Below are 121,896 nucleotides of genomic sequence, written 5' to 3'. Positions count from 1 at the left end.
GATTCGCAACTTACGCTGGCATAAAACGTTTATTTCTTCTGGTGGCTCTTAACAAACACGTGCCAGTGAAATCATTTCCCTACAGAACCAATCATGTACTTACATCTCACAACGATCGTGGCCATCTATTTTCGGCGAACATTCACGAAATTCTGCAGCTGTGGGCACACGTTCGTCGTCATCGTCAGGATCATCGACCTCATCCGGTGTTTGAATTGGCCAATCGAAACCCCTTCCATAAAGCTGAAAAATAAGCAATCAGCATCCGGTTGATGTTGAACTTGTTTTATTCCAAACGGGCCACTTTATATGCAAATGATGGCCATGATTAAAACAAAATTTGATCTTCTTCATTAGAACACAGCTAAATTTTCATTTTTTTCAATTCCTTTTTCGCTCGTGTTTCGATTTTATTTTTCGCCAAAACTAGTAGTTTCGGTCAAAATTCTGCTTTCCTGCGTCCCATTTTATCCCATTCGGTCAGTAAGAGCATCACTGATGATTCTTTTCCGTTAATCTGAGTTGAGCTTTTAATTAAGGCATCGTTTTTGAAAATAAAATCGAGCTCACGGGAAGACCGTCATAAATTCACCATAAATTCACATGAAAAATGTGTTCTGTGTTCTACAGCATTGGATTTTGAATGAACTTTATACCGTTTTGATTCATATTACGGACACTTAAGGTGATTGTAAAACGAAGCCAACCTTTGAATTTTCAAGTGCACAAGACAGGAGAATCTGACATCAGTTCGCGTTGAAAACCAATCAAATTGCATGCTGTTTGGTGGTAACCAATGGGATAAATTTTCAACGCGGAGCGCTGTTTGGTTCTCAAGTCTTGTGCTCTTGAAAATTTGAGGTGTGGCTTCCTTCTATAATCACCTTAAGGACTCAGGGAAATATAACCCAGCATAGAGAATACAAAATAAATCATTCTGTATGATTCCTTAGCGCTATCGAGCGTCGGAAGCCCTTTACTTTCGAACGGTGGGTGAAGAATACGCTTCCACAACTTCAATAATTTTAAATAAATCAAAATGTGTGGCCTTTTCATGATTCTTATTCCGGACGCTGCCTCACTTTTGCCTCATATTCCGGACACTTTAAATCGAATTCCGGACAGCTCATGATAATCATTAATGGAACAGTCAAATCATCAATCGAAATCGTTAAACCACCAAAGAGATATCTAAGGTAGTTGGGTATTATAAATTTTCAAAGATATTTATGGAAAAAGTTTACTAAAACGAGCCAGAAAAAACTGAACATTTCGCGTGAAATGTTTCCCATACAAAGTAGAGTGTCCGGAATTTGAAGCTGTCCGTAATATGAATCAAAACGGTACTCATTCTTTGGTAGCATTTCAATGTTACAAATTTATATGCAAATGCAAAGTTATTGCCACTATTAACATATAACCTGTTGATAATTGAACGATGATTTTTTAAGCAACTTAGAAAAACCAAAGTAGGTCGACCAGCTCAAAAAAAAATTGGAATATAGAGCATTACGGACATAACAGATACGATTAGAAATATTTAGTAGGTTGCGAATAATACTGCGGGATTACGTCGGATCGGTTTGGTGTCTTTACCTCACTTGTATAGTATGAGATTACGAATAAGTGCAGTAAGGACACCAAACCGATCTTACATAATACTACGTTCAGGCTAGAAACAATTATATAGAATCTCTTCATATTAGAAAACCTGCACCTAGTTTTCACTGGAAATAAGAAGTATGATTTTTGATATCAGTCTGAGCGTAGTATAACCCGAACTTCTTTTTAGGTTGCCGCACGTCTAACAGCTTCTTCCGTCCATCACAGACACATATCCGTCCATTCATCCAATCTCATTGTATAAACATGCGTTCTGATAGCCTTCTATCTGATAGTGAATAAATTTGCATGAGTTGATGGGGTAGATAGTAGCAGCTTTTAAATGCAAAAAATTCCATGTCTCACATTTTGGTCTTGATTTGAATTCAAGAATTTTAAGACTTTTGAGATGTTTTTTTAGATAAGTTACAGTGATACCTCCATGAGTCGATGTTCCATGACTCGATATCGACTCATGGAACCATACTGGAAACATAATTTCATGGTTACTATGATGGTCCCTAGAAGCAGCTTTCCAAAGAATTGCTGTTCCATGATTCGATATTTCCATGAGTCGATAGTCCCTTCAATATCGACTCATGGAGGTTTCACTGTACTAAGTTGTTTCTTCGCCATCACTTAAGCCTTGAACCAAGTTATAATATATCTTACATAACTTGTGATCTCGCAATTGGTAACCGAGTATGTAGCTCTTTGTTTCTAAACAATTGAATGGACCAGGATGAAAACTATCACCACTAGGAGAGAGAGGAGGATCAAAAAAAAAAAAAAAACTAGCTACGCACTCGGTTACCAATGGTTTTTAGGGCGAGATATGAATAAACGTAGTTTAAGGCTTTAGTGAAGGTGAAAATATTATTTCATAAAAATTTAAATAATATGTTTAAGAAAATATTCGAACAAATAAGATACGCGGTATTCTTTTATTGATATTGCTTCAATACGCCGAAAAAAGTAAAATACTTTGAATGCACAGGTAATCCAATATGATTGCTTTTTTAAGCTCAAAGGAGATTTGACAACTCTCAAATCTAAAACATTACGTAAATTTAAGTTTTTATTGTTGTCATTTTTCGAATTAACGCAGTTTTTTTACGCGGGATATCGACCGGCGTAAAAAAACCTTAGTGTACCTAATTAAAGATACTGGAGATTTAAATAAACTGCAATAAACTTTTCAATATTATTTTTCATGTAACTTATTTAATTTTGCTCAAAATGGATAGATGACTAATCTTTTCTAAAAGTCGATTAACATTAGAAGCCCCGGGAGCAAATATCAGTTGTACCTAAACTTTCAACCAGCCACATCAACCGATTTTCATTTTGTTTTCACGTATCTCATGTCCACATTCCAAAGTTTAGTACGGTAGGAAGAAATTGTTTCTAGGGTTGTTCAAATTTCTCAGAGAACATTTAAACCAATACATTTTTGGTGCACTGAAACGGCATGAGAATCATGTCATATAGTGTGTCCCAGATAGGGGCCCATTCACAAATTCCATAACGCTGGAAGGGGTGGGTGGGTGTCCTTAAGATATTACAGTGCATACAAAATTCGAAAAATATTCATGCAAAATGCGTTACGAGGGGGTGGGTGGGTGTCAAAAAGGACCATTTTTATCGTTATGAAATTTGTGAATAAACCCTAGTATGGGCACGACTTTGGGGCCTTCCTTAGCCGAGTGGTTAGAGTCCGCGGCTACAAAGCAAAGCCATGCTGAAGGTGTCTGGGTTCGATTCCCGGTCGGTCCAGGATCTTTTTGTAATGGAAATTTTCTTGACTTCCCTGGGCATAGAGTATCATCGTACCTGCCACACGAATATGTGTAAATGGCAACTTTGGCAAAGAATGCTCTCAGCTAATAACTGTAGAAGTGCTCTTGGAACACTACGCTGAGTAGCCGGCTCTGTCCCAGTGGGGACGTTAATGCCAAGAAGAAGAATGGGCACGACTTTTACAACGAGAATCACAATATTTTTTCAAACAAATAAATATTGTTTTATTTTTGTATTTTTCCTTGGGGCATTTTATATATTGCCTATGATAATTTTGTTTGATAAAATAACCTTTGACATAAAAATTTTTGATTTTAGAAAATCAATTCTTATATAGCCAGCACAGATCCTATTTTTATGTTTTGTTGGTACTTAACCTTCCTACGGTGTTCGAGTCAATATGACCCGAAACGCACTTTCAAAGCGCCACAACTTTTGTTTGTTATTTCCTATTATTATGTAATCTTTTGTGACTTTAAATCTTTTGTGGAAAATAAAAGTTTCACGTTTGAACATATTTTGTAGAACAATTCTGAAGGGCTGGACAAAAAAAGTTACGTTTAAGGTGTTCGGGTCATATTGACTCGGATTTGACATACGAATTACGCAGCCGTTTTTCACCAAATATAAATGTTTTTGTACTCAAAATTATTACTAAGGCTTATATTTTGTGAATATGGCTAAAAATCTTGGTTTGGTTGGACTTTGCCGCTCAGAACCGGTGCCAAAGGTTTGGTCATTTTTGCAAGAGCATTTGTAAGAGCAAAATTTATTGTGAATCGTGAAACATAGTATTTTGTCTAAAATGCATTGAAAATGGTATGTAATCAACTGATTAGTTGTTTAGGGCACTACTGGTTATTAAGTGGCAAAGGGGTCATTTCCGGAGGCCATTAAACGGTTCCCAGGGCATCCGAAGTAGTGGCCACCTATTGGTTCCGTAACAGGTTCCGGAATTCCCGGAGAAGTGATGAATTCATGTATTTGATACATTCATATCATGCGACACATCAAACTATTCAGAATTTCATACAGAATTCATGAAATATTCACTTAGTTATCTAAGTCAATATTGGTCAACACAGTGGCTCTGTAGCAGGTTCTTGGATTCCCGGAGAAGTGGCCAATACAATCATTTGATTGAACTGAGCCGTGTGACACATCAAAATTTTCAGAATGTCATTTAGAATTCATCAAAGATATTTTCAGTTATCTAAAGTAACATTGGCTACCTAGTGGTTCCATGACACAATATCAGTTAAATTTTATTGAAAATATTGTCAACACGCAATTAAATAACAATCTTTAATAAACTTGTTGTTCGCGTTTGCCCAACAATGGCAAAAAGAATAACACGTTTGTAATAATAGTGGTTTGATTACCTGTGCTGAAGCACATGTAGCTTGAACTATATTCGATGTGGCTCGAACAGCTATTATTGGAGATACAGACATTTTATATAAATATCAATTTCATTCCCAATACTCACTACACTATTTATAGTTATTTTTCTAGTTTTCACTTATTTCTTTTTTTCTTCCAGGAATCTCTCTAACACTAGTTCTAGGGGAACCTTAACGTGATGTTCGGATCATAAAACACTGGTTCATAATCCCGGACAGTCTTTTTACACACCAATAAATGTATATTTCCAACATATTTAATGATATTGGAGTCACCTAACTTCGAAAATATAACTTTTAAAACAATTTTGAATAAAACAATCTATAAGAATATATTTTTCAAACTTTTCCTTCAAACAAACGTTGTTTGCGCGTTCATCGATCGTTCAACTTGAGATGAAGTTAAATCGCGACGAAACGACGTCCAACATGACCAAATTATTGTTTTTATTTTTACTAATTACCAGTGGTTACTAGATTAGAAATGCATGTAAGATGATCAGCATTGTTCATGTAAAAGGGAGTGAATAAAAACTAAACATACTATCTTCAAAATTTAACTAACATTAATTGATACAATCAGAGTGTCCGGATATTGGTACCGTGCGGATTTTGATTTACCACGGTAGTCATAAATACAAATTATTTATTTAAAATCTACTTATGGGGTCATCCATAAATAATGTCAAATATCTATACTTTCGGATAGGCAACAAAAAAATAGGTTTTTACATGTTTTTATGGACATACAAGAACTTGATTTTGTCCCTTGCATAAATTGACCACAGCTAAATACGGATTTTTAGTTTCTATTCAAATTTCATGTACTTAAGTTATAATTTCAAATAAAATAAGGAATGATAAGGTCGTTTATCGTATCGGCAATGATATATTTTTTTCAGGTGTTTATTGTACGTACTCTATGACCTAGCCCAAATGTTGTACGACAAAGTCGCTCAAAAATAACGCGATTTGTGCAAAACTGATAAGAAGAGCTTCCACAAATATAACACCATTAACAAAGAGGTAGCGAAAAAATCACTCAAAATTCAGAATCTGCTTTTGATAAGTGCAAGAACATAACGTGCTAATATCAGATTTTATCTGCACTAGTCTAGAAATGGCAGTGTGGTGAAGTCGTGCCAATACTTTCTGGGACACCCTATATTTTACCGCAAATGTTGTAATTTAAGGTTTTCTTAACCGAATGACCTTAGATTACTAGACAAACATTGCATGCAATGCAAACAAAAACATTCGAGCATCCCTAACGAAGCAGACTTGTGCTAATGCAAAAAATGCATAAACTTTGGTGCTCTGAATATGCACGCTAGTTTGTATTATTCGACAAAGTCTTATGGAAAAAGTACCGCGGTTTGGAATTTTGGAAAAAGTTACACTAAAAAAATGTGAAAAAGTGAAAATGAATGTTATTGGAATTGTGAAATTGAAAAGATGAGGAGGTTTTATGCCTGTTGGAGGAAGGATAAATATGCAGAATATTCTACTCCAGCGGGCTTTTCCCTGCTCCGGTAAAAAAATAAAAATAAATAAATAAATAAATAACTAGTTTAGAGAACATCTTTCAGTAGAAATTGAAATTCGACATTACATTTAAAACTTATTTTGATTAAAATTTCAATAAATCATATTTTTAACCTGTTTGCTTATAAATGTAGTTTTGACAGTTGCGGCAAACCTTTACGGCTACCATAAACGGGAAAATTTTCGCAATATTTTAAGGAAAAGTGAACAAACTTTTCTCATATAAAATCCTTCTAGCTACAACTTTGCCGAAGACAACATTTCAGGATAAATTGTTATTTATCCTCACGAAGTGGATTTGTATGTAGAATGTTTCACCAACTGTTCGGCAGGCAACAGTGAAGTTCCTGGCAGGAAGCATTCGCGACTACAAAGGTAATTACCACAGTTGACCCTATGCGTGGTGAAGCTCCGATTTTTTTACATGGGAAAGCATAGGCAGTCAATTTTCAAATGCTTTTTTAAAATTCAAAACCTAAATTAATTAAATTCAACTTGACTTTTGATAAGCTATAAAATCAGCAGCATATTGAGAAGAAAACATAAAACTCAAAATAATATGCCTAAAATGTAGCTCATCAAAAGTCTATCAACGTATGATCCATATACTGTGTTTCAAAGTTAAAGGTTCTGTATGATCAGTGACCGTTGCGCTTATATTTGGAGACATGGGCAGATAATCGCGATAATTGAATTTATCTTGAGACAGACAATACTTTACCGGGTAAAATTTTCGACGCTTCACGTATCGAGCAAACTTTTGCCAGATGGCAGCACCATACCTTCGTACACTCAAATAGATCGAAGTAATACAGGCTACTATGTTCTACAGTAAAAAGCCAGTGTTGCTCTGAAAGTCATGGAGTGATCATCTCCGCATGATTAGACTTTGTTATCAATAATAACAAATTATTCTTACGTCCCATCAAAATGTGGTCTTCAGCAAAGGGTTCATTCAAACATTACGTAACACAAAATTTGCCAATTTTAGACCCTCTCCCTCCCCTCCTTCCCGAACAAAAAAAAAAATTGTGTATGCACCGTAACACTATGTAAGACCCCCTCCCTCCCTCTGTTGCGTTACGTAATATTTGAACGATCCCAAATAGCGTGTGCACAACCAAATCTCTTCCAAATCACTTCAAATTTTGGAAGAATGATTTTCATTATAATTGACACCGCTTACGCATAAGGGCCCATTTTTTTCAAAATTTGCATCAGTCTATGTACATTAGGGTGACTCAAATTTAAATGTTTGAAAATCCAATCTTGCACATGTTTCTTACCATCCTTACCTTAAAAATAGAGTTCTGTGAAATTTTAAGTTTTTTCGGTGGTGATTTGAAGGTGGCTCAAAGGCAAAGTTGGTTTATACGGAAATTACTATGGAGAAAGCTTGACAAATGTTCTAAAAACGCTAGTATTATAATGTAAGTACAAATTTATCAAACCATAGTGAAAACTCCTTCTTCAAACCTTAATGAAGGATGTTGCTGAACAAACAAATCCCTTTTGAACTAATTTTGTGTGGGATTTTTTAAGATGTTTACAGGGCTATGATCCCAAATTAAGCCAAATAATAGCAAACAAACTAATGTGTATCTCTGATGCTATCTGACAGATTGAATATCTCGCTTCAGCAAATTTCTTCATTGTGGCTAGAAGAATTAGTTTATACTATGGGATGATAAGTTTGTACTTCTATTAGAATACTAACGAGTTTGGAACAGTTTTCAAAATTTCTCCATAATACTTTCCATACCAATCTACATCGTCTTTGGGCCACCTTAAAATCACCACCTAGAATGCTGAAAATTTCACAAAACTTTTTTTTTATGGTAAGGGTGGTGAGAGAGATTGGATTTTCGAACTTTTTTAAATATTGAACCGCCCTGAACATGTTTGGAGTAAAATGTAAATTTTTGATTGCTCATAAAATTTATTTTACAGAACAAAAAACCGAGCAAAACCATATTTTCTACATGTATTTGCCTGTAAATTCAACTTTGAAGAAACGATTGGCATAAATTTTAATTTAAGAAGACCATCAAACATGTTTGAGAAGAAAACACTACAAATTTGCTTAATTTTAAAAATTTTATTGCTCGGAAAATTAACCACGATCGAAAAGGGAACAAAAGGTATAAAATGTAGCACTGTAAAGTACTGTATAATTACTTTAGGTGATCTCCATCAACAGAAAGAATTCGTGTATGCACAGCACGAGAGTACGATGCGCACTGTATATTAGAAAAGCTTTTCCTGGCAATTATGATAGGTCCTAATGGAATAAACCCCAACTATAGCAGTAGGATTTATCATTGTAACATTAACCATGCTTCTGGATGCATCTCACGGCTAGTAAAAGCGTCGAGGGAGAAATCCATTACAACATAATGACTATTTGAAACGTTTCTTGAGATTTTCTTATTGTTTTTTTTTTTTTAAATTATTCTAATATTAGTAAAATAGTGACTCAAAGTCACCCCCATGGCCGACATCAAGCCGGATGACGGTAAACCAAAAAGTCAAAATTGTGTAATCAGAAAATGACCGCAAACAAAAACCTAAAACAAATGAGGCGGCAATTGTTGTCATAGGTTCAGGTTGACTAAAAAGAGGTTTGTCTGACGCCGTATTAAGCTGGCTAGCCATGCTAGTTTTTTTTGTCACTTTCCTCATTTCGCCTGTCCATCCGTTTGAACTCAAATCAGTGCAAACCTGTTGATAGGATCCTTTCGACCAATTTGGCTTGTAACCGGTCTGTAAAAGTAGCATTTGCTAACGTCATAGTACCGTCGGTCAAACAGGTAAATTTGATCAAATTGATTAGTTACATAATTGAACATTAGGCAAATTTTGTGCCAATCTGCATCCAGTTACATTTTGAACAGATGTTTCTAGATCAGCAACGAGTGTTGGAAGCATGTTTAATTAGGTTTAAATTAAATTCCCTGAACATTATGGTGATCCCTTTAACACTTTCTATAGTTTTTCTTTCGTGGAAGCCGTCGGTAGGACATACCAGCTTAAAATGTGGAAGCTTTTATAAAATGTGTTACATACGTTACACCTCAATCAGTTGAAGTTCAAACTGAGGAAGGACATTTGTAGCCCAAGGAATCCAAATAGGAGGACAACAGCGTAAGATATTTAATTTGTGTATTAAAATCAAGAAATTATAAATCCTTTTTAGACGCAGCATGTCGTGTTAAAAGAATCAAGCATGATTGAAAATTATCACAGGTGTTGTAAATGTGACAATTTATTAATTTTTTTTTTTAATATTTTAATTTTTTTTTATGTCGTTCACAATTTTTTTTAAATTAGTGTTTTTTGTTGAACATCACAACTCTTTATATTTTGAAGTTAAGAAGGTATCGGTCAATTTCTACTTTTTAATACTTATTTTTTTATAGTAAAAACGTATGACTCATAAGGAAAAACGTTTTTATCACCTGCCGGAAAGGAACATGCGTCTTTTTCATCCTAAGAGTTGTCGGCGCCATTTCGAGTCGGAAGCAGATATTGGAACCTGAACTACCCCTTGAAAAGAGTAATTTTTGAATAAATTTGTTATTTCAGAAGATAGAGTGTTTGCATGTTCAGCAAATACACGGGTTTTTATGTTACAAACAACACTGTAGAAAACACAAAAAATGTAAAAAAAATCTTGGAAAAAAGTTATGATAAGGTACAGTGGGGGAAGTGTATCAGTGAAGTAAGTGGATCATTCGCCAATATTAAGCATAAATTCATGAATATGTTGAATGTTTTCGCACTATTTCTACGTTTTAGGTTATATTCTTACACCCATACTGATACTATTGCAAAACTGGCATTACACGTACACTAAAACAAGTAAGCAGCTATCAATGCAAAAATAAATTATTTGAAAATTGTTTTCCTTCATTCAAAAATCCATTGTATCTCTGTCTAAAATCGAATACTATTAGTTTTTTCGACACATGGTGAGAGTTTCAGTTCTAATTGAATGAATCACAATGAAAAATATGTGATTTTTATAAATAAATATAGATATATTGTACATTAGAGTGATGCAAATTTTGAAATTTTGGCTCCCCTATGCTTAAACGATTTTTGCTATGGTAAATAGCATTCTCCCAAAGTTTGAAGTGATTCGGAGGAAATTTGACTGTGCACACGCCATTTGAAGTTTATATGAAGATTAATATGGAAAACACCAACCTGTTGTGTTCAGGCCTCTATCTCGTCGTCATAATATTTTATGGAAAGTTTAACAAACTCTAACCATGTGAAATCCTTTCAGCTACAACTTTGCCCAAGACCACATTTCGATTGGACGTCAGGATAAATTGCTATTCATCATCATAAAGTGGGTTTGCATATTGCATGCTTAACCAACTGCTCGGCAGGCAACAGTGATGCTCCTGGCGGGTAGAGTAGATCAAAGTAATCCAGGCTACTATGTTCTACAGCAAAAAAGCAGTGTTGCTCTGAAAGTAAATGAATGATCATCTCAGCATGATTTAGACTTTGTTATCAATGATAAGAAATTATCCATACGTCCAATCAAAATGTGGTCTTCGGTAAAGTTGTAGCTGGGAAGGATTCACATGAGAAGAGTATGTTCACTTTTCCATATATCATTATGACGAGTAGTTAGAGGACTGAACACAAAAGGTGTGCCTTTTGCATATAAGCTTCAAATGACGTGTGCACAACCAAATTTCTTCCAAATCACTTCAAATTTTGGGAGAGTGATTTTTATTATAATTGACATCGTTTAAGCACAGGGGAGCTAAAACTTCAAAATTTGCATCAGTCTATTGTACATGGTACACTTATCCCTACTTTTCAATGGGGTGGGATAAGTGGATCAAGTATTATTATTATTTATTGGCAGACTGCTCACGAGAATTTTTATAAATTTTAATATCCGCAAATGTTGTTTTCTTTTAACTTTATTCATTCCCAGCTTAAATTTGTCAAATTGACCATAGAAATTTTTAATTAACCCTCTAATACCCAAATTTTTATTTTCGATTTAAGTATTATTTTTCGTTATCTAAAATCGTTTTAAACACGTTTTGGGCATTTATTTATTTTTATTCGAAAATTTTTAAATTTTGGTTTTTGATTTTTATAATTTTTATTTATGAACATCCCTAGCTTTTTTCATTTTTTCTTGAAGCCTTTTCTAGTTGTTGATTTTTGGCAATAATAAAAATTTAAATTGTTACAGTATTTTTAAAAATATTAAATTTTTATTTTTTTTTCGATGCGTATTTTATTTTCCGTGTAACTAACGGAAAAACAGGTTTGAAATGATTTTAATACCACCAGGCTCTTCTTTTGTGATAGGTTAATCGTAGAAAAATATAAAAGGTACGATTTTTTATATTACACGTTAAATGAAGCCCAGGCATTTGTAGGTTATATAAGAATGCAATTTTTCAAACAATTTCTAAAAATACATAAAAAGTTTCAAAAGTCATAAAAAACTTTTCTTATATGCGTGTTATGAGTCAAGGTATAAGACAAAAATGAAATCATCATGAGCTACGAAAAAATACACAAAATTCCAAAGTGTACCCCGTCTAAAGGCGGGGTTGGGTATTAGAGGGTTAATCTACCTAAAGGTTTTTTCAACCTTTCTGGTATAAAAACATATAAAAGAATAATAACTTCTAAATTCAAACCAAACTTTTTATAGTTTATCTAAGCTGAGTTGCAAAAAAGCAAAATATGCTGATTTTCCAATTGAAAGCATATAATTGTACCTTATTTAACCATAAAAATTGTTCTAGCCAGATTATACAAATATATTCATAAATAGAATGAAAGGATTTCAGTTTGTTATTCAAAAGTAAATGTAACTAACATTTAAAACTACGAGTGTATTCTGAAAACATCGTTAGGAATAATCCTACAATACTTCTGTATAACTCATGTGTATGAATGGATGAAATATCTTTAAATTATTATAGTTACTTTGTTTTTTTTTGTTCGAATTAGTGTGAACTAATGTATACATATTTTTAATTTTATTTTGTTTAAATAAAGATACTTTTTGATTTTAAAGTCTTAAAATTGTAACATTACTAACACTAATAACAAGAACGAGAGTAATATCATTCTTACTATACATAATTACACCACATTTGTTTTGAGAACAGATTTTTTTTTTATTGGTGATCCACTTACCCCACCATGGAGCAAGCGGATCATTTGAGGCAAATTTTTAAGTCCCTTATACTCAATACATAACAATCAGAATAATCGAAATAAATGACGATTAAAAGTATATTAGTTCCTCATTTGTTATCCACAGAAAAAAGTTTGAATTACATTATTCACATTAGCTGTATATAACAATTAAGTTGACTATTGATTTTTCTGTATCCACTTATTTATTTATTCACACCGTCTTCAGTTAAACTGTACAGACTGTTTTAACTTAATTGTATTTTTGTCTAAAACTAAACTTCTATACAGAAAACATAAAAAGGATTATTTACGATCAATCGCCTTCACATAATACAATACAATCATAACAAAACAAACTATAAAAAGTAACTTCATTGACCAACTAAACGAACTCGAAGACAAAATCATTACACTTTCCTCAAACTCAAATATTACTCAAACAAAGACAATGATAACAAACACAGATATTTAGATATTTCTAGCACTACGCTTCACGCTAAACTTGTCACGCTCAGAAATGAGTGCCGAGTACACAAAATCAGCCTCTCTTCATGCAGCACAGATTCTGTGCAAAGGGGGCTGTACACAGTTTTGAGCAAACGGTGGTAAACAAACCGAATGAGTGAAATGCGCACAGAGGAGGAACGCTTGGAATGCGGAATTCGCTTCCGTTTTTGTTTTGCTTCTGAAAACATAAAAAAACATTCAAATTTTCAAGTTTTCAGAGATTTTTTCATTCGAATAGCCGAAGCGGAAGCAAATGGGGAAAAAACTTCCACATTTGCGACCATCTTCCGGCTTTTCGCCTGAAAAAATCACAGAAAACTCCCCATCTTACCAACGGCCAACTGTTTGCTGCCGCGCGGGAGAGATTGACTGTTTCATATCCATCGATCCCCGCACAGCCGAAGGCCAACACATCGGCTACACACAGCATGAGTGCGACTTACACGCTAAACTTGTCACGCTCAGAAATGAGTGCCGAGTACACAAAATCAGCCTCTCTTCATGCAGCACAGATTCTGTGCAAAGGGGGCTGTACACAGTTTTGAGCAAACGGTGGTAAACAAACCGAATGAGTGAAATGCGCACAGAGGAGGAACGCTTGGAATGCGGAATTCGCTTCCGTTTTTATTTTGCTTCTGAAAACATAAAAAAAACATTCAAATTTTCAAGTTTTCAGAGATTTTTTCATTCGAATAGCCGAAGCGGAAGCAAATGGGGAAAAAACTTCCACATTTGCGACCATCTTCCGGCTTTTCGCCTGAAAAAATCACAGAAAACTCCCCATCTTACCAACGGCCAACTGTTTGCTGCCGCGCGGGAGAGATTGACTGTTTCATATCCATCGATCCCCGCACAGCCGAAGGCCAACACATCGGCTACACACAGCATGAGTGCGACTTACACAGAATTTTCACTCAGCCAGAGAGTCCTGCATTGGTTGCCTCATTCTGTGTAGTTTTTACACATGCGCTGCGTTGAGCATGCTTAACGTGTACACAGAATTTTCACTCAGCCAGAGAGTCCTGCATTGGTTGCCTCATTCTGTGTAGTTTTTACACATGCGCTGCGTTGAGCATGCTTAGCGTGTTTCCCATCTATCGTCGCTGACGGTTTCCAAAGATCTTTGTTCCTGTGAGCAAACTCTCGAAACGTTACACCAGGCGGCCAAGTTGTAGCAGTCAGAGCCAATACTTTCCAACGTTTATCTAACACTATCTTGAAGGAAACATAATCGAGTTCCTCACAATTTTTCCAACTAGGTACCAGTTTTGTCACATCCGTACACTCGGGTTCTGGAGCACAAAGAGATTGGGATACCAAGGAGGCAATCTCGTTTTCAGTCACACGCTAAACTTGTCACGCTCAGAAATGAGTGCCGAGTACACGCTAAACTTGTCACGCTCAGAAATGAGTGCCGAGTACACAAAATCAGCCTCTCTTCATGCAGCACAGATTCTGTGCAAAGGGGGCTGTACACAGTTTTGAGCAAACGGTGGTAAACAAACCGAATGAGTGAAATGCGCACAGAGGAGGAACGCTTGGAATGCGGAATTCGCTTCCGTTTTTGTTTTGCTTCTGAAAACATAAAAAAAACATTCAAATTTTCAAGTTTTCAGAGATTTTTTCATTCGAATAGCCGAAGCGGAAGCAAATGGGGAAAAAACTTCCACATTTGCGACCATCTTCCGGCTTTTCGCCTGAAAAAATCACAGAAAACTCCCCATCTTACCAACGGCCAACTGTTTGCTGCCGCGCGGGAGAGATTGACTGTTTCATATCCATCGATCCCCGCACAGCCGAAGGCCAACACATCGGCTACACACAGCATGAGTGCGACTTACACAGAATTTTCACTCAGCCAGAGAGTCCTGCATTGGTTGCCTCATTCTGTGTAGTTTTTACACATGCGCTGCGTTGAGCATGCTTAACGTGTAGGCGAAACAATTGGTGTTGAGTGGCGTTGTTGTCGTTGTGTTGACGCAGATGACGATGTTGATGTTGCAATGGCAGCAGATATCTTTGCAAAAGAATTGTTGATGTCGTCGATTTGCAGTTTTAGCTTTTTCAGATCAATTGAGAGTGAACTATTATCTACCGACTGAGCCTTCGGAGGTTCTGGAATACGATCTCTAGCCTTGCAAAATTCGATCATGCAGTCATCACATATCCAAACGATATTCTTCGATAGTGCGCATAAATCGTTCTCAGTGACACCGACACACCGGGCGTGAAACTTTCTCGCGCACCTTCACAGACAGTGTTTTTTTTTTTTTTTTTTTTTTATAGTAGGGTACAAAAAAGCTTCAAAAGCCAAGCCTGTTGTGTGTTGGCACGGTGTGGGACTCACGTTAGGCGTGCTTAACCACTAAAAAACTTTCCCTACTGCTCCTGTGCCTCGATCTCCCCCGGAACTACATCAGGCAACTTCATCGGGGGAGGGCTGTGCTCATGCACTTCTGTGCTCATGCACTTCTTCAATCTCAGCCTCTAACTGTTCTGCTAGTTCGCTGTTGGAGCGTTTTTCCCAATTGGCGGTTGAACATCTCGCCAGGACTTTGGACAGCTTTCTGTGCGACGACGCATACTTCCCTTGGGCTGGCCTCGCGTCAGAGCTCTGTTGATCTTCTACTGGACGCTCATGTGCACTTCGTTGCTCTACGACGACTCGTTCTCCGCTGCTGCTGTTCGAGCTCTCCTTGTTGACCAGTTGGATGCCGAGGTCGGTCCAGTAATTCCGGTTGGAGGATGACTTCCGGTTTACTGGCGCCCAGACGACCCAAAACTGGTTTGTGACGATCGATGCTACTCGGCTTAGTCCCCGACGGTGGAGCTAGCCTACTCCGGATACGCGCTTCTTCATGATTCGATACTGGCCGGTGGAGTGCCGAAGTCGGTCCAGCGATTCCGGTTGGAGGATGGCTTCCGGTACACTGGCGCTCCGACGACTCAAGCCGGTGATACGCTACGTACTACTCAGAGTAGTCCCCGACGGTGGATCTATCCTACTCCGACGAAGATTTCCCCGGCGGCGGAAGATCTCCCGAACCGATGCTATTCGGGCAGATGCCGAGGTCGGTCCTGCGATTCCGGTGGAGGGAAGCTTCCGGTTCACAGGCGCCCCGACGATCATTTGCCGGTGCAACAACGCGATCTACTCAACTAGTCCCCGGCGGTGGACTTAGCCTACTCCGAAGCTGGCCGGGCAGATGCCGAGGTCGATCCTGCGATTCCGGTGGAGGGAAACTTCCGGTTCACAGGCGCCCCGACGATCATTTGCCGGTGCAACAACGCGATCTACTCAACTAGTCCCCGGCGGTGGACTTAGCCTACTCCGAAGCTGGCCGGGCAGATGCCGAGGTCGATCCTGCGATTCCGGTGGAGGGAAACTTCCGGTTCACAGGCGCCCCGACGACCATTTGCCGGTGCTATTTCGCGAATTACTCAGCTGGACCCCGGCGGTGGACTCAGCCTACTCCGACTCGACGTTGGTTGGCCAAGTGCCAGGGTCGGTTCTGCAATTCCGGTTGGAGGATGGCTTCCGGTTTGCAGGCGCCCCGACGACTATTAACCGATACTACGCTACGCCCGCTCTACTCGGTCTAGTCCCCGACGGAGGATCTAGCCTACTCCGATCGCGACCCGGAGCTCTCTGGTCTTCACGCCATCTCCTTTGCAGCACCGACATAATCGCCGTTATTCCCCTGTTCACCGCATTCCAGGTGCTTTCATGCTGGCACATGTTCTGCACGATGTTGTCCGGATTTAGGACGTTTGCGGTTTCTGGCATCATCTCGCTTCGTATATCCGTGAATCGAGGGCAGTCGAATATAACGTGCTCCGGTGTCTCCTCGATATTTGGACAGGCCGGACAATGTGGAGATTCTGCGTGTCCGAATCTGTGCAGATATTTCCGGAAGCATCCATGGCCTGACAGAAACTGGGTCAGGAAGAAGTTAACTTCTCCATGTTTTCTGGTCGTCCACACCGACACGTTAGGAATGAGCCAGAGGGTCCACCTTCCTTTCTCCGAGTTATCCCACTCCTGCTGCCACCTGGCCATTGTGTCTAACCTAATGGTATTCCTCACATTCCTGGTGTCCCTTTGCTGGTACACAGACAGTGTAAAGACACTTCATCATGTCAATGTCTGCGGAGCACTTTTTGCAAAGCGTATCCATCGCATCCATCACTTTTTGCTTCGATAATATCACGCACAAATTTTCGATGATGTTCGTGCCCTTAATCAGTCCAACCGTTATTTTCCTTAAGCACAACGATTGAACACAGCGATACTAAGCAACGTAAACTAAATTTATTGTTTGTTAAGCACAAATTCGCGGAGAAAACATAGTGCAAAGGCAGAGCGCTAATAACTTTACACTCAAGCGTAAACAACACGAAAAGGGTACCTTAAAAAATTCGACCATTTGTCCTTTTGACATTTTGTCTTGCGACCTTTTGTCCTTTCGGCGTTTTGTCTTTCGACCTTTTGTCCTTTCGGCGTTTTGTCTTTAGACCTTTTGTCCTTTCGGCGTTTTGTCTTTCGACCTTTTGTCCATAAACCCCCGCCTTTTGAGCGTTTTTTACATGGTACATTTGATGCAGGTGTGAATCTTTTTTGACCGCAGCTTCTCGTGGAGGTCATAGTAGGCCCGACTTCCACTGATGATGCGCCTCCGCATTTCAAGTAGGTTAGCCGTTCATGTAGACAATAATGTCAGATGGATAAATAATAATAATAATAATAATAATAATAATAATAATAATAATAATAATAATAATAATAATAATTTCACGGCTAACGTTATTGTCAGCCGTCAGCAAAGATCCAAGGTAGACGAACTCGTCAACCACCTCGAACGTATCCCCGTCTATCGTAGCACTGCTACCTAGGCGAGCCCTGTCGCGCTCGGCCCCAGCAGCTAGCATGTACTTTGTCTTTGTCGCATTCACCACCAATCCAACTTTTGCTGCCCCGCGTTTCAGGCGGGTATACAGGTCTGTCACCTTTTCAAATGATCAGCCGACAATGTCCATATCATCCGCGAAGCAAACAAATTGACTGGATCTCGTGAAAATCGTACCCCGGTTGTTAAGCCCGACTCTCCGCATAACACCTTCTAGCGCAATATTGAACAACAGGCACGAGAGTCCATCACCTTTTCGTAGTCCTCGGCGGGATCCAAACGAACTGGAGTGTTCGCCTGAAACCTTCACACAATATTGCACACCTCAGTCTCGTGAGCTTCCCGGGAAAGCTGTTCTCGTCCATGATTTTTTTTGGAGGTTTTGCTGTACAGTAAAGATGTGGTCCGTTTTCGATCGGCTGTCAACGAAGACGACTTGATAACTTCCCACGAATTCGTTTACTACACGTGATAGACGACGGAAGATGATCTGGGATACTGGGTCGTATTTTGAATGGTGATCGCTCGAAAGTTCACACTATCTCACTTGTCGCCTTTCTTGTAGATGGGGCATATTATCCCTTCCTTCCACTCCTCCGGTAGCTGTTCTGTTTCCCAGATTGTGCCTTATGAAATTTACTTATGTCAAATATATATACTTTAAGAAAAACAAATTTTAAGTTTTTATATGTTTTATTGGATATACACGGACATGGTTTTGACCCTTTCAAAAATCTAACACAGCAAAATCGGATTTTTAGTTTCTATTCACATTTCATATACTTGAGTTTATAATTTCAAATAAAATTAGTGATAGTCTAATCAATTATCGTATCGGCAATGACAAATTTATTTTTTCAGATTTTTATTGTAAGTACTATATGACCCAGGACAAATGACCAGCCTCTTCGGGCCCATCTCTATGAATTCAGCTCCGATACCATCCTTACCAGCAGCTTTATTGTTCGTGAGCTAGTGAATGGTATCCTCAACCTCCCTCAAAAAGGGGGCTGGTTGATTTCCATCGCCCGCACTACTGACGAAGGCATTTCCTTCGTTGTCCCGTCCTTCATTGCCTGTGCTCTCAGCGCCATTCAAGTGTTCGTTGAAGTGCTGCCTCCACCTTTCGATCACCTCACGCTCGTCCGTCAAAATGCTCCAATCTTTGTGCCCGCACATCTCGGATCGCGGCACGAAGCCGTTGCGCGATACGTTAAGCTCCTGATAGAACTGTCGTGTTTCTTGAGACCGGCACAGCTGTTCCATCTCCTCGCACTCCATCTCCTCCAGTCGGCGTTATTTTTCTTCCGAAAGAGGCGGGTCTGCTGTTGCCGTTTCCATCTATAACGTATATTCCTCGTCGAACCAATCGTTCCGTTCACTCCGTTCCACGTACTCGACGTTGCTCTCAGCTGCATTGTTGATGGCTGCCTTCCCTGTTCTCCAGCAGTCCTCAAGAGGGGCTTCATCCAGCTCGCCCTCTTCCGGTAATGCAACCTCGAGGTGGTGCGCGTATGCAGCTGCGACATCCGGTTGCTTAAGCCGCTCCAGCTCATACCGGGGCAGCCGTCGGTACCGTACGTTGTTAACGACGGAGAGTTAACAACGTCCATTAATCAGAACGTTATCGATTTGTGATTCTGTCTGCTGTGGTGATCTCCTGGTGTATCGGTATGGAAGGCTGTGCTGGCAGTAGGTGCTACGAATGGCCATATTCTGAAGGCGGCAAAATCTACTTGTCGTAAGCCGTTTTCGTTCGTCAGCCGGTGCGCGCTGAATTTTCCAATAGTCGGTCTGAATTCCTCCTCCTGGCTAACCTGAGCGTTTAGATCTCATATGACGATTTTTACGCCGTACCTTGGGCAGCTGTCGTACTCTCGAGCTGCGTCGGCGAGTATGCGTGTCCTCTCGATGAAGTTGAGAGATTTACAGTTCCACGTACCGAAATTCCAATCGCTAGTCCCTTTACGTCGCTGTGGTCTTCGCCGATTGTCCCGGTTCGTATTCGCTCGTTGAATATTAGTTGCTTGATTTTTTAAAGGCTGGCTTGCGGGGCCTGACATCAACCCTCTGGATTTCTGGAGGACCGTAGTGTGCAGTTTAGCTTAGAGTCCTTCTCTGGTACTCGAACGATGATCAGCCGCCCCTGACATGTGAAACAGACGCTGTTGTGAGCTGCTTCTAACATGGAGTACAGACGATCCAGGTTTGCAGAAGCAAAAGCAAAAGCAAACCCCCCTTCCCTGTCAGCATACGACCAGAGTTTCCACCGGGGTTGGTTATCCGATCTTCCCTAAGGTTACTCGTACCCCGGCCAGTACAACGAGGAGGTAGGGATAGTTGCTGGGCAAGAGGCGAAGGAACACACAAAAGGGTCTATTTTATTCCTGCAGGTATTCGAGGTAGCAATGGTACGCCATGCCCAGCCATTTACCGTGTCAATATGTTAATACTTATCTAATTAGTCATAGCAGTACCTGGGATTATTATGATCGATACTCGAAGAAATTCGCGTATAGTAAGTGAAATTATCAAGCATTCGTTCCTGAGAGTTACATTCAATAGCTTCATACTGCAAATTATAAATCACCAAAAATATGTTTTGCAGAAAAGCATTGTATATGTGCAATTTTCACGAGCTATTCAATTTTATCAATTATATTTATCATTGAAAAAACGTTCAAAAACGACACAATGGATGAAAATTGTGTAAAACAAAATCTGTTTTATTATTGATTTCTAGAAGTGTCCAAGTTAGCCCTTTTTTGTCTTGAATGTTACACTATTAATATACTTTTATCATGTTTTGCCTATTTGTTAAGGAACGTACACAACTTAGATATATGCAAGAATTATGGAAATCTATCTATAATTCTTAAAGTTGCAAATCCTCAAAGTTGCAGGGATCATCGACTCAAGAAATATCGAGTAATGGAACAAAAATGCTTTGGAAAGCTGTTTTTAGTATGGTTCCATGACTCGATTTCATAGAGGTCATGGAGTCGAGTCATACAAAATCGACTCATGGCGGTTTTAGGGAGGTTTCACTGAAACTATTTGAAACACTTGCAATAGCTTTTTTTCTTCATGTTTTCTTCGAGTATCGATCATAATAATCCTCTCACAAATATACGTAAAATAAATTGTTCAACAGATATGATTCAAATTTAGCTTATTTCTCATTTTAATTTCATTGAACGGAGTAATCACCCTTTTCAAAAAAAAAAACAGCAAGTAATGACTATATCACATGATGCCTTCAAATAAGCTGACTACAGTTGAACTCTTCGGCTGTTTTGATTGGAGCATCATTTTTTTTCGGCAAAAACCTTCATCACGTTCACATATGTCACCAATCTGACTGCAGCCCGTCATCAATGACCCTTTGCATGCAGTCGAAGAGAAGAGCATGGCACGCCATCAGTATTCGATTCCATTCGATCGCGCCAGCTTAGAGTACAGTATGAACCATAAAAAATAATTTTGCACAAACAATTGCTTTTCCAATGTAGTCGTATGTGAATTCAATTTCTAAATGCTATAGTATACTCTGATTATGTTGCCAGATAGTACAATATATGTCATATTTTTTAACTAAACATCAACTAGTGTACTAGAGCAATAAAGTTTTAAGGTTTTGTTCTTGGATTTCAGAAGAGCGTTTGATCGTTGCGTACTGATAGCAAACCTTGTACACTTGCAATCGCATTTAATTGTTGAAAATATAAGTTTATTTGGTTTCAGAGGATGGAAGATGTCTTAGAGAACGTGTTCTCATGGTTACAATAAAATATTTTGCTAGGGTCATTGTATTGTATTTGCGACTTATGGGTTTAATGTGTGAAAATTCATTAAAAAGTAAATACTTAGAACTATTTGAACTTTTTGACGAAGATTTTTTTTCCTTTAATTACACACACAAAATATAAACAACAGACAAAATGTAAACAACATTCTGACTATAGTTCTTGAAATTATGCACCTAGTATGGGTACCCCTTTTTGTGTTTTAAAAGATTAGCTAGAAATTTGGAGTTAAGCTCATTTCAATTTTTCAGCTTGATTTTTCCTCCGTACCGCTATATCTCATGAACTATTAGGAATTTTTCAATGCAATTTTCGAATTAAATGTTCTTCACAGCAAAAGGCACATTTGTAAGCATATCGTGACGGTAGCATATCTTTTTTAGTAGTGCTTTGGTACACAAATTACGAGAAAATGGCAGTTTTCCACGTTTTATGGCCATAATTCATAAACCATTTATATTTTAATATCACTGTCATTCGCAACAATATGTTCTTAGTCAACAGAAGTAACTTTGCTGAACATTATGATGACCTACAAACGATCGTTCTTCTTGTTTTATCCATATTAACACTACAGTGTTCGTGCTTTTGTATTTTGTGTACATAAACGGATGAGAAGCCCTTGCACTTTGTACACTGCATCACAGCGATACTTGAGGGTCGCGCTACAAAATTAGGGTTAACGGATTTTGCATCCAATTTATGCGTTTCAAAGCAAGCATGTTCTTACAGCAACGCTGAGGTTGTTTAATTAAGTTTAAGCAGTCGCATTCCTCGTTTTGAGCTCCATCCATATTTGTCTTTTGGATAACCGGAAGTGATCCCACACCAGCCTAAGCCATATGATGAAATTGACAATATTGAGAGTTGATGTCTTGCATAGCCTGCATATGCTGCTTCAAATAGTGTTATTGCTTCAAATTTATGTTTGTTCCTTGGTCTCCGCTCATACGCGGAAAATATTTCGGGAATCAGGTTTCGGCTTTCACCCCATGTAAGAAAATAAACATGATGTATTCTTGCATTGGACCGTTCCTTAATGTCTAAAAATGGCTAAAATTTATCATTAAATATTGGCTAAATATATACAAAATGTGGCTTATTTCCGGTTTGAAAACATGTTCAGACCTGAACTTCCGATTTGAAATCCCCGCTAGTTAGACTTCCTAACTCATCCCATCGATCGTATTAAAAGCCGCATTTGGTTAAACTAATTAGTTTCTGAGCACCAGTCGATTGAAAATAAAAGGTCTATCTCGGGGCTTAGAGGTTTAAGTAGTCAGCGCAGATATAAATCCCTTCTACCCTTTGACCTGCGCGAATGTTCGAGACAAGGCCTAAGATGATTGCCTCCCATCGTTGACACTTTAAGAGCTTCAGTCACAAAGATATGAAATTAGATGACTGCATGATAAAATTAGAAAGTAAGTTCTAAATCGTATCTTGTAAGGGGTAAGTGACAGCTAAAAATCATGTACAGAACTGAAAACGGAGTCTGAACAGGTTAAACAAACAATATTTATAATTCGTTGTCGTTTTCCATATAAAATCCACTATAACACGATATGATATTCTTCGCAATTTTTTATGAGCCATACTGTAGCAACCAGCCCCAACAATATCTCCAGCGGTCTGTCCGTTGGCCAATGCGAATGTGTATAAAAGTAAACTCAAGACGATTCCAATGTTTAGTCGAACGAAAGCGGTCGTCGCGAGGTGAAGCAGGTGTATGTTTCGTGGTTCTATTGCGGTACAAATTTCAAGGTACTAGCTCCCCCGTAAAAACATTGTTCTGACGGGATCAAGATCGGTTCGGTAGTGTTGTGGTGGGGGATATTTTACTCTCTGATTGTGTATGCTCGTGTTATCGTTGGGGTTTCTGGTGAAGATAAATCGAAGCCAAACCTCAAATTTTCAAGAGCACAAATCTAGAGAACCAGAATTCCGTTCAAGCTGAAAATTTAATCGATTAGTCACCACCAGCGTGTGACCAATCGATTAAGTTTTCAGCTCAAACGAATGCCTGATTCTCTAGATTTGTGCTTTTGAAAATTTGAGGTTTGGCTTCGATTCATCTTCACCTTCTGATCGGTCAGTAGACATAAGTGGACTGTGTGTGGGTGGGCAGGAGAAAAGTGATTCGAAGCAGCGGAAGGAAAACTGGACGAGTTGATATCCTTGTAGCGTGGCAGATTTCATCAATAAGGGAGATTTTCACAACCGGTAAGATTCGTGGGGTGGTTTTACTGTAGCAGTAGTTTGTTGTAATGGAAAAAGTCTGGACTAATCAGTATACATAACAATGTTATATTGAAGTTTGCAAATAGTGATACAATAATGGTCAATGCAATCCACTAATCGCATGCGATAAATAATATTCCTACGTTAAATTTGTTACACGATAGCCTTTATCTTCCAAAATCTTGAAATCGGAAAACTAATTCAAAATGGAGTAAAACAACAAATGTATGAGCATTTTTTTCAAAATCAGTCTTCAATTTGGTAATGTTTTAATGTCTTATCTAACCAATTCTCAAATGTTTTACGGTTCTCCAGAACTAACACAAAATATTAAAAAGCAATTGTTATTTTGTAGCAATTAATCGAATCCGGCTCCGTTTAGCCTAATCGCGCTTGAGCCGGTGAAATAAACGATTAGGTGAAAAACATTCAAATCATGTATCGGGTCTAATTACTTATCTAAAGATGGATAAATTATGAGTGAAGTTATGAAAAATGGCTCTGTAGCTTATTTGGTAAACACACGTCTAGCATACAAAAATCGTGGGTTTGAATTCCATCAGATCATGTGGATTGTTTATAATTGCATTCATAATGTATCTATCTTTACTACGCGTAATGAGTTAGTTAAATGAAAAACTTAGTTTGGATTAGCGAACAACTCTATATGTGTCAATATACTAATGTAACATCTAATTTCTCTAATTAAATTTTCAATCCAACCTATATGTATGTGACTCTCTATTCGAACACCTATTCTAATGTCTAATATTAACAATATTAATTAATTATAATCCAATGTCTAATCTTATATTAAAATATTTTTTTTTATCTAATGTTTGGTCTTATCTCTATAGTCTCTGATACACTCCGCATTATAATATCTAATTACATCTTTAATCAGACCCATTGGACCTTATAGATTGACGATATTTCCAATAACTTCATTTTTTTTATTTAATTGAAAAAATAAACCTTTTGTTCTCGAGTTATTTCTTGATTTTAGCATGAGTTTTCAGTTATTATTTTGTATCAATAATAATTAATATTTTTTTATCAATCAATTTTGTATGAATACGACTATAAGTTTGTTACGCGGATAAGTTTGTTTATCTAGAATAAGATGGGGCGAAAGTACGACCTTAGTGGAATAACCAATATTTAAAGAAAAACTATTATACTTGAATGAATGAGATACTACACAGTAGATATTCAACAAATTTGCTAAATACATTTATGTCAAAAAGTTTAACAATTTGAAAATTGATTGGCTAAAATAAACTCATGCGCCAACAGTTTCTGAAATAAAAAATATCAATATACGACAGGAATACGTTTTTCCAGTTATAAATTGGTGTTTGCATACAAACATAGACTAAATTTCTCTTACTTTAACTTTAACTGACTTTTAATTTAATAGTTTTCGAACCACCATGACATTTATAACATTGAGTTAGATATCTTAAAAAGAAACTTGTGCCCAACTTATTCTCCTTTTTGGTTTTCAATATTTTAATTCCGTGTAACCTTTTTGAAATTTTGACAAACTTCACTGCCGTGAATCGTATATCAGTCTCATCTGTAAAAAGTAGGTATTGAGAAAATGGACTGAAAAGTTCACAAACTCGTTTTTCAAACAAACATTCCATAAATTCCAGAATATTGATAAATGTTTGAATCTCAATGAAAGTTTTACAATATACTTTTAACTCCGATACCTTTCAGAGAAAACTATAAAGATAACCAAAACACGGATCATTTTGTGTTACACGGTGTGGAAATCTATGGTGGGACTGATTTGCGGTGTCTTTTCAATATGGGTCAGTTGGATTTGGTCTTTTTTCCCTGATAGTGTTGTCTCGTTCCGACAGCTGAAGAATCATAGAAGAGTATGATCAAAACTGATATATCTTAATTTTGACAAAAATGCAGATGGGACTAACTTGAAATTCACGGCAGTTCAATTTTCCCCTCAGAAAAAAATGAATTATTTTGTTTTCCTTTAGACTGACATTGGTTTTTATATAATTTGTGGAACTTTGGATACTCCCGTAAACTAGACTTCCACAAATATTGCATGGGAATGGTGTACGAATAAGCATAAATCACGGGCATTAAATAACAATACAGTTGTGTAACCTTGTAAGTGGACCATTGTGATGGTCAACTCTGGATTGCAGAAGTACAAATGTATTTTAGATCAGTATTTATCTGATGTTAAGATGTATACTTGTCTACTGGCAGCATATTTGTTTCATTACAAAAAAGTTAAATCGCTATAACACATCTTTTTCACAAATTCCTAAAAAAAACTCATATTTTTAAAATCTGGCCGTACAAAGATCTTGAGGACATCAACAAATATTGTTTTGTATTCTTTTATAGGACAATTCAATTTGTATGATTTTTTCACCGAAGTATATCATGTATTTGGTCACGAATTGGTGATGAATAATCAATATTAATGTACTTTTAGCATACATTCTTTGTATCATATTCAAATGTTTTGTGCTATCAAAAGAAGTTGTATGGAAAGTTTTAATATTGTGAAATCTCACATTTAGCGAAGCATGGCCAAGTTTTCGTTGAACAGTCCATAAAAAGTTTATAGGAGTACGTAGTTGAACACATAGGATATTGTGGAAATCTCCAGTCAAATACGATTAGAGTTTTAAATACCTGCTTTACGCATCAGAATAAAAGTAAGGAGTTGCAAAATACGCACGATTTTCTTTACTTTTTCTTTTTCAACCCTTGTGTTTTTATCCCTCCTAACTATACAATTTCATTTTTTTTAAATGTTGATCGCTAATAGATTTCTAAACTGACGTGAACAGATTTCATATATTATCAAAGTATCATTATAATGGATAAAAACTCATTATCGGTAGTTCAGACTTGGAGAAATTTATTTCAAAAGGGTTTATTTTTATAGCTGAGCCCGGATATGGCCAACCGAAACATTTTTTTTCGCGAAGTGAACATGTATTTTTTTTTTAATTTTACCATTATTTGATAGTATTGATTGTACTGAACAAGCTACAATTTTATTTACATTTTATGGAACGGAAATTTACGGTGCAGAGGAATCAGGATCAAAACAAGAATGAACTGACATTTATTTTTTTCAGTTGATTCTCCAGAGCTTGAAATTGAATTGGTCATCTAGATAAAAAAAATTCAAAATAATCCACAAGCAGGCGAAACTTCATGTTCTCAAATTGATGCAAATATTTGTTTGGCATCGACATATTGAGATAAATAGAGAAAATCAAGATGTGAAGGCTTTAAAATGTTAAAATGGTGGTATTGAGAAATACTCTAAGAAAAGCTTTGAAATGATTCAGATTTTCTGACGTTATGAAAACGAATCTCAATTATCGACGATTTTCAGAACGGATGATACAGCCCTTGGTACGAACATTTAAAGAAACGGAAATACTTGGATATTCTCCATATTTCGCTGAAATTGGTCAGATTCTTCTGAAATCCTGCTGGTACATTTCAGGAACCGATAGACAGTATGCCTTACTGGTTTTGCGCATTGTACCGGTCTGATATCAGAGGTAATTTGCCACGTAATATTCTGCATAGCTATGAAACTCCATCCTTTTGATGGAGACACCATTTCAAAGTTAATTCGACCCACTAAGAAATTTTAATTGTTTTTTTAGTAACTTTTACTAACAACAGCTTTATCACAGAAAACTAGGGAAATCAATCCATGAATATTTTAATCAAATTCTGGAAAACCTTGCGGTTTTATTTATACCGTAATTACCGTAGGCAGACTTTAAGTTTGGTCACTACTATAAATTTCTGGTAAACTCTTGTTTGACTCTAATTTTCACAACTTTAATCTTCAACAGAGTATATTCAAGACTGAAATGTTAAAATATTTGAACAAATAGAGAAGAAAGAGATATGAATGATCGAATATTATATTTGCACACTTTGAAAAAGGAGCGCATTTTCAGTCCATGGGAGGACGGGAGGACTTAGGGGAAATCAGGGTTAAACCGACACTGTGGGTAAGATCGACATCCTTTGATTTTTCATGTTTTGAGCAGATTTTCATACAGTTTCCACCACGCTCTATCTTAACTTGTGAAATGTTGTGTTTCGAATGACATTACAACTGACGCTACCAATAAACTGCCAAAATAATGAACAAAATCATATTGGATAACATAGAAGCAACAGCAGTTGCAATATTTCGCTGTTATTCTTTAACTATTTCGCATGTGAAATTTTTTAAATGTCATTATTTGTTCTGCGTCTACATCATCATTTACTATTATTACGTTGATACAACATGAAGGAGAAATTATTGTTTGGTTTTTCGACAGCTGAAAACGCTATTGAAAAATAAATGTCCACTCGGGGTGAGATCGACACTTTCATCGACACCTTTCTTTGCTTCATAATCTAATTTTAGGGAACCTTTCTAGTCGGAGAACTATCTCTGTAGTTTATGTGAGTCTTTATTTTCGAATTCCAGTGAAATTCACGGATGGCGAACTTGGTAACATATAAAAAATGACACTTTGTGACTTGCCGCAAGCTATTATCAAGTATTTGAAAATATATTCCTATGTTATCACATTTCAACTTATTTGATGAAGCTTGAAGAATATTTCTCATTGAAAATTGAATAATTAATAGAATTTGCAATATTTTCACATTAATTAAACTTATTGTTTATTTACAAACCATGAGGTTCGACAGTTTTTATTACCTAAAAATAATTACACTTTTCTGTTTTGTAAACATAAAACAGTACCGTCAAACGGGGCTTCTTTTGACATTATTTCCATATTCTTCAACTTTGAGGTTTTGAAACTCTTAGAATTAAGAATAGATATTGATAATTCTTGCATATATTTAAGTTGTATATGTACGTAACAAATGTGCAAAATATGAGGCACATCCATCAAGAAATTACAAAAATGCTTGAATAGCGAAAAAAGTCTGTCCTTCAAGACAAAAAAGGGGCTACTTTGGACATTTTCACAATTTGGTAATGGAATGATTTGTCCTTATAACATTCAAACTTATTCTATAGATTATCGTCCATTGTGATGTTATTGAACGTTTTTCATTGATAAGCATAATTTAGAAAATTGCAAAGCTCGAATCAATTGCACATATATAACAAATTTCTACGAAATATGCCATTCACTATTTTCAGTTTGCAGTATGAAACATAAACTTTCAACTTCCTCTTAAATGGAATTATCAGTTACGAATGCTTGATTTTTAAGTTGACATAAACAAACGATGTAAAAACTGGTTTTTATATTCTTACTGTTATATGAACGATATGTAGAAGGATCACATTGATACAAGTAACTAATTTAATACAAGTAAATAAATTTCATTTAAAACGATTCTATGAAGTGAAGTTTTGCAAGATCGTAAAGAAGTAAAAGTTTGCTTTTGTAATATGCTTTTAGCTTCTTAGCAGTTTAGAGCTGCCTTAAGAGTAGTTTATGTTAGCAATTGAAGGATACAATTGTTTTGTACTGCAAATTCATGTAAAATATGACGGAAACATATTTTAGAGATTATGATGTCAACTTGTCATTGGTACGTATTGAAATATGTGTGTTTTATGTCTATTCACTTTTCCAAACATTTATTTTAATATTTTTATGTTGTAAAATATACAAACCAAAACATTACAATAAAATTTAAGTCGTAAAAATAAGACCTTTGATCAATTATTTTGATAAAACAACAATTTTAAGCAAAACAAATCACAAGATTGTCATGAAACATGACGGTTTGATAGATTTGTGATGCTCCCAATAAGTTTCCACGACATGGGAAAAATTCAAACAATGTTTGCATAGCCAATGTTTTATACCTTGTGAATATTTATTCGGACTTTTTTTTAAATGTTTTCTTGTTTATCCTGTTACTGTTGATATTGTTCCAAAAAAAATCATGCTTAGTGGTAGAGCATACATTGGTTGATAAAAGTGCCGAAGACACAAAATTGCTTTGATTAATATTAACGCTGCTATTAAATACAAAAAGTGAGTGTCCAAAGTAGCCCCTGAAATCAAAAGTAGCCCCGTCCAACGGGATTTAATTTCAAAACCAATCATTCGTCACAACTTCATCTCCGTAAACATTCGATGAACACAAATTAATAATATCCATGTGTATTCACCACAACTTTACAATCTTAGCATGGGACATTTGAAATTTTAACATACATTTAGTGGATCTCTGGCCTCTCCTCAATAATTTACGTAATATGTATATGATCCTTTAGAGGAAGGGGTCATACAAGTCGAAAATCATGTTTAAAGCATTCTTTTTAATATGCAATGTGTTGATGATGTTTACAACGTATAAATTCTACTCGAAGTGCATGTGTCGGTTTTACCCCAACAGGGAGTCGATCTTATTGGCGTGTGCACAGTCAAATTTCTTCCGAATTATTTCAAACTTTGGGAGGATGCTATTTAGCATAATATAAATCGTTTAAGCATAGGGGAGGCGAAATTTCAAAATTTGCATCACTCTAATGTCCATCGTAAACGACATGATATTACAGTTTATTTCTTATCGTGTAACGAATGTCCTTAGACCACAGAAAACTGAAGTGATTTTATACAGTTCATGTACGATTGATGTTTAAAGAGATATAAATAATTCTTCAAATATGATGATAAAAATTTTGAATCTAAGAGATAATGTTGACACCAACATAACACTGAATTCGCGTCATCCTCACAAACAAAACCATCAATTAAACCACGTTGGCGCAGTAGACCCACATGGAAAGCAAAGACGCACCACTGCATTGGGGTTGAACGCATCGGTCGTGCATGCGGCCGAAAATGAACATAGTGGAGGAATTCGGCAAGCAACAATGCCGCGGTGATTGCAACTTAGACTGCTTTATATCACTCAAGTTGAATGATTCTATTCGGTTTGTGGAATTATAATCTGCTGTAAGGTTTAATCAGTATGCGTAACGTGGACTGTAAAGCAGAATTTATCAGAATGGATATTTTGTGAGATTTCCAAATCAAAGGAACGAATATCAAAATACGTACCATTTGGTACAAACTCTGGAAAAGAGTCCTCTTTTAGTCTTGCGGGTTTGATGTTCGGTACCACCAAGGTTGAAATTTTCTCGACATCCATGCAAATAAACCTAATCAGAAGAAAATGATAAGTCTGTAAAAATGACACACTATGAGCTATAAAACTTTGACTTATAATTGACTTGCTATTATATGGATAACTTTGGAGATATGATGAAGACCATATTATGATATCATAAAAATATGATCAAAAGGGAACATAACTTGCTATGCTGTTATTTAATTTTAATACTATGATATGTTCTACATTTGCTATGTTTTTCTGCTCGGGAAAATTCATCGCACCTGTCACATGATAGATCTAGGGCAAATGTATATAAGACCTTCCCACTTGTTTTAAAAAGTTCTTTGATTTACACACACCCGTAGTCCACACTAGCATCTTAAAATGAATCTGGTCCAACTTTCTGCTGATTTCAACAAAGTTAAGAGTTTATTTACAAACTATTTACAAAATTCAAAAATCATACAAACTATTTACAAAATTCAAAAATCATAACTAAGCACAAACGTAGCCCAGTTTATGTTTTTAACCAATGCATATGTCTATTGAAAGTTCTCCGAAGAAAGTGTATCGTGTTTTATCTTTTTTTCAGATGTTATATTCAAAAATACCTTAAAATGTGATTTTGTAAACATTTTGCTTACAGAACAGATATGGGCACACCTAATATAAATCTCGCTAAAGCAGAAAAGATGTTATAACTCTTCGAAGATTGATAGCTCAGAGATATGCAAAAACTACTTTTAATGATTTAATGCCCCCAAAATTGACGGACCTGTAGGAGTCCTAATAGAACTAGTTTTAGTCTTGTTTGGCATAATCAAGTCGGTATTTTTCCATGCACTAATGACCCACCCTAACATATTTGGTAAGCAAAAACTGGTAAGGATTATTATAAATAGCAAACCAGAATTCAGTCAGACAACGTCACTCTACGAAAATTCAAAATGCGGTTTCACTTAACTGCGATCCACGTTTGAATGTCTTGGAACTCACCAATCCTCTCTGTGGACATGGGCTGCAAATGCGATCACCCGGGCAGCTATCAGGAACAATCCATAGAAAAATGCGTTTAATTTTGCCCATAGCTACCTACTGGCTGGCCGGTTAATTGATTTCATAATTTGATGCCAACCGAGCCAACCGTTTTTCTGATTGTATAAGATTTGATAACCGGGGCTGCGAAAAGAAAACAAAACAAAACAAAAATCGGGCGCAAAGATATTGTACTTGATCGTTGGCGCTACAGGTCGGTGCGATCGTTGACTGTTGGGTTGGTGCAAATTTGCTGACAGCACACTGAGGGATGACTGTCAAACTTAGCTGGTCAGAAGACATTTTTAAAAAAGAAAAAAATATCATCATGCCGTATGATAACCATAATTAGTTAATTCGAAAATAGACAATGAAATAATGCGAAACTAGCAATAGTTGGGTATGAGTTATCGATTGAAAATACCAAAATATAGTTTAAGAATATATTTTTTGAAGAAATAATCGCAAAAAATAGAAACAAAGAATCAAAAAAAAAAAAAACAGGCATTTAAGAACTGTATTGTAAATTTTGCACCCTATCGGACGCGACGATTTGTAATCGTCACCGGTGAAACCGTCGCCAGCCAAGCAACCGCTGTGAGTTTGACGTTTCACCAATCTTGCCAACACAAAGGCAAATCACTCCCATTGATTGGTTGGCTGGCGAAGATTTTTTCAGTCTGTTCGATAGTTGGCGGCACGTTTTGTTGTCAATGAAACAGACAATACATTTTCCATGAAAAAAAAAACATAATCACAAAAACATTTGAAATTTTCCAAAGAAAACTCATAAATAAAAATTAATTAATTAATTGATTCGTAAACGCACAGCTTCAAATTCCGGACACTCTACTTTGTATGGGAAATATTTCACACGAAATGCTTCATTGTTTGCCGTTCAAAAGTTCTCTCTTACGAGGTTTGTTTTAATGCTCAACTGCCTTAGACGTACTTTAGAAGTTTGACGATTTCGATTGATGGTTTGGCTTTAACACGCTTTCAAGACTAAGGAATCGATTGAAGAAGATTCCTCTTGCCTAAGTTTTCCTGAACGTCAGTTTTTTGAATAAGTTGAGAATGTCAAAGTGTATGAAAAACAGCAATTTTGATAGAATTTTGTTATATGAGAACCAACATATGGTGACTTAACCCAAAATCAAACCTAAATATTGTTTCAAAACACTATTTAAGGCTAAAACAGTAAAATAATGAGAATGCGGAATTTCTACCATGAATTTCCAAAGCTGGATCAGTGTGTAACAGAGGTTAGGATATTTAGTCAAAATTAATAGTGAGTGCAAATAACTTTCACTCGCGGTATAATGATTGTGAAGCATATTCTTAAACTTCAATATCTTTTGAAAAGTGGAAAAAGGAAAACAAATTCCAAGGTTAGTTCGTCATAATTCTTATATTCAAGAAATTGAACGCATCATAAACTATTGGTTAGATTTTCATCAATCTCATATTTTCGATTTTATAATTTTCTTCTATTAGAAACAAGAATGGAAATCTAGTGATCATGATAAAATAAATGATGGATCATAGCAACAACGATTAACCATGGACCAATGCACGAGTTCACTATTTGACGTTTGTGTGGTGCCGTGTTATTTATGTTGCCATGGTAACTAATGAATTCGGCACCGCTCAAACGTCAAATTAGTGAACTCGTGCATTGGACCATTAGTCGTCAAGTCCTAACAACAAACTCCGCTCTGCAAAAAATGAATCGCTCGGCATGTGTGTTAACGATCAATTTTGCGAACAATTAGTTATAACTTTTGGGGGATTTTTACGTTTTTATTCCGCGATCTGCCTTGTGGTATGTCATTTAAGATTCGAAAGTCAATCGGGTATGGTCTGAGTGAAAAATTATGCCGTGAACGCGTTCTGATTCATGTTAATCGCGACTTGTAACAACATCCGACAAACGGTTTGTCCCGCGACAAACAGTGCATCGGATGCTCCATTTATCCTTACTATGCACGCGTGATGAGCTGTTCAAATCATGCTTCTGCAAGAGCATCGGCCCTCTTAGACCATTCAAATACTATGTTGTTAGTCGCTAGAGGCGATTTTTTTCCATCCTTGATTAGAAATCTTGCTAAAACCGTCGGTAAGAGAAAACGATTTTCACACTTAATTTTTTATCAGAAGTTTTGGTACCGTAATGTGGCTAATGCTTTGAAAATAACATTTCCCATAATTCTTATTTCAACGTCAACTAGTTGCTTATCGATACAATATATTTATACGCGTCTATCGTCAAATATAAGCCAACTTGCTAAAACCATTTCAAAGTTATGGCATTTTGGATTAAAAACTGAGGAAAATGTGTAATTTCACCAGAAATGATGATACTATTTACTCGATGTTATAGAACATTTTCAATCTTCTCTATGCGAAGGTGACCAAAATATTGTTATTTACGGACTAATATCTATAGATGATGTAACAAGACAATAATTTTCAATAAATTGGTATGTAATAACAATAGCATTGTCACTTTTGTTTTTAAATGATATATCAGAGTGTTCAAAACCTACCCACGATATCAAAATTGTAGTCAAAATACGGACTGTGTCACTGGGCGTTGCATGCTAGTCCGTTGTCTGGTGTGGTGTTTCCTACAAAGGCCAAATCGTCCACTGGAAGCATTAACGTGTCGGTATTTTTTAACTTCATTTGCTAACTACAGTTCGAGAAATTAGTACAATCCCGATTTTTGGACATATTCATGCTAACAATTTACTCTACGGCACACCAGTGACGTAATTCATGAGCGAACACTGATTTAAATATTTGTCAATCCAAAATCATGGGATGTCAAATGTCCGTTGAAATGAAATTGAATAAATATATTACGCCATTAAAATTGAGAAATAAAAGACACGATGTCATACAGAAAATATTCAATTTTATAAGTTTGAAGTTATTTTCGTTTGTGGTACCGGTGATTCGTTTTAGGTGCGTGAGTCACTATGATATATCAAAATATCGTTGAAAGGGTGTTTCGCTATTAGCGGTTCCATCCCATTAGGCCAAATGTCGACCTGCTCCTCTATTTGCTAAACAAGAAGTGCGAAAAATGTCTCAAATTACTTTTGGCCAGCTAAATGTCCAAATACCCCTTAGTGCGGCACACAAAACGTGTGCATGTTGCAGCTTGAAGAGGATTGCTCGAGGGAACATGACAATGGCACTGGCACTCGCATTTGTCTAATTATTGCTCTAATTGGGGCAGATCGACAATCGAACACATCCAGTTCAGCGCGTACGAAAAAAAAAACTGCATCTTCTTCAATAAACCACTCAAGTACCCGTTTAAGAAGCCTAGGGGCTGTTGATTTTGTTGTCACTCTTTTTGTAACGGTTAATTAGATCACACATTTTTTTAACGAATGTTTTCTCTTAGATTGGTGCCGCGGGTTATTGAACGATCCTCGCATCGGTGAAGGTCACTAGACTGACACTAGAAATCTTGAAGGCAATCAGTTCAAGATTGGATTTTATGGCTCCAGTTGGCGTCTATAATATAGACATTTGCTGAAGGATTTTGTGTCGTGTGGTATCAAACAGAAAAGATCAAGATCATAAATTAATAAAAAAGTGGTGTTTATAGTTTTTTTTTTCGATTTTTGAGCGAATCATCATCGATAGAACGCATCGGTCCGTGCACTACATGGAATAAGAAAAAAAAACATAATATCAAGAGCTAGCGTGTAAACATCTAGTGAACTAATTTTTCAGCCCTTTTTTTTTATTTGCTCAAATTGAGATCATTGGCCACCTGTTTTTCGTATTTGGTCTGCATCAATAATTTAATTCCAGGTCAGATTCTGACTCTGAGTATCCTTCCAAAATTTGAGCTCATTTGGACGAAAAATGAAGATTGTACAAGCCAATGTACAAAGTTTGTATGAGATTGATACGGGATAACGAAGTAATTCGTTAAATCATGTGTATTTATGACGCTTGTTCTTTTGAGAAATAATTAATATTATTATTGATAATACTTTCAAATGCATATCTTTCGATCTTAATGATGTATCTGCAGTGAAGGAGTTTCTCTTGAATGAGAATTTCCCATTAAACAAGAATAACTTTCGAAAGCAATTGATTGTTAATGTTATTATCGGAAGAAAAAACGATGGAGAGAAATCGATCTCTGCATATACGTCGTTATGTTACTGAACACAATATATAGGGTGGTATGATTATTATGTTTATTTATTTGGTTTTACATCAATTAGCTTGACAAAACCTCGCCAATAATATTTCGCCAATTCATTCGGTTCATGGCCGCTTCTCTCCATCCTCGACTGCGACCCACGCTCTCCAGGTTCTGGTGCACCTGGGCAATCCACCTAGGTCGCTGCGCCCCACACCTTCTTGTTCCGACCGAATTCGTGTCGAACACCCTCTTTTTACAGGGCTGTTGTCCACCGTTTTTACAACATGCCCTGCTCAGCGTATCCTTCCAGCTTTGGGCACCCTCAGGATACTTCGCTGTAGAGCTGGGCGAGCTCGTGGTTCATCCTTCGACGCCACACACCGTTTTCCTGAACACCGCCAATGATCGTCCTAAGCACCCGACGTTCGAAGACTTCAAGTGCTTGCAAGTTCTCCTCGAGCAACGTCCACGTTTTATGCCCGTAGAGGGCTACCGGCCTTATGAGTGTTTTGTTCATGGTACATTTGATGAGGGTGGGAATCTTCGTTGACTACAGCTTCTTGTGGAGGCCATAGTAGGCCCGACTTCCACTGATGATGCGCCTTCGTATTTCCCGACTAACATTCCCGCATAGAAAAATATAGTTTGCTTTACATTCCAAACAGAATGTTTATTTTATCGGTAAAGGTTAGTGTACCACAAATAATTACTTTTATGTTGAACAATATGGAACTAAAAGCTTATTACTGTATGAAATGATTTTCGTACTTCATACCGAACAGTAACAATTTGGTTCAGTGTCCAAATAATGTTAAACAATTTGGGGATGAATGCTCATGAAATACAGTGAAATTGTATCATCACATTTTGCCAAATTGTGTGTGATTATTTTTCCGCTTCAAACTAACACAGGAATATTTCACTATATTTTACCTTTTTTCAACAGTTTGGCAAACAGTTACACGCATTATTGTGTCCAATGTATTTGTGAGCGCGCATCAGTATACAGATGCACTGTGCCGATTCCGATTAAACCATATGATACCTAAATTCAACAGTTTGGCAAATTGTTTTGCATGTTGGTATTTGTAACCGATCCGTATATGCAAATTTTCATCGTATTGCTGCAAACCGTCGCGATTTTTTGTTTGTTTTTTTTCTAATCCAGATTTCAACAATTCAGAGTGAGTGAAAATTAAATTTGGTTTTGAAACTAGCGAAGAAAACTCTCGTTGCTTCCGTTAAGATCCGTTCCGCATTGTGGCCAATAGCAACATCCCCGCAAGATGATGAAACGGGTTATGCTACCTGCAACGGAAAGTGCACTGAAGAATCGAGTGTTTGGAACTGGAATCATGCCGCCGGAAGAAAATAAAAAGTGTTCGTACAAATTACACGTTCATGAGAAGCATATCTAAACATCAGATAACGGAAGTAATGTGGTTCTCCAGACTTTTTACATAAATTTGTCTCGATTTTACTAAGTTCCATTAGGGGAAGAGGTGGCAATATGAACAAGTCTTGTGGATTTTATAGAATGCTGTGAAAAATCATCAAATATTGGTTTGTATAATTGTTTAATGAAAATGTGCTAAATAAAAATTGTAACATAATTTTAAAAGTTAATTGTTTTCTTCCAACTACGTTATGGGTCAAGAAAGGATAGAAAAAAACCCTTTTTTTTTATTTAAACAAGAACAAATGAAACAAGTGTGTGTGATGTAAATTTACTTAAAATTGGATCTGTAGTTGATCTAATTGAAGTAATTTTCTTCCACGCGTCTTCATTTGTTTCATTATTTCTTATTTAGATAATTTATGAATGCTTCCATAATGGTATAATTATAACAGAACAGTGAAACAAAGGGTTGAAATACTTCAAATTACCGTAAATCAACAATTACACATACGTTCTTCGCTTTCTTTCAAATTTATAGTTAACCTGTATCAAAACTGTTTGCTTTACAGTGGATTGGACCAAAAATGGACAGTAAATCGATAATTACACAAACTGTGAACGTAAAATTTTGTTCGGGAAAATCAGCGTTTTTGAATGGTTACATAACTTAACCGCCTATTTCCCATACTGTAGTTTGCCCAATCACAATTCACCAAACTGTTAAAACCGTTCGTGAAATGGTGAGTTTATTGTTATTTTTTCTGTTATACGAAAACATCCAAATATTGTCGCAAATGGTTGTAAACAGTTTTGCAAACAGTAAGCGTACGGTTTAGAATTATGCGGGTTGTTGTCAGCCGTCGCAAGGATTCAAGGTAGACGAATTCGTCGACCACCTCGTAACACTGCACAGTGGGACGGATTGGGGTTTTAGGAGGAAAGATGGAACTCACACCTTCAATTGTGATTTTACGTAAAATTGATGTTCTACAAAGTTTTTCCTAATTTAAAAACAATTTTTTCGTCGAAACGGAAATTAGGGTGGCCCCTTATAAAAAAGTTAACCATCAAAACTTTTTTTTCGAAGAATATTGGTATAGTTTATTCTACAAATTTGAAAATCAGAAAATTTTAAGCTGATTTGACAAACAACTTATTTTCTAGCTCTTAACCCTCTAATACCCAACTCCGCCTTTAGACGGGGTACACTTTGGAATTTTGTGTATTTTTTCATAGCTCGGAAATTAAAATGATTTTATTTTTGGCTTAAACCTCAACTCATAACACGCATATAAGAAAAGTTTTTTTTTTGATTTTTGAAACTTATTTGTATTATTAAAAATTGTTTGAAAAATTGTATCCTTATATAACCTACAAATGTATGGGATTCATTTAACGTGTATCATAAAAAATCGTACCTTTTATATTTTTCTACGATCAACCTATCACAGAAGAAGAGCCTGATGGTATTGAAATGATTTCAAATCTGTGTTTCCGTTAGTTACACGGAAAATAAAATATGTACCAGAAAAAAATAAAAAAAATCATATTTTCATAAGTATAGTAAAAACTCAAATTTTTATTATTGTCAAAAATTAGTATCCAGAAGAGGCTTCAAGAAAAAAATTAAAATGATAAGGATGTTCAAAAATAAAAATAATAAAAATCAAAAACCAAAATTCATAAATTTGTGAAGAAAAATAAATCATTGCCCAAACCGTGTTTAGAATGATTTTAGATAACGAAAAATAATATTTAGGTCGAAAACAAAAATTTGGGTATTAGAGGGTTAAATTGACCATTTTAGAGCATTTTCATTTATTGATGTAGGGTAGCCCACCAAAAATAGGTATTTGTGTTTTATTTTTTTATATCAAGTTTCTCAGCAAAGTTGTATTTCTCTCAGCTTAAGAGCTAATTAAAACACGTATTTGGAGCCTGTAGATTGATATAAAGATCTCTTCGTAATGGAATTTTTTTTGGCTTTTTGGGCATAGAGTTTCATCTTGCCTGCCACACGATGTACGAATGCAAAATGATAACTTTGGCAAATAAAACTCTCAATATGGAAGTGCTCTTAAGAACAATAACCTGAGAATAATGCTCTGTCCCAGTGGAGACGTAATACAGAAAAAAAAGCAGATTAAAAATATGGTACAAAAATCTGAGATGAAAAGTTTAGTTTATAAAAAAAAAGTTTTTTTTTATAAAAAATGAACATTTTCTGCATGTTTAAATAGTTGGAGCAAACAAAAAGAATTTTATTGGTAACATTGTCTCTGTCGGCTTAAAATGTGAACAAAAATAGACATGGATTTGTTTGTCAGTGATGGGACCCGATCTTAGGTTGATAACAGTTCATATTTTATTTGAAAACATCTCCTAGTTTACTGCAAGGTTAGATCTCCTGGCGTAGCTTTCTCTAATCTATGGTCTTAATTAATAAAAACATCTATACGTCATCAAATAATGCACAAAGTTTTCATTCCTTAATCTAGACTGAAAAACCAGCATCATAGTCAGAAAACATATTCAAGAAATCAACCGTTCCAGATATGCTTTATCTCCTACGATACACAATTACATGTACACGGATTTGCAGTAAGTAAGCATCCGTTACTTCCAATCAGATTTTCTTCCGAAGATGCTGGCGAATACTGAAACAAAAGTGTTCGGAAATTGAAGGATAGCTACGCCAAGAAATTCAGACTCAATTCAGCAATATTTTAATAAGATAATAAACAAAACGCGTTTCTCATTCACATTAAAAGCCGAAATAAAATAATTGTCATGTAAAAAAAAATCGTTTTGTTTGTTATAATTACATGTGAAAATATGTGTATTGTTCATTAAAACAACTATTTTTCGGCAAAATTGTATGAATCTACTGGCCTTAAAATATGCGTTTCAATTAGGTCTGAAAGTTATAAGAAAACAACTTTGCTGAGAAACTTGAAGTGAAAAAAAAAAATAAAGCACAAATACCTATTTTTGATGGGCCACCCTACGTCAATTATCGAAAAATGCTCTAAAATGGTGAATTAAAGAGCTAGAAAAAAAGTTTTTTAGTCAAATCAGCTTAAAATTTTCTGATCTTCAAATTTGTAGAATAAACTATACCGATATTCTTTGAAATAAAAAAGTTTTGATGATTATCTTTTTTCACAATGGGCCACCCCAATTTCCGAGCCGACCAGTTTTTTTTTCAAAATAGGATCAACTTTGTAGAACATTACTTTAACGTAAAATCACAATTGAAGGTGTGAGTTCCATCTTTCCTCCTATAACACCAATCCGTCCCACTGTGCACTGTTAATCTAGGCGAGCCCTGTCGCGTTCGGCCCCACCAGCTAGCATGTACTTTGTCTTGGTCGCATTCACCACCAGTCCAACTGTTGCTGCCTCGCGTTTCAGGCGGGTGTACGTACAGGTCTGCAAATGTTCGACCGACAATGTCCATATCTTCGACGAAGCAAACAAATTGACTGGATCTCGTAAAAATCGTTCTCCGGCTGTTAAGCATGGCTCTCCGCATAACACCTTCTAGCGCAATATTGAACAACAGGTACGAAAGTCTATCACCTTGTCGCAGTCCCCGGCGGGATCCAAACGAACTGGAGTGTTCGCCTGAAACTTTCACACAATTTTGCACACCTTCCATCGTCGCTCTTATCAGTCTCGTGAGCTTCCCGGGAAAGCTGTTCTCGTCCATGATTTTCCATAGCTCTACGCGGTCGATACCAGTATGCCGTATGTCGTATGTGTATTCTTTAACTTTAAGAGATAGAGAGGTGTGATGTTCAGCAAAAACACGCGTTTTAAGATATCTAACAACTTTGTAGAAGACATGAAAAATGTTAAAAATCTTAGTAAAAAGTTATGAAAAGTTATAATGATTTTTAACGAAGTTTTACATACGACTTAATGTGCATTATGTTGAAAAAAAAAAAGATTAACAGGATTTTTAACATTTTTCATGTCTTCTACAAAGTTGTTAGATATCCTAAAACGCGTGTTTTTGCTGAACATCGCACCTCTCTATCTCCCGAAGTAAAGGAATTAAGGTAGAAATCGTTTTAATAAGGCTTATTTGTTCAATAGTAAGAACCCAGGAAAAGACGCTTATAGACAAATGTTTTTATCATCTGCCAAAAGGTAAGATATAGTACTTTCATGATTTGGAAGAGTTGTCTGCGCCATTTTGCGCCGAAGGCAGTTATAGGGGCGATAATATGTTCATCATATTAGCGTGATAATATGTTCATCAAAAACACGGTTTTTTTTATGACAAAAAACTTTGTAGAAAACACAAAAACTGTCAAAATTCTTGGAAAAAAGTTATGATTAAAAATATGGTTTTTAGGGGCCATTCACACACAACGGCGTATATCTCAAAAAGTATAAAAGATAGAAAAATCATGTCTTCGACAAAGTTGTTTCTAATTTCCAATTCTACAACTTTGCCGAAGACACCATATGTCTATCTAAATGTTTTGAAAAAATAGTTTTTCTATCTCACTGCTAGGTGAATTGATCACACAACTTTTTTCATCGGAAGATGCGCTTTAATATACCAAGAAACTTTTCCGAACAAACTATATTGCTAAAATCAACGGTTTGGGCTCTATTCAAAAAGCGCATGAAAACGACGAAATAAAACACAGTGCATGGATGGTTCTTTAAAATTCAAATAAAAGTTTATCTTTTAGTCGTATATCAGGAAATTTTGCATGCGAAGAAAAAACTGCCGAAAATTCACAAGTTCATCTATGTTCCGGATTGTGTGAGAATCCTGTCAATACTTTTGAGGAATCCTGCTGAGCATCCTGCAAAAATCCTTATCCTTATAACTTGTGTGATTTTTTCTTAAGGTAATGTAAGAATCCAAGAATTCTCTTCCAGGATTTAATAAGATTTGTACTCAAATATATTATTAGGAGTTTTGTTGATATAATCTATGATTCAGTAAAGTTATGTTTTATGAACTTGGCTGTAACGCATCAACTTTTTTCCAAGTTTAACAGAGAAAGAAAACGTGGACGCGTTTTTTTCAGTGCTGGTATTTTCTTCTCCATCAATATAGTGGTTTTTTAGCTCGTTTGGATAGTCTGTAGTAGGGCTTTGTTAAACAAACCAATGAAAAAAAATACATTTTTCATTCTTATTTTGAATAGCTAATCAAAAAACAAGTTAAATTCATGTGTAAACCAGTTATAATACCTATTAGAGTTATGAAAAATATTTGCAATTAATATATTCGTATACTAAATTATGAAATTAATAATTGTAAAGTAAACATCATAAAACGTTTAACTAATCTATATTGATAATCTTTAGAACGTCTCTCATGAATATTCAAAATATGAATAGTTTTGTTTTTTAGATGGGGCCCTTATTGAACGTCAAGTGCATCACGACTTTTGGCGCCCCCTGAAGGCTGGCGCCCTTGGCGGGTGCCAACCTGACCAACCGCACGCTACGGCACTGATTCTAGGTAATTTTTGATACCGAATGTCGCTACTTGTTTAAGGAAACATATCGGTATCTAAAGATGGCCGTCACAATGGCCGACTTGTGCACCTACTCACATTTTCAAAGGAACCAAACTGAAAAAATAGTGGGCAAAAATTCCTGATTTTCTTATTTTAAGCTTTTTGCTAGTGCACAAAAGCAAAATAAAAAATACACTATTGAAGAATGCTTCCTTCGTAAGATTAGTGCTTCTGAAGTTTAAGTGTAATCTTGAAAGCTGGATTCCAAACTGTTTCACCTTAACCGAGATGTCGGTAAACGTTGCCGAAATCCGGTGAACATTTACCGAGATCTCGATAAAAGTTTTACAATTATTCGGCTAACAATTACTCAGATCTTCGCTGTCGAGTTCTCGGTGAATCCGCTTACCAAAATCTATTTTCGAATTTCAGTGTATAACATCTACCCAGAAACAATATCCAGAGAGTTTGTTTGAAGCAAAGTTTAAAAAAATGACTGCATTTCTATATTCCTCGTGATTTTTAAACTTATTTAGAACGTCACAAATTGTCATCAATAGAAATTAAAGAAAAAAAATCGTATGAGGTAAGAATCCAAATTTCGTATGTGTTTGCAATTTTCGTTATTAAGCTTGAGAAAATGTACAGTTTTTAAGTAACATTTTCAGAGCTGGTAGGATTTATTCAGGTTTTATAATTGACCTGATCAATGTACCCGATCCTAGCATTTTAAAACATTTTTTGAGGTCTTTAAACGAATTACCTACCTTGCACACCATCACACGATTAATCTTTTACAAGTTGATTTTCTATTTATGAACGTTTCGATGTTTGTTTGATATAATTTGCACTTTTTCCAACATCACTAAAGAGATGTCTAAGGCCGCTGGGCATTATAAATATTCATAGATACTCGAGCAGAAGATAATAACTGCTGAATACCAAATTGAGGTATTCCATACCAGATAATTTCCTATACTTACAACCTGAATGAGGTATGAATAAGCCCTGCATAAGAGGTAAAATACCTCAAACAATGCCTTCTGCATATTCTACAAATACCAAGCTGATAATTAGATCAGGTATTGTAATACCTTAATAATACTTGATGTGAAATTTTTCAATATTAGTTCAATACCTCCAGCAGTCCTCAATAGCTATCGAATACCAAAATGAAGTATTTTTAATTGTTTTAAACATTTTTTTCAAATACCACTTGAATACCAAAATGAAGTATTGATAACTGAACAATACCTTATTGTGGTATGATACCAAAATATGGTATGCATGAGTTATTACGAGTTATTCTTTCCACCTCGGGTATCTTAGGGAAATGTTTTTCAATACGAGCCTCGAAAGTGAGAACTTATAAACGACAAAAATTGAAACATTTTGCCTGAAATCTTTCCCATACAAAGTAGAGTGTCCGGAATCTGAAGCTGTGCGTAATATGAATCAAAGTTGTATCAAGTATCAAGTGTTGTGCCTAAGCAGAAAAGCAGGCTTTGCCCTAGTAGAGAAGAAAAGCCAGAACGATTTCGACTGCTCAGGAACTGTCCATAAACCACGTGGTCATTCTTCTAGATTTTCAGACCTCCCCATCGGATTTTTTTTGTCCATGAACAGATTGAGAAATTTGTTTGGTAAGTGGCCAGGAAACCCCCCTGTATGGCCACGTGGGTCATGCACGGTCCCTTACAAGTTACAAATCAAAATAAGAAACGAAGAAGGGCTCATATGGTTGATAAGAATCCCAACACTGAATGCAGAGGATAGAAGACGAACTGGAACCCATGACTGTAAATGATCAGGTCTAGAGCATAATCTACGACTTGATCGACACTTGATTTTCGCACATTTCAATTAAATTAGTTTTAATAATAGAGATAAGAAACTATATAGGAAGAAAATCCCTGGCGACGCTGTTGAAACATCTTTTGCAGGTGAAGATAGGCCGGATTAAATGTCAACACGAAAAAGTATGCAGTTTGACAGTTACACTCCCGTGCAAAAGTTTGGGTTCACCCCCTCAAAAACATGCAAAAGTGTTCTGTCCATATCTCTGTGATTACACGTCTAATTGAAACTCTCTAATCCACATTCGATAGGCGAAGAGTTATTCTTACTTCGTATGTATTTTTCCAAAAACTTTCTTTGAACTTTGTATACTAAATTTTTACTTAAAGTTGTAACATTTTTCAAAAAACACACTGAAAAAACATAGCTAATTTCCTCAGCATTGGATCGACCAACATTTTAAAACAAGGTGTCATTAGAATCGTAATCTTATATCGAAAATTTTGCGGAAAAATCTGATAAGTATTCAAAATCAATGAAACAGTCAGTCAAGTCATCGTGCAAAAGTTTGGGTTCACCCCTCAGTATGGTGTATCGTGCAAAAGTTTGGGTTCACCTGAGCCCAAACTTATGAACGGGTGTGTATGTACCTGACATGTTTCGTAGCGAGAACAATTGGAGCAGCTACAATATTCGTCCTTATTAGTTTTCTATCTCTGTTACTTCAAAAGTTCACCAAACCTCAACTATTCCATTTACGAGGCATTTGAAATAATATTACGAACTCAGAATTTAAAAAAAGTTGCACTAGATCCTCAGATACATATATTATTTTGATTTTAGCAGAAAATAAAGGAAGAAACTCTTGGCTTTCATCTGTTGAAATTTGAGATATATCACAATCCCACAATGTGAAATCCCATATACACGATGGTGCCTTTGTTTCAATGCCATCAGTGCTCACAATTTTCCTTTAATGATCCGTAAGAGTAAAGCTACGTCGAGGAAGAAAAAATCATACGAGTTTTTTTTTTAACACTTATTTAAATCTGGGCGAATTGGAATACAGTGTGTTTGGTTCTTCTTCTTGGCATTACGTTCTCACTGGGACAGAGCCTGCTTCTCAGCATAGTGTTCTTATGAGCACTTCCACAGCTATTAACTGAGAGGTTTCTTTGCCAAAGTTATCATTTTCGCATTCGTTTACCGTGTGGAAGGTACGATGGATACTCTATGCTCAGGGAAGTCAAGGAAATTTCCATTACGAAAAGATCCTGGAACGACCGGGACTCGAACCCAGACACTTTCAGCATGGCTTTGCTTTGTAGCCGCGAGCTCTAACCACTCGGTTAAAGAAGGTTAGGTTAGAACACCTAAATACTTAAAACTAGTTTCGGAATAATTACATTCCTGATGTTGTTTAGTAATCTTACTCGAGTGCAGTATTATTCTTATGTTGCATGCTGATCATTCTTTACATTTTTGCACCTCCAACCGATGGCATTTTGATTTGTCTGCATTGATTAGCATATTAGTAGTCAAACTGGTTTCAATCAGCACGAGTTGATCTCCACAGCCGCCGTTTATGGTCAACCAGACCAGAATTAAAACGAACAAAATAACTCGTTCTGTTGGGGCTGTTACTACTTAAACTAGTACTACTACTAGGACTAGACGAATATATTGTTTCTGGGTGAGCCACCTTCAAGTTCAGAACGAAAGCTTGTGAATGGGGAACGACCTCTTCTACTAGCTACCGTTGTGACCGGGTTATACGATTTGTTTTTATGTTTTTCTATCCAAGCTTACAAACTAAGCAAGTTGAATTTTATGTTTTCTTTCAATCGAAAAACTAATAATTGGTACCGGCGATCGATTACAACGGTTTCGGCTTGCTTACTCGACTGTGGTGTGCCGAAATTGCATGCAAAGGGGCGCTCGTAATCGATCGTCTAGCACGGCCGTAGCATACGCCCAGATTTGACCACATCTGTAGATTGGTGAATTATGAACGAATTATTATTCAAAACAAAAGCGAAAAAAATGGGTGTTATGCATGGCTTGGGGCGGTTAAGAATCAACAGAGTCCAAGGTGTGTCTGAAGCCATCATTATCGAAAAATTTACGTTTCCAAAATCACGGAGAGAATGCATACCTTTCTAATGGTGGGTACAGAGTCGATGGTCATTGTTTTCGTCAATAACGGTTCCAGACACACCGTGGAATCAGTTTGCTTCATCAAGTTGAATTTGTAGCAAGCCGCAAGCTACGATTAATTGCATGAAAAGCACTCAACTGCTAGGAATCTCCTCCGAGTTGATCATATTAAGATAACATGTTTGATAAATGCGGCGATCGTTTACCCGTGTGAAGCTCCTCCTTTTGTGTCCACCTTTTGGAGCCGAAAAATTCGGTTTTCGAAGAGACAGTATGGCACAAGCTATAGCTGAATGAATGAGAGTCAAGGTCAAAGCCGGTTTTTTTTCAGTGACGAAGGCGACTCAGATGGACAATGGACTTGGAGCTTGGATGGCCTGGGACGGACAACAACTGCGTGCCCCTGTAGCGATAATAAATTTGTGGTGAATGCAACCGATTATCCAGTAATCAAACAATGAAGATACAAGTACATCATCGCCGCGATGACATTGGAGTACATTTAATAAATCTCCAAACAAACAAAGAATGTTAAGTACCGATTTCAATATGTTGATTATCGGAGAGGTTTCAGCTCCTTGTTCGGTCACTACATGCTGTGTAATTGGTGTGCTTCCACGGACACTGCATTTAAGGAGAGATGTCTCAGAACATTGAACATTGATCTCTGTAATGACGATTGATGCCCGTTGGGGGTAATGACTTTATTGGGTTATGTAAGATTTTAATGAGCCCTTCGTAGCGCAGTGGTGAGATCTGTGGCTACCCGACGACAACTTGAACATTATTGTTCAAATTTAATTCGAAACACGATGCTGGGAATTCTAGACATGAAAATTTGCTTGGTTTTCAAAATATAGAAAAGCCTAGTTTCTCTTGGGGGACTTTCATCTTACCTTATGATCCCATAAGTCAAATAGTTTTATCCTAAGTGTCCAACACTTAATTTACACGAACGTATAATTCGATACATACTATGAAAAGTGGGGAAACTTCATCCCACAATCAATACACAGACGAGCAAAAAGCCGAACTTGGATTCTCGTATGAGGAAAAATAGTCAGATGCCTTCATAGTCATAGCCCAAATTTCATTCTAACGCCAACCATAGCCTGCGGCACTAGTTCAACTAGATCCAGTTAAATTTCTAACAGTTATGTATGTTATAGGGTGCCGGTGCCATTAGTGGACTACCTAAGCTATAAAAAATCATAACAAAATAACGAAAAGCCTTAACAAAAATCTTTTGGCGTCAACAGAAAGATTTCATCCTCTACTGTATGGGAAAAATATAAAAAAAGTGATAAAACTATTTTGTTAACATAAAATCGCTTTAGCCACTATTGGTACACGTGTTCCAGTAGTTGCGCTAGTGCTAAAGTAGTAGACTTTCGGGAATGATGCAAGACATTTTAAACAAAATGGTAAATTTTTACATAGGTTTAACGTTTTTCCCACGGAGCAGCAACTAATATCTTCTGAATGAAGCATAAAGAACTTTTATACAATTTTATACATCTTTTTCAAAAACTGCTTCCATCCGTTGATCCACTATTAGAACACGACGGAAACTATTGGTGCAAGGGCGCAAATTTTCTGCACAAACCTAATTATTTATATGACTTTTTGACAGTGCTGGGAATGGTACTAGTAGTAGGCTTGAATTTGGCGAAAATCACGTGGCTCTTCCCAGTACAGTAGATTAACAACGTGAATCTCATCAAGTAGCCTATGTTGGGTGAATGAATGGACCGATGCACGAGTTCACTATGGACCTATGCACGGATTCACTATTTGACGTTTGAGCGGTGCCGTGTTATTTACGTGACCATAGCAACGAATGAATTCGGCACCGCCCAAACGTCAAATTAGTGAACTCGTGCACTGCCCATAAAAGCATAACTGTCCCATATGGATTTTCGAACCAACACCTTTTTTCATCGCAACATCCATGTTTTAATAAATACTTTACTATGCATATGAAAATGAACATACTTTGTTCGAAAATGTTGTGGAAAATATGAAGCTGGTGTAGTCCCATATTGAAAAATAAAGGCATTACAGTCTCTATATGAACTTTTGACTCCAATAGCAACTGCTAAACGTGAATTGTGTTCAAGTTTATATTTTTTGCTGATCAGTATAAGCAAAATGAGTTATCTGTGCGACTGTTTCAAATGAATATTGCATGTAAAAATGAACTAGAAAATTATAAACATTTGTATGAGAAGAAAAAACTCAAACTTTAAGCTCTATTTTCTCAATGCCTACTAATTCAATATGGGACAGTTATGCCTTTATGGGCAGTGCATTGGTTCATTTTCTAAATCGTTAGTGCCATTAAAGGCTCTAAATGCGGGAAATGCAGCGGGAAATAGAACATTTTTCTACAGTAATTTTGGGTTGCCCTTAGCTTCGGGTGTTTTGCCATTTTCAAGGCTTTTTGCCTACAGCAGCGATGGGCGTGAGTTTCACTGGCTTCGCTGACTGTGATTGGCTTTACTTGGCTACTGTAGAGTGAATTTCAGAATTTTTCCCAACCCTGCTTTTTGATAACATAAAAAGCTGAAATTTGGCAAATCGACTAAACTAGAGGCGATCTAACCACCAAAATAGCACATGTCGTTTTTATCGAAAAATGTACGTTATATTCCATAGTCCAATCTACTGGGACATTACAACCATTGGTACCGGCACTAGAGTGATGCAAATTTTGAAATTTTAGCTCCCCTATGCTTAAACGATTTTAATTATGGTAAATAGCATCCTCCCAAAGTTTGAAATGATTCGGAAGAAATTTGGTTGTGCACACGCCATTTGAAGTTTATATGGAGATTTATATGGAAAACGCCAATATTTTGTGTTCAGCCCTCTATCTCTTCGTCATAATATTTTACGGAAAAGTGAACACACTCATCTCATGTGAAAACTTCACAGCTACAACTTTGCCGAAGACCACTTTTTGATTGGACGTCAGGATAAATTGTTATTCATCATCATAAAGTTGATTAGCAAGTAACATGCTTCACCAACTGTTCGGCAGGCAACAGTGGTGCTTCTGGCGGGAAGAATAGATCAAAGTAATCCAGGCTACTATGTTCTACAGCAAAAAAGCAGTGTTGCTCTGAAAGTAATCGAATAATCATCTCAGCATGATATATACTTTGGTATCACTAATAACTAATTATCCTTACGGCCCATCAAAATGTGGTCTTCGGCAAAGTTGTAGCAGGGAAACTTCCACATGAGATGAGTATGTTCACTTTTCCATAGATTATTATGACGAGCTGTTAGAGGACTGAACACAAAAGGTTTGCATTTTCCATAGAAACTTCAAATAGCGTGTGCACAACCAAATTTCTTCCGAATCATTTCAAATTTTGGGAGGATCATTTCTATCATAATTGACATCGTTTAAGCATAGGGGAGTAAAAACTTCAAAATTTGCATCAGTCTAACCGGCACCCTATATGTACATATAGCAGTCATTACTGAAACTTATTTGAAACCTCAAAAGAGATCCAAACTTTTCCGTTTATCCAGCTCTACCTCACAAAATATTGGTAGTTAATTTATGCAACATTTTAACAAAATGTGTGCCACCCGAAAAAAGCATAGCTTTGCGAACATGTTGTTGTGGTATTCTCATTTTTTCGAAGTGTTCAGGTACAAAAACTCCGTAAGCATGGCAGTTTTTCACAATTTTTGGTCATAATTCATAAATCGCTTATATTTTAGCATGACTCTCTGCAAAAAATATGCTCTTTATTAACACAAGCAACTTTGTCTTACATTTTGATAGTCTTAAAACAATTCATTTTCTTGTTTTTGTAATATTAACACTTCACGTTCGTGCTGTTGAATTTTGTTTATTTTGCTCGCTCGGAAAATTTTTCTCTTTGTATACATAGCATCAGCGTGACGCTTAAGAGACGCGTGACAAAATATGGGTTAACAAATTTCGCATCCAATGCAACATATCAGATTTTGATTTGGCAGGGTTCATTCAGTTCGTGTGTAGCAATAAAATTTTGCAATTTAAAATAGGTTTTTCTCTTTAACAGCAAGTATGGGATATTTTCGCTCTCAATCATAAAATAACCGATCAAATTTCTTTGTTGAAGCACGGGGCATTGCAATCAGGGTTGCCACATATACAGACTATTCTGTATGTACAAATTTTATCAAATATTTTTGACCAATAATCTGAAACAGATTACAGATATTTTGGAAAAATACAGATATGCAGATTCTTTATACAGAATTTAAAAAAATTGTACAAATTTATACAGATTTTTGAGCACAGCTGAAAACATATATTTTTGCAAACCTTAAAATTTAAGCTGAGTTGTGACAATTCTGCATTTTAGTTACAATTGATAGGTATTTCTTTGAATTTCTTGTTGAATTATCATGGCTATATCAGATATTTTGGACCAGGATACAGAAATACGAAAATTTCAAAGAAAAAATACAGATTTTAACCTGGCAACGCTGATTGCAATATCAAAATGTGAAGTACAATTCGAATGTGTAATAAAAGACGATTATAAATTCTCGGTCTTGATAGATGACGAAAACTCTTGATCCGTCTTGATAACGTAAGGAGAAGCCAATATCAATAAATTTGCAATCCTACTATAGAAATTATTTGGCATAATCTACAAAAAGAAATAAAATTACAATTCCGGCATTGAAAGAGGAAAACAAAATATTATCGAACAGCAAAGCTTAATAATTTACTATACAGTTTAGTAATCACTAGTCCAGTTGAAAATCAAGTTGCTCAAGGATTCGAAAGCATTCTCAATCAAGAGATTGAGACTAATTTGAAAGAAGTGAGAATTATTGTAAAACAAGTTAAAAAATGAGGAAAATCCTTATCGATAAACTTTTAGAAAGTAGTTCATCATTCATGGTTGATGTTTTCAATAAATATTTTCAATTGGTATATTTTCCTGACAAATAAAAAGATGCCAAGGTAGTTCCATTGTTAAAATCGGACAAATATCCTGCCGATTTTCCTAGGTATCGTTCTCTCAGATTGTTTTCTTCCATTAGTAAATTGTTTGATAAAGTTATAAAAGAACAAAATAATGGTTTATAATGAACATTCTCAATTTAAGTTTGCTTGTGAATAATTACATTCGATTCAACAAATCAGAAAGTTAATCAGCTTATCATGCTCTTCCAATCATATGATGATGATTTGATTGTTAAATTTAAGGACCTTAATATTTCAACATACATTGCTAGAATAACTCATAGTTATCCGTCAAGTCGTACAGGTTAATTTTCAGAAGTCTGAGGCTGAAAGACTTCCTGGATAAGCAGGTGTTCCGCAAACCGGGTAGGAGAAGAAATGCATATGAATATCAAATTATGCCATTAAAATAGAATGTTTGAATTTGTTATTTGTTTGTTTGAAATAAGAGTTGAAATAATAAAAATAAAAACTCAGTTTGTATGGTATAAATGCTAAGAAATATCTTGATTCATGCCACAAACCAATGGCAAAATATTGACAAAAGGAAACAACAAAATAAATTTTTTTTTGTGATGTTGATTGCAAAATAATAACTATAATGAGCTTTTCACGGATAAGGGCCATTTTATTTCTTATAAATGTTATTCTGCAATTTATTTTTGTCTTTATTTTATATGTTACTTTTTTACTACAATGTCGTAATAATATATTCCTTAGTTTTTGTGTATGGAGCTAAGTTTTTTTTAATTTCAACTTTATTATAAACGAATAAATAACGAGTTTTGACAATTAAACATTTTTATTTAATGGTAGAATATTGAATAACAATTTTTCTCTTTCTTGTAACGTCTTTTTTAGAATTCCTGATAAACCATGATAGATAAAAATCATGTAGGGCTGTTTAAATGCTTCATTTCCATTGGTTACCTACCTTGATACCTTGATGGCTACAGCGTAGCATCACGCCATTGCCGGGCGTATCGTAGAGCTCCATCTTCGTCGGTCTTGGGCGAAACTTCTCCAGTTGCCCCGAACGTTTAGGGTCGCCAGGTCCTCTTCCACTGCGTACAGCCAGCGTATTCGTGGTCTTCCCCGAAGCCGCCGACCTCTACCTGGTTCCCTGCTGAATATTATTTTCGCAATTCTTTCTTCCGACATTCGCACTAAGTGACCAGCCCACTGAAGTCTGCCGTATTTTACACGATTGATAATATTTGCATCTTTGTACACTTGATACAACTCGTGATTCATGCGTCTGCGCCACACACCATTTTCGAGTTTCCCACCGAGTATTGTCCGCAGCACTTTACGCTTGAAAACACCGAGAGCTTTCCGGTCTGACTCTTTCAACGTCCACGCTTCGTGCCCGTAGAGAGCCACCGGAAGAATCAATGTTTTATATAGGGCGAATTTTGTTTCGGTTTGCAAGCTGCGGGACCTAAGCTGGTTACGCAGTCCGTAAAAGGCCCTATTCGCAGCCGCAACACGTCTTTTCACTTCGCGGGAAACGTCGTTGTCACATGTCACAAGTGTTCCAAGGTAAACAAATTCTTCAACAACTCCCACATCACATCCCCATCAAACACTACCTCAGCACTTACACCACCATGCCTGACTCTATCTCTACCTGCAACCATGTACTTCGTCTTGGTAGAATTGATGGTCAGGCCTAACCTCGCTGTCTCCCTCTTCAGAGGCACGAAGGCCTCTTCCACTGATCTGCGATCGATTCCAATCAGGTCTATATCGTCCGCAAAGCCAAGGAGCATGTGCGACCTTGTGATAGTAGTGCCATTTCTTTGCACGCCAGATCTAATAGCACCCTCAAGTGCAATGTTGAACAGTAAATTCGAAAGTGCGTCTCCCTGCTTCAATCCGTCTAACGTCACGAACGAGGTTGACACCTCGTCTGCGATCCGAACACTTGATTTCGAGCCATCCAGCGTAGCACGTATCAGCCTAATTAGTTTCGCCGGAAAACCATTTTCAGACATTATCTGCCAAAGCTCATTTCTTTTCACTGAATCGTACGCCGCCTTGAAATCAATAAACAGATGGTGAGTCTGCAAGTTATACTCCCGGAATTTGTCTAGGATCATCCGCAAGCTAAACATCTGGTCCGTTGTCGAACGGCCCTCACGAAAACCAGCTTGGTAATTGCCGACGAAGGACTCCTCGAGCGGTCTTAGTCTGTTAAACAGGATGCGCGACAGAATTTTGTACGCCGAATTCAGCAGGGTAATTCCTCTGTAATTGGCACACTCCAGTCTGTGCCCTTTCTTGTAGATAGGGCAGATGAGGCCATCCAACCAGCCGGTGGGCAATTCTTCGTCCTCCCATACCTTCAGAAGTACTCGGTGGATCGACTGGTAAAGCTGCTCGCTTCCGTGCTTGAGAAGCTCGACCGGGATCTCGTCCTTCCCAGCAGCCTTACAGTTCTTCAGCTCGCCGATAGCCTTTTTAACCTCTCCTATGGTCGGTGGGTCCACAGCTTGATCGTCGTCATCTATGTTCATCCTGTTCCTCGCTACATTTCCATTCTCACCGTTCAACAATTGCTGAAAGTGCTCCTTCCACCTGGCAGCCACCGCCGTTTTATCGGTCAGCAAATTCCCTTCTCGGTCATTGCACATGGCGGGCACTGGTACGGTATTGTGCCGCGCACCATTGACCGTTGCATAAAATCTCCGCATATCATTCCGGTTCACGCTTTCTTGTGCGTCAGCTACCACACTTTCTTCGTGCTGCCTTTTCTTTCTGCGGTGGATTCGCTTTTCTTCGGCTCTCGCTGCCCTGTACCGCTCTCTGTTCTGTTGGGTACCGGCCACAAGCATACGGCTTCTGGCGACATTCTTCATGTCTGTCACCCTCTGGCACTCTTCATCGAACCAGTCGTTCCGTCTTCGTCGTTGACCAGTGCCGATCACTTCCCGCGCCGTTGTTGTCACAGCTTCGTGGATAGGGTCCCACAGGCTGTCGACGTCTCCAGCAACGTTGGCTCTTCCCAACTTCTCGTCTATTTGCTGACGGTACTGCCCAGCTACCCCATCAGTCGACAAGCGTTGTATATTGAAGCGTAGCGTTCTGTGTGTTGCGGAACTCGTGACGCTGGATAACCGCGCCCGAATTTTAGCTACAACGAGATAATGATCCGAGTCGATATTAGGGCCTCGGAAGGTCCTGACATCAATGACATCTGAGAAATGTCGCCCATCAACCAGCACGTGGTCTATTTGGGAGCAGGCATCGCCACTCGGGTGTCGCCAGGTGTGTTTGCGGATATTCTTTCGTGCGAAGTATGTACTGCTGATTGCCATCCCTCTAGCAGCAGCGAAGGTTACTAGCCGCAGGCCATTATCATTGGTAACGGAATGAAGGCTTTCCGTTCCAATGACGGGTCGGAAAAAATCTTCTTTCCCGATCTGCGCATTTGCGTCGCCGATGACTATCTTGACGTCTTGTTTTGGGCACTCTCCGTAGGCCTTATCCAGGCTCTCATAGAACTCATCCTTCATGTCATCGGGCTTATCGTTCGATGGCGCATATATGCTGATCAGGCTGTAGTTGAAGAATTTGCCCTTCATTCACAGATTCGGTCGCTTACCGGTTTCCGCCGAATAATTCGCTTCATCTGCTCCCCAATCACTATGAAGCCAACTCCATGTTCTGCTCTGTCGCCACCGCTGTAGTAGATGATGTACTTGAATGAAGTGTTGGCGATGGGGTCCACCGCTCTGAATTCGCGTTCTCCGGTTCTCGGCCAGCGTATTTCCTGGATAGCTGCCACGTTCACGCCGACATTCCGCAGTTCACGAGCCAGGAGCCCAACACGCGCGGGTTCATTCAAAGTTCTCACGTTCCAAGATCCAACTTTCCAATCGTTGTCCTTTATTCGTTGCCGGGTCTGTTGCCGTAAAATCAATCCGTTTGCTCTAATTTTGCCTTTCTTGGTTGGTGAAGAGTCTTCGATAGGCCACCTAACCAGGGTTGCGCTACCTACATCGTGCTAGAGGGGCTGCCTCCTCGATGCTGACACGATACAGCATCGTCCGCTTGTTCTTTACATGATGACCACGGTCATAGCCATCACAACCATCCACCTTTATCAGGGCTTTGGACCTGTAGCTCTGGTTCTCGATAGTTTCAAGTTCTTTCGGACATGCTACTATGGTGAGCCGTCATGCGCTAGCGGTGTTCCATTGGTTATAAATATCAAAATAATAGCATATTTTACTATAATGGGAAAGTATGATTTTCTAATGATGTTTGTAGTATTCTTGTAGCATCCTTGCGCGAATTAGATTTATTGTTTTTGATGGCGATACCCGCCTTGCCGAGTCTCAAAGGACTTTCTCCGCTAGTCCTTGACTAGCACCGAGAAGATCTTACGCACGATCGATAAACCATCAACCATGGAAATTTTCTATGTCCCTTATGCACTTCGGACAGACACTACAAACGCGCCGGAGATAAAGTTGGCTATTTCGCTCAATACTTAATGGAATTTGGACTCGATGTCATCGACCGACCAAAAAACGAACGACGAAACGTGCCTTGTAGTTCAACGTATATTTGATAACTAGGGTAAATAGGTATAATACACTCCCCCCTAAGGAAAAACTGCTCTATCGCAGTGGGAAATGAATTACTTATATAGTTTTTGGTGTTTAAGTGTTATTTACTTAGTTGGTCATGCTCTACATGCAACTTTCTCTTGCCAGGTAGCTTCTGAAAAGAGTACAAGACGTTTTCTTTAAACGGTTCAAATCTTGACGTTTCAAAACAAACCGGTCAATATGCCCCTCCCATAGAAAAAGTTCCGCAGCGTTGTAGAAATGTTTCCAAGGGGAATTCCACCACTTCCCGAGCAGAAGAAAATATCTACTGAATACCAAATTGAGGTATTCCATACCAGATAATTTCCAATACTTACAACCTGAATGAGGTATGAATGAGACCTGCATAAGAGGTAAAATACCTCAAATAATACCTCAAGCATATTCTACAAACACCAAACTGATAACTAGATCAGGTATTGTAATACCTCAATAATACTTGATGGATTTTCATATAAAAATGGAATTTTTCAATTGTAGTTCAATACCTCCAGCAGACCTCAATAGCTTTTTAATAGCTCAATGAAGTATTTGTAATTGTTTTTAAGATTTTTTTCAATACCATTATAATACCAAATTGAGGTATTGACAACTGAACAATACCTAATTTTGGTATGATACCAAAAAATGGTATGCATAAGTTATTGGGGAGTTATTTGTTCCTCCTCGGGAAGCCCAGAGGGTCGAAAATCTGAGCAATGTATGACATAACTTTCCGCTTGGTAAGAATTGCAGCAGGGAGAGGTAATTCTACCTTAAATCGGAGATTAACGGCCTTAGGATCCCATAGAAGACCGAGCGTAGAGATTGTCTGCTCATTCTGTAAATCGTAGAGAGGCTGGATAACCAGATCTTCCGGCGGTACATCCTGCAACAGTTATGTTATTTTAACATAACAAGATAACGGTTGTGTTACTTTTCCCCGAATGTCGGTTCCTCGAATGTCGTTTCTCCGAACGCTAGTTCCCCGAATGCCAGTTCCCCGAATAGCCCAATTCCCCGAAAAATGTTTAGCACTCACAATTGTCATAACTTTTTGTATTTCAAGGTGGTGGAAGTACTGGTCATCGGATATGCACCCTTCTTTATTTGATTGGCGGTTCTTTCGAGTTTAACCGTCCTCAGCATTTTTGGCAATATGTGTTTTATCTAGAATGATCACATATATCATTCTTTTGATTGTTGATCGTTCTTTCTAGTTCAGCACCCTGTCACTAAAGACTATTCTTGCACTTTTAAACTGCAACATTTTTCGGGTAACCAGGTCATTCGGGGAAATGGTTTTCGGGGAAACGAGTCATTCGGGGAACTGGCATACGGGGAAATGACATTCGGGAAAACGACATTCGGGGAAAAGTAGCATGATCCAAGATAACATGTCAACCACAAATTTTGCTATGATTGGTTATTGATGTGATATTGAACATCATATATCAACAACATAATAATGGTAAAACTAGATAACATTGCAAACATTGTTTTTATTTCAACATAATTTTGTTATGCATCTCTACTCGAGAAGGTAGCATTCTGGGACCAATATTATACAATTTTTTTATCTTCAAACTAATTTTTAGGCTTACCATGACATAAATTGTACCACATTGGACTAGTTATTGAAATAAAGCTCAACATAGACTTTGAAATTGTATGGTTGTCCGGTGCTCTAGATTGGTGGTCTTGAAAATTTAAGGCATGGCATCGTTCTAAATTCACACCAAGAATAAAAAGCCTTGGTCCGATCCCAAAACATTATGCACCTTTCATAGCAATAAATTCTCGAAGCGTAAAATAACTATTCTCAATGGACGGAAGTTGTTCATCTTGGCGATATCTTCATAACAGTTCCAGATGAAACAAGCACGACAAGCTCTCGAGCGGAACCATATAATTTAATCAGCTCATCAAAAGAAGACGCACAACACCACAGTATCTTCATGGCGTTCGAAAAGTTCACAGTCTTTCAACTCGGGAATGGTTCAACTATTTGCACGGGTGTTGCGGGTTCTTTATTCTCACGCTCTGAAGGGCTACATTTCTAGTGATCTGCAGAGAGATAATCTTAGTCTGATTTATATTGCTTTACGGATGGGCCAGAGTAATAAAGACTAAACGTAAGCGGAACGCATACTTCGACGGCCTTGAAGGACGTTGCGTTGGTAAAACAATTGCGATTGCGACTTTTAACTTAATGATACAGTCTTTGTTTATCACAGTGGAACGAATATGATAGATTGAAAAATTGTTGAAGTTAAATGTTAACAACTATCAGTATACATTAACACTTAAATAACGTTTTTCTTTCTTCTCTACTTATATTACAGAAATGAAAATCATCCAGTGTGTCCTACTGGCAACGGTGATTGGTGTCACCGTGGCATTCCCGACTCCTCAAGAAGTCAAAGCTACTGCTAAAACTGCGGAAAACGAAGAGCATGTCCCAACAGTACAAAAAATTGAAATCCACGTTGAAGTGAAGGCCATGTCGCCAGACATTAAAATGCCGGCCACCGTCACAGTTTCGGAAGTGCACGAGTCTTCAGATAGTGCTTTGAAAAAGCCAGTAGAAGTGGCCAAATCGTCAGACACTTCAAAGCCTACAGAAACTGTTAAATTACATAAGGAAGTCATTGTGAAATCACCAACGGCTGATGAGAGCAAAACCAAATCAGTTGATATTAAAGCAAATGTACATGTTGAAAAAGCTTCGGAAAAACTTGGGGAAATAAAAGCTGCATCGAATGTGATTGACAAGGCAGCTGAAGTCACACCGAAGACAACAGAAGCCATTGAAGACGTACCTGAATCAAAATCAGCATTTGATCCGAAACCAACAGCGAACACTCTTGAACCTAAACCAGTAACGATTGAAGATTCTAAAACTAAATCAGTAGAACTTGTTCAAGATACATCCACTTCGGAACCAAAGCCAGTTGTTGTGGAAGCTCCGTTAGCGAAATCAACCGAGCAGAAGCCGCAAAACCTTGTGAACAAAGATGAATCAGAAAAGGATTCCAAACAAGCTAATGACGATGATGATTCGAAAGAAGACAATTCCAGCGAGGAATCTCCTAAGGAACTAATCCGGGCATCACCCGTTGTTACTCTTGAAGAAGCTGTAAAGGAAACAATGGTTAAAACAGTGAAGGAAGAAGCAACTACTGAAGCAAGAGCTGTTGTAACGCAGAAGGACACTCAGGTGCCCGTGGTGACGGAGAGAATGAAACAAGGAGCTAAAAGTGTAGAAGATGAGACTGTGATCCCAATCGTGGAAGATCTTCCAAACAAGAAACCTACTGTTGAGGCGGAGCCTACCTATAGAATGATTCCGGTGACGGTTGTAATTGAAAAGCCTAAAACAAAAGAAATTGCCGTGAAGGCAATTGAACCTATCAAACCTGTCGAGCAAAAGGAAGAAGAGAAACCTGTTGTAAAGATTATTGAATCAGCTACTGACGACAAGAAATCGGTTGAAAGCGAATCACCGAAGGAAAACATTGCTGTAGTCCAGACCGTTGAGAGTGAAACTGTGAAAGATGAAGTAAAAGAAGAAGATTCTTCCTCTATCTCTCCCAAGTCTGAGTCTGTAAAACAAGAAGAAGATATGCCTTTGGTAAAATCCACTGACCAAACAACTGTCAATGCTGAAATTCAAGATTCTACAGTAACAGAGATGCAAAAGGACGACACTGTTGCAACTAAATCCATCGATCTCACCAGCACTGTAGTCGACCCAGTTACAGTAAGCGTTTCTCCTGCGGCCACTGAGGAAGTATTACCTAAGGTATCACAAGAACCCGATGTGTTCATTGTAGAACCCGTGGCAACAGTCCAGGAGGATGCTATTGAAACTGAATCCTCTGTAGTGCCAGCAAAAGAAACAGAAATTGAAACAGTGAAATCCGTTGAAATGGAGGGGAGTTCAACTAAAGCAACGATCGCAGAAAGCGAAACATCTGAGAAAGAAGCTGACGATTCGAGTATCAGTAGTAGTACAGCCACTAAGGCGTTAGAGGATGTAACTAAACTGAGCGAAGTGATGGAGAAGGTTGAGGAACCCGCCGCCGAGGAAGCGGAAATTTCGACCACGACCACGACGACAACGACCACCACGACACCTGCTCCTAAAACAGAGGGCAAAAAGGGAAAGAAGAAGTTGCCAGGTTCGAACAATAAACAGAATACAATGTAAATGAGATGTTTTGAATCGTTTGCGCTATTTGATGCTTACCGTTCCTAGTGCTAACAAAGCACTGCTTACGCAATTTATAACAGTGCTTTCTGCTTAAACCTTTGAATTAACGCATACCGTGCCTTCCATGCATAACACTTACCTGCTTTTTTGCTTTAGCTTTTGTTCTAAACGCTAACTAGTGACTCATTCTATCATTCTAGCTAATATCCGAGGGTACAGCAAGCGTCTGCAACAGGATCAAAAGAAGGCACAGTGAGCAATGAGAGAGGCAGAGAGAGATCTCTCTTCTAGGAAAGCAGAATGTCCGTCCAGCGAAGTAGATTAATATTTACTACTTAAGAATGCACGTGGAACCTGTGGACAGGTTTATGCCACGTGATGATACCTTTTATTTAAAACATCTCCAGTAGGGTGTCGCGCTAATCTGTTGTACGATGGATACTTCATCCATACCTACAGATGATTCTATTCCAACGGCCAAAAAGGCGTTTTGAAAGCTTTTTTTCGAGTTACAGTCGTCTTTTTCCCAACAAATTGGCCCGACACCCTTATAGATGTACGGAAACGCGATTGATTCGTTCGAGATAGTGGATGAACTATTTTTTAAAATTGCCAGCATTCACACGATGAAGTAAAAAGGAAATAAAACATCGAATCGATCATTTTGTCCAGTGTTGTAACATTACGCTTGCAATAGGTTAAGATAAATATAATATTTAAACGAAACCTGTATTTTTATTAAAATCACACCACTATTGTTTAAACACCTAAACTTATTTTTACGTAAGGCCTTCAGATCTACAAGCGTAACTAGTGATCGTTCGAAGGATTATGAAAAACATTTATACTCAAATAGCCTCATAGAAATATATTCCGCCAAGTTTTGAGTTCAATTACAGTTCAAGGTTATACAAGAATTTCATTGAGTACAGGCCCTTAGATCTGTTAGCGTAACCAGTGACCTTTCAGAGGAGGGTTAAGAACAAGGTTGATATCCATACGGGCTCGTATAATGACACACTACCGTAAGGACGCCATTCACCGCTCATTTAACAGCATTTCCACATGTTTATTTCTTTCAAAAATAGGTTGTTCGATATTTTTCACAACTTTTTGCGCTTGAAGCAAGATAAAACATTTGATTTTGTTGGAAAAAAAGTTGAAATGTAAAAAAGTATACAGTTTTAGGACGCCATTTACCGCTCATCCTAAGTATCCTATATACAGCACTAGTTGGAATTATTTTACTAACATTAGCTGGTTGTTATCTTTGTACTATAGTACGACAAGATACTAAACCATGAAAGCTAAGAAGCATTTTTCGATCTGCCATAATAAAATCATTGTGAAACTCATGTTTACCGCCTTAAACAGCATAACATTATTTTTTATCAATACAATATAATACAAAATCAGATAAATTTCATCTTGATACAATCCAACTTTTATAGCGGAAATTTGTTAAGATATTTGAAAATAATGCAATGAGCGGTGAATGGAGCTTGAGCGGTGAATGGCGTCCTTACGGTACCATAATTTGAGTACAACGACTGTTTAAGGATGCTGATGAACTACATGCAGTATAGGTCATCAGATCTACAGGCGTGAAGAGATAGTTACAGACTTGGATAATTTCCATGCAGGCTGATGTAGTTAGGCTGCAACATGTTTTGAGTTCAACGACTATTCAAGGTTACCCAAAATCTCCTTTAAGTACAGATCTTAGCTTAAGTAATGATCTCTCCAAGGTTTATGAGCAACATTCATACTCATATATGCTCATAAAGATGTGTTCCGTCAAGTTTTGTGTGCAACAATCGCTAAAGTTTATATAAACACTTCTTTGAGTAAGGGCCTTTAGATCTACAAGTGTTACCAGCTATATTTCGGAGGATTGTGAATACGATCGATATCTATACGGGTTTATAACACTGTATAACACTGAGTTACATACATAGTTCATTAGGGTGGGGCTTATTCCCAAAAATCTTCCGTAGTCAGGATTTACAAAGTGGAAAATGATCATCGGTCCTAAAATAACATCCTCTGAAAACATGCAAATTTTTGGTGAAGGTTTAGAGGTGGCGCAAAGGGCGTAAGTGCAGTTTTCCCATTTTAGTGAACTCTGAAAAATTTATGTATGCTTTTTAGCTTGTTTTTGTGGTTTTAGGACCCTTAAAGGCTAAAAATCGCCTCAAAATTGCAATATCTCCACTCATTTAGATGATATTTGACGAAATATATTTTATACATGCGATTTTTGGCCCTTTGAATAGGTTACGCTGACTGATTACTATGAACCCGAATAAGCATATGAATAGCTGAGGAGGATTCCTATGCTAGTAGAATGTTACAAAGAGCAAAGAAGAATGAGAGAAAGAACAAAGAATACAGAAGAATGTAAAGTGGGGTGGGTTAAACAGGTGGGAGGGTGTAACTGATGATATTATATTAGAATGAACTGCGGAACCGTGAAAATATCTTGGATGGATGTATGTGATGTGATTATATGCAAGTTTAACAGTAATTTAGTATTTTAGAATGTCCGTTTGATATAAATCCAGCAATTGCTTTTATAATCTGAAAGAAATTACAGAGGGGGATCTAAATCCATACAGGCTCAAAATCCGTACACTTCATACAAATAGAAGGCGTTTTATATGAAGTGGAAGGGTTTAGATTCATTTTTCTTCATTTTGAACCCGCACGATATATCCTTATTAGGTAAATCCATAAACGATTCCTGCTCTCTAGCAATAACACTTCCTCCTCTTCTCCTGGATTATGATGCCATTTCAGAAATTAATTGCGTTTGGTCTTCCAATACTTCACTTTCGCCACAACACCTTTAACATAACTTCGGACAAACAAATGAGTTGAAGTTCAATACTTCGTTCTACACCTGTATTTGAAATCGATGTATATACAAAACAGCAGAAGGAAAAAATCAGTAGTCAAAATTCATATTAGTTCACGAGCTTCTAGAGGATGCAAGAGATAAAGCACTTCAGGTTGAAAACCTCTCGAATAAAACCAAATTTCCAGGATGTATATTTTGCAACGGTCTTTTTCGATAAATTGCTATCAACATTCTAAAAGAAAAACAACAGTACGATTATTGAACTAAAGTAGTAAAGTGTATTTATGGACATGCATTTATCTATATCTACCAGGAGAATAATGATGAAACTTCGCATGGAGTTGAGGACTTTTTAGTCGCTACTGCAATTTTTCCATAAAGAGTAATCTTAAACCGTATGCATGGCTCGAAAACTAGAGATGGGTCAAAAATTGGTGCTCTTCCCCTACTTGAAGAAGAATTGTTCGAAGTAGGTAATATTAAATAGAAGTGAATATAATCATCGTGTTCTACTGGAACTTTTCTCCATTGCGTAAAATCGAAATTTTTCATGATTCCTCAGTTACACTCACACTGTTAAAAATAATGAAGATTAAACGTCATGTAAACATCATTTATGCGAGGTAAACCTGACGTCATGTAAATTTTAGTCTGAAATCATGTACAAATGTGTTATATGTCATGTAATCACTTTGGATCCTTCTGAATTACATGACAATTTACGCCATGTAAATATCTATGAATCCATATCATTGAATATCATATCCATGATAATCCACGCTCCAATTATGTGCATCATATGACTCAGACATTTACACGTTTCGTTCGAACTGTGCAATGCATCACTAGTTTTACCCTCCCACCTGTTTACCTTACTTTCATCTGTGTACTTTGTTCTTTCTTTCATTCTGCTTTGCTCTTTGTTTCATTCTACTAGCATAGGAATCCTCCTCAGCTATTCATATGCTTATTCGGGTTCATACTAATCAGTCAGCGTAACCTATTCAAGGGCCAAAAATCGCATGCATAAAATATATTTCGTCAAATATCATCTAAAGGAGTGTAGATTTCGCAATTTTGAGCTATTTTTTGCCCTTTAGGGTTCTAAAACCACCAAAATAAGCTGAAAAGCATACCAAAATTTTTCGGAGTTCTCTAAAATGGGAAAACTACACTTACGCCCTTTGCGCCACCTCTAAACCTTCACCAAGAATTCTCATTTTTTCACATGATGTTATTTTGGGACCGATAATCATTTTCCACTTTGTAAATCCTGACTACGGAAGATTTTTGGAAATAAGCCCCACCCTACTAGTTCATGGAGAAAGGTTCGAGTTATCTTTATTCCAAAATCCGGTAACAGGGATAAAACGACTCCTAAAGCTTTTAGGCTCATAAGTCTTTTCTCCGTTTTATTAAAGACAATGGAAAAAATAGTCGATGACTACATAAAGTCAACGAGTTTAGCCAGATTACCTCTTAGTAAATTTCAATTTGCATATCAAGCAGGTAAATCTACAATAACGGCGTTACAATCGTTAGTTATTAAAATCGAGAAATCATTTCAAGCCAAGGAAATAGCTGTAGTGGCTTTTCTTGATATTGAAGGCGCATTTGATAATGCATCTCATAACTCCATACGTTCGGCAATGGAATTAAGGGGCTTGGATAGATGCCTTGTTGATTGGATAATGAAAATGCTAAAAGATCGAGTAATTTGTGCTCATCTGGGAGGTGCGCAACTATCTATAAAGACGATAAAGGGTTGTCCTCAAGGAGCAGTACTATCACCCTTATTATGGTCATTTGTAGTAGACGACCTTCTTAAAAAGCTAACGGACCAAGGTTTTGAGGTGATTGGATATGCAGACGATGTGGCTATTGTTATTCGTGGAAAATATGAATACACGATTTCTAATCGGTTACAAGCTGCACTAAACATGACTCTCAAGTGGTGTAGAAGAGAGGGCCTGAATGTAGATACTTCTAAGATTAATATTGTTCTTTTTACCAGAAGAAAAAAAAACTCTAACACAACCTTCTCTAGATGGGGTCCAGGTTCGGTTTTCGGATGAAGTTAAACACCTCGGTGTTACTTTGGACAAGAAACTGAACTGGAACTCACATCTAGAAAAGGTTATCACTAAGGGTACAAATGCTCTGTGGGTGTGTAGTAAAGCTTTGGGGAAAACATGGGGACTGCGGCCAAATATGGTTCTTTGGATATATTCGGCAATAGTTCGCCCAAAAATTACCTATGCTTCTTTGATATGGTGGCCCAAAACCAATGAGGTAACCACTCAAAAGAAATTGGGTAAATTACAAAGGCTTGCCTGTATTTCGATAACAGGGGCAATGAAAAGTACACCATCAGCCGCATTAGATGCTCTTCTTAATATATTACCTTTACATCAATTTGTTAAACTGCAAGCAGCAAAAAGTGCCTTACAGTTTATCCGTTATAATGAAATATTGGATGGAAATCTGGTAGGACATTTAAAAATCATCAGGGACTTCAATCTGAACTCAGAGATAAAGACAGTAGAAGACTGGATGACAACGAAGGCAAACTATGATGCTCCTTTCAAAGTGGTTAAATTAAGCCGATATATATATGGGAGTCTGGTGGGCCGAGTTTACGTCCAGGTTCTATTTGTTTCTACACAGATGGGTCTAAGATTGGTGAAAATACAGGAGCCGGAGTTTTTGGCCCTGGAATCAACAAAGTAATACCTATGGGGCACAGTCCCAATGTTTTTCAAGCAGAAATTCAAGCAATTATAGAATGTGCGAATATCTGTATTGAAAGGAAGTACAGATTTGCTAAAATCTGTATTTTTTCGGATAGCCAAGCAGCTCTAAATGCGCTGAAGGCATTCACTTGTCAGTCGAAGCTAGTGTGGGAATGCATTCTTTCTCTGAAACAATTGGCCAGTAGGAACGAAGTTACTTTATACTGGGTGCCCGGCCATTGTGGAATTGATGGAAACGAAACGGCCGACAGTTTAGCTGCTAAACTTTAGCAAGACAAGGTTCTTCAATGAATTTTATTGGTCCCGAGCCATTTTGTGGAGTTTCAGAGTGCGCTCTGAGAGCAAAACTTAAATCTTGGGAAATGTCTATGGTAGAATCCAACTGGAATACCACGGATACATCAAGACAAGCAAAAAGGTTTATAAAGCCCAGTGGTTCAAAAGCCCAGGCTATGCTAAATATAAATAAAAGGGATCTGAGGGTAATAACCGGTCTGTTGACTGGTCACTGCCCTAGTAGGTATCATCTGTATAAAATTAGGAAAATCCAATCTCTTGTCAAATCGAAAACGAAACTGCTGAACATATACTCTGCAGCTGTAGAGTTTTGTTCAATCAAAGAAGGTCAATCTTTGGAAAAGGGTTATTAGAGCCCCTAGAAATCTGGCAAAGTAATCCCAACAGGGTTATGGACTTTATAAAACAAGTCCAGCCTAACTGGGATCGTGTGCTATATCAACCAATGTCTATCACATCTCAGTTGTGACAGGATATTTGATAAGCACCAAATCAATTATGGGTTATACCACAATATTCCTAAATAATGGACGCAGTGGTTAAATAGGCTCTACAGTAGAGGAGAAAAAATACGGGTTTATTAATTTTTCTCTATTGAGATTTGAGGTCAACGACTGATTAAAGTTAGCTAAGAACTACTTGGAGTACAGGTCATCAGATCTAAAAGAGTGACTTTGCAGAACCTTGCAATTTAGGATAACATCCACACTGGTTCATATTGCTGTGTGCGTTTGAAATGCAAATATTAAATGCGGGAACTCCAAACGCGGTAAGATTTTTCACAAGAAATGCGATGTCAAAAATAGATTTTTCGTGCTAGGGTGGCGGTGATTTATGTAATCGTTGCTAGGTGTCCTTTGATTATTTTGTTTTACCGCATTTGGGGGACGTTTACTCAACATTTGCATCTCAAATGAAAACAGCAATATAGTTATGTCTAACAAGTTTTGAGTTCATTGAGTTATTGAACACATGATCGGTCAAATTTTGAATTCAACGACAGTACAAGTACGGACAAACAGACGTCACACTCTCATCGCTGTCCATCGACCACCTTTTTAACGATCGATTCGAATATATCTAGTTTGTTACTGCATAAGGGCCTCTATTTCGCGAATATCTTCGCTAAATTAGATAAAACTGTAATAATTTTAACTGTTAATGAAACACGATATAGTAATTCCTCTTCCTATTGCACGAAAATATGTTACGAAAAGTCAATCAGTTTTCTGCAATAATGCAAAGAGAAACAATGTTGATATAATAGTTGGTCAATCGACCACACGCAGCACTCATGTCGTTTTTGTTCGTGTTTGACGTTCACAAATTAAAAGACACTGACGCGTGAATACTTCCAGGTGACGATTTGCCCTTTGAAGGAAGCACCGGGTTTGGTTAAGGCTCACATTCAATACCGTTTCAATACCGACTTTTTCTATTGAATATATCATATATATACAGCCATTCCATGAAAAACCGATCTAGTGGGTCTCCAAATTCCGTGCAAATTTGCTATTTTGTTCCTTATCCGAAATAAGGATACACGTAGCACTTAGATTAGATTAGATTAGATTAGATTATCCGAAATAAGGATACACGTGTTTTTGGATGTTTTGAATAGGGTGACCATTTCCGAAATAGGGAGACCAGAAAAATCGCGATTTTGCAAAATTTTTATTTTAAAAAAAATTATAACTTTTGAACCGTTTGACCGATTTTCAATCTTTTTGGACGAAATGAAGGCTAAAGATTTTGACTTTTCGGGAAAAATAAAAAAATTCACAAAAATTGTGTTTTTACATGAAAAAACTCAATAGTTTCCGTTTTTTTCGTGTTTTGAAGGCCTCGGGACCAAAGGGACAATTGCTGCTCTCATTTTTTCTTAAAAGTTCAGAAAATTTTACGTAAACTGTCAAATATTCAGCGATGTATGTTTTTTATTTGTTGAGATATTTTTTTTTGAAAATAAAAAATCAGTCATTTTTCATCGGCACACACTGTAGATCTCAGCGCATAAGATTTGTAATGTTTAAAAAAAATCATAACTTTTGAACAGCTCAACCGATTTCCAATCTTTTTTTTATGGAATGAAAGCTTAAGGTCTCAACTTTATATATATATATATATATATATATATATATATATACTTCAGTTTCCATAGTGGTGTAAAATAGGTGTTAAAACAGATAGTGATAGATAAAAACAGTGACTACGGTAACTACGGTAACCAGGAAGAGAACCCCATAAAAACGACAACCGATCGCAAAGCTTTGAGTGTGATACGAGAAACGGTACACCTTTATATCTCTGAAGAAGGCCAAGTCCAATGACTGAAACGTTGGATTTAAAAAAAAAACGTAGCGTTTTGATTCATCCGTAAGATAATAAATAAATAAATAAATAAATAAATCAAATGGTAATACATATTTTTCCATGATTATATTACGCCTTCCCTTACGCCTGATACATAGGCCTTAGGCCATAGGCCTTAGTCTGCTTACCAAACAGCAAGCCTTTCTGCTATAAAAATTATACCAGCCTTACACCGTTTCGCATAACCTGGCGTAGACGCAGTGGTATATACGGCCCAGTGTTGTGTAAAACTCAAGTTCTCATAACTCACGCGTGAGATTTTTCATGCGTGAGTTGTCAATCACGCAACTCAGCAGTCGAAAAACCATGGATGAGTTGGCTCACCTTTTTCACTCATTGTCTCGTATTTCCACAGTTTACTCACATGCGGCAATAATTTCTTGTTAGTCTGGTAAAATTATAGTGATCCTTTCTAACGTAAACAACAACATTCGGGTTGCACGAGTTTTTGACGGGTTTTGCGACTGAATTATTTTTTTACGGTTTGAGTTGATATAGTGATTTTGCATCAAATCAAGCGTGAGATTTACGAAGCAGATTTCTAATGAGTTTGCTCTCACGGGAGAGCGTATTGATTGAGATTTGAGTGGGACTGTGGGAGTCAGTTTAATGCATCATCAATTCCTCCCATCATTCCCCCTTTGGTCTGTATTCCGACGTGGCAGGCGCAATTATCGCCTTAAAATAGAAGATCACTAGCACTTTATACACTGAGGGTATCTGTTAGTCCCAAGCAGTCATCTGGTTGGTTCCTTGTGTAAGTGTAAGCTCAAGCTCAAATGTTAAAAACCGTTGATTTTGAATCTCGATAGCCCATATTTGATTGAGCCTATTGAGCGCTTGATTGGGCTTCCGTGGTTGTTAATCCAGTATCGCCAGATCAGCTGAATATAATATCAGCTGAATACAATATCAGCTGAACACATACCCTCAGTGTATAAGTGCTGGTAATCTTCTATTTTTAGGCAATAATGGCCAGATATCTGGGTTAGAGAACCTGTGTACCGTTTTGACTCATATTTCAAACACTTAAGGCCAACAGTGACTTCAAATGCATCTGATAGGCATACAGCTAATATTTGTGAATATTTTCATTTCCTCACAAAGTCTAACTGTTAGCTGTTGGGTTTGCTGATGAAATTGTTTATTTTATCTCTTTTAGTAGTGTTTTTACGTAAAAGTATGGAACACCATTTTGATTCAAATGCCGAATACTGTGTTAATTCTGTCCCACATTCCAAACACCTTGATTCAAATTCCGAATAGCACGAATGAATCATATTCAAAAAAATAATTTCGCAAATAAATTCATCTTAGCTAGTTCTACTACTACTCTACTACTAGAACTAGAGAATAATCACTATTCCTGAAGTATAAAATAGATTGGTAGACGTTACAATTTAATTGCAATTGACGGCCATTTCCTGGTAATTTGATGACATATTTCAGCCAAATCGCCATAAAAACCGAGTGTTCAGAATATGAGTCTGTTCGGAATTTTAGACAAAACGGTATTCAGGTTCTCTTATCCGAAAGGGAAAGGGAAAAAGCAATTCATTCCTTTCCAAGTCGTAAGAGAAATGAGTGATCCATTTTCCTCAACTCATTTTAGAAGCAGTAACACGAACGAATGAAAAGAAGTTCAATTTTCACGCAGCTGCATCGAGTTTTTGCTATTGAACTATTGCCTTGCTGCTTACTGTCATTGAATTTAATCTACTCTCCTTCTACTGATTTTCAGTGCTGGCTATGGTTCATTTGTTCTATGCGGGGATTGCTCGCTGCGCGTTTCTTCCGCGAAGCAATCCATATTTTTTAGAGAGTATACCATTAGGCATAAAGACGTTAGGCATAAGGACGTTAGGCATAAGGATGTTAGGCATAATGGACATTAGGCATAAAGACATTAGGCATAATGGATGCTAGGCATAATATACGTCAGGCATAATGGACGTTTGGCATAAAATAACTTGCGCGTGTGTCATTTGAAACTCGTCTTATAATGAAACATTTTCGGGCCCATTTACAAATTCAATTACGCTGATGGGGGTGGGTATCTGTCCTTAAGGTGTGACAGCTCATAAAAATGTGCGATGTTTATACAAAAAGCGTTACGAAAGGGTGGATTGATTGGCTGGTATTAAATGACTTTTTTTCGGTGCTATGAAATGTGACCATGAACCGAATGACAGATATGGAGGAACATTGGTTGTCATTTCAATTCTAAAATCCAGCAATCCATTTTTGTAAGTATCAATTTAAATATGCGATGTGCAATCAAAGTGTTATTTGTTTCTAAAGATGTTAATTTTAATGAGTATATGACATTTTTTGTTATATTTCTCTTACATAATTGAGTTAATTCTAAAGAAGGGAAATCTTCCATATAAATAGTAATACTTATAGTGCAAATGAGTACCTTGAAGACAATAATCGAGAGGCAAGTCAAGAATTTATGTTATAATAGGTGACATAATCTTCAGCAATAATTTTCTGGTAGTATGACAACTACCTTCTTAGCGTTCCATTGCTACTTCGAGTCTGCTCATCATTAGTAAGAACGGTTCCTTTGCTACTTATGTAAACAATTTCCGATGATTTTCAATCAATTTCCTCGAAATTCGTCAAGTTTAAAAAGTAAAATTTGATTAAATATTTATTTTAATTACAAAAGTCAAGTTCAAATTCAACATAACACAATATTCAGCATAAAACATGGCGTGCATTTAGGAGCAAAGTGATATTCCCAATGTTATTGCATAGAGCTCCTACAACTTATTTGATTACCCAGTGTTACTCATAATCAATCAACAGCAAGTCGAAACGAAAATTTCGGATGGAAATATTTACATCTACAATCCCAAAAACTATTAGAAAAATAAAAATACAAATAACAACATATATTGGAAGAAGGTGCTTTCTCAAACAGTCTTTTCCTCCAACCATTTAATTAACCGTATAAGTATAAAGAAAAGCCTATGATTCAAAGAAGGGAAAATGTATGGTGGAAATATTTCAAGCAATAATGACATTATTGTCTCGAAAGAACAGCTTATGTATAAAAGAAGGGAAATTTTCTGATTAAGACATTAGCAGCACTAACTCCAATAATTTTGTTGACATCAAAACTATAAAGAACAGCTTTCAATTTAAAGAAGGGATAATCTCTTATGAAAAATTTGCCAGTTATATGTGTAGAATCAAACCCAAAAATGAGCAACTGATCATGTACAGCGTCGTTCTTATTCTTGGCTTTCTCATTTGTGCATGATACATTATGCTTTATGGCCAAGAAAGTGAAGAAAACGAAAAGATCCTGGATCGACTAGGAACCGAACTAAGATACCTTCAGCATGGCTTTACTCTATGGTTAGAACTCACGCCACTCACGCTGAGGACCTGGGGTCAAATCCTATCCCCGAGATAGTCACTTATGACGTGAAAGTCATAGTTTCGACTTCCTTCGGAAGGGAAGTAAATCCGTTGGTCCCTAGATGAACCAGCCCAGGGCTTAAAATCTCGTTAATAAAGATAGGAAAAAAAAATTATCAAAAAAGTCTTCATTTTTCCAGTAAACGATTTATATTTTCATTTTGAAAATTATGCCTATCGTCCATTATGCCTAATGTCCATTATGCCAAACAGCTATTATGCCAAACGTCCATTATGCCTATCGTATTTGTGCCTATCGTACTTATGCCTAACGTCTTTATGCCTAACGTATTTATGCCTAACGTCGTGCACCCGTCAAAAAAGACCACTTCTCATTGGTCGTTTTGGCAAAGGCCTACTTTCACATCGTTGAGTTGGATTGCAACAGAGCACTTTGTTACTAGCTCGACCGTGTTGCCAGTTCATAAATTAGAGTTTTAATCAAAAGTTTACAAATTTTTCGTGGAATCTTTTCGTTTCAAATCTATTTATATTCGATGTTAAATTCAAAGCATGTGCTCCTACAATGCTAAAATAAATATAAAATACCTGATTGAGACCAAAATAGTGGAAATTGTGTCAATTTTCTCTAAAAATATCATAGGTTTTAAATTTCAACCTAATTGTTTGAAAATATAGCATCCTCTATTGCGCTAAATGAATAAAGTGTGCAAGAAACAATCAAATTATGAGGCTTGACATTGTCGGCTGCTTGGGCACGTCAGGAGTTAATCATCAATATTAACCTCCTTTTCCCGAGCAGCCTAGATAGCCGCGTAGTGTCGGTAGCGGTTTTTTTCAACTGGCTAAGAATTAGCACTACGGACTGCCTGTTCCGGTGGTAAAAGTCCACCTCACAGGTGACCCCTAATTTATGGTGTGATGCGTACCGTGCCTAGGAATGAATGGTTAGGGGGGTCTAAATAAAACCTAACCGCAAACGGAGCCTGTGGGGTACCAGGGCGCCCTCCACAGTATTGAGTCCTTCCTGTGCTACCCGGAGCAATGGTGCAGGTGACCTTGTGTTTCTCCGAGATAATCGGCTGCCCTTCTTCAGTCTCTATCCTGAGGCTTAATAAGGGTGGGATTATGAATATGTTGACTTTTAATTTAAATTATCACCTATATGGATTCGCATTATGCGTTTTACACAGTGTATTCTGTGCTCTTTCGCCTTTGGCGACTTTAAATAGATACCGATCTGGTTTTTTCGTTGCTGGTCTTTTTCGTGCTGAGATTGCAAAAAGCTTTATCCTGCCTAGTTTGGGTAGTGGCTACGGTTAGGTTAGCTCAGATCAATCTTCAGCATAAAAGAACAGCAACGATCAATCTTTGCAGACTCATGCAAAATGGTGCAGCCCAAGTGGCGCTAGTTCAAGAACCCTACTTTCGTAGAGGGAACTTCTATCTAGGTAACCTTGTGGACCCAGTTTTTGCTACTTTCAGCAAACCTGAAATGGCAAACTCGCGCTCCATGCCCCGCGCATGTGTGCTCGTTAATAAAGCAATCGTTGCTACACTCATTTCTGAGTTAACTACCAGAGATGTATGTGCTGTCACAATCGATGTTTCTGTTGGTGACCTCAACAGGAAATACGTCTATTGTTCGGTATATTTACCACATGATGAACCATCCCCAACGGATGACTTCAAACGAGTTGTCGTACACTGCGTAACAAAAGGCCTTCCGCTGATTGTGGGCAGTGATGCTAATGCTCATCACATCATCTGGGGCAGCTCAGATATCAATTTGAGAGGCTCCAGTCTGATGGAATACTTAAGTAGTACAGACCTTGGATTACTTAACATAGGCAATAGCCCAACCTTCATAGTTTCTAATAGAGAAGAAGTGTTAGACATAACGCTCTGCTCGAATAGAATCAGTCACGAGTTGACGAATTGGCATGTATCAGATGAGGAATCATTATCTGATCATCGCTACATCTTCTTTGAACATTCAAATGTAACTGCACAGACTTTGCGTTTTAGGAATCCCCGGTCAACAAACTGGGAACTCTACATTGAATTGGTTGCGACCAAATTTTATGGATATTCTCCGTCCATTGAAAATCCAAGTGATCTGGATGATGCAGTTGATACTACAACATCCTACATTATGGAAGCTTTTGAAGAAGCATGTCCTCTGCGGTCTGTAAAGACTACAAGAGGGACCCCATGGTGGAATTCCGATCTGACTAGACTCAGGAAACAATGTAGAAGGGGTTGGAACAGACGCCGTTCAGCTGGATCAGAGTCGTTCAAGTCGGCTCGCAAGGCTTACAAGAAGGCTCTTCGTTCTGCTGAACGATCCGGCTGGAAAAACCTTTGTACAAATGTTTCCAGTTTGAGTGAAGTCAGTCGGCTGAACAAAATCCTTGCAAAATCTAAGGATTTCCAAGTGAACGAAATTCGCTTACCTAATGGTGACTTTACTTCTTCCGATGAAGAAGTTTTAGAATGTTTATTCAATACACACTTCCCCGGATGTGTGGACATAGCATCTACGGATGAACCAAATGTCTTTTCATGTAGTTACGAGTCTCTGGCCTCGGCTCGCAGTATCGTAACTACTGAATCGATTCAATGGGCACTTAATAGTTTTGCTCCTTTCAAATCTCCAGGAGCGGATGGGATTTATCCTGTTCTGCTCCAAAAGGGATTTGAATTTATCGAACATGTTTTGAAACAGCTACTTGTAAGCAGTTTTGCTACCGGGTACATTCCCAGATCCTGGCGTGATATTACTGTAAAGTTTATCCCGAAAGGAGGACGTGCGTCGTATGAAGAAGCGAAGAGTTTTAGACCAATCAGTCTGACCTCTTTTCTTCTGAAATGTCTGGAACGCATTATCGATCATCACATCCGTGATGTTTATTTGGCAAACATGCCTCTTCATGTGAATCAACATGCTTACCAATCTGGAAAGTCCACTGTGACTCTCTTACACAAAGTTGTATACGATATCGAGAAAGCATTCGCTCAGAAGCAATCCTGCTTGGGTGTTTTCTTAGATATTGAGGGTGCCTTTGATAACGTGTCTTTCGATGCCATATTGGAAGCCGCACGAAACCATGGGCTACCTACAATGATTACCAATTGGATTCATCAAATGCTCAAAAACCGACATCTCTTCTCGACATTGCGTCAAGCAGCGATTCGAAAATTGAGTGTTTGCGGATGTCCCCAAGGGGGAGTCTTATCACCACTTTTGTGGAATCTCGTAGCAGATACGCTATTGAGGCAACTCAATAATTGCGGTTTTTCAACTTATGGATTTGCCGACGACTATCTATCTTTGATAGTTGGTATGTGCATAAGCACCCTATTCGACCTGATGCAAAGTGCTCTTCAGGTAGTCGAGAGTTGGTGTCGCCAATATGGCCTTTCGGTTAACCCGAATAAAACATCTATTGTTCTTTTTACGGAAAGACGAAACCGCGATGGAATTCGACCTTTGAGTCTTTTTGGCACTGAGATTAATGTGACTGATCAAGTAAAGTATGTCGGAGTCATTCTAGATTCCAAACTTTCATGGACACCTCACATTGATTTCAGAGTCAAAAAAGCTTGCATGGCCTTCGGTCAATGCTGGCGAACCTTTGGTAAAACTTGGGGCCTCAAACCCAAATATATCAAATGGATTTACACAACAGTTGTTCGACCAATATTGGCATATGGATGTCTTGTGTGGTGGCAAAAGGGTGAAGTGAGAATAATCCAGTCAAAATTGGGCCATCTCCAAAGGATGTGCTTGATGGCGATGTCTGGTGCGTTCTCTACAACTCCCACAGCAGCGCTCGAGGCCCTTTTCGACGTTGCGCCACTACACATACATCTTAAACAAGAAGCACTTTCTTGCTCTTACCGTTTATGGGTACTGGATCTACTGGAGAAAAATCCAGTGAATCGTAGATCTACACACACTTCGTTGTTTCCACTTTTGGTGAATTGGGACAAAATTGTCCTTGCTCCAAGTGATCTCACAATTGCTTGTCACTTTCCTTACAGGACATTTACCACACAATTCCCTTCACGGGAAGAGTGGACGTCTGGCTATTTGGAAAGAAGTATATCTAACAATATAGTATGTTACACTGATGGCTCCCTTCTTGAAGGTAGAGCTGGTGCAGGAGTATACTCCCGTGAGCTAAGGCTGAATCAGTTTTACTCACTTGGTAGAAACTGCACCGTTTTTCAGGCGGAAATATTTGCTCTTTTGTGTGGAGTGCAATCAGCACTTCAACAGCGCGTGATGGGTAAAGTCATATACTTCTGTTCAGATAGTCAGGCTGCTATAAAAGCTCTTGCTTCGACCAACTCAAGGTCGAAGCTTGTTATCGCATGTCGAACTCAAATTGAGGAACTGAATTCAGTCAACTCTGTAAACCTTGTATGGGTACCTGGCCATTCTTCCATCGCTGGAAATGAATTGGCTGATGAGCTAGCTCGCGATGGAGCATCACATGACTTCATTGGCCCTGAGCCGGCTGTTCCAATTTCCAAGTGCTGGGTGAAGCTTCAGATAAACTCTTGGGCGGCAACTCAGCACAAGCAATATTGGAATAGTTTGGAGTCATGTCGTCAAACAAAATTGTACATTACTGAGCCATCTCCAAGGGTGGCGAAGTATTTAACAAATCTGTCAAAGCAGAATTGCAGTCTCTTGGTCAGAGCGTTGACAGGCCACTGCCGACTCAACTATCACATGGCAAATATTCAGCGTGCTGACTCATTTGTGTGTGATAGTTGTGACTCCGATTATGGAACTTCGTATCACCTGATATGTAACTGTCCAGTTTTTTCGCAAATGCGATTCCAATTACTTGGTAAACACTTATTAAGTGAAACTGAATTCAGAAGCCTGAATCTTCAGGATATTCTGTTATTCTTAACCCGCTGTGGTAATGAGCTATAGGCTCTCTTTACGCTCATGCGTTTTGCAGTGTCCTTTTTAGGGCGCTGTTCGAACCCATTGTGGTATGGAGCTACATGCTCTCATTTCGCTTATGCGAGCTTCCCTCTTCAAGGGACCCCACTCCTATTTCCTCCCATCTTTCCCTTCCCTTTCCTCTCCCATCGGGTAGATGATGAAATAGGCTCAAATATGGCGATGGCACAAATCTCCCAACTGGTGGGGAACGTGCCTTTGGAGCCGGCCTTCTGATACCTGATACCTGATGTGCTCCTACAATGCTAAAATAAATATAAAATACCTGATTGAGACCAAAATAGTGGAAATTGTGTCAATTTTCTCTAAAAATATCATAGGTTTTAAATTTCAACCTAATTGTTTGAAAATATAGCATCCTCTATTGCGCTAAATGAATAAAGTGTGCAAGAAACAATCAAATTATGAGGCTTGATATTTGAATTTGTTTACAAGATTTACATAGAAAGGATACTGGTAACACTGGCTTTTGTATCGACAAGGTTATCGACGGAAAAACAACAGGACGTTTGAGCGGTGCCAAATTCACTCGTTTTCTATGGCCACATAAATAACACACACTTTTGATATCAAACGTCACACTTCTTATTTTTAGTGAAAACTAGATGTAATGTTTCTGTTTTCAAGAGAAATGGCTACTTCTAGAGAAGTGATTTTTCTTGATCACTTCTCTAGAAGTATAGATTTCGGCTCTGTTATGCCCTACGGCGCCTGAGCCTGCCAAATAAACGAGATAAGTGAAAAAAAAATCTCTAGAAGTAGCCATTTCTCTTGATATGGTTCAGAATAATTTAAAAATTCTTATTGTATCATCAAAACGTATTTATTATGACAAAAAATTAAAATTTTGAAAATCGGTCGATAGGTAATCTAAGAAAAACTTTTTTTTTTAAATTTCTCCATCATGAAACATTGTCCCAAACATCTGTTTACTTTCAAGGTGAAAATTTAAAAAAATATTGAAAATGTGGTTTTTGTGTAATTTAAAATTTAAGTTTTATTTTTGAATTTCTAACGAAAATAAATAATATATTTTTTTAGTGTATATTTTTTTTCTAGTAGTCCAAACGGTTCTGTTCAATTTCTTCATAGAACATTTTTCTCTGAAATCAACAGTGAGTTTTCCGATTAAGTTGCATGCAACCATTTATAGACCATTTTTCAAAAGTAATTCTCGAGTCAAAATGATAGATTTTTCTATGGAAAACACTTATTGTACCATATTAAAAATATATGTAAACTTTACTGCAAATCGAAGATTATCGGGCACGATTTCTATTTTTTTCGTCTTATTCTGGATGGATTTCGTCATTAGTACTATACCAGGAAAGAAGCTTCAGAATCATTTTCATAATTTTATTTTAATGCAGAGCTTTCTTGCTGATATTACATTGGCACAGCACACAAAATGGCTAGCCTGAAAATTTGTTTGAAGATCAAAAGCTTGTTCTTAAGACAAAGTTTTGATTTTTTTTAATAAGGGGATAAAGACATTAACATATTTGTTACAATTGACTTGAATGCTCTCAATATGATTTTTGAAAATTATTTTTTTATCTAGCAAGAGCCCTATAGATACCGTCAAACGGGGTAACTTGCAACAATTTTCAACTTCAAAGCTATATGGATGAAAAAATTGAGGATTCAGATGAGAAAAAAAACCATCTGGTACTCTAATCGCTACGTAAAGAATACCACGCGGCATTAATTTTATCAATATTTAGTTTTCTGGAATCAGGATAGACGCAAAATATGCATTTTTAATGCTACCCCTGATGTGGGGTAACATGCAACACATAGTGCTACCTAAAGTACACTATTAAAAATTTATCCTATATCGTGTTATTATGGCCATTTAATAATTTTCTACAGTAAAAGCATGACAATTATCAGAAACAGGCTAGTTTTCTCATAGAAAACTAAATATTATTGATTGAATTATGAGTATTGAACCAATTTGATTGAAAACTTCATTGGCATTGCATAGGGTGTCCACACTGGAAAATTCTAGCATATTGTAAGTCTTGACAGTTATTGGAAAGCCATCAAAACGTTTAAATGCAACTTTTCAACGAATACAATGGTATTTTAGGTTTTACTTCACATAACTTATTTTTTAGACATATTTAAATCTAAGCGACGTATAACATATTGATATGTATGTTTTAAATGGTCTCTGTTGGGTTTTGACATAACTTTCATCACATTTCATGCAGAGAGTTCCCAATGACTGATCTGTAGATTAATTTTTATGTAGATTTTATAAATTATTCATTTTTAATTAACTTTCGTGGTGAAAAAAAAAAGACTAAATCTAATAATAATACGATTTATTAAAATTTTCCAAAAATTAATACAAAAAGTGTATTGAATTGATTGAGGTACAAACATTTTAATGTTACTTTACAAATATACGTTCAATTTTGCTTTTTTAAGTGTTTTCGATGACAAACGGCAGGAAATATCAAACAATTGAGATCAAAATTGCTGTTGCAAGTTACCCCACATAGGTAGTCAAAATCGTTTTTGAATTTTTAAAGTGTTTAAGCAAAAAAATATCAAAACTTTTATGTTGTCAATTTGTACACTATTATGTACTGTAACTGATAGCAAATGCCTCGAATGACATATTTTTACCGTTTGTGTGGAACGTAGAACGTTTTTCAACATTAGTTTTATACAATCCAAATTTCAATAAGATTTTCACCTCCAGCAAACTCACCAAAAAATAAACGATACCCAAACCCTTGTCAAAACCTTCTGTTGTATACCTAAGGTCAATAAACGGCGGAATAAATCATAATAATTGAATTCAATGCTGAACAAAACGACTATTCGGTTACATGTCGAAGTGTTGCAAGTTTCACCCCTGTTGCAAGATACCCCGTTTGACGGTACTTAACTTCATCTGACCAATATATTGGCACCCCTCTCATCGTTACAACCTGGCTACTTACTTGAAGGTTTCAAATAAAGAGCTTTTGGCTTATGTGGGATTATTATTAGTTGATTTTTGGAAGCATTAGGAGCAATCTTCCATTTTTGCAAGTATGAAGAAAAAATATCCAAACTTTTTTGCAATCTACTACAGATGAGACGCAGGCAGATGTGAAAATATTGTATACTATTGGTCCCAAAATGCAGCCTTACTGGAAATCTTTCAGACCTGAAGTTCTGATAATTGAATTAAAATTGTGCGATTTCATACTGCATAGCAAATTTTTGAGCTTTTTTTTAGTAATAAATGGATTTCCCCTTTCCATGCCAAAATTGGCTACTGAGTTTTTTTTTTCAAATTTTGGATAATTTCCTAAAGGGCTTAGAGCCAGGGACCAATTGAGAAATTTTATTTTCAAAATTTTTATTTCTCAATTATGAAAATCGTTTTTTAATTTCTTTCTGCAGATCCTGCAATATAATTTTCATAGCTGGATCGCGAGTGCGTTGAAATTGCCTTCTTCTCACTTTTTCAAGACGGATCAAGAGTTCAAGATCATCGTCTATAATCACGGATTCAAATTTTACTTCACATATTGGAATTGCAATGCTCCTGGCTTCAACAATGGAATTTGTTAAAATTTCAAGAGCATTGTCAATATCAAGTTTTGTTTGTAAGGAAATGTTAACCAGGATTGGAAAAAATTCTGAAATTCACTCCCATCGCTGCTGTAGGCAAAAAGCCTCTTTTTTTTTTGTTTTTTTAAAGACACTACACGCTAATGGGCTAGTTGCCCTTTGAAGGAAGCACCACAACAGACAACGGACTAGCAAGCATGCAACACCCAGTGGCACAGTCGGAAAACATTCCTCTCGAAAAGTTTTTCGGCCTGAGGCGGAAATCGAACCCACATTCCTTAGCACAATGCGGCTAAATGCCTCGGCTACGAAGCCCACAAATTGCAAAACACCCGTTGCTAAGGGCAACCCAAAATTACTGTAGAAAAATGTTATATTTCCCGCTGCATTTCCCGCATTTAGAGCCTTCAATGACTAACGACTACTAACGATTTAAAAAAATCATGCACCCAACGTGAGCTACTTGATGAGATTCACGTTTTTGAAGTACTGTAGTGGGAAGAGTGACGTGATTTTCGCGAAATTCATGCCTACTACTATTACCATTCCCAGCCCTGATGTTAACATCAAGATTAGAGTCAATATATATTTCATAAATATTCCAGTCGGCTTGAAAATAATTGAAAGTGGAGCTGATAGGATTTAGAATCGCTTCATGGGGTATTTGAAATGTAACGGGGATATGATAAGAATCAAAATCAGCACGAGAGACTAGAGTCGACCAAGACCAAATAAATCGTAGAAAGGTTTCTAGAAGAGGAAACACATGTAGGGCTTTAAGTGCATTGAATTGAGAAATATCCTGAAGAGCACCCATCAAAAAAAAAATCCTGCCGTTGGAATTACTTTGCGAATTATTCCATTACCGATGTTTAAAGTAACCAATGACAAATTTTGACTTACTGCGAGTCAATTTTCGCAAGTCAGTTTGGAGCAAATTAACTTGCTGCCCACAGAATTGAAATGGCAGGTGATTTTCTCAAACCAGGTTCGGAAAATTTGTCTAAAGCATCGAACTGATTGCTCATTTCGATGCAATTATCAACATTAACTATTTCACCCTTGAAAAAAGCGCGCATTTCGGAGAAACGTATATGACGTTGATATTTTTCCTGTACGGGAGTTTCTCTTCACAGTTCGAACGAAACGTGTAAATTTCTGAGACATATAATGCACATAATTGGAGCGTGGAATATCATGGATATTTACATGGTATGTCATGTAAACTTCAATTATATGTCATGTAATCCAGCAGGATCCTGAGTGGTTACATGACATATTACATATATTTACATGATTTAAGATTTAATTTTACATGACGTCAAGTTTACATCGCATAAATGAAGTTTACATGGCGTGTAATCTTCATTGTTTTTAACAGTGTGGGGTCAAATTATTTCACGCTCCAAGGGGGTGGGGTCAAGCTAAGCGTGACAAGCCTTACCGATTCGAAAAAGTTGAAATTTAGCGTGACATAATGTGTGTACCATCCGTCTCAGGTCTAGTAAATAAACATTTGATCACAATTTGGTCTAAATCCATGATGATCGATGATGATATTTTATAACATAAGCAGTAGCATAGGGAACCACCAGCGTCAGCGATCATATGCATAAATTAAATTGAACAAAATTCCCATTCGATTGGCTGATTCCAGATTTTTTATCTGACTAACTTGTATGTTTGGTTATTCCAGCCAATGAGCTACATAATAACGGCATAGGGAACGATGGCTCATACGACTGCCAAGGAGCTTTTGCTATGATAGTGCTCTTACCATGAATGATGTACGAAATTCGAGCGAGCCGTTTGGTACGTAGCTGAATGGCAACAGAAAATATATCGTAGGCTAGTTAATAATTGCGGCGAGGAAGTGTCGTCGCTTCCATGTAGCTATATAAATACTAACTGGCAAGAATGTGACGCTCAGTCGATCGTAAATTCGCGTTTGTGCGCAAGTCTGATAGTGAGCTCCGTTTGAGGAGAGTCCCCAGCTTCGACAAAATGAGACTAATACTTGTCCTATGTCTCGGGACGTTTGTTTCATCTGCACCAGCACCTCAGAGAATAAGGCAAATTGATTTCTTGTGGCAAAATAGTCAGGACGATGAGACTCCTGCTTCAGTGCAACCGGTTGAGCAGAGTACCGTTGAGCCAAAGGTCACGGCCACAAAGATAACCGATCCTCGTAAATCTGTTCCAGTGCGCGAAGAAGAAGAAGAAGAGGAAGCAGATGTCCAAGAGGAAACACGTGAACCCAGTCCTACAGCAAGTCCCCTGAACTCAGAACAAGAAAAATCTGTTGATGAGCCAGACGATAGTGAAAACAGTGAACGAAACGAAGATGCTAGTAGTGAACGAAATCAGGAAAATGAAGATCATACTGAAGCAGTAGAAGAAGGAACAACGGAACGTGCCATAATCGATACTACGATACGAGTGTATGACGAAGAAGAAGAAAATGACAAGAATACTGAAAAGGAAGAAGAACATACGGAACACGAACAAAAACAAGAACAAGCAGAGGATCAGGAACCGGAACAGGAGCAGCAACAATTATCCAACCAAGAAGACGAAAAACAAGGACAAGGGCAGCAGACTGACTTGAGGAGTGACAGCTATCAATACGACGATGAAAGTTTCGAAAGGCAGTTGCAAGAAGATCGAACGGAAAGCCAGATGACCACCACAGTTCCTCCTGAGTCTAACCCTGAAATAACGGTTACAGATGCAGGCTTCGACATTGAAGTGAAGGGTGGCACACTTGTAGTAGACAAGGACACATTTGAAAACTTGAATCGTGAAAAGCCAGGTAAGAGTTAGATGCGTTGAAATATGAGCTTCCCAAAGTAATAGGGTAGGTGTACCAGTTATGGACATAATGGTTCCCTATTTCACCGTACGGGATAATTTGATTATCTTCAAAGTTTTGATCATTCTGTGTGTTAAAGTAGTTTGATATCAAATATATCTTGATGTTGAAACATTCAAAAATATTCAAAAATCAATCGTAGTTTTTTTTTGTAAATTGCAAAACTTTTGAATCTTAATACATAGATCACCAATTTATTTCTATAACGTTAAGTTCCTTGATTGTGTCTTCTCCTTACACGAAATTGATATATTGGATACTGAATTGGAATTTGGTAATTAGTACAATCTGTCATTATTTAAAAAAAACGTTCTTGGTTATATCTGTTCAACATCTTGATTTACTATAGAATGATTCGTAATTTGTATTGAAACGAAAATTCAATAGGATTTACATTCAAAAAAAAATCCGTCTATTCCAGGTTTTCAAAACTGGCACCACCATGATTTCAACGGTTCTTTCGACTTCCATGGACCACACCATCACCGCGGGCATAGCGGTGATGGTCACCGAGGACCACCCCATAATCACCCTGGACCTCACGGAGATGGTCCCTTTGGTTTTGCATTTCATGGACCGCCTTTCCATGGACACCAATTTGACGGACCCCCACCACCATGGGTGCATAACCATCGATTCCATCCTGATCACCCCCATGATTTAAAATTCGAATTCAAAGGTCATGGAGGATCCAAGGGATACCCATTCCAAGACAACATGTTTCATCGAAGGGATGCATTTTGGCCGTCATGGAAAACTGCACTTTCTTCGGAGGAAGAATTGCCCACCAAAGTGAATAACCTTTCGGAACAGTGACCCAAGATGACTGCCTTGGACTATAAACTATATCGTTGATGATTGATCTTGATATGATTATTTATATTACTACTAGGCTGTACTTCAATGTAAATGACTAATTAAGAATGAAACAGCGTGTTTGTCGGATGTTTGAATGCTGGTTTCTAATCAAGTGGCGCTCTCCTTCATTGCGGAGCTAAGCGAGGCGCGGAAAACTAGTTCAGTCGCAAAACGGAAGGTTTCATAAAAGTGATCAGTTTGAGAAGGAATGTTAGAGTTGTATGAATCATATGTGTCAGCAATGGATTAAACATACTGGAGTGGAATAAATTAAAGCCTAACCGTTTCAGCAGGTGGTCTTTTTTTACTTTTTGATTTGATACGTTTAATCGTGGGCATTTCTGGTTTGGTTGCGCCTCGTTGGATTTTCAAGGCCTTTCCGTATCGTTTCAATGGACGGTTTGAAGATTTTGTTGTCACTATCGATTCGTTTGGTATGTAGAGCATTTGTTATATGTTGAATAGATAGATGGAATGATGATCTTGGGGGAATCAAATTTGACGTAGGATAAGAATATTGAAAAAAAAAAAAAACGACGATAGAAATCTTTAGAAATGATCTACCGTATGACTCATTGAACTCAGTGTTCAATTTTTTACATTTAAATATGCAGAACAAAACAGTTCTTTGTCTTTATGGCATTACATAACAACTGGTATAGAGCCTGCTTTTCCACAGTTTCAATCGACCATACTTGCATTTGTATATTAAGTGACCGGTACGAAGTTACTGATTACTATAGACTCCTGTGCAAAAGTTTGGGATCAAACTTCTAAGATTGCACTAAAACTTCAAAGGCACTAATCTCGCGAAGGAAGCATCCAACAGTAGTGAATTTTTCATTTTGAATTTGGGCAGCCGAAAGCTTAAAATAATAAGATCAGGAAGGTTTGCCTACTATTTCTCTAGTTTAGTGCCTTTGAAAACGTGAGTAGGGGTACAAGTCGGCCATTGTGACGGCCATATTTGAATTCCGAGATGTTTCACCTTAAAACTATACAATAGTGTTTTGTGCATATCTCTGTGATTTCCTGTCTATTTATAACTCACTATGGCCCATTCGGAACAAAAAACATTTTTTGAATTTTGTTCAATAAATTTTTACTTAAAGTTGCGACATTTTTTAATTAGTATTGCAAGAAAAATTTTGGCGGGAAAATCTGAAAACTATTCAAAACTAATTAAAAAAATCATTTTTAAGGCGGAGATTCATCGATGCCAAACCTCAAATTTCAAAAATTAATGAATTTAGTTTATAACGGTATTTTCAACATTTCCGAGTGTTGATCAAGAATCTTTTTTTTTGTGAAATTAAACATCTGATAAGTTTTTCCTTAGGCTAGAAAAACTCTAACAGTTTAACTAACTTTTAACAATCATAATATTTTTTTTATTTGTTTTTAATGGTGAATGATCACAGGATGATAAAAATGTATCTAATAATTAAAAAAAATAAATAAAAATTCTTGTGTGGTTTATACCAAAGAAAAGTAAAAATTTCTTTAGCATTGGCCAAGAAATTTTCTACAATGAGGTCCATTTGAAATGACATTTCTCTTCAACTGCATGCTGCGATCAACGAAAATCGATTTTCTTAACTATACCTTGCACAAAATTTCATAAGTTTTTGTAGTTTGCTCTAATAAATTAAAAATTAGAAATTATTTTCGCTGATCTTTTAATAATACGCAGGAAAAATTTTGAAATTCAGTTAAAAGCTGAGGTTTTGTTAAATAAGACACAGAAAATAACACAATATATGATTTTTATAAAATATAATTTAGAAAAAGCTCCAATTTTTTTAACAATACTATGTAATGTAATTTAATTAGCATTACGTCAGTATTCTTCAATGCTAGTTCAGTTTAAAACTGTGTTCGGCTTGAAAAGCAGTCAAAACAGTCAAAGTTGATTGAGAAATCTAAAGATATCCACAAGAACTTCAGTTTTACTTTCAACATCAAAATTGGAACTAACAACTGGGATGCTTGATGCTTGCATACCTTATGCAAACATTGTTCAATGTAAATAACACCAACAAACTCGGCATCAAACCAAGGCATCGCCGAAATCGATTCCGTTGTCGAAAACTTTCATAAGTATGTTCAATTAGGCAACATTACCGAATTACTGTTAAAAATGTTACTTTCCCTTAGGAAATTACCTACCCTTAGGCGTATTCCGTGGTTCGAGATGTTTTTAATTTTAAAATAACTCAAAAAGTAAATGACTTTTAAGCATTTGGCCTTCATATTCGGCTTCAGGGGCCATGATTTTGGTAGGTAACGACATTTTCAATATTACCGAACGTTGTTTACATAGGTGATCAATGTTACCCCATATCAGCTAAATAAAAAAAAATCACTTAAAACATTTTTTATAAAGTATATAGTCACGAGCTATGGGTGGCAGTACTTGTTTTAAAAATATAAAATTTGCAACTATTGTCATCAATGTTACCCCGGATTACGGTTCCTCAGCATACTCGAAATGAAAGTTTTACAATAATTTGTAAAAATGTGATAAAATATTTGTTTAACGTAGATTTTTGAGGCTAAGTAGCCCGTCATTCGTTTTGGCAGCCATGTTGATATTGCTGTTCGCAATTTCAAATTGAAAAAAAAAATCAGTCCTTATAGTTCCTATTTATCCGGAAAAGTATCACTACTTATATGCGCTGACATGCAGAGATTATGCTGATACTTTTTTAGATGTGTCAGTGCAACACCAACTAGTTTTCTTCAATTCGAAATTGTAACATGGTTTGGCAACAATCATCAATGATGCGTACAAATTCCAATGACGGCCTACTTCGCCTTAAGTTCGTTCCAAACGGTAGTCAAGTTTTGTTAATTAAGTTTATTGATGCTAGACTCATATTTCTCAGGAGCACAACGAGTCTCCAACCAAATCGTTTCTCAGCTAATCGGCATCCAAATGTGCTGCGCTAGCTGTTGTCTCACGAAAATTCTGAAAGCGCGTGTTAGGTGCTGTACACTTGGCCATTGTACACCCGATTCTGTTTTTGCACGGGGGATGCGTACCGTGCAAAAAAAGTTTTCAGTTCAAAATTTCAAAAACCGTGTAAAAAAAGTAACATCATTTCTCGACGTTTCATGCAAAAATAAGGTTTTGGCGGAAAATTTTGTATGGAAACTTTTTTTGCACGGCCGTGTAAAAAAAATCCGTGCAAAAACAGAATCGGGTGTATTAAGCATAGTTTTTTTTTTCTCATAATACAGGTCGGACTCGATCCCAACAGTTGTAATGGATTTAACGCGCCCTTCTTATAACAAACCATCCCGTGGATAACTTGGCAGATATTGCAAATTTCATATTGCAGTTGGATCATATTATTGGAAGGAGATTCTCTATTTCCCGCGGGTTTCGCGTAAGTGCCTTTACTTACGGGTCCGCCACACCCCCTTTTGGCCCTTCAAACAATAGTATGTTGAATTCAGTTTGATAATGAAGGTTGTCTTTACTGTAAAGTGGAACCGCATGCAGAGCAAGACTCAAGCTAGGATGGTGGCTACCTACCTACATACATACATAATACAGGTCGGACTCGATTATCCGGAGACTCGATTATCCGGGATTCAATTATCCGGAATTTTGAACTCGATTATCCGGAATTTGTTTTTCGATGTTCTTGTTTTTCAATTTTTATGCATAAATCTAAGATAATTTGGTATTGCAATATACAATATGAATAATTTTTCAGTTAAGAACGTAATTAAAAAAGGGGGGTTTAAAAAAGTGTTTTTTTGTGTGTGCTAGTCAAAAAAAAAAAAAGTTTGCTTGTAGAAACCCCTAGTGCTCCTAGAAAAAATTTCTGGCTACGCCACCGCATCATATAAATAAAATAACAAAAAAAGGATATGTTTAAGTTCTTTTGTCAAAGATTTCATTTTTTTTTCTTAGTGATTTGATTATTCGGAGGATTCGATTATCCGGAGTGAAAAAAAATCGATACTCCGGATAATCGAGTCCGACCTGTACCGTTTTTCTCGAATAACGTACTTATATCAAAGGAGATTTCCTACATTTGGGCGCATTAAGCAGAATTTCAAAGTTAAATTTTGCAATAAAATGATTAAATGAGTGGTAAGAAATTTGACATCACTTTCAGATTTGAGAGACCCAAATTTAGTAAGCGATTTTTTTTGTTTTTCAACCTGTTTTGTAATATGATGATTATTTTTTTCCCAGCGTGTCATTTTATTTTTTTGATATTAATATTTTTTTGATAATATTATTTATTTATTGGTTTGGGTTTACATGAATTAACTTGATAAAACCTCAGCAACAATATTTCGCCAATGCACTCGATTCATGGCCGCTTCTTTTAATCCTCGACTGCGACTCACGCTCTCCAGGTCCTGGAGCTCCTGGTCAATCCACCTAGCTCGCTGCACTCCACGTCTTCTTGTTCTAACCGGATTCATGGCGAACACCATCTTTACAGGGCTGTTGTCCGGCGTTCTTACAACATGCCCAGTCCAGCGTATCCTTGCAGCTTTTGCCACCTTCAGGATACTGGGTTCGCCGTAGAGTTGGGCAAGCTCGTGGTTCATTCTTCGCCGCCACACACCGTTCACCTGCACGCCGCCGAAGATCATCCTTAGCACTCGGCGTTTGAAAACTCCAACAGCTTGCAAGTTCTCCTCGAGCATAGTCCACGTTCATGCCCGTAGAGGACTACCGGTCTTATGAGCGTTCTGTACATCGTGCATTAGGTACGGGGTGAATCTTTCTAGACCGCAGTTTCTTCTGGATCCCAAAGTAGGCACGACTTCCACTGATGATGCGCCTTCGTATTTCCCGACTAACATTGTTGGTCGTCAGCAAGGATCCGAGGTAGACAAACTCGCCCACTGCCTCGAAGGTATTCCCGTCTATCGTGACACTGCTATCTAGGCGGGCCCTGTCACGCTCAGTTACGCTTATCAGCATGTACTTTGTTTTCGACACATTCATCATCAGTCCGACTCTTGTTGCTTCGCGTTTCAGGCGGGTGAACAAATTCATGTCATCCGCGAAGCAAACAAATTGTCCGGATCTCGTGAAAATCGTGCCTAGATTGTTGAGCCCGGCTCGCCGCATGACACCTTCAATCGCAATATTGAACAACTGGCACGAAAGTCCATCGCCCTGCCGTAGTCCCCGCTGAGACTCAAACCAACTGTAGTGTTCGCCCGAGATCTTCACGCAGTTTTGCACACCATCTATCGTTGCTCTAATCAATCTTGGGAGCTTTCCGGGTAAGCTGTTTTCGCCCATGGTCTTCCATAGCTTTACACGGTCAATACTGTCGTATGATACCGTGAAATCGATGAACAGATGACGCGTAGGGACCTGGTACTCACGGCATTCCTGGAGGATTTGTCACTCGAAAAAGATCTGGTCCGTTGTCGAGCGGCCGTTGATGAAACCTACTTGATAACTTCCCACGAAATCGTTTGCTATAGGTGATAGACGACGGAATAGAATCTGGGATTGCACTTTGTAGGCGGCGTTTAGTGATTGCACGATAATTCTCACATTCCAATTTGTCGCCCTTTTTGTAGGTAGGGCATACAACGTCTTGCTTCCACTCCTCCGGTAGCTGTTCCGTTTCCCAGACTCTGACTAGCATCCGATGCTAACAAGCGGCAAACCTGTCCGGGCCCATCTTGATAAGTTCGGCTCCGGTACCATCTTTGCCAGTGGCCTTGTTGTTCTTGAGCTGTTGAATGGCATCCATAACATCCCCCATCATGGGAGCTGGTTGGTTTCCACTGTCCACTATGCTGACGTAGCCATCGTCTTCCCTCTCCTGACCTCCTGTCCTGTGGATTGAGCTACGTCGTAATCGCGTTCGAGCTGCGCGTAATATGCGTCCTTGTCATCATCAGTGCGTTCGAAGTGAGAGATATGCGCGTTTATGATGCTGAAGTTGAAGCTAACTGGCGCATTCCTTCATTGATCGGCCACCACCTCTGCATCCCATCACTATAAAAGCTGTTCCCAGCTCACGTATGTTGCCGCAGCTCTGGTCTATGATATGGTTACCTCTATAAACATTCACATCATCGGTCCTGATCAGCACACCTTCTGCAGTGCTACGATGCTGAACCTGCGGATCTTCAGTATTCCGCAGAATATGCGTGTGCTTCTGATGAAGTTGAGAGATTTGCAGTTGCACGTATTGAGTTTCTAATCGCTAATCCATTCCCATCGCTGTGGTCTTTGCCGATTGCTTTGGTCCGTATTCTCTTGTTGATGTTCCTGTGCAAATGTATTTTTTTCGGCAGGCTAGCAGGGCCCTACACCAATCCCTTAGATTTCTGGAGGACCATTCCCCCTAAATGTTCGGAGGGCCATACTGCCCATAACTGCATAACAGTCACATTCGACATTTTTGACAAATTGGTGTTAATACCATGGAGAGTAGACCTGTTGCACTTCGTCAATACAAAGCTAACAGAAATGCCAGTACTAAACGCGTTTTCACTGAAGCAAGCAATGCGTATAAGAACTACAATCGCCAGCTGGTGTTAATACCATGGAGAGTAGACCTGTTGCACTTCGTCAATACAAAGCTAACAGAAATGCCAGTACTAAACGCGTTTTCACTGAAGCAAGCAATGCGTATAAGAACTACAATCGCCAGCTGCACGTGCAAAAAACAGAAAATGATTTGAAACACAATCCTAAACGTTTCTGGTCCTATGTTAACAGTAAACGGAAAGAATCAGGACTACCTTCTCGCATGTTTCTGCAAGACGATGTTGCTAGTACCGCAGAAGAACTGAGTAACTTATTCGCCCTTAACTTTTCGAGCGTTTTCAACAGTGAATCAATTTCGGACAATGAAATTACGGACGCACTACTTAACGTTCCGGAAAATGTACTTGATATGCGCAACATTAGCTTTTCAGTTGAACAAGTCAAAACCGCAATCGGAAGATTGAAATCATCTTGGCGAATTGGACCTGATGGAATCCCTCCTGCGATTTTGAAGAAATGTGCAGATGCTCTTTGCGAACCATTGATGTCCATTTGCAATAAATCAATGACGCAATCTAAGTTTCCTGAAATCTGGAAGAGAAGTGTAATGTTTCCGGTCTTCAAAAAAGGGGACAAACGAGATATTGCCAACTATCGCGGAATAACGTCACTGTGCGCTGGATGCAAACTACTAGAAATTCTCGTGGGAACAGTACTATTCAGCGAGGCAAAGCAGTATATTTCATATGACCAACACGGGTTTTATTCGGGCAGATCGACTTCAACCAGTTTGACAGAATTCACATCTTTCTGCGTCAAAAACATGGACCGCGGACTTCAAGTAGACACAATATACACGGACCTGAAAGCTGCCTTCGACCGCGTTGACCATCGTTTGCTTCTGGCGAAAATTAAGCACATGGGAGCCACCGACGGCTTCGTTTGTTGGCTCGAGTCATACCTGACCAATCGTCGTCTGTCAGTGAAGCTAGGTGATATCGAATCGTATTGCTTCTGCAATCAATCAGGTGTCCCTCAGGGGAGCAACTTAGGGCCACTCCTGTTCTCTTTATTTTTTAATGACGTATGTCTAGTTCTTCCGCCAGGCTGCAGGATTCTGTATGCAGACGATTTGAAGATCTTCCTTGTAATCAAAACTCTTGACGACTGTTTAGAGCTTCAACGACTGGCGAATATTTTTGCAAACTGGTGCGGCAAAAATCGATTACTAATAAGCGTTAACAAATGCGTAGTTATATCCTTCACGCGTAAAAAATGTTCTGTAGATTGGTGTTATTCCCTTTGCGATGAACCATTAGTGAGGGTAACGTCTGTGAAGGATCTCGGTGTAAAGTTAGATTCAGCCTTGACGTTCAGAGATCATTATGCGAACATAATTGCTAATGCAAACAAAAATTTAGGATTTTTGATTAGATTTTCCAGAGAATTTCGCGATCCATATAGCCTACGAAATTTATATTTCTCTTTAGTGCGTCCGGGCCTTGAATATGCTTCTGTAGTTTGGAGCCCCTATATGGATATCTGGAAAACTAGAATTGAGGCAGTACAATCTAGATTTATCAGATACGCGTTGAGACATCTTCCCTGGAATAATCCAGTCGAACTTCCACCTTATCAGAATCGTTGTCGATTATTAGGGATAGAAACTCTTGCCAGCAGACGTAACTTGCACCGAGTTTTATTTGTGGGAAAAATTCTCACAGGAGAAATAGACTCGCCAAATATTTTAAGTCAACTGAGTTTAAATGTGCCACCACGCCTCATGCGCAGAGCTGATTTCTTACATTTAGACTTAACTTGATGTAAAATTGTAATTAGTGCAAGTAGGTTAGCCGTTCATGTAGACAATAATGTCAGATGGATGAATAATAATAATAATAATAATTCCTGAAGAAATCCCTAGCAATCAATACACTTGTATCTGCGAGGCACAAGTGAACGCATTTAGCATCCATTCGCCGAATGCACTGCACTTAATGAGCGCGTTCCTACTCACTGAATCATTCCGAGGTGTGGATTTCCAGTCAGTGAACGCTCATCAACACTCAAACCTGAATGCCACTCGAACGGAATCAGAATGTACACAATCATTCGGTTTTGCATTCGGCTTTCAGAATCGGTAGCAATGGATCATTAAAATAACCAAAACGGCCGCCATAGAAAGTATAGATAGCGCCACCGTAGTCTTGTGTGTTTGACAGAACAGCAATGCTGTCACAATGTTAAATCCCATATACAGTGGCGCCTTTGTTTCGATGCGGTGAGCCTTTGCAAAAACTACCTTCAGTGATCCATTCAAAGTTCAAAGTTGCCGTTTTTTCGTTTCGCTTAGTGCTCGCTGAAAAAGCAGAATGGGCACTGGAAATTGAAACGTTCGGCTTGGTTAAAGAAACGGCTCACTCGCTTCCTACTGTGCGTAGAAGCGAGTGAGGAAAACGCAAATAACTGAGTGAGTGTTTCCCATGCTTGCCTGCTCGAAATGTTCATGGACTGCTTTATTTTTTTTAAAGAATTCAGCTATCTTTTTTAAAAATTCAGAAAGATTTCATTTTTGAATTTCATTTAGAGTTACTGAGTGTTCGAGGATTCCTCCAAAGGTTTTTCCGGAATACGTTTCTTTAAGGATTATTGCAATAGAGACTCAAAAATAAAACAATGAAAAACAAAAGAAATAGGAAAAATAAACACAGAGAAATATCGAAAAAAAAATACGTGAGAAAGACTGTAAAACCTACTAGGTCAATAATATCAGTTTTAGATCAATTTTATCATCAAACAATACATGTTGAACGAAATTTAGAATAAAGAATGTTTTGCTTCGATATAACGTAACGAAAATAAAAATCGAGTTACATTATATGAAGGTATTACTATATCTAGAAAAAACTTCTCTGAAGATACCATGGCGGTTTGAGCTCTCTTTAAATTCATAAATAGCTGGATTATGGATCGCAATTACGAATTTTCTTGAAAAATCATGTCCACGGTCCACTAGAGTCGTATAAAATTCAAAATTCAATGAATCTACCTAAAACTTTGGATTTAAACCACCAATTTGATAGGTAGTCGGGAAAAATATTACCGTTCGGAGAAAACCATTTTGATTTTTGAGGTTTTGGCCGCCTGGCCGAACCATAGTGCAGTATCCTGAAGGTGGCTAAAGCTGGAAGGATACGCTGGGCAGGGCATGCTGCAGGAATGCCGGACAACAGCCCTGTAAAGATGGTGTTTGCCACGAATCCGGTCGTAACAAGATGGCGTGGGCCGCAGCGAGCTAGATGGTTTGACCGTTGCACCAGGACCTGGAGAGCGTGGGACGAAGTGGAGGATGGAGAGAAGCGGCCATGAATTGAGTGAATTGGCGAAATATTGTTTGGAAATCTACCGGTCAAGTTCGGCATTCTCATGCCAACAACATTGTCTGGTCAAATTTTCAGCTCATTTGATAAAGATTTCAGTATGCTTCAAGTTGAAAATGTGTTTTTGGGCTTATTTCAAGGCTTAAAAAATCATAACTAGCATGTGGAAAATCAAAACCACTTGCTATTACCACTATTTGAAAGCTAATTCTATTCTGTTAAAGTTTCTCGAACACGCTAATAAGATTAAATTGAGTTTTAACATTGTTTGATCCAAATTTGTACTCCGCAGTACCTAGAAATTACAGTTTTCTCAATATACATGGTATATAAAACACCCATTGGCATTATTTTTTCAGGCCCTAGTCAACGAGAATAAAACAAAATACATTTCTGAATTAATTGACCATCAAAAGACTACATGTTGCTTAAGGGGACACGGGAGATCGTGTTATTTTCCCTATCTTTCATCTCACTCTAACAATAATCATCAAAACTTTGTGGAAGCAAATCTCGAGTTTTAATGAACCGATAAAGCTGTAAATTTATCGGGTTGTGCACTACACATATAGAATCATAGTGATACATTTTCGCATCGATACATGGAGTGGTTCTTGGGATTTGCTTCTTGAAATGAATAGGGTGATTATGATGACGTCCCGTGCGGCCTTAAGGCAATAAATTACAATAAATGCCCAAAGATCCGTCGCAACCTGATGATAATCAAATCATGCATGACACATGTACCGGAAACGAATGAATTGAACAAGTTAGCATTGCTTTTTCTTTCCGAGTGATGATTGTTTTGATCGCATTTCACTGATCATTTAGAACGATATGAAAACAATCATTATCATCGACTGAGAAAAGGCAGTGCTAACGTGTTCATTTTTTTGTATTCCTTGAAGCTCACGGTGGTGCTCTTGGCTCACCCACAGTGGATTTACAAATGCGCTTTATAATTACTTATTTTTTTCAATTTATTTTCGTAAGATAAATGGTAACTTTGAACGGGTTTGACCTTAAGATATGTATTGTCATCATGTCTGGAAATTAAAAATACGAAATTTTCATGCAGGTATGTTTTTCAGAGAGAAAACTCCCTAAAAATAGTGATTTTCAAGAACCTCGAGATACAAACCTCAACCAAACTATGTTAAAACTTGCTCCAATCATAAAATCGTGTTCGGCAAAAGTTCGTAGAATTGGATAAACTACTATGTAGAGGTATTTCCGATAAATTGTGATGTTTCGTTCGGTAGTTATGATTTTTTAAAGCTTTAAAATAGCCTAAAAACGCATAATTGATTTGAAGCACAACTAAATATACTCTAAATTGAATGAAATTTTGGCCAGAAGTTCATTTCGCAATGAAAAATCAAAGTATTGGTTGACTGGGGAGTTTCCAGACATATTTGAAAATATGAATAGGTCTAACGGAGAGTCATCAAATGATAAATACTTTCGATCAACTTAATGAAATCTGTGAGATTGTTCTTGAAAATTCGAAAAAAAATACCAAGTTGTTTTGTCACATTGGTAATTATAACCGCATAACAGTCACATTGAGATTATAAATGTGCCTCGTAATGTGATAGCAATGAAATTTCTATCTGAATTATTTTCTGACTATTCACCTAGTATGTGATATGAGTTGTACAAAATATCAGCCTCATATAAGCACTTTTGAGTTTCAGGTAATTTTTTGAAATTTTAGTTTCCTCCCATACTGCAATAAAATGCACACTTGGTATGCCATTTACTCAATGCCTACTTTTGTCGAATGTTACAAATATGCAGTTATGGGCAGCATAGTGCACAGTTAAGCTTAGAGTCTTATTTGCAGAAGAAAACCCCGCCTTCCATATCAGCATACGATCAAAGTTGAGACCGGGGTTAGTTACCCGATCTTCTCTAATTGCTTGAGTTGCTAATACTCCGGCCAGTACCCCGGGCAGTACCATGAAGAGGTAGGGATAGGAGTTGCTAGGCAGGAGGCCAAGGACCATACAAAGAGATTTAGTTCATTAATGCAGGTACGCGAGGTACGCGATGCTCAGCATTTACCGTGCGTTTATTCACAACTTACAAGTCTTTATTCACTTACAAACAAGAAGTAGTCCATGTTTTCCCAAATAATAAGTTTTAAATAGATATCGAGAGAAGTTTTCCTTACACGCGACATCGACTAGTGGAGACATCGAGATATGGGAATGTCGACTTATGGAGTACCGTAAAACGGGGTAACTTTGATAGTTTTTTCGAAGAAAACTTGAATGAATATGCATGTTGTTTCAAAGAATTATAATTTTTATTTTTAAAACAAGTACCTACTGGCATCCTAGCTATCGATTGCAGTTGATAGATTGCCAAAAGATTTATTTTGAATGGATATATAATTTTGCATATAATCGAAAGTCGGTTTTCTGTTTTGGGGTAACTTTGATAATGCAGTATAAATCGAACAAAATTGAATGAATTACGTAACATTTATAGGGTATTACATACCTCTAGGCGTTTAACGTTATATGGAAATTTCTGACTAAGATTACAAAAATGGTTCCAGTTTGTTAAAATGCTTTTCGCTAAGAGATTTGAGATTATATTGAAGCTCTATGATAACTAGGCTGTCAAAGATAAGTGACCAACTATTCAAAACTACATCACATAGTGATCGTAAAACAGTTTTTTTGTAAGCGTTTGGAAAATGCTAAGATCGTATCAAGTTTTAATATTCGTATAAAAAGCCTCAAATGTTCTCGATTGAAATGAAAACAGCGCTTAGATGTAGTGTCATACTAATATTCTTTAGTTTTACATCCGTTTTGCTTAACCGATTAACTGAAATTATGATATTTCGTTCAATATGCGGTGGGTCCCGCACTATCAAAGTTACCCGCATTATCAAAGTTACCCCGTTTTACGGTAATATAATATCAAGTAGTGGAGAGTCGACTATAATTTCTGGACTGTCCTGAATCGCAAGTCAGGCCCGTATGTTAAAAGTATGCATTGAAAAAACGTACTGAGAACAGAACAAAATCGTGCTGTATTATTGGTGCAACTGAAAAATTATTTAAAGATGTGTTGGAATTGATATCAACTAAATTCCACTTCAAGTTTATAGCGTCAGCGTCCGACATCTACTTCGTAGATTGGATACTAGCAACATTCATGTGTAATTTGATAATTTTATCTAGACTGCTTTCAGGAACAAGGCTGGGAAGTAAACCTTGGCCCAATCTTGGACAATATTACCAAAAGCATGAACATTGATATTCCCGGCCACGCTCATCTTTACCGTAACTTGGGATAGGGGAAGGAAATGTTGATGTAGCACTTACTTAATTAGAGGCCACCGACTCAGCGACACCCTCATAAGTTCAACGGAGGAGGAGGTTGGGAGAGGTTTGACGTCAGGATTCGCCAGAAAAGCTACCGATAGACACAGGGTATTTGTGGTTAAGTGTTGTAAATTTATTCTTTTGAATGCCGGCAATCAAAAGAGAATATTTGTTTTATTAACTGGATTAATTTATTCTTGATAAATGCTTTAGCTTGCAGAAACTCCTTCAAATATTTCGATGGAATTTGAAATTGAATTGTGCAAGCATTTTTAGTGTACCCGACAATAATTGGTTTAGAAATTCTCCGAAATATACTCTATTTTTATGAATCATGGGAAATATGAATAAATCGAGTTCTGTTTGATCCTTCAACATTGACGCTTACTCCTGTGGGGGCTGGCGATGAGAGCAGGATCAAACATGTCGCGCGTCGTTCGCGTATCACGGTGAAATAGTATCGGATCGCGTTAGTAGTGTTTGATCCTTTGATCTTGTCGCTTGCTCCTGTAGGGCGAGTGACGAACATTTGTTTGGCGTTTAATGCTTTTATTGAGTAATATCGCGAATCCAGTTAGGTGCATTCATTTGAAATCATATATTTATCGTTTACCAAAACGAATCCTTTGCCCAAACCTTTCCCATATCCAAACTCCCAGTGTCTACTTGTGGAAGTGCAGGGGACTCCTCGGCTTCCGTAAAGCAAGTAACACGTCAAGATTTCCCTCACACCCCTAAATTGACCTGCATTCGGACGCAGCTGGCGCCGTTATTGTTTGACATAATCATGAGAGCACCTGTACCTACACATCGAGGTTTCTGCAGATCCTGAGTAGCGTCTGTTGTTTCCCTGTGTAAGTACAGCTGTTCTTTCAATAACGGAGTAGCATCTGCGGGCAGTCAATCATGCTCATGCTCATGGGAAATATGATCAAATCATTTCTTAGGAGATAATAAATTAATATCTTGCAGAAATGTTTACAACAGTTCAGCCAATAGCTTTTACAGAGTGCCCTTTGGGAGTTATGTAGCAATTAATCAATAGATCGTCAACAGACTCTTCCAGGAATACAATGAAAAATGACAGTCAATTGCAGTTCAATTTTAGCATATTCCAATCTATTTTATGCCTCGGGAGTAGTGATGATTCTCTAGCTCTAGGTCAGGAAAAAAGCTCAGATAAATTTATTTGCAAAATTATTCATTTGAATACGATTTATTCGTGCTGTTCGGAATTTGAATCAAAATGTTCGGAATATGAGAAAGAATGAACACAGTTTTCGGCATTTGAATCAAAATGTTGTTCTATATTATTTTGTTAAAACAATACTAAAACAGTTCAAATAAACATTTTTGTCCGCACACCCAACAGTTAACCGTTATACTTTGGCAAAAAACTAAAACACTGCTGGTCTTAATTGTTCGGAATATGAGTCAAAACGGTATTGCTGTTTGCATTTGAGATGCAAATCTTGGCTAAACGTCCTCCAAATGCAGGAACACAAAACAATCAAAGAACACATATCAACGATTATAGAAATTACCACCGCCCTAGCAAGAAAAATCTATTTTTGACACCGCATTTCTAATGAACAATCTTACCGCATTTGGTGTTCCCGCATTCGATATTTGTATTTCAAACGCACACAGCAATATATTTTGGAAAACTGAATCGTCTGGACTGCAACTTTCTGCATTTTGGATCGTTTTTGCCCATTGTACAGTCACCCCACAGTAATGGATAGCACACATATATGGATCAAAGTTGGAATAAAATGGGTAAATCTCATCAAATACAGGTGCAATTTTGCTGAACACATTTTACCTACAGTCACCCCACAGTTATGGATAGCACACAGATATGGATCAAAGTTGGATTAAAAAGCAAATATCTCATCAAATAGAGTTGCAATTACGCAGAACGCATTTTACGTACGTGAACCATAAATCTGTACAACATCGCAATCAATGGATCATTAAAATAACCTAAACGGCCGCTATGAAAAGCACAGATAGCGCCACCGTAGTCTTGTGTGTTTGACATAACAGAGATGCTGTCACAATGTTAAATTCCATATACGGTAGCGCCGCTGTTTTGATGCGGTGAGCGCCGAAAGAGTTACCTTCAATGATCCATTGTAATATGCTTAAGCATATTTCTCCGTCCGTAGGAAATAAAATGTCAACCGTATTACCAGAAGCTAGGGACGTTCCGATACTGCAAAGTATCGATATTTGATTCGATACGATTATCGTTTAGTTTTATAAGATTCGAAAAAAAAATCATTGAATACTCAAGATTATTCGTATTTTGACTGTTATGAACATAAAGATCTTCTGTTGAGATACATTATAGTACAATTCGAATGGTAAGTACTTTTTAAATACATAAAATGAATTATGAATAGAAAAAACCCTACAATTGTTTTCCTTATATTAATGTACGATATATTGGAAGAAAATATCGATACCACCGATATATTGAATAGGAAATATCGATACCAAATTATCGAATATCGAAAGCAAAATATCGATACTCCGATATATCGGAAGTATCGGAACGTCCCTACCAGAAGCGTTGATTCATAACTGTGGGGCATTGAAACCCATACCACAGTTATGAATCAAAGATAAGGCGCTTCCGAAATAAACGCCAAAACGTATGCTTTCACTAGCACACCATTCGTTTACCTCGCAGATAAATTGCTGTTATAGTACTTTGATCCATAATATGAATCGATTTGATCCATAATACGGATCCTCTTCTTCCACTGATCCACATCTGTGGGGTCGACATCGTTTGAATTTCCGGTGAAATCGATACTTTTTGGTAAATAACCGAGAGTTTTGAGGTGTATTCGCAGAAACAACTATATTCTGCAGTGCCAGGGAGGTAATTTTGTTCTGTAAAGCATCACCATGATTTTTAATCACATTTTGTTCTAAAAAATGACCCTTAGTTGATCCATAACTGTGGGGTGACTGTACGAGAACCATAAATCTGTAGAGCATCGCAATCAATCATAGGGGAAAAGCACTAATTTTCGACCTACAAGAATTCTGTGCCAATTTTCGGATTTTCATACAATGTAGGCCAAAATCGTATGAATGGGTTGAAAATTGGTGCTTTTCCCCTAATATGCTTAAGTATTTTTTTTTCCGTTCGTAGGAAACAAAATGTCAACCGTAGTCCCAGAAGCGCTGATTCATAACTGTGGGGCATTGAAAACCATACCACAGTTATGAATCAAAGATAAGACGATTCCAAAACTCGCAGTTAAATTGCTTTTATAGTGTTCTGATCCATAATATGAGTCGATTTGGTAAATAACCGCGAATTTTGAGCTGTATTCACAAAAACAATTATATTTTGCAGTGTCAGGAAGGTAATTTTAGTTTGTACAGCGTCCCCATGTTTTTAATCATGAAAAATGACCCTTAGTCGAATCATAACTGTAGGGTGACTGTACATTGCGAACAGGCACATTCAATCGTGCGTATCTCAACGGTTCACAATCGTACCTCTCGCGTACCCTTAACACATTTGTCGAATTTTAGATTGCCTACCTAAAGGCGATTTAATTAGTGCGCTTACTTGACTTGTTGCGAATGCTGTCTAAATACGTATCTGTTGGTCACGATGTGCGTATCCGTTGGTGTTTTAACATTAGGAAGAACATTTTACGTGCCGATTCAGAGTAACAACTGATAGAATGCATTTGCTTGATGCAATTTTGGCTAGAAGTGTGCATATTCCGTTCAAACGTGTTGATGACCTGTGAGTAGGGTTAAGGTGTTGTATATCTAGCTTGGGTCTTGTATCTTGCGTGTGAAGCACAGCGAAAATGAAACATGTAAAAATTAAAATGTAATTAAGTTTATCGGTATGTCAAACTGCCCAAATTTTGTGGACAAGTCTATAAGTGTAGCTTCTTCTATCTCAGGTTTTCATTTCATATTCATCAGTTCAGGTGTGAGGCTGTGCATCATGAAAATCTGCAGTATTGCATTTGGAACAATTTGGCTGGTGTTCTGCGTACATTTAGTGAAATGTTCGTCGTATCGAGGACGGTCCATTTTGGAAGCTGAGACAGATGACAATAGCCGAACGGAGAAGCTGCCTCGGCTGCAACATCGGATAACTCGAAGTCTAATAGATGCCCGTAAGTGTTATCAGTGAATAAAATGTGATTGGTATTTTATTGAAATGTTTTAGTTTTAGAACTCGGACATCACTACGGGCACCATCTACATCACGATGAATATCACCATCCGTATCACCATCATTATCCACACCACTACGAGCATTATCATCCACATCATTATGAGCATCACTATCCTCATCTTTATCACCATCCACATCATTATGAGCATCATCATCATCCGCATCACGAAAGCTACTTGCACTTTCCTTATCACCACGAACATGCCGAAGGAGAAATCGATGTTCATGATGTGCATCATCGGTATTCTGTCCATTAAATCCAGTGTGTAGCTTTCGTGAAAATAGGAGACATTTTTAGTACTTTCGGCTTTCAATCTTTGTGTGAATTTAACAGCTGGTGTGAACAAATATATGATAAAAATCTCTCTTTGACATCAGCAAACTGTATTTGATTTAATTCCAACTCCACCAGTCAGTCAGTCAGTGGAATTATTTTTTTAAATAGTTAATTGATGGTGACAATCCTGTACAGAACTCTGTAAAATGCCCTACAGTGCTTAGTTATCAAAAACTTGCATAGAATTCTTTTGAATGTCATTTTTTCAAAATACCTTCACAGAATCATGTCTGCTGTCGACACAGGTCCTATAAGAATTATATCTGGTATTATTAAAAAAATGACTTGAGCCATTTGAGAATCCTGTAACAGATTTGTGAGAAAGGTTTCAGGATATTTTGAATGAAAATAATTATTGTCTCAACCACTCCGTCAGAATCTTGCCCAAAATTTGTTTCTAAATCCTGTTTCATACATCGAGTCCGCTGAATTCTGATCCGAGTTCTGTCAGAAATTTACCTGGAAGTGTTCGAAAACTACACCCAGGGTGTTGTGAAAATTATTGTTACTAAATATTCCTAATTGGAATCCTATCATGATGAGAATTCGTCGTAGATATCATTTCTAGAATTTAAAGAGAACCTGATATAAGATTTTTTGAGAAAGAAATCTACTTGATGTTTATGTGATCTCTCAGAATTTTAAGTAAATTCCTCCCAAAAATATGTTGATTTCATGCATAAGATTGCGTAAAAATTCAGTCCAGACTTTTTTTTCAAAAGTTTAGCCTTTCGATAACAACATTTGTTCATGTTTGGTAAAACTTTATTAAGTTGAAGTACGAAATTCCAGTTCCCCGGAGTAAAATGCACCGGCACATCTTCCTGCCGAAATGAAGACCGAACAACAGGTATGTAGTCTTTCAAAACAAGAATCTAGTTGCTTTGTGTTCATCCTTTATGTTTTGAGCAAGTTTTTCTCTCCAAATTCAGAATTCTTTTGTGAAACTAAATACTTTTTCGATCAAATGCCACAACAACTTACACGTTTGAACAGTTACACGGTGGTGGGACATTTCGCATTAAGACGTTTCGCATAAGAACGTTTGGCTTAATGGGAATTACAGCCGATTCTATTTTTGCACGGGGGTTGCATACAAAAATTTCAAAAACCCATGCAAAAAAGTAACACCATTTCCCGAAGTTTCATGCAAACATAAGGTTTTGGCAGGAAAAAAATGTGTGAAACGTGCAAAAACTGAATAGGGTGTATATGCTTTCTTTAAAATGCTACCTTTTCTTCTATGAAACTGCTTTATGCAAAACGTTCATTACGCCAAACCGTCCTCATGAGAAACGTCTTTACTTGAAATGGGTCATCGCCCAGTTACACGATGTACCGTACGATAAAAAATGCTGTTTACTTCTTTACTTATTTACTTCTTACCATTATGCAGTGAAACCTCCATGAGTCGATGGTTACAGGAAATTTGACTGCGTTGCGTTGCGTGGCGACCGAGTATATCGTAGATTGCATAAAAAAATCTGTCATGTTATTTACTTTACAACTCTTATTCCAATTAGGGGGAGATCCCCCCGTACCGGACACCTAAGCCGTCGAACTCGTAATTCAAAAACTATTTATTTTATACGGTCTTGGTGCCTATTTATTATTATGCTATTATTATGCTATTATCGTTTCTGAAGCGTACAAAAATAAATTTGAAAATATAAATATGAATTTTGACATAGCACTTTGATGATGTATTTTAGTACCAAATTGACCATTATTGAAAGGTGGCACCCAATACCAGACACGATCTGGAAATGCCTCAAATTCTGTAAATTTGTATATCATTAAATGTTTTTACTCTAGGATTAGCATTTTACTTTATTCAACATTCTCAAGAGTAATTTGGGTTTTACTTAGTGTGCAAGTGGTTCATCAAAAACCTCTTTCATATATAATGAAAAATAACAAATTTCACGTGTTGTTCTGAATTTTCATTCTTCTTATTTTTATTGCATCTTTGATACCTTGATTAAAAAAATCCGTGAAAAATGAATATATTTGAAGACAGCGGTGCAAAAATTACAAAGATATATAGCAAATGAAGCTGTCCGATACTGGAGAACAGGAGGTGCTACACAAAAATTGTAATTTGACCATATTTAGTTTAAATGTGGTACTAAATACATTCTCACTTTCAAATTATGATGGTTTTCCATTATTCTTGCGAGATCACACTTATTTTTCCTTATTCAAAATCATTAGCGTTAGCGTTAGCGTTAGCGTAGTTACGGTATACTTCGTAGATTGGATACTAGCAACATTCATGTTTCTTTTTAATAATCTCATCCTGACTACTTTCAAGAACAAGGCAGGGGAGTATACCTTGTTCAAATCATAAACAAGAATACTAAAAGCATGAATATCGCTATTCCCGGCCACGCCCATCTTTACCGTAACTTGGGATAGGGGAAGGAAATGTTGATGTAGCACTTACTTAATGAGAGGCCACCGACTCAGCGACACCCTCATAAGTGCTACGGAGTTGGAGGTTGGGGAAGGTATATTGTCAGGATTCGCCTAGAAAGCTGGCGATAGACCATAAACATTTGTTGTTTTAGCGTTTTCAAATTAATCTTTTGAATGCCGGCAATCAAAAGAGAAAACAATAGCTTATTTATAGTATAAATAGTATTTCGCGAAATGCTTGCCGATTGTGCAGTAATATTTTTGCTCAATAACCAGTAAAAAGCAAAAACGATCCCTCCAGGGTCATCGGATTGTATAAAATAACGATACGCGTAAAAAAAAAAAAAAAAAATCACGCCTATTGAAAAACTGTACTGTGCCCATTGAAAAACTGTACTGGGTGGTACTGTATTTTTAGATAATCGAAAAACGAAAGGAAGCGCGTTCAAACTAAACACCCTAGGATACCACAGTCGGTTTTTCTGCTCAAAATTATACGAAAAGCAGAATCGATCCCTCCAGGGTCATCGAACGGTTAAAAAGCATCCACAACCGATTGTTAGTTGCGTAAAACCCGCCCGGACAGAATGCGCAATCTGAACATAATTATCAAACTCCGAAAATAACATTTTCCGTTCAAGAAACGATCAGAAGTTCCACGACGCGGACAAAAACGATCCGGAAGGCTCACAAAAGAAAAAGTATCATACTGGAACAAACTCACCGGATTGATTCTCTAAATGTATGTGCTGCCTGTCACCTCCGGATGGTTCGGTGAACTTAGAGCAGCCAAAAACCAACAGTACTGAGGACACAAATCAAACAAATCACTTTTTCATTTTTCACTTTTCACTATTCCATTTCTGAATGTAAAAACTGTCCTGCTTGGGCTTCACGAAGCACTACCCAGCAAGACGCTCCAAAACAGAAAAAAAAAATCTCCGGCGACGAAAACATGCGCGAAAACGTGAGCTAAATCTATCGGACGACGCAAAACCGAACTGTCCTGCTTGGGCTTCATGAAACACTACCCAGCAAGACGCTCCAAAACAGGAAAAAAAATCTCCGGCGACGAAAACGTGAGCTAAATCTATCGGACGACGCAAAACCGAACTGTCCTGCTTGGGCTTCACGAAGCACTTATTTTTCCTTATTCAAAATCATTATTGAATAAGTTCAAATTTAAGGCGATACGACAACTTTATATAAGCTCAGAGATTAAAAGACATGACAATTTCCATTGCCGGTTACGCTCATTTTCTCCGTTACTAGGAAAGGGAAGGATAATGATGGTACGACACCTGCTTAAAGAGAGGCCAGTGACTCACCGATGCTCTCATAGATGTCAAGGAGTTCGATGAGGGAGGGAATGGTCAAGGATTCAGTTTAAGCGAGTGATATGACCGGATTTAAGTTGTTAGGAGTGACGTAGCTAAGAAATTTGTCACATCACTCGCGTGTTTTCCAGGGTTGGGACAGTGATATTTCCACTTTGTGCCCTAGCTAAAGAGCTTTGGTTTAAGCGCCATTGCTCGCTTTTTAAACCCTCTGAAATAGCTCTAGTTTCATTGAAAAAATTGGAACTTAAATTGGAACAAATTCATCGTTTCCGGTCTAAGCAAATGATTTCGTTTGTCATGCGATTGATCATCGCCAAAAGCAGCGCACTGATGTTCAGGGTTGCCACACATACAGATTTATCTGTATTTTACAGATTTTCTCGAATATTTTGTGACCAAGAATCTCTATATATAGATTACAGATTTTTAGGAAAAATACAGATATACAGATTCTGTATAAAGAATTTCGCCAAAACTATACAGATTTATAAAGATTTTACAGAAAAAATGAAAATAAACATTTTCGAAGAACTTAAAATTTAAACTAATATGTGACAATTTTGCATTGTATTGAATTTTCACTTTGGACGAAAATAGTAAAACTGGACAATTCATTCTTGATTAAAATAATCACTCCTACACCTAGCACAACGATTATTGCAATTTTAGAGAAAAAATTCCGTTTTAATGTTGAACGAAAAGCAACCGCAGCTTTCACATCAGTGTTGACCAGACTCATTTCCCCGAAATTCTAATTGTGAAGCCATGAACTGTTATAACTGTGCGTTGTATTCCTGAGATGGAGGGGGAGGTGGTTGGGCTTGAGTGTTGCACATGGGATCCGACAGTTTCGATCTCGGCGGGCCGCAATTCAAGTTTCGGTGAAATGATTAGCACTCACTCACTCACTCATTTCATTTCACCGAAACTTGAATTGTGGCTCTCCGGGATCAAAATTGATCGATTTTGTGTGCAGTACTCAAGCTTAACCATCTGCTTTTCTATCTTTGGAGGAAAGAGCATGGCTGTAGTAGTTCGTGGCTTCGTAGGTTCACATCAATGATTAGGACTGGCAAATCATCAGTAGGCTTCACTGATACCTTGGATACCATCTTGATGATTGTTGTTTGTTGCCATTTTCCAAAGCGTTTTTTCTTTCAGGCACACTATGATTGAATTATGAATGATAGTATGATTTCGAGGTCTGCGGTAGAACTTTGATAGCTGCGTTGGAACTCTGCGGCTACCGTAAACGGGAAAAAAATCTTATCAACCGTAATATATGCGAAACGGATTCCACAACTCAAAATGTATTCTTCCAACCAAAAAAGCACTAACTGTCTCTATGAAATGTAATAACTTTATTACTGCTGTAATTTCTCATCAGAATCACACGTATCACAACGGATAGAAAAACTATCTGGGTGGCATAGCACCAGCCGAACCACACAGAAAGTGACAGGCAGTTACAAACACCACTCCCAGCGTGGCTTACTGCGTTTATTTTCCTCATCAATTTTTAATATTCACATAAGCATGAGCATAGATGACCGTACAATTAGAATGACCAGAACAATTGAAGTTGCACAGGGAATAAATGAATGGGGCTTGGGATTAGCTTACCATTCTTCGATATGCACAAATCGAGAGCTCAAATATGAAAAGTCAATACCACCGCCGGCCACGTCCTTACGGTCATCGGGGAAGGGAAGGAATGTTAGTTCGACAACCGTTGTTACTAGAGACCGAGATCACCTCTGCATCTCCACAGTTGTCATGGAAAGGATATTGGGTTAGTGGGATAAGGTATAGATCTGGGAGTCACCAATGTTAGGTGATGCGATCCATAATATAATCACGCCAAACCGGATTCGCGATATTATTCGATAATGGCACTATACGCCGAAGAAGTGTGCATTACTCGCCCCCGCAAGAGCAAGCGACACGATCAATAGATCAAACACTACTGACGCTCGAGGCAATTTTCCACTCTACCGCGAACGACGCGCGACATGTTTGATCCTGCCCTCATCGCTCACCCTCGCAGGAGCAAGTGTCAAGGTCGAAGGATCAAACACAATTCTATCAATTTTTAATATTCGCATAAGAAGCATTAAATACTCTCGATTCAGTAGTACAGAAATTGGGTTGTTTAGTGATGAAAAATTCACAGTTTTTTGTAGCTTAATCAAAAAAGCATTTTTTTTATAAGTGTAACATGATTTTATTGCGCTTTAATATCCTAATTTTTATATAGTAAATGGTTAAAAAAGATTACATTTCGTCGACTCAATGACATAATGACACCTCGTTCCGAAGTAAAATTTACCGAGGGTGATTGAAACGCGATTTCCATACTAACTTCAAACGTATTTTCAAAATAGTTTCAGGGCACGGGAAATTATGAAACTTTGTATTCTGGCTTAGTTTTTAACGTAGAATATGAAAAAAAAAAAACAGGATATCCCTATACAAGCTAATTATGTTATTTTGTTTAGTGTGTTGTGTGTACCTCACTATCATAATAAATCGCATTATCATAATTGTTAATTATCAAAGATACCCCGTTTACTGCATTCAGAAGATTAAATTTATTTAAATTCTTCAACTCCAATTTTGTTATTACTATTTTGTTTTCCCAAGATGGATTTCTCCAACTTTACTAAACCTCCAGTACCAAATCCTGGTTGCGCTACTGCAGCAGCTGATTGCATATCATTTTACCAATGACAGCTTTCAAAATTTGCATTTCTATAAGCTATGTACCTACCAGCGGCTACAAAATTTCATTAGTTCTACATTAACAACTTAAAAGTCTTGCCTAAAGCTTTGTTTTGGATGTATTTCCATGGCTGAAACAACAAGAATGAAGAACTGTTAAAACATGTTTAGTGATAGTAAATGAATGTAAAGATAAGATTAAAAAGACGGGTATTGTGACAGGCATGACGACAGCTTACTATTTTTGTGGCTATAAAACGGATTTATTATTAATACACTTCCATTCACATTCAAAGAACTTCGTCAAATTCTCAATGTATGCAAAGGTCAGTTGTGGGATACATCATCTATATTCTTGAAAACTTATTGTTTTTGACGGAGAATCAGGATCGATTAATTAAAGAAGACTATTTTATAATTTTATACATTTTACACAAAAATGCACTATACTTTAAAATATTCTGTGAGTGGTACCTTTTAGAGAGTTGATAATCATTATTACACGAAATATCTTCGAGATTTATATTTTATCATCAAAACTTTTGTGTTTCCTCTACAAAATTATTTTGGAAATCAAGCACAAGTGGCTCTTAGAAAAACTTTTATGATAAATAAGTCGTCTGAACACCTTTCTCCTGTGAAGCCTTGAAAAATATTAAAATGAAGTTGGTAAATGTTAATAAATAAATCGTTTTATCACAGTGCGTATCGTACCTTCGTGCTGTGCGTACACGAATTCTCTCTGCTCTTGGAAGTTTTCTTAAAAACTACCTAAAGCAATAAAACAGTACTTTTCAGTGCTACATAAACAGTACTTTTCAGTGCTAAAATTAAAAACGGTACTTTTCAGTGCTACTAAAACAGTACTTTTCGGTACTAGTTTTTCTACTATTGATCCCTTTACGATCCTTGTTTGGACCCGTGCATTCGATTTTTCGTTGGACCCGTTGGCGAAAGCTAGCGGTGGTAATCCTTCTTGGGCACCGTTTCGGGAAAAAAAACCTCTCGAAGGTCACGTCTTCTTTCGTTTATTCACTAAACATGGTATCAACAACAAACAAAAGGAAGGGTGAATCTCTGAATTCACAACTTCCTTCCAAAAAAGTGGGATTTAAAACTGTCACTATACGTGGCAAGAATGGAAGAAAGGACGTTTCTTCGGAATGTGAACTTTCATCCAAGGGTGAAATGAATAATTGTATCGAGATGAGCAATCAGTTCGATGCTCTAGACAAATTTTCCGAACACCAAATCGAAGCAGCCTCTAGCCCAGGTTCTTTGATTCAAATGAGGAAGCAAAGAGTGCCGCCTATCGTGGTCAGTCGTTCCGAATTTGTGGGATTTAGGCAGGAGTTCTTGAATTCTATTAGGGGAATCAAGGTTTCCTTCCAAATCACAAAGAAAGGAGACTGTCGCGTTTTGCCGGAAACTCTTAAAGATTGCGAACTTCTTCTCAAACATCTTGAAGAGAAGAAGCACAATTTTTTTACTTATGACGACAAAACTGAACGTTTGTTCAAAGTTGTCTTGAAAGGTCTCTCAAGTGACTACCCGAATGATCACCCGAAGAGATCAAAAATGGAATAAATGATTTACTTGGATTTTCCCCAGTCCAAGTAATCATTATGAAAAAGAGAACCCAAGCTGGCATTGTTCGGAAAGCGCTTTCTCAAGAATTTTATTAAGTTCACTTTAATAAAAAAGAACTAAATAATATTAAAGCTTTAGAAAAAGCAAAACTTATGTTCGATGTCCGTGTGACGTGGGAACATTTCCAGAAACCTGGAGGAAATTTCCAGAACCCCACTCAGTGCCGTCGGTGCCAAAAGTGGGGTAATGGTACAAAAAATTGTCGCATGGATGCTAAATGCATGATTTGTGGAGGTTCTTCTCATGCCAAGGTCCTCTGTCCAGTGAAGGAAGATACCACCAAGTTCATATGCTCTAATTGCGGGGCTAATCATAAGTCAAATTTTTGGAATTGCCCTTCACGCAAAAGAGTAATTGAGGCTCGTGCCAGGCAGATGAAAGATAATATCCGTTACGATAACGGTCGTTTCCGGAATTTGCCTGGTAGAGTATCGAACAATGCTCATTTTTCAGTTAACGATCGCTTGATCATGAATCATACCCACCAGGAAGATCATAATCATGCTCATTCACAAACTTATTTTATTCCGTCGGGTAGCCATTCGAATCTTTCAATTTCGAATGTATCTACCCACGGTAAATCCTTTGCCGATATAGTAGCAGGTAATTTGAGCTCCTCCCCTATTCGTACTATGAGTACCCATTCTACTTGTTTCAAATCAAATGGAAAAAACCCCACCGCCACAGGTAACTCCTACTCCGCTTCTTCGTCTACCGAAAATTCTAATGGGAAATCATCGGATGTACCCACTTCAAGTGATATGTTTGCCTCTGATTTTAATTTTCTAACTGAACAATTGAATCTAATGATTGATGCAATGTTCAAAGCCACCACTATGACTGAAGCAGTCCAAGTAGGTGTAAAATTTACGAATAAAATTGTTATTGGATTACGTTTTTCTAATGGATCCAAATAATAATTTAAATATTTTAAATTGGAATGCTCGTTCTCTGAATGGTAAAGAGGACGAGCTGTTTAATTTTCTTACAGTTAATAACGTGCATATAGCAGTTATTACCGAAACTTATTTAAAACCTGGATCTAAACTCAAAAGAGATCCTAACTTTTTTGTTTTTCGTAATGATCGACTTGATGGGGCATGTGGGGGAGTTGCAATCATCATCCATAGGCGTATGAAACATCAACTGTTTTCGTCATTTAAAACTAAAGTTTTTGAAACTTTAGGTGTTTCTGTTGAAATACAGCTTGGTAAATATACTTTCATAGTTGCCTATTTGCCTTTTCAATGCTCTGGACAGCAAGTTAATTTGCTCCAAACTGACTTGCGAAAATTGACTCGCAATAAGTCAATTTTTTTTGTCATTGGTGACTTTAATGCCAAACATCGGTCATGGAATAATTCTCAAATTAATTCCAATGGCAGAATTTTATTTGATGAGTGCTCTTCATGATATTTCAATTAATTCAATACCCTGATAGCCCTACATGTTTTCCTCTTCAAAAAATCCAATCAACGATTGACTTGGTCTTAACCGACTCTAGTCATCTTTGTAGCCAATTAGTTACTCATGCTGATTTTGATTCTGATCATGTCCCTGTTACATTTCAAATATCCCAAGAAGCGATTCTAAATCCTATCAGCTCCACTTTCAATTATTTACGAGCTGACTGGAATATATACAAAACGTATGTTGACTGTAATCTTGATGTTAACATTTAATTACAAACTAAACTTGATATTGACAATGCTCTTGAAACTTTTACAAATTCCATTGTTGAAGCCAGGAGCATTGCAATTCCAAAATGTGAAGTAAAATTTGAATCCATGATTATAGACGATGATCTTAAACTCTTGATCCGCCATAAAAACGTGAGGAGAAGGCAATTTCAACGCACTCGTGATCCTGCTATGAAAATTATATGGCAGGATTTGCAGAAAGAAATTAAAACACGTTTTGCAGATTTAAGAAACAAAAATTTCGAAAATAAAATTTCTCAATTGGACCCTGGCTCTAAGCCCTTTTGGAAATTATCTAAAATTTTGAAAAAATCTCAGAAGCCAATAGCGGCATTGAAAGAGGATAACAAATTATTAGTAACTAATTGCGAAAAAGCCCAAAAACTTGCTATGCAGTTTTAAAGTGCGCACAATTTTAATTTAGGACTTACTAGTCCAATTGAAAATCAAGTTACTCAGGTGTTCGAAAATATTCTCAATCAAGAGAACGTTTTCGAAAATTCCAGAGAGACTGATTTGGATGAAGTGAGAACTATTATTAAAAAATTCAAAAATATGAAAGCTCCTGGCGATCATGGAATTTTCTACATCCTCATCAAGAAACTTCCAGAAAGTAGCTTATCATTTTTAGTTGATATATTCAACAAATTTTCAATTAGCATATTTTCCTGACAAATGGAAAAATGTTATGGTTGTTCCAATTTTAAAACCAGACAAAAATCCTGCAGAAGCTTCTAGCTATCGTCCAATCTGTTTGCTTTCCTCCATCAGTAAACTTTTTGAAAAGGTTATTTTGAACAGAATGATGGCTCACATCAACGAAAATTCAATTTTTGCCAATGAACAGTTCGGATTCCGCCATGGACATTCGACCACTCATCAACTTTTACGAGTAACAAATTTGATCCGTTCCAACAAATCTGAAGGCTATTCTACTGGTCTTGCTCTTCTAGACATAGAAAAAGCATTCGACAGTGTTGCATGAAGGTTTTGATTGTAAAATTAAAAAACTTTAATTTTCCAACATACATTGTTAGAATAATTCAAAGTTATCTGTCAAATCGTACACTTCAGATTAATTATCAGAACTCCAGATCTGAAAGACTTCCTGTAAGAGCTGGTGTTCCTCAAGGCAGCATTTTGGGACCAATATTTTATAATATTTTCACATCTGACTTACCTGAGTTACCTCAGGGATGTCAAAAATCCCTGTTTGCAGATGACACAGGCCTCTCCTCCAAAGGACGAAGCCTGCGTGTCATCTATAGTCGATTGCAAAAAAATTTTTTCTTCATACTGGCAGAAATGGAAGATTTCTCCTAATGTTTCCAAAACTCAACTAATAATATCCCCACATAAACCAAAAGCTCTTTATTTGAAACCTTCAAGTAGACATGTTGTCACGATGAGAGGGGTTCCAATAAATTGGTCAGATGAAGTTAAGTATCTAGGGCTCATGCTAGATAAGAATTTGACTTTCAAAAATCACATTGAGGGCATTCAAGCCAAATGTAATAAATATGTAAAATGTCTCTATCCCCTTATTAACAGAAAATCAAAACTTTGTCTTAAGAACAAGCTTTTGATATTCAAACAAATTTTCAGGCCAGCAATGATGTATGCTGTACCAATATGGACTAGCTGTGGTAATACCAGGAAGAAAGTTCTGCAGAGAATTCAAAATAAAATTTTGAAAATGATTCTGAAGCTTCCTCCCTGGTATAGTACCAATAAGTTACATAGAATATCCAATGTTGAAACATTGGAACAAATGTCAAATAAAATAATCAATAATTTCAGGCAAAAATCGTTACAATCTTCTATTGCCACGATTAATGCGTTATATGTTTAGGTTAAGTTAGGTTAAGTATATTAAAAACGTTTTTTTTCTCTTATAAGCAGGTGAAATCAACTCACCTGTAAAAATTCTGAACTGCTACGGCAAATGAAATGTAATATGTTGTTAACCAAATGTTAATAAAATCTTTGATTTGTTTTACCAAATAAGGATGATAGTGTTGTCAAATAACACAGAACTCCTAGATATAAGAAATAATGAATGCAATGTTTGGAATGATACTAATAAAGAACAATTTAAAGAAAAAAATCGTTTATCAGTGAAAACCTATCACTTACCCCAATTGGTTACGTACAACTTCATTGATCCTTTTTTTTACTAAATCCAACAGTTTTGAACCTATAGGTTTCCAAAGCCACTGCTTGCATAAATTTATAAGCCCTTTCTACTTTTGAGTTACTTTTGAATCAATATGGTCACTTCATGTATGCGAAACATGGGTTAAGTTTCATACAAATCAAAGATTGAATATTGAGCATGATTTTTGAAAATTTCTACTCATTATGGCTGTAATTCTTATTCTGGTGTGACGTCCCAATTGGGACAAAGCTTTTGATAGCTTTCTTTGTCTACACAACGTAACAAAAATGACACTTTTGCGTGTCTCAAGGATCAAATTATGTGTCTCTTGTAGATTTTGGGCCGCTGAATCGGATGCCGTTCTCAAAAATGTTCCAGCACGTCACAATTTTTAGCTACATGTCGCCAAAGTTGTATAAAACACTGGTTTTATTGATGTTTACATGGAATTTAAAGTATGATTTATCAAACTTCTTTGTGATATAATCTACCAAACATGCTAAATAGGATTTGAAATTTCAATTCTGATACAAATCAGTCGAAATTTCACGATAAAATTTAGTTTAAACCGATTTTTTTCAACATGCTTGCAGTCTTCATATAAAATTCTTCGTTTCTCTAATATGGCATAATACAATACTTTCCTGAACCACCAAAAAATAACATTTTACCATCGAAAATATTATGAACTTTGTTGGTAATTATTGTCTTATACATGAAGTTTGCATTCTGTGACAAATTGAGCAAATCAATTGCCGTACAAGTTGGCAAACTTGCATGCAAGTTGGCTGAAACAGTCAAATTTTGTATTTTCAACAGTCAATATCTCAAAAACTAGACGTGTCATGATATTTCTGAAAACGGCAATGGACTCAGCAACCCTTAATTTAGTAAACAGCGGTATTTTGGTGCTTGAGACAAGACCGTGTTCCGCAGTGCTATTGATCATTTTTGCATACGTTCATTGTGTGGTATATACCGTTAAGTCACCTGTCACCGAGCGGCCTTCATTCACCGTGCACATATACAAATTCCTACAGATTATTCATACAATTTTCACAAATTATTCTTTTGTCAGCAAAATAAGATAAAACTGATGAAATGAAGCTGTTCTTGTCATAAAGCATTTTGAAAAACCTACTATACTGTCCATAAATGCATGTCAGTCTCACGTTTGCTGGGTTTCCTTTTCATATGGGACAATTATGCGTTTATGGGCAGTATATATAGTAAACGTCTGGTGAGTTCTGTTTAATAATGGGATTTTTTAAAACTATTAGTAAAAACGCTGAAAATTCACATTTTTAATTATAATTTTAAGTATCAAAATTTTCATAATTTCAATAAGTTTTCGCTATAATTACTTCTAGTAAGATGTATTTCATCGTTCGAACCATGAGATTTTATGCAAATTAGATTTTTTACTGTGTTTCAGTCGAAACAGAAATGCACGGTGAATGGACCCTTTTCAATATATATGGTTGCTATTACCGTGCATTAGTGTTAAAGGCTTGAATTATTGGGTAATATTGGATTTATTGTTATAACGCGATTAAACTACTCCATATTTAGTTTTTGAGCGAATATGAAATGGTTTGGACAATATAGTCAAACCTCCTATAACGATTTTAAGAGCCAGTTCGCGAGAGCCGCAACCCCTTCTTGTATCGATGTTCTCCGATCGGGCTGAAATTTTCAGGGATTGTTCTACTATATAAAAGAAGACGTTTTGCAAAGTTTTAGATTTTTATATTAGGGGGAAATGGGACAAAATGACCCCCAATGATTTCATGTCACTAAACATGCAAAATCACTAAAACTGATATAACTATAGTAAAACTGCACGGATTATGTTGAAATTTGGCATGATTACTCTACGTTATATAAACTTTAAGATCAGCATGGTATATGAATTTTGAAAGTACTTCAAATCGAGAAAAACAAGTTTTTCATAAAAAATTAGTGATTTTCAAATCGATTTTTTTCTTACCAACCAAACTAGGTCAAAAAACTAAATATGACGTTTTGTAGGGCAACTCATGGGCTTTCATTTGAGGTATAATCCAAATATGCCGTTTCAAAAATTTTCGAAAAAAAAATTTTTTTCGGGGTAGTGTTTGAACTTGAGCCATTTTGCGAGTACCACAACCGCCTTGTCTAGAGAGGTTGTATTGATGTTCTCCGATAGAGCTGAAATTTAGAGGAGTTGTTTTACTATATGGAAGAAGATATTTCGCAAAATTTCAGATTTTTGTATTAGGGGGAAGTGGTACAAAATAACCTCTAAAGATTTAATAAATAAAAAATATACAAAATCAATTAAACTGCTATAGCTATAGTAAAAATGCACGAATTTGTATGAAATTTGGCATGTTTACTTTACGTTACATGAAATTCAAAATGAACATGGTACAGTCAACTATCCATAACTCGATATTCAAGGGACCATCGAGTTAGGGAGGTATCGAGTTACAGAACACAAAATCAGTACAACTGCGATTCAAGGGACCATCGAGTTAGCCATGAAAACCATCTTTCAGTATGGTTCTCTAACTCGATATCGAGATACGGAATATCGAGTTAGGGAGAGTTAACTGTATTTGGATAAAAAAATGTTTCAAATCGAGAAAAATCTGTTTTTTTTTGTAAAATTAGTTTTTTTTTTAAATTGACTTACTTTTGGTCAACCGAACTAGGTCAAGAAACTAAATATGAAGTTTTGTAGGGCAACTCAAGGGCTTTCATTTGTGTACCGTGGTGAATCAAAATCCGGACGGTATGAGCAATCTGTTGAGTGGTTCAAAAGTTTGTTTTTTTTTTTAAATAAGAAAAATGCAAAATCGCGATTTTTCTGGTCACCCTTATTAAAAAATTGCAAAAACACGTGTAACCTTATTTCGGATAAGGAACAAAATAGCAAATTTTCGTGGAATTTGGTGACTCACTAGATCGGTTTTTCATGGAATATATCCTTATCCTTATTAAAACTAAATAATTACAGATAGCGCCCTGAATCACCCTATAATAAATTTTAAAAAATGAATTTGTTTACCTAGTAAGAAACTAAATGTAAGTAATAAAAATATGATGTATCTCTAACCATTCAATTTATAGCTTTGAGCTGATCTTATCGGGGACATTGATATGTTCTCTGAAAAGACCTCAGAAAGGCTAATACGTCGAAACAACTACAAAAACAGCATATTTTTATTCAATATAGTTGTATAAATGTTGTGGGTGTATTCGTCGGCACTATCACAAATATAAGTTCACCACTGAGAAAAGAAGTTCGTCTGGAGTAACTTTTTTTTGTTTGTTAATTATTTATCAAAGTTAACTGAATTATAAATGCGTGTAAAGCGATCAATTATGTTTAAAACAAAAAAAAAAAAAAGAATTAAAATAAACATATTAATCTTCAATTTAGCATTTTATTGGTTAATATTACCAGAGTGTCCGAATATTGTCACCGTCCAAATTTTGATTCACTACGGTACACCGCGAACTAAGTTGCCCTACAAAACTTCATATTTATTTTTTTCACCTAGTTCGGTTGACAACAAATTAGTCGATTTGAAAAAAAAACTTATTACATAAAAAACAGGTTTCTCTCGATTTGAAACATTTTTTTATCCAAATACAGTTAACTCTCCCTATCTCGATATTCCGTATTTCAATATCGAGTTAGAGAACCATACTGAGAGATGGGTTTCATGGCTAACTCGATGGTCCCTTGAAACGCAGTTGCACTGGTTTTGTGTTCTGTAACTCGATACCTCCCGATTTGAAACATTTTTTTTAATCCAAATACCATGTTCATTTTGAATTTTATGTAACGTAAAGTAAACATGCCAAATTTCATACAAATTCGTGCATTTTTACTATAGCTATAGCAGTTTAATTGATTTTGTATATTTTTTATTTATTAAATCTTTAGAGGTTATTTTGTACCACTTCCCCCTAATACAAAAATCTGAAATTTTGCGAAATATCTTCTTTCATATAGTAAAACAACTCCTCTAAATTTCAGCTCTATCGGAGAACATCAATACAACCTCTCTAGACAAGGCGGTTGTGGTACTCGCAAAATGGCTCAAGTTCAAACACTACCCCGAAAAAAAAATTTTTTTCGAAAATTTTTGAAACGGCATATTTGGATTATACCTCAAATGAAAGCCCATGAGTTGCCCTACAAAACGTCATATTTAGTTTTTTGACCTAGTTCGGTTGGTAAGAAAAAAATCGATTTGAAAATCACTAATTTTTGTATGAAAAACTTGCGGTTCTCGCGAACTGGCTCTTAATGAAAAAAAAATATGATGACGCCTTTTTTCAACTTTCTACGGCTTTCAGTGTAAAATAAGATTTAAATACCCTTAAAAATGAGTACATACACTGCTAGCAACATAGTTGCTCCATCAAGAACGTTTCTTCAAGATACGAAATTAAATCATGACGAAAACTATACGCACGGTGATGGTGCACCAGCGTGCACGGTAAATGGTGACATAGAACGGTACGAGGCGACCTTAAAATGACATTTGTAAACACCATTTTTGAGTAAGTTTTGTTATGCATCACTACTTTTAAATTTTTTCCCTGAATTATGGTATAATTGCACGCTTCGTAGTGGTATTATAGTTCGCTTTAAATGATTTAAAAAAAAAAAATGTATAGTGCAGATTTTTTCAAATGCACGGTGAATGGTAGCTTGATGGTACGAGGATACTCTGTGGAAAATCCAGAAAATTTCCTTTACGTAAAGATCCTCGAAAGGCGGGATTCGAACCCACCACCTTCAGCTTAATCTTGCAGAATAGCTGCGCATTTATCGCTGTTGCTATCTAGGCCCTATGGAATTTGTGTACTACTGATAATTATAACTTGAACTTTGTAATGCCCTGTAACGTCTGGCTTACTGAATCAACTTGCTTTTTATACACTGATACGATATCAGTGCAGTATAATCTTCCTCCTTCAGTGAAATGTGTTACCTTGAATATTAAAAAGCTACTTTCTTCATAAAAATGGTTCTCTTCCTAGAACTCATTGTCTTCAACAGCATGTGACTCCATGTCATCTTGATTCCACAACTTGGGTATAATCTCTACCGAAGCGTAGGAGGCAGCAATTAAATTCCTATCTAAAACAAATCCGTCCCACCTGAGAAAACCAAATCCTTTATGCACTTCTTTTTTTTTTCTTCACTCCGGTCTTTGGTGATGTAATAACAGCAAAGTAGAAGGATCAAAAATAACATAATACCGTAGCCCAACTGGTGCACCGGGATCCGTCCTTTCGAGGTGTTTTCTTACCGGGTTTAGATTTTGTTGTTGTGTTTCTATGCTTCATCAATCAACATGACATGAGAACTTTGCGCAGGTGTAACTCTCGGAACAAGCATCATCGAATGTGAGGACCGCCGAAAAATTCGTTGCTTCCAAATGGCAGGGGGTCGTGGAAGCGATCTAGGAGTTAGAAGAAGGATAGAATCATAATTACTCATGAAACGGTGAAAAAGGTTGCATTGTGTAAATGATTCTCAGAGCAAAGCCAGCCACCAGATTCTCACAAGACTGAACCAGGTGGTCGGGAGATTTCCTCTCGCACACACTTGTTGTCCGCTTCGGGCACAAATTAAATTCAAGTCCTCGTACAGTTCCCACAAAATATCCAGTTACTAATTTCTTTATAGCGTCGTCCGATTGGCTCAATCTGGAAAGTTTCTAGCCTCTACCTAGGGTAGATGCTCCGGTATTGGTCACCCCAGATCGTATACCGTTTTATGATGCAAATGGACAAACATCGTTAAGTGCAGTAAGGGGTCGTCCATAAACCACGTGGTCATTTTTTGCTGACTTTTCTACACCCCCTTCTCCCTGTGCGTGGTTTTGACCAATACACTTCCTCCTCTAGAATGTTAGCAAAATGGGAATTTTTGTTATGAACATGGGAATTTGTCGGCGTTAAGTCAGAGTGGACTAAGTGGCATTTTTCATATAATAAGAAAAATGGGCTTAAAATCACTCTGACTAAACCATTTCTTGGAAAATAACAATCATTTAATGCTTGCATGATCAAACAAAGTTAATAAAGATAAACAAATAATCTACATCCCTCGACATTAGAATCGTAAATTCTTCAAGAATCCATATGTTTCATTCCGAAGTCAGTGAAATAACGATAGCTTGAAAACTAAAATTTTGTTGTTTGACGGCAAAGAAGACCAGAAATATGCAAATATGCGTTCAATCATAGAGGACAAAGTAAAAATTTTGAGAACTAGCCAAAATATACTTGCCCAAGAAGCGGATTCTAGGGTGTTTCATCCCAACACCATATAACTACCACAAACTTCTGTCGGACTCTGCAATCGACTTAAAATATACAACAATCATTCAGTTTATTACTTGTTAACACTTTTTTTCCTATCTTTATTAACAAGATTTTTAGTCCTGGGCTAGAGTTGATCTTGGACCAACGGCTTTACTTCCCTTCCGAAGGATGTCGCCATTACAGCTTTTTACTTTATAAATGACTATCTTGGGGATGGGATTCGATCCCACGTCCTCGGCGTGAGAGGCGTGAGTTAACCTCTACATCAGGTCCGTTGCTTTCTTGACACTTGTTGTAATTTCTGAACAAATGTCTAAATATACTTGTTTTGATTAATTATGTTTCCTAGTTTACGGCTATCCAGTTGAGTGGAAGTTTGACAACAACCGAAAAACTAAAAATTAATTGGATTAAATGGACAAATTGATGTGACGTTTGCGAAAAGGTTACACGTCTTCTCGGTGAGAATCGCAATTCGAAGAAGACGTGTAACTTTTTCGCAAACTTTATATCCATTTGTCCCTTTAAACCAATTGCAAAGTATATGTAATGATTAGTTTTTTCGGTAGGTATCTAAATACTCACGGATAGATCCTCTTCAATCTATACACACATTTTCGGTGATTCATTCACAAATATCGACCATGTTTCTTATGGAGGTTTTTCCTTTTCCAGATCTCTGAGAACTATGCCGAATTGTGATAATTATTGGAAGGCTATAGCTTTACTCACTTTATTTACAGGTGCCTATCAAAATTCTATCACATTTTTTTTGGAGAGAATTATACAGACATCATTCTAGAATATATTCTTGATATGATACTTGAGACACGCCTCCA

General features: G+C 37.2%; 2 protein-coding genes across 5 annotated transcripts; both read left to right on the top strand.

Annotated features, from left to right (window-relative positions):
- The first annotated feature begins 23,432 nt into the window (after positions 1–23,432).
- Positions 23,433–61,712, top strand: LOC23687597 (FK506-binding protein 5). Of its 4 annotated transcripts, none has more exons than XM_021844755.1 (4): positions 23,433–23,526; positions 23,859–23,985; positions 59,116–60,954; positions 61,187–61,712. In XM_021844755.1, exons 3-4 carry the CDS (start codon positions 59,118–59,120, stop codon positions 61,240–61,242), a joined length of 1,893 nt encoding a protein of 630 aa, XP_021700447.1. In that variant the 5' UTR covers positions 23,433–23,526; positions 23,859–23,985; positions 59,116–59,117; the 3' UTR covers positions 61,243–61,712. The 4 variants fall into 4 exon arrangements, with proteins under 4 accessions (XP_021700447.1, XP_021700448.1, XP_021700446.1 ...); XM_021844756.1 differs by having other exon boundaries at positions 23,444–23,526; positions 23,862–23,985; XM_021844754.1 differs by having other exon boundaries at positions 23,452–23,526; positions 23,821–23,985.
- A 21,429-nt stretch (positions 61,713–83,141) lies between these two features.
- Positions 83,142–85,247, top strand: LOC110676520 (putative uncharacterized protein DDB_G0274435). Its single transcript, XM_021844753.1, has 2 exons — positions 83,142–84,037; positions 84,519–85,247. Exons 1-2 carry the CDS (start codon positions 83,230–83,232, stop codon positions 84,911–84,913), a joined length of 1,203 nt encoding a protein of 400 aa, XP_021700445.1. The 5' UTR covers positions 83,142–83,229; the 3' UTR covers positions 84,914–85,247.
- The last annotated feature ends 36,649 nt before the right edge of the window (positions 85,248–121,896 follow it).

This window comes from Aedes aegypti, chromosome 2 (genome assembly GCF_002204515.2).
Source record: "Aedes aegypti strain LVP_AGWG chromosome 2, AaegL5.0 Primary Assembly, whole genome shotgun sequence".
In the NCBI taxonomy this organism is placed as follows: domain Eukaryota; kingdom Metazoa; phylum Arthropoda; class Insecta; order Diptera; family Culicidae; genus Aedes; species Aedes aegypti.
Note: the sequence above shows the minus strand (reverse complement) of the source record. Positions and strands in the feature narration are given on the sequence as shown.

Coding starts and splice junctions, on each gene's coding strand:
- LOC23687597 (XM_021844755.1), top strand. CDS start 59,118: ATGAAAATCATCCAGTGTGTCCTACTGGCAACGGTGATTGGTGTCACC. Junction 60,955..61,186: donor GGGAAAGAAGAAGTTGCCAG/GTTCGAACAATA, acceptor CTATCATTCTAG/CTAATATCCGAGGGTACAGC.
- LOC110676520 (XM_021844753.1), top strand. CDS start 83,230: ATGAGACTAATACTTGTCCTATGTCTCGGGACGTTTGTTTCATCTGCA. Junction 84,038..84,518: donor CTTGAATCGTGAAAAGCCAG/GTAAGAGTTAGA, acceptor CGTCTATTCCAG/GTTTTCAAAACTGGCACCAC.